Below are 144,179 nucleotides of genomic sequence, written 5' to 3' on the forward strand. Positions count from 1 at the left end.
GTGAAAGTATAATTCTAGGCTTTTACATGTGCCATCTAAATATATTTTCTGAGGGAATTGAACAAGGGGTAGTGGAAGGAGAAGCAGGCAGAGGGTTTGGGTGACTGGGTGACAGACACTGAGGAGGGCACTTGATGGGATGAGCACTGGGTGTCATACTATATGTTGGCAAATCGATCTTCAATTACAAAAATATATTTAAAAAAAGAAAAAAATATGTATATTTTCTCAGAAAACCTGGGTATCTCAGTTGGTTAAGTGTCTGCCTTTGGCTCAAGTCATGATCTCTGGGTCCTGGGATGGAGCCCCACGTTGGGCTCCCTGCACAGCAGGGAGTCTGCTTCTCCCTCTTCCTTTGCTCCTCCCCCTGCTCATGCTCTCTCTCACTTTCTCAAATAAATAAGTAAAATTGTTAAATTATTCTCTCAACAAAACAAAGAGTATGTATGATTATTTCTTTCTACTATTATTTATAAGTTGAACTTAGTAGTGTGGAAGAAATCCACTTCATCCAGAATAATTTTGTTAATCAAGTTCCAAATGACTTCATTCTGCACTCAGTCACATGGCATGGAATCACAGGAGAATGTTTTGGCAAAAAACTAAGGTGTTTTATAAGGTGAATATAAGACACAATCTTTGCTTTCCAGATGATACAACAAAATTTTCAGAGCTTATATGAGCAGCAAGCAAAACATACTTACGAGTAGTTCATATTAACATTACCCATATTAAAAGATTTCTCAGTTTTTTAAAAAAATGAATAACCAATAGATATCAACAACTTCCATATGAAGACATAAAAAAAAAAAAAACCAGATGTCTGGATCTTCATTGTTCCAAAAACAGACACTGGGAAGAGAGTGTGTATATCTTCCAAAATAATGCCAGTCATTCTTTTCTTACAACACTTAAAGTATTGAGATCAGATAAATTAAAATGTGCTTAGTCTACATACAAAGTCTAAGTCCTAGTTTGAGACATGGAAAGATGTTATCAGAAACCACTCCAAAATAGAGGCATCTTGCTTTCAAAAAGTTTCCAATATAGTAGAGTTTGATAGTGCAACTAACCCAGGTTTTCCTTTTTTGTTTAGTCATTCTCTGGAATGCAATCCAAGGGCTAAGACTATTGCTCCTAGGGCATTACAAGGAAGTGAGCTCCTGCATCAGTAAGTCAGTTTATTATAAATGGCCAAACCTTCTTGAAATACTTTGCAACTGTGATTTGTGTTAGGTCAAGTCAAAGTCTCTCTCAGAGGAAAATACAACAGCAAAGACTTCAGCCATTTCATATTAATGACCTTCTTTCTAATGAGTTCCTAAAAAGAAAAAGAGGAACCATCTCTATAACTGTGGAATCTAGCAAGCAAACACCATGAACTTGCATTGCCAGTGAGAAGACATGATGAACTCCAGCTCAGAATCATATTGAATCAGGTTCAATTCAGGACATAAAATGAAATGAAAAGCCCAAACTAATTAGATTGTAATGAGCAGTTCATATGCCTTATGTTGTTTTATCACGTGCAGTAGGTGCTGTATCCCTACAGTGAATGACTTCAAGCAAGTCATCAGCTTGTACTGTGTTCAAGAATGCTAATCAGAAGGAAAGGCTCTTTTTATGACATGCTTGAAGAAAGCAAGATTGATTGTAGCTTCTTGATCATAGCAGCGCCAGAGGAATGGCTTTATCTCTATTAAACTTCACTTGCGTTTCTGGAAAGCATGGAGTGTCCTAATGAGACAGGCAGAAATAAAGGAGTTCATTAGTACAAAATTGCTAAAGTTGAAATGTCATGTTGCAAGTTGGAAGCTGATATTCTGAAGAATATTCAGAGTCTGGGTCTGAAACTCAAATGTCAGTAACAGGTACCATTTGGGTTTTCCTCAGCCTGTGCTTCCTTCATCTCGCATTACTGTTCAGTGAATTTTTAATTCTGTGGCCCCAGGGGCCTTTACTTATATCATGAAATAACTGAAAGAAAGAAAGAAAGAAAGAAAGAAAGAAAGAAAGAAAGAAAGAAAGAAAGAAAGAAAGAGAGAGAAAAGAGTGGTCTACAATTTGTCATAAGGTCTCAAAGTGATTTTCATTGTACCATGGCTGAGTGAACCAGATTAAATGAATTAAAGAGAAACACAAACTAACAAAAGTAATTTCCTTTTTGTATGCAGGTCATCTGCTAGTGTGTTCTTGATCCATTACCTACTCTTTCCCTGCTCTGCTTTGTATCTCTGGGAACTATATGGCCCAGGTTCCTGCAACTAGATTTTGGTAGGTTTGGCCAAGGGGAGGCACTGGCAAAATCCTACGGGAAGTAAAAGATGGCAAAGTCACAGTTTTTTTGTTTGTTTGTTTGTTTGTTTTTCTGCTCTTATTTTCACCCATGACAATGATTCTATCTTCTCTGTGATTGTGGCTCTAAGAGAGAAGTTCCTCTCTCTGGGGTCTCAGGTCCAGTAAGACAGTCCTCACCTGGGTATCTAGATTCTAGTTTCCCAAGGATGGTCCTCATCTTTGAACTGTGAAAAAGAAATACCACCCCCTTGTCCTTCTAATCCTTGGGGTGGTAGTGGCTTCCTATGGTTTTTAATTTCAGGATCACTTCACCACCACCTTGCCAACATTTCCATCATTTATGTAACCAATTCCCTGTATTAAATCACCTCCATCTGAAATACCTAGAGTGGTTTCTGTTTTCCTGCCTGAACCATTATTAAGAGAATGGTTTTACTCGAAACTTTCTTCTCAGGAGTAACATTCCCTTTGAAACTATCCTCATGAGAAAATATACAAGGACGAGAATAAAGAGGGAACAAAGAACAAATTACTAAAAGAAAAGGCTTTACATGAGTCTCTTTCTATGACAATTGTCCCACAATACCATCATTTATTTGTGCATCTGCTGCAAGTGACAATTGCAGCCATGTGACAATTAGGAGTCCTTAAACATTTAAATGTCTGCACACTTTTAACCTCCTGCAGATTTTCTCTAAATAATTTGCTTACATTCTACTTAACTACGACTTAATTTGCTGCTAAAATTACGTGTTTCATATTCATATTCAACATCATACCTCTGGTATTTTTGATGCAACAGATATTAAATTGCATTAGCAGTATCTTGGAAGAATAAAATAATTGTGGAATAAATTTCAAAACCAAAAATGAAAGATTTCCTGACTATATGAGATGCAAGATACATTTTGAGTGGGAATAGAAAGAGAATAGTCTCTTTCTTTTAGTCTCCTCCAGGTTATTCGCAGCCTTTCTCTTACTAGAAAAACTCAAACCAATAAGAGAAGTCTTATTTGTGATTTAAAAAGAAGAAAACTGGGTAAATATTTAGCCTATCTTGGAAGATCCTTCATAATAGTGAACATTTACACTTCCACATAATTGGAAGTTTCTCACAGTGATTTGGCAAAGTATCAATCAATTATCCTTGCCCTCAAGACTCCTGGGTTCCACTAGTAAAATATCAATAGTTGCATTTTTCAAAGCCTATAGTCTTATTATTAAAATTTATCCCAGTTTTATACATGAAGAATCTGACTTTCTGTTACTACAGTTACTTTACATTTACATTAAATAATATTAATGCAGGAGATCCTTCATAGCTTGGTGACACCAAAGTTATCATAGCCCCAAAGCCTGTTTTGAAATCCTCTCACCAAAATTCATTTATACATCAGAAGTGCCCAAAAGAGGACTATCATGGCAAATTGCCCATGGTTTTTAGTAGTGAAAGGACAGGATTGGCCAACAAACCATGGCTGTGGACAAACCAGGAGCCATCCTACTGCAGGTTGATCATAAGCCTGGTAAGCTGCATGCTTAGCCTCCTTTAGCTTGACTTTTGCTCATCACCTCTCTTCATTCCAGCAGCTCATGAATACCCAGATAACCCATAACCTTTTGAATTTAAACTATGCCTTACAAGATCAACCTGAGGTGATGGGCTTGATCCACAGGAACTTTCCCTGAGGCTAGAAAGATCCAAGAAACATTAGAACCACTTTCAATGAAAGCCTCAACCTCAAAGAAGCTGAGAGATTTAACTAGCAGTCCTGATTCCTTTCCTCTGAAAAATGGTGTTTTAGTTTGCTGAGGCTCCCATAGCAAAATACTAGACTGGTTGACTTAAACAGCAGAAACTTATTTCCTCACAGTTTGGGGAGCTAGAAGTCCAAGGTCAGGGTGATGGCAGGGTTAATTTCTTCTGAGGCCTCACTCCGTGGAGTGCAGACGGCCACCTTCTCCCTGTGTCCTCACATGGTCTTTTCTCTGTGCACATACATCCTTGCTGTTTCTCTGTTTCCAAATTTATTCTTCTTATAAGAAGGCCTGCCAGATTGGATCAGGGCCCACCCTAAAAATCCCATTTTGACATAATTAACTCTTTAAAGGCCCTATCTCTAAAACAGTTACATTTTGTAGTAATAGGAATTAGAGCTTCGACATATGAATTTGGGGTGGGGGGCCAGGGGGGACACAATTTAGCCCATAACAATGAGACTAGAGAAATGTGTCTTTGTTGGGCCTATACTTTTCTTTCTGCAAACTATTCTTTCCTTGGTGGTTGCCTCACCCAATGTCCTCATTCTTAAAGATCCTTTACTCTTCAGTTCTGTGAAAATTCCTTAGAATAGAGCATGAAAATCTCATGTTACTCTATGATTTCAATGGCAACTAAGTGTTATGTATTAACTTTTTCAGGTATGTTTGTTTTGCAATAGGGGTTGAGCATTAACCAAAAAGAACAAAATTGCATTTGTGAGATTACAGTCACTAGCAATGGAACACAGGTGATGTTTTTTGTGTTTCCATAGCTTTGAAATCACGGAAGATCTGGAGCCCTCTCTGTCACCTACTTGTAAAGTCAGCTTTGCTCCTTGGCCTCCTAAATTATCATCATTATCATTCAGGCCTACCTAACATTTTCTTTATTATTGTGCATTTACAGAGTGTCAGTGGGATGCTACATCTAAGGAAGCTGCTAAAAGTTGGTAAGTAGTGTTTGAATACAAATCTCCAACCCAGAGCTGCTAGAAATTATGTTTATGATTCAATAAATGGGTTTTTTTGACTATTGCCCAAACTGTGCCCCAGCATGACCTGGGTGGACTAATCCTGCTAGGGGTACTATTTTTGGATGTCATAAATCTAAGCTTCTGGCTATTTCTAGTCATTAAACATCCCATGGAACTTTTCATAACACTAAGGGTTTTTAATCCCCAGCTTCTGGCCAAATTCCAACTGGAATAATTACATTCTGCTTACTGTACCTAAATTCTCATATGAAAGTTTGAGAGACTCTTTTATTGTATCATCTCCACAATTAAACTGTAATCTGTAGAGTGTGTTGCATGGTTCCTAACACGGGAGAATGCATGCATCACATAATCCTGTAAGTTGTATTTCTGATCAAACTCCATTCAGCCATTACATTTCTTCAGGCTCTTTGTAATAATTTTAAAGCCAAAATACAGCTGATAACTACTAAATTTTATGTTGTCTTAAATCACAGGGAATAGAACTCAAGAGTTCACCATAAGAGTCCCCTTCCTAACAACAGGAAAATAGAGCTTCTTTGCCTGAATTTCATTATTGTTCACATGGTTGTTTGGGAATTCGGTTTCAACTCAGAAACACACAAAATGTTACAGGCAACTTGAATTCATTAGATTCTTTTGATTATATGGGAAGTTAAGAAGAATAAAGCTTGGTCTTCCACTATGCCATACCCACATAAGTAAAGTTTCCAATTTCTAGTTATAGAGAAAAAGAATACCAATTTTTCAAAGGTCTGGTCACCTAACATTCAAAAGATAAACAAAATGATCTCACTGAAGGAGTTCATCAAACATACAAGGTCTTGAAATGGGCCTAAAGTGACAGCTGCTCTTGCCAGAAGAGGGTCTGGCAGGCATCTAGATTCAAGGTCGAGGGGTGGGATAAAGACCAGAAACACTGGCACCGGACAAGGGTAGTAGTATAGGGCAGTGCATTAGACACATTAGCTTTTGCTGGTATCAGCTTCACAGATGAAAAGAACTCAACTTGTCCCCATAAAACAGTAACAGGAAGTGCAGTAGAGCCAGGCAGGAGCGCTCTTGTTGTCATTACTATTCAAGTGACCTGAGATCTCTTGGGTGGGATGGACAGGTAACCAGTCCTTTTCAATTAAGACCTAGCCAATGTGTTTTGCAAAACCTCAGGCAATTCCTATTCCAGTGACTTAGGAGGCTCACATGTCTGACCAGCTGGCCCAGGTGAGGCCTGCGTCTGCACTTGTCCCACCAGGACTGAGCAACCAGACCAGTGGAAGAATGCCTCTGGGACAGAATGTAATGGGGTTCCTTTGTAACCTTTTCCGACTCTTACATCAAGAAGAGGGGATTTCCGTGGCCCCTGGTGGCTCAGTCAGCGAAGCATCCGACTCTTAATTTCGGTTCAGGTCATTATCTCAGAGTTGAGCGTGGAGCCTGCTTAAAATTCTCTCTGCCCTCCCCTCCTCCTCCCCCTACTACTCCCTCTGAAGAAGAAGAAGAAGAAGAAGAAGAAGAAGAAGAAGAAGAAGAAGAAGAAAATAACTTATATATCAACTTGCATCACTTTACTACATGTGTAGCTCTGATTCCCTTGTTTCATGTAAGGGACAGTGGGAAACAGAAATTCTGGAACCTTGAAATTCAGTTCATTTACGAATTGATTTTTCTCCCTGAATTTTTGTTTTATTACTATCAAAATAACATTTCTACATGGCTAGACCGAACTCCAAATGAAATAGATCTGCAAATACTGATAGAACAGATTTCCTTCTGGTCAACAGGATAGCAAACAGCATGTGTCACCAAATTCAGATGTAAGAGAGACACGACATAAACAGAGACAGCATTAAAAATAAAGCTACAAAGCTTTGAAGAACCAGTATATATTTGGTGTTTCATTGTACATTTAATTCCAAGAATCACCCCCCCCCCCCTTCTCAAGAAAATAGAACTAGCTAGAAAACCATGGAAATGTATCTGGTGAAAGCCTCAGAGTTACATTCCCATTTAAGCTGTTTCCACATTTTCCCCTCTTCAAATTTTGAAGCACTGTCTTTAAAATTGTTACATACCCAGAAGGGTTGGCAGAATTAGGACTGGAATAAAATAGGATACGATTTGTAAAATCGTAAAATCATCTTCATATATTTGAATAAGGTACGCTTCCCCCTCTCAAACTTACTCTGTAAAATGGCTCTTATAGCAGTTGTTAACACCATAGTGTGAATGTGAGGCAATGTGCTATCTCTCTCAGTAATATTTGCATTTTGGATCTCATTTCTAATTGTGGAATGAAATAATCTGTTCCAGATAAAAGAATTTTAAGTTTAAGCCCAGAAATTATTTTTGAGCTCTACTTGATCACCTTTTTTTGGTAGCTTGAAGGGAAAGACTCACAGAAAGTAGTTTTTCTTAAGAGAATATTCTCTTCCTGCCAATTTTTGCTTTACAAAACTACATTGTTTTACATTATGTATGTTAATCAATGCACTCGGAGACTTGTAGGGAGCTGGAAGGGCTTAGAGCTGGAAGGACTTTAAAGTTTATCTAATCCAATCCCCATATCCAGAGATTTTAAAATAATAAATCTACAGCTGTCTTTAAACTAATCTTTGATACACACAACTCACTGTTTCATAATGATCTTTCATCTAGATGAATGTCCCTTAGTGACATGATTAGAAAGTGTCACTAGTGTTTGTGTCTTTATATCTGTACGGGCCCATCTGCACGAGCCCAGAGAGACAGCCCTTGAGGTGAGGCTACGGAATCACCCACGCGGGTTACGTGCTGTGAGTAGTTTTCTCCAGTATGGTGACAGATTTGCTTTAAGCAACGCATGAACTCCAATCTCACGTCCTTATCGGCCAGTAGTAAACACGTGTGCCACGGCAGGCTGGGATCAAAGATGAAAGAGACCCTTGAAAGAGAGAAGTTGACAGAGCCACATGAGGAAAGGTCCCTGATCCGAGCTTCCTTAGAACAGTGCTCTAACCAAGAAGCTAACCAGCCACAGACACATACAAATAGGCACACCCCCATTTTACGATGAAATCGCTTAACCATCATTGGCCCACTTTTCAGCAAATGAATGTTAACGCATTATCAGGTTTCCAAGCAATTATTCAAATCATTAGAATGTACTAGATTTCTCTTTTTCTGTTTCTGAAGAGTGTGTTGAGTTGTTGACTAGTGATGTGAATGAGCAACCTAAGGAGTGGGGCGGAATTTATTCTTATTATTAATAACAGACTTCACGTAGGCCCTGGCATGATCTACAAGGCTTAACGCTCCAAAGCTAGAGATCACAAGTTACCCATGACATGATGGAATTTGTTTTTTAATGAGTGTATTTCATCTTAACTCATGTTGTCATGTGGAGCCATGATGTCACCTAAATGTAGTTAAAAGCCGTAAAAGGTGCCATATTCTCCTACTAAAATATTATTAGCATTTTACTAGGCTCCTGTATCCTATAATAAGAGGCAAAGAGAGAATCCAGATTTCTACATTTCTCTTTTTCTACAATAGAAATGAACTTCACCTGCTTTCAAGAAAAGACTACAATTGCATGATTATATAACAAAGGCAGCATTATTCGGGATTTTGAATGGAAGAACTCTGAAAACAAAATACAAAGAACATATAAATGTCTGAATCTTTAAAAACTTAAAGTTTATCTACTTTAGGGGCACCTGGCTAGCTCAGTCAAAATAGAGTGTATGACTCTCAATCTCGAGGTTGGGAGTTCGAGCCCCGGTTGGGAGTTGGAGCCCCGTGTTGGGTATAGAGATTACTTTTAAAAAATCTCTTTAAATAAAGAAATGTATTGGAGTGCCTGCGTGGCTCAGTTGGTTCAGCATCTGCCTTCGGCTCAGTTCATGATCTTGGGGTTACGGGATCGAGCCCCACATCAGGCCCCCTACTCGGCAGGGAGTCTACTTCTCCCTCTCCCTCTGTCCCTGCTCCTGCTGTCTCTTTCTCACTCTCCTTCTCTCAACTAAATAAATGAAATCTTTTAAAACACACACACACACACACACACACATTTTTTTTTTAATTATCTACTTTATCTGTAAATCACATGTGTTGAGTAAGAATATGTCTTGAGGAGGCACATATAAGATCATCCCCGACTCTTGGTTAGGACACTGATGTCCCAACCTTGTCATTGTTGTTTTCAATTATTGTGCATTTGCCTAAAAAGGACATATTTAAGCAATATCGCACATAATGTAGAAGAAACATGTCAGTAGTTTGCCAGAAGTCTGAAAGCCAACAGGCATCTCCTGAGGTCTGATTCAAAGCCAGCACTGTGTCGTTGGAGGATAGAACTGCGCAAGACCTTAAGTAAGCTTCAAGCCCACAGAAAAATGACCCAGATTTTCACTGTCATACGTCTTCCCAAGATATCCACAATGGAGGGTAATTCTTTTGCTGTAGAAGATCCACTATGCTCTAAGTCACAGATGATGACAGGCATCATAAGGTAGTGCTCCATGTAACCAGAGGGCCTAAGCACAATTGTACACGTATAAAGTGGTTGGAAAAATTTGTTTACTTAAGAATGTTTCATGTTTAACAACTTAGTTGCCATTTTCACCATTTTCATTCACTTTTGTGCCAAATGTACCAAGAGCCCAACAGGAGCTGATTTTATGGTACTTGATAAGTTTCCTGAATCTAGAAAGAGAGTGAGTCATACAGCAAGATTAGGAACAAACCATGTCTATTTGGGTTAGTGTGCTAAACTTAGCTAATGGTTAATTCAATCCATCTTAAGTATGAATTTGGGGAAAGAGATACATTCAACAGGTGTAAAAAAGATGGACCAGTTCAACTCAATAGCTTTTGAGGTCTCTTTAACTCATTTCTACCAAAGCCACATCGTTATTTATAACTATTGGATATGAGGTTATTCTCTAGACCCAAAGGGAGTGGAGGAAGCAGAACAATACTAACTCCCATTAATTCAGGTAACTAAAATCTAACCACTATGCAAAATATGTTGGTTGATTTGTTTGCCATACCCAATTTTATCTGAAATTGTCCTGTTTGTAGTCCTCTACACTGGAAATAGTCTTAGGCTATTTTGTGTATAAGAATGTCCATTGATCCAAATATTAATGAAGACCACTGGCCAGAAAGGAACCAATACAGTTCTTTCTTCTATTTTTTTTTTTTTCAGGAGATGCATTCAGATAGTGGTGGTTGCTACACCTGATGGATCATACTCAGGAGCTGTCACCATGTTGGGTCATGCTCAGAATTGCTAAGCTGAGATATTCTCTCAACTAAGAGCCTGCCCTACTTGGAATGGAGGTTTTCATGAAATCAAAATGCCTTGATAAAAAAGGCACACTTCATAGCTACCAATGTTCAATCCCAGAAATACCCAAACTTTTTAAAAAGAATATTTTTAGGCTAATAAAATGGTAAATGCCGTATATGCAGAACAAGAAGGATGACTTTTGAAATTCAAGGGCAAATTAAATCGAAAAATGTAATTTATTTAGTGTTTCCCTTAAATAAACACATAAATGGATATAATTTGATGAATGCAATGTATGCCAGCAATAGTGATAACACCAAAGAGAATTAACAACTAATTTTGCAGAACTTATTTGGCTGTTTAATTTGTGTAAACACTGTTAGTACACTTCATCCTGTGTTGTAGTTTATTGGACAACTAAAACTTCAATGCCCCGATACTAGCCAAGAGGATCTGGAATAGAAGTGCTAGCAGACCCCTCTGGCTAAATTGGAGATAGTTGCAATGCCATTGAATGATGTGCACATGATTTTGCAGAAGTAACACCAGCACCAGGCATTTGCAAATGTGCCAAATTCTCCAAAACTTCTACACAGGGAAAACGTTTAAGGATAGAAATAGAAAACTATGCTTTAAACTAAAAGCAGCCTTGCAAGTAATTACATGCCTACTTGCTCAGGGTGATAAATTACACTTGCTCATGCTTTTTATACTTTTTCTATGACTTATGAGAAGATTATAGGTAATCTTTTTCTTTCCATTGATACTAGTAAAGTTGCATCCAGGCCATACATGTTAGTCTGGAATTAAACAACTTTGAGTGTGATCTGGAGCCAAGACAGGTGGTGAGAGAATGCAGGAACTAAGACGTTAGATTGAGAAATGGGGGCAGGGGGAGGGCAGTGGAGTAGAGAATCACTGAAGACCAATTCATGCAACTCATAGTGCAGCTGTGCGGAATAAAATTCAACTGTGATCAAAATTGCAGTTGACAACCTGAAGACAAATGGAGAGCCAAGAGACAGACAGCTCGTTGAGAAAGCTTGGCACCCACAAGTTTAGCCAGTGCACCGTGCAAGGAAAATAGAATGCAGATGGAAACAAAAGTAACTGAGATGTGGTGAGAGAAGGGACTGTAAACATCAAGTCCATCAGGTGAATCTGAAGGCATTGCGATAGGCATGAGACTGTGCCTGTTGGGTTCAGAAGTGGTCTTCTGGGAATCAGGCAAGTCCCCTACTGCCGTCAGCCTGAACATGACTTTCTCTCATAGTCACATGCCAGTGACCACCCTTCTACCACCTTCCTAGGTAAATTGCAGTTTGCTCCAACACTATCCCCTAATCTACTCATCCCCATCCAGAGGTCTTTTTGGGCCAACTGTTCTTTCAGACTCACCATGGCACTGTCAACCTCTAAGCAAAGCATCATTTTTGACAAATAGCCCAAATATGAATTCTGTTGATATTTCTCTTGTAATTCACAACATTTTGCGGGGCTTGGGGTGGGATGGAGTCTTCCATTGCTAGGACCTCTACCTTAGTTCATACCTTGTTTTGTCTAGCTTTGGCCTAGCAAAGTCATGTCCCTTGTATCTGTCGTTTTCAGGTGAAATTATCCCAATGACTCCCTAAGGGTTTGGTCTTAGTTTTCTCTAATTTTTAAAATCTTAAAGTTTAAAGAGGTATTTCTGGACAGCTAGTATGACATCCCTCCCCTGCAGAAAATCCTAAAGTGCTCTTGATCCATCAGACTCAATCTTACTGTCCACCATGGGAGAGGTCTTGTCAAAAATTTCTTTTTATGATAATGACTCACAAATTACTCTACTTATTCCACCCCTATTTTTGGAGAAATATGCATAGCACCTCTTCTTTCTGATAGATGATAGCCATTTTTTTTATCTTTTCTTCTGCATGTTAAATTACCCTGGGTCTTCCTCTCATTTAACTTACAAGATAATTTCTATAATTTTCACTACCCTAGCCATCCTTTCTGCACATGCTCCAATCTGTCAATGCTCCTCCTCAAATGGGCAAACCAGACATAATATCTTAGAATAGACCAAGCAATACTGAGAATCAAGGGATTGTAATTTCCCACAAAATAGATGTTTTTAAAATCTATGCAACCTAATCTTGCTAGCTTTCTAATAGATGCATTATACTCTCAGCTCATATTGAGTTTATCATCAACTAATTTCCTCAACTCTTTTTTTCCCTACATGGTCAATACCTATTATTTTCTATCTGCTGAAGATAACCATGTGGATAAAGGAGGATTATGACTTAATGTTCAAATATGACCCAAAAGAAAAATGCAAAATCAATAGATAGACCTGTGCCGAACCCAAAAACTTAATTAATGACAGTCATCTTTTACCAAAGAATGACAGATATCATTTGTTCAGCTAACTTCCATCTCACTGGGGAAGAGACAATTCAGTGGTGGAGGAGAGGTAGAAAGGCACAAACATAGTGCAGGTGCTGGGGATGTATCCAACAAATGGCAAGATTTTCAGCTGGATAGAAAAAAAAATCCATAAGGATTAGTAGAAAATGTCTGGAAAGATAAATTTGGACAATGTTATAAGGCATCCTAAAAAACAGATGGTGGCATTTCATCTTTATTAAGTAGGCATTGGGGAAAATTTAATGATGTTTGAGCAACTCGGTGACATAATAAGATAAACTAATATTCATATAGCAAACAGATATTATAAAGTAATTCTTGCAGATAGCATCTCATTTAATCAGAACCCTGCCCTACAAAAGGGCAGTGACAGGAAAGGTAGAGTCAGAGCCAGGAAAAGCCATGTGAGCTAATGTGGCATTCAAGAAAGAAATAACCAGGATAGTGATGTCTAGAATTAGAAGAAGAAGAAGAAGAAGAAGAAGAAGAAGAAGAAGAAGAAGAAAGCCAAGATGCACTTGACAATGAAAAAAAAGTAGCTAGATTTGATAACTGATTGGATGTGGAAGCAACAAAGTAAAAGAAATCAATCATTACCACACAAGTTTTATCTTAATAACTAGAAGAATGGTAGTTCTCCTAATAGTAGTGGGGTGGAGCAGCAAAGACGCTAGGATTTTTTTTTTTTTATGGAGTCAGAAAATATCAGATTGTTTCTGGATGTATTAACATAAATGTTTCCTGGGATATCTAAATAATAAGGTTCCAGAGCAGAGAGTTGTACGTATAGAGTATCAAAATGAAGTTATAGAAATAAATGGGAGTCCCAAGGGAGAAATGGCTGAAAGCAAAGGGAAGGGTATTATGAGAGGAACTGGTGAAAAGAAAAAGTGAACTCCTATTGAGTTGTTATAACAGGCAATAAAAGTGGGAAGATGGGGGCAGCCTGTGTGAACAAGCAGGAGGATTTAATGATGCAGAGAACCTGAAAATGATATAGTTCCTATGACAACCCCAAGTTGATCCAGTTACCCACACTGGCATGAGCGCTCCAGAAGAATATGGAATCTACATTTTGACTTCTCCATGCCACTAAGAGGACAGGCCTACCTGCTGTGCTGGGAGGAAGTTCATTGGATTTAGTGAACTTAAAGTGTGGTTTCAAGAACAGTTGGCACTGTTCAGAATTAAGTGTCCTGCTGGAGAATCCAAAGTGATAATGAGAGATCCCAAAGGTAGAGAGAGTGGAGGCCCATGTCAAAGGTGTCCATCTATCAAGAGTTAGGAGAACGTTCATGATTAGGCTGCAATGTAGGGGTGGGTTCTCCTCCCTGATGGACAATGACAGTGACAAGATAAGCTCCAAATACTACAGGACACGAGATTCTAGGCAGCTTCTAAAACATTGATTCTAGGGACCTCTGGGTGGCTCAGCAGTTGAGCATCTGTCTTTGGCTCAGAGCCTGATCCCTGGATCCAGGATTGAGTCCCGCATCAGGCTCCCTTTGAAGGAGCCTGCTTATCCCTCTGTCTGTGTTCTGTGTGTGTGTGTGTGTGTGTCATGAATAAATACATCTTTTAAAAAAATTGATTCTAGTACACGAAGGAAAATAGTCAGAAATCAGGTAATAGCAGAATTTTTAGTAAAGTCAAGGTTAAAAGAGGGGCAAGGATTACTAATGGGTTATTCCCAGCATAATGGGATAGAGATCTCACAATTTCTGCCTTAGGTAAGGATGGTCTGTGGAATCCGGAGCAAGTACAAACCCGCAGAGGCTTCCAGTGGCCACAGTCATGAAGACCTTTCAGATTGCAGAGACTGAATCCAGCAGTGAAATGCAGAGGAATGCCTTTAGGAATAACAGCTTCCACCAGGATACAGGGCAGCTGGTGGGGAAGCCAAATTGCAAGGTAGAAAGGCATGAACGAGTGAAAAAGAATGTAGTGCATGGAAACAACTAACTCTGATAGAAGTTTGAACTATAAGAGAGAAGGGGTGGGGGTGGAGGAGAGAAGACAGACATCGGGAAAGAGCAGTAAGGCCCAGAGAAAGTTCTCTACATCTCCAGGTGATAAAAAACAAAAACATCTGTCAACAAAAAGAAGGACTCAATGGAAAGAGGGATCATCCACAAAACTGTGGGATCTAGAGGCCAAAGAGAAGGCAGTGAGGGCACACTAAGTGTGTCCAGGCAGGGAGCCCGGGCTTGGCTGCAGCCTGAGAAGAGGCCTGGGGTGGTGAGGGTGCTGCACAGGAGCCCAAAGGCCCACCATTCGTCCTAATGGCACCCTCAGCTCACTGTGCCCGTCTTCTCTCTGAGTCTGCATTCACTCAGGAATAGGGGAGATGGCCTCGATCCTTCTGGCTTACAAGTGATCATGGACAGATTGAACGTCAAGATGTGAAAGGGAGGAAGCAGGACCAAGAGGAAGATCGGAGTAGGCCCAGTGTTGTCAGGAAATGAGGAAGGAAGCCAACCCGATGATGGTGAGGATGGGATCACAGAGGTTCCAGGGTGGAACGAGAACCAGCTGAAGGAACGCCGGAGTGCAGACGTGCCAGGGGACACTGCTCGGCACCATGACCAAAGTCCTGGCTGGCAGGCCACTTCCGGATTCTGGCTCAGCCACTTGTAAGTTATGGGACCTTGGACAAACGACTTAATCTCTCTAAACCTGCTTCCTCATCTGTAAAATGAGGATAATGTTGCCCTTGTGGTTGGCATAAGAAAGTAAGGGATTAGTGAAGGAATCCCATCAGATAACATATATACAGCACTCACGATCTTGCCAGGCCTGCAAGTGTGCTCCAACAAGCTCCGTGAAGTTGAAATAAAGAAGAGAAGGGCACAGCGGAGGGGAAATCATAGAAATTCGTAGTGACTTCCAACCACTAGAGTTTAACTTTCTCCTGTACTGTCATCTTGAAGTATGAAAGGATAAGGCAATGAGTGAAAAGGATTCATACTATAGTGGAAGCTGCGGGGGAGAGGGGGGTTAAGGTTCCAGAAGCTGTCCTCCGAAGGAGCAGAGTAACTAAGGGGCTGATCGGCAGGCCAAGAACAGAAAGAGCAAGGCCATTTGATGGGAAAACCAAAGGAAGTTCGCGATCCGAGAGGCCAAAGGCCTGGGGAGTATGAAGCTCCAGTTCATAAGAGACTGGGTGAGGGATACGATTTGGAAGACGCGGTCAGGAAAAAGGCCTAATAGAGAAAAATTGTAAAAAAAAAAAAAAAAAAAAAAAAAAGAAAAGAAATAGAAACAGATCAAAAGGGACAAAGCAAGATGCAGAGACAATTTCTAGAATGATGGCTTCAAAAACCTGGATTTTCTAGCAAACTCATTTTATTGTGGGTTTTATACTTCTTGACTCTTTTGCCACCTGCATATATTATTAGTTAAGTCAAAATACTGAATAAAGATGAAACAAAACATAAATACAGACATTAGAAAGGAAGTGGCTCATACCATGGTTTGGCCTCTCAAGTCCTTATCATGAAGAGGAGGGAAAGTCAAGTTCTCTGACACAGGGAAATCAAGGGTCCTCACCCTGTACTGGGCATGTTTGCCTTTCTGATGAATTTAAAGAGGCATTCCCAAGTATTTTCAGTGCTGCTGACGGGATAACCATAGAATTAAGCCTAGTGAAAACCTCCATCTACATTCATGAGCCATTGCCTCAATTATCATAACTCACTGAACACTCCCTCAAGTTCCAGGCAGTGTTCAACACAATCTTATTTAATCCCCACCATAAGACCCTAAGAGAAAGGGACTGTGGTCTTGCACATTTTTACCCGATGAACCAAAGCACAGAGATATAACGTCGCCTGCCCGAAGTCACCGAGCCTCGCAACAGCAGAGCCGCCGAGAGTGACTCTTCAGCACACACACTTAAGTGTCCTGGGGAAATTTCAAAACACAGGCAAATGCTCAGTAAATAGCTTGATATTTTTCATTGAGAAGAAAATGCGTGCATCACAGCTGTTTTTTCTCCTAATATTTCACTTTATGCAACGCTAACGGCTGAGTAACTTCTGATAATCGCTTGTCGTTCTAGAATCTTCTCTGGAAGCGTGTGTTTGGAGGTCCAAGACAGAAAAATTCAGATAAGATGGTAACCCCAAAATGTTGTGCGGAAGTGGCACAAAACCTCAGTTTTTCGAGATAGCAAATATTGGAAAACTTAGCTATGAAGGCCTAAAAATGTAATTGTAGCTTGGTAACACTATTAAATATGTATACTGTGGTCTTTTTGACAATTGTATTAATCCTTTTACAAAGCCTTCAGAAGTTCCATCACAGAAGCATGGATGCTGTTTTGATCTATTTATTACTCTTAAGTGTTCAGAGAACTGTCCCTATTTTCTAATTAACACTTTTAAAGATAAAAAGCCATGTATTAAATCAATCTGAATGATGGTTGTTTGTGAATCCCACAAGATAAGGCAATTTGCATGTTCACTTTGTACTTACAAACTAAATCTGCACATCTCCAAAGCAGCCCCTTATAATGTAAACCTTTTGTGAGTATTTGTAACTTGAAAGAAAGTTTGGCCTACTACAGAAGCAGTGCCAATTATCTAAAGGGCTTCGTTACCGAACATGATTAAGATACAAAGATACTGGGTTGTTATTTCATATTGTTTGCCATGGAATTGGAAGAAACGACTTTTAAAACCTCCAGGATCAGAGAGGACTACCTTTCCATGGGGAGCTGACACACAACTCGTTTCCCCCAACAGTTTACGGCTTTCAAAAGTAGCCAGTTGCCACTCAATTGGGGTAAAATTCCTTTGATATGAATTAAATTGCTTGCTGATGAAATGCACCTTTCAGCGACCTGTTTGAGTTTCAGCGGATGCCGTGGCACACTTTGTGATGTGAATCCCAGCATTAGTGCTAACTCGCCGTGGTGATTTATTATTGGATTTTCAGTACTGATGAGTCAGCGCCATAAGATGTTTACCAAATTAGAATTTCGAGAACAATGACACTGTTCTCATTAAACACAAGCTTTCGATGCCGATATAGGCTATTATTTCCACATGGTTATGGTGTGGTGTGTTCACACTTGGGGCACTCATCAGATAGGGTTTCTTTGCCTTTGCAGGATCTGTCTTCATTGGGCTTTACGTGCTCAATCAACTTTGAAACCATGTGTAAAAGCCCCAAGTTTTCAAAATTCAGAAAAGGATCCTTTATCTTTTTCTAAACAGTTCAACCTGTGCTTTTCCCTTTGCCAAATGCCTCAAGAAACCAGAAGTATCATGTGGGCTAGTGAAAATGCTATCAGATTTTTCTGTTTTTTTTTTTTTTTTTTCCAAGGAAAAGAAAAACCAACGCCTTGTATCCATTGACCTCTCTTGAATGGTTCTGTAAACGCCAAGACGTCCAAAAAGCTTTAGAGACACTGAGTACTGGGACCGTCAGCATGCGATGCTGACCTTTCCTGGCAAAGAGCACATGATCTTTTTTTTTTTTCAGGTCTTTATTCAGCAAATATTTGATATTATTATTATTTTTTTTTCTCTCACTGAGAATTTATTGACTCTCCCCTGCAGGCTGGGGCTGGTGCTGGTGGAACTGTTGGAGACCAAGCAGACAGAAATGTAAGCATGAAATCCTTGTCTTCACGTAGCTTGCTTTCTAGAAAAGAGGACAAGCATAAGACGAATCTCTCAGTAAATATGTAAAATAATATCAGCTCACAATTTCTATAGGGGCTAGATCTGTCCTCTACGATTGAAGTACTTTAAACTTCAGCAAAAGCGAGTGAAATAAGTTTTGCCTATCCCCAGACCAATTTTGAGCTTATGGGAACAAGAAGAAGCTTCATATATCCTCCATACAAGAACTGCGCCTTAGTAGCCCATGCACAGTCTTTGCATTTAGGTTCAGTCATAATTCCACCTACTAATAGCACTCTGCAGCACTTTGTATTTTGAATCTAAATTAAAATGGTCAGAGGGTGCATTACGGTTGACCATTCGGGTATGTTTAGTTGTGATGGAGCCTGAGGAAAAAACAACTAGACAATCTTTTTCAGGCTCTATCACTATTAGTAGATGATTGACAACATCACACTTCTTTTCTTTATTATGTCATGATTATAATGAGACTACGTACAGACAAATAAAACATATCAGCGACTCAGGGCACCTGGGTGGCTCAGTCAGTTATGCATCTGTATTCGGGGCCGGTCACGATCCTGGGGCCTGGGATCGAGTCCCACATTGGATTCCCTGCTCAGTGGGGAGTCTGCTTCTCCCTCTCCCTCTTCCTTCCCCCTCACTAGTGCTTTCTTGCTCTCTTTCTCTCTCTCTCTCTCTCAAAATAAATAAATAGACTCTTTAAAAATATATATATTAGCAACTCAAACCCTAAAGCAACGCATCTCAGCATTTGGCTTTTGTTCCACCACAAAGCACGTGACCAACGATGTTCACACGTGGGGCCGGGTTTTGGGTTTGGTGGATGGCTAAGGATTTATGCGGTCCCCAGGACCCTAGCTAAACCTCCACCACTCCTCATTCCCTCAAGACTGCAAATGGGAATGTGAGTGTGTGAGGACCAAATTATTGTAGGAATAACTTGGAATCTTCTGCTCTAATTTATTTTTCAGCAAATCAGTTGAAAACGATTATTAATCCCAAATTACATGTGAACCATCTCCCAAAGAATCCCAACAAGCGTTCATGCCGCAACAGTGCATTTAGAACCACTGACCCAGATAAACGAAATTCTTCTAAAGTTAGATAATCATCTGTGCTCTGAATTTTTAGAAACTCAGTATATAGCTAAATACCAATAACCAAAGGCGGCCAGTGCCATACTTTAAGCATTGATTTTGCTTTATTACTCTACAGTTTTCTCCTACACGGCTTCCTCTCCGTCTCCCATAGGAAAGATTTGATGGCAGAGGGGGGCGGGGTAGCTGGTTAGCTCTGTCGCCAAAGCAGGTACTTCCCCCTCCTGCAGTCTCTGCGGCTCTCAGACCACCACTGACAAGTGTTGATATGTGGAAGTAGTTACCTCAGGTCGACTGTTCCTGCAGCCAAGCTGGGAGCAGTCACATCAATGGAAAGCTCTGTGGTCCCTGCCAGCAACTCTGGTCCACAGATGTCTCAGGACGCAGCCCCGCCCTTTCATGGTTGCAGCAGTGGGGTTTGCAAAGGATCAGCACACCAGAGTCGTAACCGACCTTAGGGTGGACTTCCACAAAAAGTAGGAAACTTGTTGGATTCAGAGGAATATATTTTTTTTATATTTAATACCCTCAAAACATGTTTTAGAAAGAATCCCTTTTCGATTCAGGTAGGAACATTTTGTTCTTTCTGTGAATGAATCCTTTGCTTATTTGGGGGATAAGTGTGGTTTTACATACCCTGAGTTTACCCATAAATCCTTCTGAAAATGCAAACTGAAAGCACACTTTCCTTCTCATTAAATTCTATTATACCAAAAGAAAGATCTAAGTATAACTGTAACAGGATCTAAGCGGGGCTGTAAACCAGAACTACAGGACCGCCTTGTAAACAGTACAACATGAGAACACTTGAGAGGCTCCGTCTCTCCATCCTGACTCGATAAGCAATTGCTGGGTGAAGCCAAATCTATACATTACGTTAGTTGCTTAAACCCAAAGAGCATGGCTGTGTAGCCTTTTTTAATTATTGCGAGACAGGGAACATGTTTGACAGAAAATGAAATCATTAAATATGATTTCTCTAGAATAATGTGACCGCTCGTTGACAAGGCAGCAGGGTTGGAACTTCATTTTTTCACCTTTTAGCGAGTAAACAGAAATTCTGTAGAATTCAGGACACCCATGGGCATTAAGAAAAAGCTTGGCTTAAAGGCCAGGGTTGGTTTGGTTTGGTTTGGTTGGTTTGGGTTGGTTTGGTTGAACTCAACAAGGGAAAGAAATTAAAGAGAAAGAAAAGAAGGGAGAAAAGAGAAATAGGACAGAAGAAAGCAGAAATGGAGCCAAGAAAGAAGGAAGGGAGGAAGAGAGAGGTGGGGAGGGAAAGAGACAAAAGACAAGGGTGGAATAAAATATAGAAGTTAAATACACTGACAGCGCAGCTACTTAAACACGCAGAACTTTCAGAGCCGATCAGCAAAAAGTTTGAAAGCTCAGGTGTTTCTATAATTGTGATACGTTGGGAAAATTCACACTGTTAAATGAGCCTCAGATTCTCACTTCCACCTGCATGAGACAGAAAACACTGCTAGGGTGCTGGGTTATAATCGAAACGATGCCAAAATGAGTGCAGGAGGATGCAAGACTTGTGAGATCCTTCTGTCTTGTGCTCCTCCGCTATGAAATTCTGGAGTTTGTACATTTATATTTTAATATGCTATTAATAGGTTGCATTCGTTAAATATTTGGAGGGAATAATTTTAAAAACATGCCACTCTTCTTATGAGGAAATTATTTTTAACACAGGATAAAGATCCGGTGTTAATTTATTTTTTTCCATTGAGAAATAGTTTCAAGGCTAAATACTCAAATCCAGCCCATGATCCCAGGGATTAGAAGTGAGCAAGATGCTGACGTAGTGATGCGGAACTAGAAACAGGGGGGCCATTCTCAGTGAAGGCCAGCGTACAGGTCTTGGAAGAACAGGGTAGGATGCCAGGAAGGAGACATAAAACTAAAGAAGGTTTCCTCTTCCCATGTAGGAATATAACAAATCTAAATCCATGTTTCAGATTAGCTCTATTATATGAGCACTTTTTCATGAAAGAGCTATGTACAAAGAGGGCAGGCCGTATCTGAATGTCTGTGCGAGAAAACCATCCTATAATTACAAACTTACTTTGTACTAAAGATCTTTGGTTCCACCGTAAATGTTTTTGTTAATGGAGATGACATTGGAGAAAACTTTTCCAGCTTTACAATATCAGTGTATCCTGACCACATGGTTAGGAATGAAGATTTCTAACATTTTTGCCCGACACATGTTCGTGTGTCTGTTTCCACAAGTATAAATTATTTATTCTTCTGGATCTCCATTCATCAATCTCAAAATGGAGAAAATATAGAAAATGTATGTATTATGGATTTGCTTGTCTGCACTCTATTATAGAGCAACCCTTGCCCACATTTAAAGACTTATTTAAAGAGAATTTAAATATAAACAGATTCACATGCACGTGCATCCATAATGGAAGAATGGAAAAAGGAGGAAATGTTACGAGATTTCCTTTCTAGTTTTTTCTACCAAGCACCACATCTTACATGTACGGTGTGTCTGGGGTGTTCTTTCTTAAAAGGATATTCATTCTTTTCTCTTATCAGTGCCGTGCACTAAGAGCAAATGATGCTGAATTTGTAATATTTGTGATTTTTTTTTTCTTGGCGTTTGTTCCTGATTAACCACAAAGTTCCTGTAGTAGCGATATGGTGACTGCTTGCACGGGTCGAAAGTATTGAAGCCCAAGTGCTCAAAGGAAGCATAGCTTCAGGACAAAGGTCATGAGGAGAACACCTGATTTGGGTTACAGGGGTGGCAAGGAGGGCGGAAGGGAAGTGATGCTTTACTCCACTTAACCTGGTTTGTCAACGCATCTTTGCACAATTTATTTACTTCTGACACTTAAATGCATGTGCAAATCCTCTGAGGGCTAAGTCACGCCATTAATCTTTTGTGGTGCGTCATTGTTATGCATATATACCAATTTTGCCAAAAATTCCCCATTACTTCTTCTTCGTTAAATAACAACAAGCTGTGAGGGTTAGTTCTGCATCAGCTCCTCAATTTCCTCATGAAAAATTGGCCTGCTTTCTTTTGGGTTTGTGAGCACCCAGGCCAATATCACTCATGTCTTGTTACATAACAAAAGAAAACAAAGGCGACTTGAACGGTAATCTGGCTTCGCCTGTTTGTTCTGGATCCCATTTTGATCTGCACAACTCAGACTACAGGCATTGTTTCCTCGTGCCCTATACGTGAAAAAAAATAAGGCAAACGGAATACGCCAATCCCTTAGTTCTAGCTCTTTGCCAAATCTGCGCTGAGATTTAGCCAAATCTCCTCACCCATTTATGGAATGACATGTGCCCTTGCTAGGAAAATTCTCACCATCTCATTCAGCCTCATTCTCTTCTAAATCTGTGCACGCATCAGGCTGGCTAACCAGCAGAGCCAGCGCTTTCCTTTGCATGTCAAAGCCTGCTGAATGTGCCATTCCTTCTCTGAAGGGCATCCGCACACTGGCATCCCAGGTACCTCCCCGTGGAGGGTCACAAAAGTCTGGCTACAGTCAACACCCTGTCCTAATCCTGAATGAATGTCATATTTCTTGAACAGGTGCTGGGACCGAAGACCGGGACCAGCTGTAACTCTCGCAGCCTTTTTCATGAGATAATAAGAATTTTAGGCAGGCTTGATGGAAATTTTGAGATTCATTGAATTGATAAATGTCAAATAAGTGGGGAAAGTAAGTGAGTGGCTTACGCATTGATTTGTCATCAATGGAGCTGTAGATCAGATGGCAACGTGATCATTTTTAGAGCAGCTCTCGTCTTCCTCTGCTCAAATGTACCAAATGAAGCGCCCATTTGCTGACTAGAAATTCACAGTTGAGGTCGACTGATGATGCAGTGCAAAGAAGCCTGTTCTGTTCCTCTGCTCATGGATGAACTGTGCCAAGCTTCACCTTTAAATAGCTCCATATTTAATTATGCGATATTTAGAAATAAAGTTCAGTCACAGCTCACTAATAATGTGCTCCCACCTAAGACAGAGGGGGGGGAAGAAAGAAGGAAGGAAGGAAGGAGAAAGAAAGAAAGAAAGAAGAAGAAAGAAAGAAAGAAAGAAAGAAGAAGAAAGAAGAAAGAAAGAAGAGAGAGAGAAGAAAGAAGAAAGAAAGAAAGAAAGAAAGAAAGAAAGAAAGAAAGAAAGAAAGAAAAAGAAGAAGGAAGGAAGAAAAGAAAGAAAAGAAAGAAAGAAGAAAGAAAGAAAGAGAAAGAAAGAAAGAAAGAAAGAAAGAAAGAAAGAAAGAAAGAAAGAAAGAAAACGCAATTTAGCAACCAGGAACTCTTAAAAAGAAAAAAAAAAAGAAAAAGAAAAGGACAACCCAGTGCCAGGCTGCAACATAAAATAAAGCATTTATTTAAGGGAAAGTTATAATAGATTAAACTGATTATAATAAAAATAAGCTAAACAATTTTAAAGGGTGATATTATTTTCCTATTTCACCATAAAACCTTAGGAAGTTATGGATTAACTTAAGCAAACAGAACCCAAAGAAGGTACAGTAGCTACTTTCTTGAAAACAAAACAATCTTTTCGTTCCTGCCATTTGTCTGAATTCTTCCTTCGGGCAAGCTGGACAGCTGCACTGGTAGGTTTTTTAGTCATGGGTTATAAGCCCCACCTGGCTAGATTTGTTTAGCAGACAGCTGGCAGAGTTAAATAAAAAGAATGAGACACAAAATGCTTCCCAAAAAAAGCTGAGAGAATACTTTTTGGATGTTTTAGCCTTTTGGAGGTTGATGGTTTTCTCTCGACTTTTTTTCCTGCCTATATTCACATACTACTGCACACTCACATCTAATAGCATGTGAATCTACGTCGTAGATATTTTCTCCCAATTATAACACCCTGGCTGAGGTAAAAATGCAGCACAAATGAAAACATCAAGTAAGCATGTCTTGAACGACTTTTTTTTTTTTTTTAGTTAGAAATACCAATTTGCAGTTTATAAGTCCCCAAGAATGACATCAGTTTTAAATTAGCATTTTTTTTTATTTCTACATTTTCTTTGCTATTTTTTTAAAGCCAATAAAATAGATTTTCTTCATCTGGAATGTTCTTTCTAGCTTAAAGATAAGAAGGAGGCTAAATTGTGGGAATGGCATCCTTCTGCATCTGTTTCGCTCACAAACCTATCAAATATCTAATTTTTGGCATGACTGCTGGCTCCGACAGGGGGATGACATAAACCAGCTTTGTGGTTACATGTTTCACTTTTAATCTCATGGAAATAAAAATCAGCACTGAAATGTCCCTTTCCATGTGACAATTGGGGACTCTTTTCCAAAAGCCCAGGCAGAGGGGCGTTAACCTGGTTAAGCTTAACGCACAGCATATGCAGAAGTGTCATGCATTTCTGCAGGAAAAGGCACAAGACAGACCTGCCCTTCAGTAGAGCTTTGTTCCCATCAGAGGCGCAGGGACTACAGACAATGGGACCGACCAGGAGGACTCGGTGGCAGCAGGTTACCCAAGAATGACTGAAAGGCAAACCAGGATGGGGAGATGGAGTCCCTCACTTAATAACCCTCCTTTCTCCATCTTCTGTGTGTTTTGTCTCCTTCTCTAAATGCAGCAGAACTAGTGGAATATTTCAACCATCATGGGTTTGCTACTTAGCACGAGGAGAATCCAGCTTTTCACTAAACACAGTAAATATAGTATGGAAGGCTCAAAAAAAAAAAAAAAAAAAAAAAAAAAACCTAAATGGTTTGGACATGATCCTGATTGGAGGAACTCCATGCAAATGGATTCCAACTGCTTATAAATGAGCAAGGGGGTGGGGGGTGGTGCTGGTGTTCAAGACAGCATGGCAGAGAAACACTAATGCCGATACCCAGCTAGCACCTAAAAGACGACAATGATTTCCTGCCACGCCGAACGTACAACTCCTCAGAAGTTGGAATCTATTTACACAGCCCGTGGAAATGTTCTGAATATGAAGGACCAGGCCAGGAAACAAACTGTTTTAATTCATGACCTAATACTCGCTTCCCAGAGCAGAAGCCTGACTTGGCCCCTCTCCACCCAGCCCTATACATCTTTCCATGCAACGTAGACTTTATGGAGCCGGGCATGATCTGTTCGTTGCAGAGGCCTGATTCTCCCTAAGCACCGATATCAATATCATACATTTCAAATACAAGGGAGGCCCGGGCAGGCTTAATCCCCGGGGCCCAAGTAAAGCGAGTGTGGTCTCTGGGGAGGCTGTTGGCATAGAGCAAAAAGACAGTGTTACTGTATATGTTTTCACATGGTTAGCAAAATGGGTCCCCATCAAAGACTGAGAAAACAGGCATGGTGAGAAGGGAGGAGTGAGGTCACTCTAGGTTTCTGTTTGACCCTTAAAGACCATCCAATCTTGGCTGTCATCTGACAGTCTTCTATTTAGTTTGATAGATACAATTACATCCATCCAGCCAGATAATTACAGTACTGTGCATCCTCCATGTAGTGGTGGCTTAGCAGAATTAAAAGCTATAAAATCCTTTTGTGTGTGCTAAGGAGCCTCTCCTTTTCTTCTAATACAGATTTCCTTCCCCCTCACCCCCGCCCCCACCCTCGCTCCTCCTGCCCAAGGAAAAGAACCGAGGAAAGAATTCCCTGTAAATCGTAGGTTGTGATTCCCAGGTACCTGTAAACTTTCATAGGAATCCATCAAGTTGGTCCTAGCTCAACTTGCCTCTCAGGCAACTTCTTTACTAAAGAAAATTGATTCTTGTTTACTTCTTTCAGTAAGGAGAATCATGATGAATTTTAATAGGATAACCCCCTAGTGTTAGAAAATCTCCCTCCTTTGGTTATGGGAGCTTTGAAATTTGTAAACCAGAAATAAGCTTGGATTTTTTTAAAAAACGGTTTTAGACAAAAAATATTAATAAATAAAAGATCTCTATAAGTTTCAGGCTCAACCTTAATAATTGCTCAACAGCTGTATTTTCATTTTATTTTGTTTCCATCACCCCAATGAGTAGTACGTTATTCTGATACTCTGTTAAAAGACCCTTTAATTGCAAATTGACCTTCAATTGTTAAAGGAATCACCCACACCGGTTAATACTTTATTTCTGGATGAAAATTAATATTGTCCCTGACTATTTTTAACACCCATAAGCATTTCACTGGAGGTTGTGTGCACTGCTTCGTAAGGTGAATATTCCTGGGAGAGAAAAAAAAAAAGAAGTGTGATTCGCTAAATGTTAATTCTGTTCATTGAAAAGCCAGGAGAGGAAAAGTTTATTATTTTGGATAGAGGTACACATATTGCTGTGGGAATATTCTAGTGTAGGTTCCATAGCTATTATTCATGATATCATAACATCTCGTATTTCACAACAGAAAATGTCTTGCGTTATTTGTTGGGTCAAACGATACGACACGTTCTTGAGAAGATAATTTATTTTTTTTTAATTTTTAGAGTTAAATTTATGACATAACAAAAGATTAGTAATTTCTTCCACCACCTAGAGCTTCAAGTTACTAATTAACTAATCCATTAAATATATGTTTTCCACACTTAAGGAACCAAAGAAACCTGCAGGCTCTGTCAATCCACCCAGGGATTGCTTTCCTGGTGGTGAAATGAAACCAGCCTCTTTGTGGAATGGAGTGATCATTGGATGCCAGGAACACTACCCTACGATGTGTAGAGGGGGAAATGAAGGCTAGCTCATCCGAAGGAAACTACAGGGGAATTTTAGATCAGCAGAATGCAATTATCCAAGTTGGAATTGTTCCAGGACACCAAAAGCGAACTTTAAAGGTGGGTAAATTGAATAGCATTTCTCCTCAATTGCAGGGCAAGCAACCACGTCCCTGACAAGATGGGTGATTGTTCTCTTTATTTGTCTTTACTTTGTGGATACTAGCGGCCAAGGTCCTGGCCACTGTCATAGGAAATGGAGTGTGTAGTCCATTGGAGCAGAATGGAGGGCATCAGATTTAATAACAGGCACCCTACACTCTTCAGCTACCTAAAAAGTGAAAGAAGACATTTTTTAGAATCTGCTTCAAGACAAGATATATTTGTTGACCAGGTATTTAGGAAGATTCCATGTTTCCAGCCCCTCTTGCACTTGCACCTAAGTGGGACCACATGACTGGGTCCTGTTTGGCCACTGGAATGTGGGCAGAAATGTGTACTTGACTTCTAGTTGAGCCATAAAATGCACGACTTGGTCTGCCAAATTCTCTGTTTCTGCCAATCTCTCTCTCTCTCTCTCTCTCTCTCTCACACACACACACACACACACACACACACACACACACTCAAGAAAGTGAACTCCTTCTTGGAGTTAAGTTCTCCTGCTCGGAGAACAGCTGCCCAGAAGAGTCACTCAAGCTACATCAGACTGTACCAAGAACAAGGAGAAAAAAAAACTTTTATTGTGTTAAGACTGGGGAATTTTTGTCATACTAACTAGAGATATCTTGACTAATATAATGTCCACAACAAAAATGGAATTCCCCTGAAGGCCAAAATTGAGAAAGTTGAAAAGTCACCCCAAAAAGCAAGGATGTGATAAGATGTACATTTTCATTCATTCCTTGTGATGTAAAATGAATGCTAGTGTTCTAAGGGGGAAACTAAGCATAATATATTAAGCTGTGAGAACATTACATCACTATTATGTTTTGACCTAGTAATTCTACTTCTAGAATCTACCCATGAAGAAAAAAGTTTTTGTTCCTCAGATCATTGGTTATGATACTAAAAATATTATACAGCTTTTATCATCAACAATAGAGGGATAGTTATCAAAACTTTGGTTATGCCTTTATTAGGGAATGCTACACAGTCAATAAAAATCATAAATGCAGTGAATATTTCCGTCACTGATTTATTCAATAAACTAACAGTTTTTAAAGATTTTATTTATTTATTTGAGAGAGAGAGAGAGAGTGTGTGTGAGCCAAAGAGAGAGAGAGCACACAAATGGGGGGTGAGGGCAGAAGGAGAGGGAGAAACAGACTCCCCATGGAGCAGGGGAGCCTGACACAGGGCTCGATCCCAGGACCCAGGGATCACAACCTGAGCTGGAGGCAGAGGAGCCACTCAGACCCCACCTAAGCTAATGTTTATTGGCACCTTTTTTGTGCTAAAACTTATTCTAGATGCTGGGGATATGGCAATGAGAAACACAGAAAAAAATCCCTCCTCTTATGATGTGTATATTTTTGGTGGGTAAGACCAACATGGTACAATAGACAAATCAATAAATAAAATAATTGGGAAACAAACTGGGAAAATGCTTCACTGAGAGTTAAGCAAAAAAGTTCTGACTATATATACAACCCCCCACACACACACAGGCACATCAACACACACATACACACACTCCACAGACGGAGTCAGAAAAAGTCTGCAGAGAAAGATCATAAAATTCTAACATATGCGTGTGCAATATTTCTAATCATGAGCAACTCAAAGGCCATGAAACATATAAATGAGTTGCATTGCTGTTGTATGAATTTGAAATATTAAGTGTACAGCACCAGTGTGGAGGGATCAATTTACATAGGGTACAAACGTAATTAGGCAGCTAACCAGGAGCCTCCTCTCAAAATGATTTTATTGTTACAAATCAAGTAACAGTCTACAAAATGATTTCAATTATTCAGAAGAAAACATTATTTTTTAAAATTTTTTGAAAGGCAAAGAAAGGGTGAGGGGTTGAGATAGCAACTAGCTGCTGGCGCTGATAACAGAAATGGAAGAACTTAGTACGCTGACAACAATCATGCTGGGAGCGCTCTTGGAGAAGCGAGGGCCCAGCGAGTGGGTTCGTGTTCTCCCTCCCCGTCCCTGCCCTGGAAGTAACACAAAGCCATTCATGGGAACTTTTTCAGCTTATACTCCAGAGAATGCAAAAACTACTCCTCAAGTGAAGAAAAAAATTTTTTTTCAAGTGAAAAATTAAAGAATCACTAGTGCTCTGCAGTGGACACTTAAATTTTCTCCTATGATATACTGTTTTCAGGGGCAATTTATATGCTATGGTGGGATGGGTTCATCCGTTAATTTTTGGAGTGCTCAGTACACTCACTCACAAACATCCAATGTCTATGCCATCCCATCGACAGTGATTTTTTTTCTGTGTTGGAGAATTAAGAATTATTTTTGTCTTAGGCGTCATAATTCCACCTTCTTAAATATTTTCTTAAAAAAGTATGGCTGAGTTTTAAACATTAAATAAAAAGTAACGTGTACAGACATACACATAAACACAAAAGTGTACTGCCTCTCTTATTAGGATTGGGAAAAACATGGGGTTCCTGGGTGGCTCAGTCGGGTCCTTCAGCTCAGGTCATGGTCCCAGGGTCCTGGGATTGAACCCCACATCTGGCTCTCTGCTCAGTGGGGAGTCTGCTTCTCCCTCTGCCTCTGCCCCTGCTCATGTGCACGCGCTCTCTCTCTCTCTCTCTCTCTCTGTCTCTTTCTCAAATAAATACATAAACTCTTTTTTAAAAAAAAGGATTAGGAAAACTTCTTAGCTGTGACTGTGACTTCCGCTACCACTATAACACCACCTGGCACCTGCATGGGTGCAAGTAGCATCAACAGTGTCACATTGTTGGCCATAATGATCCCAATCACCATCAGCTGGCAGATGAGCTTAAGGAATGCCTTTGCGCTTCATGCCCTGCCCCTTCAAGACATAAATCACAAAGATGCTGGGTCCCCTGAAAGCCTGACCCCCTCCCCAAAGTCCATTCACATTCATCCACTCGTCATTTATTAGAGCCCCATCCTGTCAGGCAAAGTCTGCAGAGCAGATAACATTTCAGAAGCAGCGTATTTCCCTAGAATTGGAAAAGAAAACTTGTTCTTAATGGATCCCAAGGAAAAATCTCCAGGCATTATGCACATAGGCAGAAGGGTCTGCAGTCCTGAACGTATCCCACCAGAACTAACTCTGTTGGCAGCAGTGGAGAGCTCTGAATCAGAGGGTTGGAAGGAATCTAAGTAAGACATCTAGTCCATCACCCTGCCTCCAGGCAATTTTCCAGGCAGATGGGTATTTATCCTGTTCTTAAAGCTCTCCACTGATCTGAGGAAAAAAGGCAAGGGTATTTATATCCATGATGTTTTCTTACCAAATGTGTAATATTTGCCACCTACACCATCTGCAGCAGTTCAAAATGTAGTAAGATCGAAAGTTAAACTCATTGATCTCAGGAAAGACAATGAAATAAAATATTTTGCATTATATAATGTAATCTCCCTCAAAGCTTTTGATGAAGACTTCATAGAACGGCCTCTGTAGTTTAGGGCAAAGAATGAAGCATTTGCTTGACAAATGACAATCACGGCAATTTTCAGAACTCAGATAGAAAAATCTCAGTCGTTACCGTTGTTCTTTAACGTGGTTCCGCAGAAGTTACATCCAAGGTCATAGGCTTACTCTCTGGGCAGGTCATTTAGTTGTACTTTGTTCCAAGCCTTTTAACCACAGCTCACCCGTCTCTCAAACATACATCCTACATCACAAATACTTTAAGAGAATACGGATAAATTATCAAAAGTTCATGGTTTCGAGCGGAGTGGGCGCTCCTCTCACCATCCCTCCAGTTATGTGCTTTGCCATTTTTCTGCATGAAATAAACCTAATTCATTGTTTAGTGTTTGGTTATAGAAATGAAATTTGAAGATCTCCCAGCCAGATTTTATAAAGAACTACCCAAACCCCAATCCCTTAATCCTCTTATCCGCATACCCGGTTTCTTCATATTTTGGAACTTGAGCTGTTTAAGATTCAGCAGGTCACTTTCCCTGATGTTCCATATACTGACTGCCTAGCAACGTCTCATGATTTTATTGCCATGTGGCCACCCCCAGTTTTGTTCCTTGGGTGTCTTTGTTCTTGAACTGACCTCAGCCTAACAAGTCGATACTCAGGTATGTGTCCTTGACTTTTACTGGTGAGGAAAGATGACACCTCAACCCAGACAGAGAGGACGGTTGGCTCTAGCATCTGTGCAAGAGCATGGTCAGGGCAATGACCGTGAGTTAGATCTATAAGAAACACCACTCTGTGGGTAACCCAATCTCCAGCATCTAGTCCTTAGTTCCAGGTGTCATATACATGGCTCCATCCTTAAACGTTCCCTGGGATCATTGCTAGAGGCATTGGAGGCAGTCAGGACTATTTCTGTAGGAAATCTTTTCCTCAAAAGCTATTCTGGCTGGGAGTAAGTCTGGCATTCAGAACTTACCCTAGAAAGACTGCAGCCCAGGTCTTAATGAAGGAACCATGATTTCAAACATGAGTCACTCAAAAGGGTATGTTTTGTAGGATTTAGTCTCCCTAATACAGAGAGTTGGTGAAGATGGCCCAACTTAGTTATGCACTTAGTATGTATAAAATGATCAAAGTTTTGGCAAAATTCTTCTGCACATGAGATAAATTCCCAATGAACAGGGAATAAAGTAACAGACAATCAACCACACTAGTATAGTAGAAAGAGAATCATCCTGGTAGTCTAGAGATCAGAGTTAAAGCCATATCCTGCCATTTGACGCTGGTATAAAGCAGGTATAAATTTACTCACGTATAACACATAGTTCTAGAACATTTCTAAGATAATCAAAGTCCACCAAGCTCTGGCCTGGTGGCAAACTGGGAGCTCTCAGTAGACAAGGTAGAGTGAGCTAAAACAGGTGAGGTAGGACATGGGGCATTCTATGCTCAGGCTGCTGAGACAGTAAACTCAAGGCTGGTCCAAGCCAGCATGAATATCTAAAATTTCTGATCAAACGGTAAAGTGGGACAGCACATTTTCTGAGGAAAATTATTCTCAGCATCCGGCAGTGCCTGAGTTGTTATTCGAAGAAGTGGATGGACAAAAGAGTAAAAATTGTCTAGTCCCAGTCCATTGGCAGGCGGGACCTAGAGAAAGGAGAAGAGGGAAGGGCCCAGGAGACTGGGTACGAGAACAAGTTAGCCTCTAATCCCAGAGGGGAATAACTAAGAGACCCAAGACCCAGGAATCAACCCAGATCACAGCTAGATTAGAAAATGAGTTGTGCCTACAGGGGAATAGGTAGAAAGGGTAAGGCCTGCCTGATTCCCACAGCTGTTAGAGGACTTCATCTCCTGTGAACGTCCACTGTGTGTATATAGGTTCTAGGCGGTATCACCAACATACCTCCTTCATTTCTTATGGAAACCATCAGAGGTAATCACTGATTACCAAAAAATACCCATGAACAAAGAGCTCTCTGGCTAATTGTAGCCTGGAAGGTGGAACGTGCTATCACTGCCCCGTCTGCCCTTATCATACTCTTAGAGAATCACAGTGCACATCCAAAGCTCTGAGATGTCCTGTATTAAAGAGACCATGTCCAACTCTTTATTAACCCAGAATTTTGAATGAAACCACTCCCCCAGCACCCTAACAAATGTACTTACATACTTGTCCTTTCAGAAACATTTACAACCTTCTTTCTTACTTAGCATTCTAAGGAACAGACTCTGAAAATTTTGAGAAATATATGTGCTTTGTAACACAAAGAATTAAACAAATGCAAAATAATGCTATTGTGGCCAGTTTGTGCTAGTGAATAAGATGGTGGTGTTGGAAGCCATTTATGGAATAGTGGTGCTTAAGTTTGGATCAGTATACATCTACCAAGACAATAGTCTTGTGTGGCTAAAGGTCTAAATGTCTGGCACAACATAGACTACAGATGGGGCATATATTTGGGTTTAAAAAAGAATACAAAGTGAATGAATGGATGCGTGAGTGAAAGTAGAAATAATAGCATATATTCCATCCCTGGAGAATAAATTTTCCTTTGAGGGAGACAATGAATTCCTTTCACACTGTGGCCAAATGTTGGCATAGTTCTACCAGAAGGAGCCAACCATCATAATTACAAACTCACAGGGTCCTTGCTCTAGAAAGTGTCTTTTTCCTACTGACCCCTTCCCAGCAAAGACTCCCTCCAAGGACTTGTGGATTTTCTACTGCCTCTCCATTCCCAAATCAATAACCAGCCTTGTACTATTGCCTTTATGGAAGACTTAGGTCCTGAGAAGTTGGGTGTATATATTTGTTGGGGTGGGAGAGAAGAAAAGACGGTTTCATGGGAGATTACAGTTAAAAAAAAAAAACAAAAGAACAAAAAAAAATGTTTTAATGGGAAGCGTCTCAGAGCCTTTAGTATGCTGATGGATACTGTGGTTTTCTAAAGACAGGTTGAGAAGGAGTGGACACACTATAAAGCGTTTTCTAGGCTGTAAATTTTTCCACAAAACTTTATGTCCATGGAGCATTTGCGGATAAATGCCGTGCTGGCCTCTTCAATTTTCCTCAGTGTGCTTAGCTAGAACTACTTTTAAGGGTTATTTTAAAAGGATGAATAGACAACGTGAGTGATATTTCTTAGCACGGTCATACATAGCAGAGCTTAAAAAAAATAATGTTCCTAATAATCTGCAGGTATTAAGCAAACATTATTATCCCCATTTTGTGAATGAGGAAAGTGAGGTTCACAGGAGCTGAGTGACTTGTCTTCAGTCAAACAGCCAAACTATGGCTTCTGCCTCCAAGTCCAAAAAGCTTTCTCCTGGGCCACTGCTTCTGGCCCCTGGGCAGCTCTCACCCCACAACTACATCATTACCTACCATGATGTCACATCCACCCAGAAATCAATTTTGCATGAAGCACTCTGAGTAAACCAAGTGGGAGCCTCACTTGGTTTGAATTCAATTCTTTTGAGGGCTTGTGATCAGAAAACATGTGCTATCCAATTTTTCCCACACATGCCACTTCTTAGCTGGCCTATCACTGGGGGCCTGTGCAGTGTGGTCTGTTTGAGGCCAATAATCATATCACCATTGTAATGAGTGGCAAATCCTATGTAATTTACACATTAAAAGGAGGCTGAGATGCATGGAAAAACCCAGCCCCCATTTGTCTAATGAAATTAAAGCTCTTAGCCAAATACTGGTGCTGAAAAGAGATGTTTGGGAAGGGCTCTCCCGGGCTCTCTCTCGCCCCTGCCTCTGAAGAAGAGGGTGAGTGTTCTTTATTCATGATCCCGCCTCTACCTAAATCACTCCCACAATGGGACCTCTAAACCAAGGGGCCCTGTCTGGGAGCATGATTTACGCATAGCTGAGGCCAGGCGGGGCTTACAAAGGCATTATGACTAGTTATTTTCAATGACAATTGAAAGGAAAAAGAAAGCAGCAAAGATGTTCTGTGGCTTGGCAGGCAAAGCACTAAACTGCCCCCGCCTCCTTCCCCAGACGGCATAAAAGAAAGTTTTGAGACATACCTGATAAAGCAATTATTTTAAGATATTTTTCTTATTCAGTGGTAACTGGACAGTATCATAAAACAAGTGTGAATAATACAGCATTTGGAGCAACCACCCTGAGCTGAAGCTCTGGGACAAAGCATGCAACCCATGACAAGGCAAGAAGAGGTGGCGTGCTCTAGCATTCAATGGCTGTCCCCATTCTTATGAGATCCCCAAGACTGAAATTCTCCCTTAAGTCTGGGAACCAGCCATGTTGAAATGAGATGAAACCAAACAACCCACATGTAATTGGGCGTCAGTCTGAAAGTCAAGAACCTACCGTCATGAAGCTAGCTAGTCTCTAGGATGCTCTTGTTTGGTCCATGATTGGTAAATACATGGAAATACTGCAGAGTATTTGGATTTAAGAATATCAGTGGAAGCACCAGGGCAATAATGTATGCAAAGGAGTATCCGAAGTATACAGGAAAACAACTAATATCCTTTATCCCTGGCTTATCCAACGTCTCATAGGCAAATGCATGTGATGAAAAGAAAGAAGGGCTCACACACACATGTTCACACGTACACACAAGAATCAGAAAAAAGGGAGTGTGTAAAGAAGTATAGTTCTCCAATTTCCTCACCCTCCATAGAATATTTCAAAACCTAGACGCTGTCACATTCCAACCTCATGTCCTACCACTCTCTGCCGCTCCCTGTTCTCTAGCCTTCTCTGCCTTTCTCTCCCTCAATCACATCAAATACATTTCTGTTTCAAGACACTCTGCCTGTGATAGTCTGCCCTATAGGATCCTCACACAGCTAGCTCTTTCTCGTTCACGCAGATTTTTGTGGGTTCTAAGCACATCAGATCAAGTATATTAAAATACACTCATATTAAATAGGATTTATATAAAATAGGGACAGTTGAGTTTCAGTTGATTAGTAACAATAGACATTTTGTACGCATTCACATGAACATTGTTCATTTAAATTCTGTAGTATTCTTTTCTTTTTTCTTTTAGTAAACTCTACACCCAACATGGGACTTGAACTCATGACTCTGAGATCAAGAGTCACATGCTCTATGGGCCGAATGAGTCAGGTGCCCCTCTGCAGTAATTTTTTTCATTCATTATTGGCAATGTTTTCCCAGGTTTGAAATACTTTTGTAAGCTTTTAAAAAAAAAAACTCCTAGCCTACATTAACATTAATCGTGCTCTCACCCTTTGGGTTTAACCCTTACTCAAAAGACGTATTTCCTAACTACCCCTTCTAAATACCCACCCACTTCACGTTCAGTGACTTTTGACCATTTATTGTACTTTTTGTGGTCACAATACAACTGAATGAATTCACATATCCTAAGTTAATCTCACAATAATAATGATTTAATATAACAATACTGATTTAAATTTCCATTTGTATAGGGCTAATAACTAAATTGTGGTAGTTTCAACAGTAACAATTCAAGATGGCTATTTTCAAAGGCATCTGGTGTTACAGGGTAGGAGTGGGGGCAGTGGCTCAGTTTAAAATTTTAAATACAAAAAATAAATTAAATAAAACAAATGCTTTCATCAAGGGAGCTTCAAAATCCTTTTTCGTATCTGGTTGGAATTTTAGTTCTCATAGAGAAAAGAAAGCCAACAGAGAGGACACGACCCAGCCCTTAGAATAGGTGAGCAGAAAATATAACCAGAACCCAAATTTATAGAGACTATTGGAAGGAAGCAAAACTTCCCATTAAAATCGGGGCAGTCCAGGTGGCTCAGCTGTTTAGTGCCGCCTTCAGCCCAGGGTGTGATCCCAAAGACCTGGGATCAGTCCCACATCGGGCTCCCTTCATGGAACCTGCTTCTCCCTCTGCCTGTGTCTCTGTCTCTCTCTTGTGTGTCTCTCAAGAATAAATAAATAAATAATCTTTTTTAAAAAATCAATATATAAAATCTCGGGATGTAAAGTCTGCAGTTGCAGAAGTGCATCAACGAAATCCAAGCTTAGCAACAAAACTTTTTAGGTATAAATCAGACTTGATGCAGACTATGGGGCAGAGAATGTAGCACTCACTCATGAAGCTCCAGACCAGAGAAGTATGCAGGCCTTCAGAAAGAGTAATGGGAAGCAGGTATCAGACCCCATAGAGGTGATTCACATAGGACTCCCTTTACAGAGACTGAATTTTAATTATCTTCCACAAATCACTTAAAAAAAAATCTTTTGTTAAACAACATCTCCTGATATCATAAGAGACAGATACCAGGGCCAAATGAATCTTACGAAATTGTCAGAGTTTTAATTCTGGGATCCAGAGTAGACTCAGCCAACCGTTGCATAATTCTGACTTAAATAGTTTGTGTGTTGTGTGTTGGCTAGCTTATCTGATTTTCTCAGTAACTTGATATGTAGGTAAAAAATATATATTGTTCCTGTGTTGTGGTAAAGAAACTGATGCTCAGAGAAGTCAGATACCTGTTTTAGTTAGAATAGATCAGGCTTATGCTGCAGTAACAAGTACTTCCAAAAGAAACAAAGTCACACAGTCTGGGCTACCTCTTCATGGCAGCCATTCTCTTTGCAATGGCTCGGCAATATGGATTGTTTTCATTTTGTAGCTCTGGCACCTCAAACTTCGGCTACCTTATAAGTTGGTAAAGAAAGAAGTAGAGAGTTACATAGGAGTGTTTCATTCACTTCACAGAAGTGACACACATAATCTCTCTATATAATTCATTGGTCAGAACTAGTCACCCAATCCTATTCAAAGGCATGGTTGCTGGGAACTGCAGCTTTCCATGTTCCCAAGAAAGAGGAATTTGATATGGAATTTTTCTCTAAAGTAGTGCCTAAGATCAAAAAGCAAATAAAGTGAAAGAGCTAAGATCTGGCCCTAATCTGACAGCAACCCAGTACTCTTTCCATGACTCTGTCAAAGCTGGAAAATAAAGATTATGGTTGGTTTGAGGTTTTTTCTCTTTTTTTTTTCTGTTTCTGTTTCTGTTCCTAGGACCTAGCATATACCTTACGTATGGAAAATACTCAAAATAGTGCCTACAATAGAAGGAGAGAAGGCAGAGAGGGAGGAAGGGAGGAAATACAGAAAATCCTGATTGTTTCTTAATTTCAGGATTGATTGATTCTTTGATGTATGCTAAAGGACAGATGTCATAGAGCGACTACTTTCCAACTGTACAATGTCTTTTCACAGAGCTGAAATGAAAAAGTGAATATGTAGAGACCAGTTTAGCCACCTTCAAGATTTTATCCCATACACACTGTAAATATCCCCATCAGTGAAAGAAAGAGAGACAGAGAGAGAGAGGAGATTAAGAAAAGAAAGAAAAGATTAAGAAAAAAAGATGAGATGACTCTCCTAGGGAGGAAACAGAGGCAAAAGAAATTCATTTGGTGGGCAGCCCTGGTGGCTCAGCAGTTTAGCACCGCCTTCAGCCTGGGCTGTGATCCTGGAGATCTGGGATCAAGTCCCACGTCGGGCTTCCTGCATGGAGCCTGCTTCTCCCTCTGCCTGTGTCTCTGTCTCTGTCTCTCATAAATAAATAAATAATATCTTTTTAAAAATTAAAAAATAAAACCATAAAAAAAATTCACTCGGAATGTAAATAGGTGTATATAATATACCTTGAGTTCTTTGCCAGAGAGGTGACATGTAAAGTAAATACTACAGCAAAATTATGTAATAAGAAGCATACTGCATTTCTTTGGTGCTATACAATTTACAGTAGACTCAAAGGATGGTGCTTTTACACAGCCCTTACAGGAAAAGCAAGACAGGGGCAAGCAGAAATAAATTAAGTATCTGCCATTGATTGTCACAGATAGCACCAGCTTATTGAGCTAATACTTTATTAGTGTGCTAAAGCTTGGATGATGATGGTCTTTTTATTGTTTTTGTGGTAACTCTTTATTTTAAGTATCTTATCATTATGAATTCATTTAGTATTGATTACAATAGCACTGATCATAAAGAATTAATTTGGCCTTACCATGAATATCATATGCACTTATATAAGAGTTTGGCTGTAATTCAAAATTAATTAATATGGTACAATGTTATTGCTTTTGCAATTTTGCAGTCCTTTTAAAGGCATCTAAGGTATTTTTTTCTGCAGGTAGAACCTAGCAGAAGATCTACCTAAGGCATTTTTCGTCGAAGGACAACCTCACTTAACGACAAATGGAAGACCTACCTTAAAAAAAAAAAAAAAAAAAAAAAAAAAGTTCTTTATGTCTTAAAATATTTGCGATTTCAGCCCCAGAATTCAGGGCTACCAAAAGACTAATGCTTTGAGCTGTAGAAAAACGATCATGTCTGCTGGGTGTTCCCACTTGGTTGGCATGGCTAGGATGAGCAACATAGCTGAGGGTTTATCTCTCCTCAGTATCTTGTCTCTCACCAAAGATGACGTATCCTTGTCAGAGTGAAGGGCCCCCAGCAAAGGAACTCCATTTACTCAAACTGATATTGAGTTACCAGAAGGTACAATTTAGGACATACTTCTAGCTAGTTGAGGTTATTGAATGGAGGTATTAGTGGGAATCTGGTGAGATTCAGAATCTAAATCAAATGGCACGCGTCTGGAATGCCTGTCTGTGGCCTTCAGTTATAATCCACTCCACTGTTGCTGCTGCTGTTCTGAATGCAATTACGGGAGCACGTGTAGACCTACTGGGACATCATGCTACAGATGGCCGGCCTTACACATATCTGGACTAGGGTGTCATTCAAGGACTGCTACTAAAAGACACCAATGTCTTAAAATAATCTCTTCCCTCCACCCCCTCAGTGTTGAGAAAGTCTTTGAGGCTTCTCATCATCCCTATGTAAAATGTAAATGTCACCTAGATCCAATAGAATAATCCACTTACCCACCAGGAATTTATCATTAGGCAATCCAACGTACACAATCACTTTGACTGAATAAAATACTGAAATTGTAATAGGGAGGTGGGAACTTAGAAACGATCTGGAAGACTGGACACTGCCCAAAAGACAGCCCTTGTGGGATGCCTCTGTAGCACACCCTAGAATCCCAGGGACCAGAGAAGATCCTGAAAAGAGGCAAAGAAGCACAGAGAACTAAAACAAGATCTTGAAGACATAATTTTGGTCAAGGACGGTGCAAGAGCAGCCAATTAGCAGGCCAGAGAAGAACTAAGGTGGCTTAGCCCAGGTGGAGTCAGCAGAGAGCAGCTGGGTGCTAGGAAACTCAAAGAGCCCTGGCAACAGCTCAGGACTCCCCGTTCTCAGTGGATATGCTAATGAAAAATGAAATTAGAATACAAAGTAGAAAGTGAGCTGCAAAATTGATTCGGAGGGGGGTATAGGCCTGTGCCCCTAATGACTTAGTGCCTTGTCAGAGCCCAGCGCCAGAGCAGCAGATACGGGCAAGGCAGGACAACCCCAAATGCAGAGTAGAGGTGCTTGAGGCACCCCCCAAAAAGAGGGAACCTGTTACCAAGCAAGCTAAAGATGCCAAATATCAAGGCACCAGTCCCAGCGTGATCAGGGACTTCTGGGATATTACCATGAAAGGTTTGTTAGGATTCCTAAGCCTGCTTTCCTGAAAGCATCTCTAGCAATACTAAAACTTGGCTTTTCAAATATATAGCACTTGCAACTTTCAAAGGGACCCTTCGAGGAAATCCAGCCCCATCGTCAAAGCCAGTTTCCCCGACAGCTCCTCCAGGCTGCCAGCCCTCGCTGTAGGCGCTCTCCCATCTTCAAACTTCCACTGTGCTTTCTCTTGGGGAAACCATATAAATAGAAAGAAGCCACACCTTTCGTTGGCCCAACGCTTTCTTCCAGTGGTGCAGAAATGTAATTATTCCCCTTGTCTTAGGTAGTAAATACCAGAAGTTTTTTAGTTGGTATAAACAAAGATTGCCCTACTCCTTCTGTCTGATACCAAAAAAGGTATATAAGGGTCTATTCTTATCTTCCTAATTACTGATATTTTCTTCGTGTCAGTTAATAACACACTGCAAATCAGCTAACACAGCTGCTGAACAGAAGCTTCTGAAGTCCAGAATTCGCCTGTCCCATCAGATTAGTTAAAGGTTTCAGGAAAAGTGAAGACTAAAGAGAAACCGAAGTAATTTGGTTCTTAATACCTCAAATTAGCATGTCTTTTGATTATAGGTGCGTCAGGGTGTCTTCAGCTGCCCCCCTTCCTGCTAAACACAAAGTTCAGCATCTCAGAGTGACTATGGGAGCGTCTGCAGTCACCCTTAAAAATTAGCAGAGGATGTCAAGGGAGGTAAGAGGGGATTCTTTATTTGTGCTATGGGAAGCAATAATGGAGATTTACAGTTCTTCAATATAGCATAGGATTTCCCAGAATGCTGACTAACGGAACCACTCGGAGGTTTATTGATGCAGCGCTGTATTGAAAACACCAGTTTATTAATAAATAGCTTCATGAGCGTCTAAGAGGCAAAAGGAGATAGCAAATGATACCATGGCACGAAAAGCAGGAGGACCGTGTGAAAAAAGCGTGTGGCTCGAGAAATGTGACCAGGAGATTAACTGCAGGGATCAACTTAGAAACTTAAGCATTCAGGGAAAACATTCAAGTGGAGTCTATGCTAACAGAGCCCTTTCCTTCTGTTTGCAGGTTTTACTAGCCACAAATGTCTCTTAGCATTTCCCTCCCCGAGGAAGACAATATCAGACTGCCGGCATTCATTTCTTAAAATTATACTGGCAAAAAGATAAACAAAGCTCAAGATATAGAAATATATTTTACACTGGAAAAAAAAAGAAAAAAGAAAAAACACACGCTGAAACCAAATCCTCATATTTCTTGGCTCACAGTAGCAGGCTGACTAGTTACCCAAAATGAGCTTACTACAAAATCACTCTGTTCTCACCACAGGCACAATTTACCAACTGGGTGCAACAGACACCGGGCTGGCTCCTGAACTTCTCTCCTCCAATTAAGCTGCACAACCTGTTACCATTTTGCCAATGGACTGTATTTACTTAGGTTCTGCTCAACTTGCCAAGTGCTCGCTCGGTGGAATTCCCAGCAAAGAGAAAGGAACAATTGGGGGAAATTTCTGTTAACATCCTTTCTTTTAACTTTCCGTAGCAGAGGGGGATGCAGCAACGTGGAGCAGATGTGCAGAGACCAAATGCTCTCTTCCTCATGATTACGGTTGGTTATACCTGTGGCTAGGCGAGCTAATTCTGCTGCAAGTGGGCAAGAGAGGGTAGTACTAACGTACAATGTGTGGTCCTGGAGGCTTTGTTCCCACGTAATAGGGTGCTTCGTTTCACAAGACCTGGCATGGGGAGAAGAAAGCTGAGGTGAAACAAGCCCATGCTGTTGGAATAATGGGCTATCTCCGTGCGGCTCACAGAGTGCCCGAGTTCTCAGCCATGTTGACATAAATATCATGGAATTTATTATTTGGACTTGGCAAATAATGATTCTTTCTACTTAATGTGCTCAGCGACTCTGCACCCGATTGTTTTCTGCCATTTGAGAAACGCCCGAGGATGTCATTAAAACTACGTGTATCAATAGTAAACCCTTACAAGTAGTTGACTAAATGAGCTGTTATTATCTTTGTCTCTGACAATAGTGTACCTTTTTTACTTCATTTATCAGTAACTAGGTGTAGTCGATTGCACTCTGGTATTGATCCCAATATCTATACCCGTCACAGACTACCTTTCTTCAAGGTCATCGGAAGGTCGGGTTATGATCAATATGAATTGACTGTCTGCAAATAAATTTATGTAGCTGACATTATGGCAAGTAATACCTTTTTTCAAATTAAGGTGGACTACTCTGTGAGGCCTATGTGTCTGAAACATTAGCGGCAGCATCATCATCCAACTCTGCATAATGAACTAGCCTGGCCATAATTTACAAGTCCTCTTTGAAGAACTTAAAGCTGCATGGGCTCCCCAGTAACCATTTCTAAATAACACCTGCAGAGTTTCAAGCTTCGAGTCTAGCGGGGATGCTGATTATGTTTTCCAAGGGATGGTATTTTCCTAGGGAGCCCCTACGTGCATTTGGATTTTCCAATTTTCAAGTCTCATTTCTGTCATTGCTATTTCAAAGTTCGGTGGAATATTTAGTCATCCTGAGCAGAGGACCACATCTGATAAAACCAACTTTCTTGAGTAGAAACAGCACCATCAAAATGTAGGGTGGATTCCGATGCCGTCTTCCTACCGTGGGCCCCTCAGACTGCGGGGAGACGCGCTTGTGATCAGCCTGTTAGCCACTGGATGTCACTGACGCTTACATAAATGGAGCTTAAGGGGCATTTATCTGACTGTAAAAATCATGACTTCAGTAGAAAGCAGTTTAGCTAGAAACATTTCACTCAGGCAATTTCTAATTTCAGAAAAATAGGCTCATAAAGCTCACAAAGGCGATACCCAACTTCAAGCGTGATTAGTTTCAGTTGTTTGTTTCAGCTTTAACTGGGATATGAATAAACAGCAAGTTTTGGGGGTGCATTCCATTTTGACAGCAGTTGCCATTCTGCTTTTAAAGGGACACTACCCAATCAGGTTTGTGACATCCTGAAAGGCTTATCAGCAAGTCCAAATCATAAGACAGTAACTTAGGAAATCCTTTTAATTCTGTGATTATTGCTTTTTTGTTTAACACAGTGCTCTACATTTAACCGTTTTCACGAGAATATATTCTTATAAAAATCAAACGTTGTTTGAAGCCCTTAAAATGTACTTCTTTTGGTATAAATGATTTGGATTCAGATTTTAAACAAGAAATTGGGCTTTGTAAAGCGTAATTAATGATGACAAGTGTCAGAAAAACATCATCGAATGCATTATAAAATGGCTTCCACCATAAAATCCATCCTCAAATCAGATTATGGCAAAGGAATAGAATTTTCCTTGACTATTTCATGAATTCTCTTTCCAGGACATATCAGGGAAACCAATCAGATCTATCAGTAGATGGTCTACAGTGTAAATATGAAAAGATGCAGTAGATTGGAAAGTTCTAACGAAATAAGGATTTATCTTTTGTCTTGAATATAGACACAAAGCAAATGTAGTATGTGAGTGGCTTGGAGAAAAGGCACTATATAAGAGCAAAGAATTATGACAAATGACATCGCAACAGACATGCTGCCATCCCAGAGCTTGAGCCATTTGAGAAGCTATTTTGAATTAATAACGCATGCCATCGTGATTACATTTGCTTAGCAGAAACATTTTAAGAAATAACAGCCTGCAAGAGGAAACTGAAACAATAGTTCTCTATCTTTATATAACATATAATTGCCATCTCTCTTCAGAGAAAAAAGGTTCAAAGTCCATAGGAACTAGAGTCTAGGTTTTTATTTTTAAGTGACTATATATCTGTGCTGACATCAAAATAAATGTAATATCCACCGCCCCCCTCAAAAAATTATATTACTAGAAATATAAATCCATGGGGACCAGATCACCCACTGGTAGCTCACATTGTTAGGGCTGAAGTGAGGTGAGAGGGGGTGGCAAAGCAACTGAAATTGAACAAACTTTTTGCATAAGGAACCAGAGAAGGCTAAAGTGACAATGCATGCACACTTTCACCCCATTGTCATCTCTCTCCACCAAAAACCCTCTTGAAAACACACGAAAATACACACATGTGTGTTATCTGTTGCCAAGTTGGTTGAAAAGCAAAACTCTTAATCCAAATAACGGAGGCCAAGCAAATATGCCCTCAACTGCTCATAGTTCAGGTAGGAGGGAACACCTGGAATCACATCTTTAGGCAATTTGGTGCTTGGCAAAAGGCAGAAAGACAACACTGTAAGGAGTTCCCTCAGTCTCACTTAAACTATGTTTCCACCTTAAATTAAAGCAGCAGCAGCAGTAGGTAAGGTGGTCAATGCAATTAAATTCAAAAACCTGAATGTATTGAACTTTCTGCAATTATACATGGGTCATCTCTGGACAATATGTTGGCCATCTGGTAGCATCTGTGCTGTTCCCTCTAATAGAGTTCCTGCTGTGGCTCGAGGCCATGGCAGGCAGTGCTAAGCAGGTCACATGTTGTGTCTTTCAGCCATATTTAGGTCACAATTTGGGATGGGAGGAGGCAGGAATTATCTTTTTGCACAAAGGCAATAAAAATGAATACTCCCTTTTAGGTATCTTGTGTTTTGTAAAACAGGGAGACACACAGTTTTGTTCCATGCTTCGTCCTAAGGTGTGCAAAAGATAAGACAAAATTTCAGATGCTGAAGGCTAAACATTTGTCTGTATGCTTCCTTCCCCCCCCACACACACACACAAAAAATAAATTAAAACTGGGTCTTTGTAAATGATGGCATATCTGGTTTTGTTCGTTTTGGTTTGGTTTGGTTGTTTTACTAAGGGAAGGGATAGAAGAGGGAATTCAAAATCTATTAATTAGTATTTAGATAATGGATGGAATGCAGAATATTCTAGAACGCTAGTACATCCTAGAAAACTTTTTTTTTTTTTTTTGTGGGAGGGGTGATAAAGAACAGATACGTACCTGTCTTTCAAATAGGAGGAGTTGCAAATTGTACACACTCATATTTTACCTTCCTCCAGACAGTTATTGAGAGCTCACGTCCTGTTAGTGGACTCACAAAGTGTTAAAACTGACATAGACAGTGGATCAAAATCTCAGCAACACCGAGAAACACAGTGTTTTTTTCCAAAGTAAGATCATTCCAGACATGTGAATATGAAATAACAAGTCCTATTAAATCTCACTTTTGACATCGGTATTAAGTTTGCACCTGGCATATTTAGCATTTGCCGCCCCCCCCCCAAAACATGCACATTTTGAAAGTATGAACCTTATGCGTATTATCCAAGTTCACTTGATATAGATTTTAAAATGCAATATGGACAAGAGTCAAGTCCGACATAAGCAATTCCAGTTTGACATCAATTAGTGAGTAGCTTTTACTCTTATAGACATATTTATAATGGAAAGGAGTGCATTTAGACTTTAAGGTCCTGCCAACTAATCAATTTGATGAACTAATTGATAATAAATGTTAATTGACAACTAACAGCAGTCAATTAATTGCATTTCAAATGCAGCTCCAGGAAGCTGAGTTGAACATTATTCTACCTCAAGCTACTCAAATAATAGCTCAGCAATGACTTTGCAACAGGCCATAAAGGTCAAAATGGGTGAGCCTTTTCCTTATTAGGGGGTTGGGGATCCCAGAGCACAGGTTTCCAAAAACAGGAGCCACTCATACCCAAAGCTCCTCTCACTGCCCCTGCACTGATTCTCTTTTTATGAAGCAGATCACCGGCCTCGTGAGTCTCCTCTGGCATTCCCTTTGGGGTGCGATCTGGAAAGCCAGGACTCCAATCCAAAGAAGCCATTGGTCCTGCCAATTAGATAATCTGTCCCTTTGACAGAGCCACTTAACTAAAAGCTAAACGTACATCTGAGGACGGTTCTGTTTAGCGATGTGTCTTCGTAGTGGGAAAGATATGCCCCATTTCCTAACTTCCTACAATTAAAGTGAGTTAAAGAACAAGCGAGATGGACAACTGGTGAATATGGTACAATTCAGTCCCTAAGAAGGCCGACTGTTAGGTTTCAAGGCTTCTTCATTTTAGTCCACTGATGCATACAAAAAGCCCTACAACCTCATCTGAAAGCTACGCCCGGTATCCTCAAAAGGGAACTCATTTGTATGTGTAATAAAGGTCTCACCGGCCTTTTGGACTCCAGAGCTTGGCACTTCCTCTTCATTTCGCCTACAAAGTTCTTTCCTCTCTGATCTCATGAATCCTGTCTTTACTTCATTCAGACTTCTGCGCACATATCACCACCTCAGAGAAGTCCACCCTGGCCCTTCTACCTCAAACCTACACTCATTCCTTTGTTCACATTCTAGTCTCCAATATTGCTCTACTTCTCTTCACAGCTCATTTCTCTAACTGGCATTACATAGTCTTTGTGTTTATCTATCCCTGATCTCCCTCACTTAAATGTGAACTCCGTTGGGGAGGGACTTGGAACTATTCATTGTACATTCCCGGTGCCTAAATATTGCTTACAGTGGGTCCTCAGTAATATTTATTGAGTAGATGCCACCATTCAGGAAATCAAGCCTCCAAGTGAACTGTTATGGTTGAATCACTTCTGGTTCAAAGCAAACATCTGAATATGGTGGAATGGAAAGAAAACTGGAATGGGAGAAGGGATAGCCCAACTCCATCCTTGTCTACATGAGCCATATCACTTTGGAAAAATGACTCCACCTTACTTGGACTCAGTTTCCTCATTATAAAATGAGGGGCCTTGACAAGATGATTTTTTTTTTTTAATTCCTTCTCACTCTAAGTTTTCTCTGACTTTGTTATTTAATTTGTCCTATTTGGAAGAAAACAATTCTCCATTGTTCTTTCCTGGCTACATTCTCTTTTGGGAAAAAAAAATACAATAGAATCATGTGTGTTTTATAAAAGTTGTTACCTCAGAAGGCTTTATGGAGTTAGAAAATGTCACTATAAAGTTAAATAAATGGCAGCTGAGGGAGAAATGAGTAAGGAATACAGGGAGGGGCTAGAAATTTTAAATGAAATTTCAAGTGAGACGTGAGATTTGAAGAGACAGTTGGAGCAGAGAGAGCCCTCTGACAGAGAAGAGGAGAACTTGGGGTCAAAGTACTGTAAGGGGAAAATACAAAGGTAAAATGGGCAAAAAAACGATTGGGAACTGTTTAAAATTTTGGACTTCAAGCAATCCAATGTAATGGAGTGGTTTAATTTTAAGGAAAGAAAAACAACCATAATTCAGAAAGAGATGGCGAAACAGTCCCCGAAGGGGGTGTGGGGGTAAGGTCCGGTGGTGATGTGAGTGGTGTGAATGATAACCCCACACATTCAGACACTTCAGATGCATCTGAGAATAAATAAATGTAGCTGGAATCAAAGCTTCTGGCTATAATGACATGGATTTTTACATTCTTGTTCCTCTTTCTTGAATCAGATCCAAGCCAAACTCCCTAAACCCCTGATATGCTGACCAGAAAAACTCACATTTTCCCTCAGAAATGTTAATCAAAGGGTTTAAACTTACCTCCTTTCAAAGCCAGTTGGTTGGGATCTTCCCAGTTTTATCAGTTATCCCCCTACCTGCCTGGATCTGTGTTTTTGTTTTTGAGGGGGAACAAAAAATATGAGAGAAGCTGGTATAGTGACCTAAAGTCACTCTTTCATCTTCCTTTTGTTGAAATGATACGCAGATACCCTGGGGTAAGGTGGGAAATCCTATTCCAACGGGATGGAGTCATAAACTCTTATGGAATGTCATTGTCACGGGCGAATTCAGATATTATTTCAATAAACTCCTTTGAGCAACATAATCTATGAGTTTATTAAAAGACCCTCAGGTTTATTTGGTGGACTATAAATAATCTATATGCTCTTTCAAACAAAAAAATTCAAATGGCAGCGCAAAGGCATTAAGCTTTCCCCTCAAGTTACATTAGGAGTGGATCTGTTTGCTGCCAACGCAGCCTCCTGATACGCTAGCAGGGGCTGGATCGGTTCCTAATGTAGCTCTATGAGAACAACAACTGCATCTGGATTTCCCACAGCCTCTGAATGAGTGGTGGGTGAACCAGGGTTCAGAAGCACACAAATAAGCTGAGGCTATTTCTTTCCGCCTCGTCAAAGGGGGCAAGTGAATTTCATTTGCTTCTCCTTTGTGTCCGTCCACAGAACTCTTGGTCACCTTCTGAAATTCCCTTTGCTTCCCAACAACTTGGATTCTCTTCCAGCCAATGCTACGGCCCCCCTGCCCCCTGCACTCTCTCTCTCCCTTGCTGCCCTGTCCCCTCCCTCACTGTCTGGGCTTCCTCACTCACACCTACCTTTCTGTTCTACCAAGTTGAATAATGACAAATAAAACTTGATAATTTCCTTCTCCCCTAGAATGCAATCTTTGAAATCCTCTTGGGGTGCATTTTACGGATTCTAAAACACATAACGTGCTTCTCAATAACCTGAGGTCTCGTTCAAAAGCTGGTCCAGATTCAGAAAAGACACTATCTTGAAAATGTTCTCTGACAGGATGAGTTTTGTGAAAGCAGGAATCTGACTGCTTTGTCTTTGCATTTCCTACCTAACCTAGCCCCTCTGTTTTGTCTTACACAGAATGAAGCAAATGCATGAATAAACTGGCCATTTGGGGATCAGCTGAGGGACATGACAACATATAAATACATTAATAAATAACCCGGAGGTAGCATCTGAATATAAATAAATTAGTAAAAACTATCAAAAAAAATACATTCAAAAGGTAAAGTTAATTATAAGCAGTCAAGAAAACACTTGGGGCTGACAGACTAGAAGCCTTGGGGGAAGAGGGATGACACAGGGCAAAAACGGACCCAAGTCAACTCTGTTGTAAATGGAGATAATGCAGCAGAGAAAGTGATAGTTGGAGCAAATATCCAGAGTATTAAATAAAAGGAGATGGCGAATTCAAATGGAAGGCTGGTATAAAAATATTAACTTTGAAAATAATGTCATTGCATCACAAAAGAAAGACTTAGACCTACTTTTTCCCAAAGCAGTTTGTCCTTTCCTAATTAGGATCCCATGCAGTTACTGCTAATGCATCCTAATTCATCAGTGGTAAGTGGGCCTGATTCTAAAGTAACTCTTCCCAGTGGCATCAGAATAGAATTCTTGGGAGCAGAATAGCATATTCTAAAAAATAAAAAAAAAAAAAGCCGACTAAAAATCTACTTCTGAGAACCAAAAGAGTTAAATGTTGATGAATATGAACTCCCTGGAATTGACAGGTACCTGGACCAGTGTGTGGTGGGTACACACTCAACTAACTGCAGGATCGCTCTGTTGTACTCTGGCTTTTCTACTGCTTATTTCAAGTACAGTTTATGGAACCTCTTGTTCCCATTGTCAACTTATGTTTTCCCCCAGAGTTTAATTTAATTTATTAAATTTATGAATTTTATAAATGCATTAAGTAACAACAGACTAATGCCTGTTGGAAAAAAATCTCAAGTATCAGCCTGTTTCTAAGGAATTAATTAATTACAGGACTGATTTTTGACATTGATCTGTACCCTTCAAAAGATGAGATAGAGGGACATGCAAAAAGAATAATGAGAAAAGGTATTTGCATAGTCTCAAAGTATTATTGCTTACAATGGAAAAACATAGTAAGTTTATGAGGGAGAACTCCAGAAAAACACTACCTTAACCAAGTGATCAAGGTTAATATTACCAGTTATGAGTCATATCCACATCGATACACCTCAGTATGATGACTGAGAATACAATCTCATTTTTGTAGCATATTCTTACCAAAAATGCGTAACTTCAACTTCATCATTGTGAAACATCAGTCAATTCGGAATTGAGAGACATGCTACGAAAAAAAAAAAAACAGCCCATCAAAATGTTCTTTAAAAAAAGTCAACATCATAGAACTCAAGAATAGACTGAGGAATTGTCACAGAGTGGGAAAAAAAATCAATAACCCGACACAATTAAATACAATGTGGGATCCTGGATTGGATCATGGAGAAACAAGTGATACTTAAATATGGACTGTAAGGTTAGCAAAAGGTGTCATACCAATGTGAATTTTCTGGTTTTGATCATTGTACTATGGTCATGGTCATTTTTGCAACTTCTCTTTAATTCAAAATTATTTTAAAATAAAAAGTTTTGATAAAGAGTATAAAGTCGAATGCAGGCAGTCTTTCATAAATGTTTTTAAAGCAGAAATCTTATATAATTAATGATTGGGAAGGTATATGAGAAAAGAGTATGTGTAACCAAGAATTTTAAAGTCTATTGGATTTGTTATTAGGGAAAACTGAGCTTGTGTTATAGAATGGCATTATTAAATATTTATAAATCTCCATCTATACTTGGGAGAAAAAAAATACAGATTTAAATGGAAGCCTTCATGGCAATTTGAAAAGTGAACTTTCTGTCACTAGTTCAGAATTTTATTCCCTGTGCTCAGAGTGGCTTATGTCTACTGAGTAAAAGAAGGTATGAATATTTTCAGAATGACTTCTAAAGTCATTGTCTTAAAAAAAATAAAATAAAAATAAAATAAAGTCTTTGTCTTTTCTATACCTGTGGACTCACTGAGACTTACCCATACACCACTCCAATCTTCAACACTCCCTAGCCCTAAATACATATTTCCTCCACCGATTACAGGTTATGAGCTATCCCCCCAAAACTAACATGCCAGAAAACTGGAAGCCATTTCAGTAATATTACAAATTATCCCCATAACCTCAGTCTATTCATGAGAAAATCATCCAACAAATCCCCATTGAGGGACATTCTACACAATGCCTGACCGATACTCCTTTAAAACTGTCAAGGTCAACAAAAATGAGGAAAATCTGAAAAAGTGTGAGAGCCAAGAGGAAAAATCTGAAAAACTGTAGCAGTCAGGAGGAGTCTGGGAAGACATGACAACTAATACAACGTGGAATCCTGGTTAAGATTCAGAGAAAAATGACAGTAGGAAAAAGCAGAGGAAATCTGAATAAACTATGGACTTTAATTAACAGTAATGTACAGCTGACTCTCAAACGACACAGATTTGAACCAACGTGGGTCCACTTATACACAGATTTTCTTTTCAATAAACACACACAGTATTGCAAGCATATGTTCCTTATGATTTTCTTAATAACATTTTCATTTCTCTAGCTTACTTTATTGTAAGAATATAATATTCTGTTTCATATAACGTACAAAATAAATGTGAGTGACTGTTTAGATTATCAGTAAGGCTCTGGTTAACTGCAGGCTATTAGTAGTTAAGTTTTGGGGGAATCAAAAATTATTATACAGGGCGTTGGCACCCTTGACCCCTGCATCATTCAGGAGTCAACTGTACAAATATCGTTTCACCACCTATAACAAATATACCATCCTGGTGTAAAATGTAGGTAAAACAGGTATGGGATATATGGGAATTTTCTGTATTATCTTTGCAATTTCTTTGTAAATCTCAAACTATCTTTAAAAAAAGTTTAAAGAGGTCAATGTAAATAAAGTACTTTTAATAACTCACTTTTAGGAGTGCCTGGATGGCTCAGTTGATTAAGCATCTGCCTTCACCTCAGGTCATGATCTCAGGGTCCTGGGTTCGAGCCCAAGTTGGGCACCCTGCTCAGTGGGGAGTCTGTTTGTCCCTCTCCCTCTGTCCTTCACCCTGCTTGTGCACTCTCTCTCTAATAAATAAATAAAATCATTAAAATAGTAATAATAATGTCATTTATATAGAAATATTTTAGCATATATAACAAATTTCTCTACTTCTCTAAACAGCTGTTTAAATCATAATTTAATATTTTCTTTAAAACTAGAGTACAGGGACACCTGGGTGGCTCAGTGGTTGAGCGTCTGCCTTCGGCTCAGGGCGTGATCCAGAGGGTCTCAGGATCAAGTCCCACATCGGGCTCCCTGTGGGGAGCCGGCTTCTCCCTCTGCCTGTGTCTCTGTCTCTCTCTGTGTCTCTCATAAATAATAAATAAATAAATAAATAAATAAATAAATAAATAAATAAATAAATATAAAAATAAAAACAAATCAATAACATTGGAGTACATTATGAATATCAGTTTTTATCCCTTACTATACTACAATTCTTATTTTTTCCTGACAGTCTGAAGCCAGTGTGCACTTCTACTGCCTGTTTTAGCAAAGTGCCCCTGTTAATATACATCAAGCATTTAGAAAGGTGCCTGGAACATATAAAGTTTACAGTAACATTAATATTATATGAAGATAATTGTCATTCACCCAATGTAAGCAGATTATAAGCTTTGGATTTTTCTCGTGACAGTGAACTAGTTGTAATCCATCCATATTCGCTCTCCTGGTTGCTGTTGTGACCAAATATCGACATTAGTGAATGGTCAGTCAAGGTAAGAAATTAGGTCTTTGAGCATGGAAGAGTGAAGTCAGATGATCTAAGAGGAAATTACACCCCTGTTTTAGGTCCCACTGGCTCCATCAAATAAGCATGGGGGTCCACCCATATCCCTCTGCCTCACCACCGCATACTCACACCATCCTCTGTATCTCTAGACTCTAGCCTCCATTCCCAGGATCAAAAATAGACCAAAGATACTACGGAAAACGGACACCACGTCGCAAAGTACCAAAGTGAGCTGACAGGTTGCTTGGAAAGGTGACTGTATACTTACTGCCTTTCTAAACTTTCTATCCAACTTCCAAATGTTCATGACCAAAAACCCTTGAGTCAACTGCATGGAGGAGGTCATGGGGGACCAGTGTGGGTCACTCTCAGGCAACGCTGGATTGGAAAAATCCTTGCAGGGCATTTATAACTACTCCCTGCCTGACTCCTATCCTGCCAATCAAAAATGAGGCAGGCATCCCCTTTTGGCAAGTGGCCAGAGGAGGGTGCTCTGTCGTTAGGGGAAGACCCTCCAGGAAGAGAGGGAAACAGACAAATAAGGATCCTCTTTACTTTCCATCTCCCTTCAAACCTGCAAGTGGAGCCGTTGTGGTGTTTCTCCTTTTTTGTCTCATCCTGTCACTCTCTAGTCTTTGAACAATAGAGGCAACAATGGTCTTGTCTAAATGATTTCACAGGCTATTATTCAGACACTCAACTTTTAACATTTCAATTTTGTCATTCTGTTTCCACACAAAAGGTGCACTTCTACAGTATAATGTTCTCAGAATTATGTCAATGAGCAGTAATGGCTTTTAACATTAAGTTGATCATTAACAACTACATTATCTGAGGCATAATCAGTACTTGAGCCTTTTGTGAGATTATGACACTACGGAATTTGAAACTAATAGGAGGATGCACTCATAACAACATATACAAATATTTACATGGTAATAAAAGGTTAGGAAAAGCAAACATCTAAAACAGTATACTGAGTAAAACTATGAACTCACATTTTATTTACCAAAGGTGAGTCTCCAAAGGAGAAAATAGATGAGCAATATCTCTTCAACAACATGTCTTTGTTCATAAAGGTTTCCATATTGTATGCAAACACTCTATAAAGGTGTAATTTCAGTGGAGCTTTATCAGAAGGGCATATTCCAAAATGTTTGTATTTTTAAGGCAGTGAAAAAATAGGGGATTCTATGTTCTAAGTATTATTGTATCTTCTCAAATTTTCAAAATTTTTGGCAAAGAATGCTTATTGACAATCTTGGGGTATTGTTTTTAAAATTGTTTCATTCTCCTTCCCCTACCCCACCCCTTCTCTTACATAAGAAATCACCCAGGGGTGGGACGCCTGGGTGGCTCAGCAGTTGGGCATCTGCCTTCAACTCAGGTCGTGATCCCAGGGTCCAGGATCGAGTTCCGCATCCGGCTTCCTGCGTGGAGCCTGCTTCTCCCTCTGCCTATGTCTCTGCCTCTGTGTGTGTGTGTCTCTCTCATGAATAAATAAATAAATCTTAAAAACAAAAGAAATGTTTAAGAAATCACTCAGGGAAGAATTGTGTGTATTTGCCTACAATCCAATGGTTGCAACCACACGGCATCACAATGGCATTTGAGACACAGGAGAACAACCACAGTGGTGACACCACGTTCTGAAGCCTGGAGACAAGCCCAAGTCTAAATGGACCATGTCTTATGTATGATTTTGGATCTTGATTCGAATTCATTAATTGTAAAGAGGAAATATACTTCATCAAAAAATCAAGCCAGTGCTCATATAATCACAAAAAGTAATGCATACGCTATTTTTATCCTTTGAAAAAGTAATCAAATTTCCAGAAATATTTCCTTTAAGAAATTTCTAAATCCAGAAATAACTTAGTACACAAAGAAGTTTATCATAACATTACTTACAACAGTGATTATCAAACCAACCTAAATATCCAGAAAGAGAGGAATGGTTAAGAAACCATTTTCACACACGATGAAAAATGGCATAGCCGTTTACCCAAATAATAATGATAAGGAAATTATTTATAAAATTAAATGAAAAAAGACAATTACAAAGTTGGGAAGAGGGAAGTGTCAACCACTATGCATAGGAAAAAAAAAAGAGGAAATGGGCTGAAAGAAGAAAATATACCAAACAAATAGTGTGTTTTTCTTGGTAGTAGTTTTTTCCTATTCTTCTTTCTCTTCTGTACTTCTCTGTATTTCCAGATTTTCTCCTAAGAGGATATATTATTTTTTACAACTAAAAAAGGATGCATATTTTACTCTGCTGTTTAGTTGTCCTTATTGGACGATACTGAAGCAAATATACATCCAACAAGAACAATGTGCAACAACCATGGTGTTCATCCTCCCAAACGTTGAAAAGCAGTCGTTTGATCCAAAAATACAGAAACTTTGTGCAGAAGGCATGTGTCATTTGTGTGACTTCATCTTGGCCCCAACTCTTCCCTTCACTGCTTGGCCTCATCCACACTGATAAATCAGTATGCAGAAGGCTTTGCTTCAGCTCACTCTGGGTGGAGGGAGCTCATTTCAGTACACACTTACCTTTTCTGAGCCTGTCTCCCAACGTCAACACAAGAGGTTTTATTTAAGGAATGGAAGTAGCATATTTTGAGGAAGAGTGGACAGCTTTTATTGCCTCCTTCCAGGAACCAGGGAAGCATCTAAAAGAATGCATGTGCTCAGACTGCAGGGAGGGAACCTGATATGACAAGTTGTGGTGCAAGAAGGCAGATGGACAGGAGGGGTTGTTCAGCACACACTCATTGCTCCAGTCAAAGACTTCAACTTGCTGACCTTTGTATATGTCTCATTCCATCTGTCTCCCTTTGCCTGATGTATTTTTTTTAAGATTTTTTTTATTTGTCCATGAGAGACACAAAGAGAGAGAGAGAGAGAGAGAGAGGCAGAGACATAGGCAGAGGGAGAAGCAGGCTCCCCACAGGGAGTCTGATGCGGAACTCGATCCCAGGACCCTGGGATCACGTCCTGAGCTGAAGGGAGATGCTCAACCGCTGAGCCACCCAGGCGTCCCCAGACACTTTACGTATTATTTCTCCCTCCTGGAATACTCTCTTATCCTAGCATTCTTACTCAAGCCCTGCCTCTATTTTTCTTTTAAACATAGCCCATTTAAAAATAATACATATGAGAAAGATAGATGGATATCTCACTTATAGTCCTGCTTTTGCTCCCAGAGGACTCTTCCAAAATGTTCCAACTGAAAACCCCACTTCAACTCTGTAATTTTTCTTACTATTTTTCATTTCTCAATTATATATTGGAAAAATACTGATATACAGAAGTACTATGCCAAAATTATATTAATAAAATATGGGTGAGGTTCATTCTCTTGGATATATTCTTTAAAGCTTCAAAGATATAGGAAAATGTTGTGAACTATAAAACACAGGGATAATGATTTTAGTTATGACTACTTCTGAAGTTCTGAGAGTTTCTTATATGGATGCATATTTAGCTCTGTTGCTCTTTTCTGATTTTCAATCAGTATTTCTTCAAAATACTTAGAAAAATAAAGCTTACATTTATCTTTGATATAAGGAAAGAATAAATGTACTGAGAAGATGTAAGAACAAATCAACCCAGAATCCATGGGTAGCCAGCCTAGCAGAACACAAGTCACTAAGCAGCAACCAGCAGCTTCTTTGAAGAACAAATCAGTTTTTCTGCTGATCAGTTTAATCACTTTCTGTGATAGAAGGAAAAGACACATGCACAAACAGGACATCTTTGATATCATTTTATCATCTTCAGGAAGCTTTTAGTCTCTGACTTCTACAGTACTGGTCAGAGTTGTCAGCAGTCCTGAAACACTTACCAGAAAGTGACCATCTACATCCCCCCTGAGTGGCCCATATTTGCATGAAGCCCACATTTCTCCTGCACACAGAATCCCACTTCCTGTCACTCAGTATGTTTGTCCTCTCTCCATTCCAAGAAGCTCAGCCATGGGAAGGCTGTTCAGTGAATGCACTACCATGACCTTCTTTCTTTCATGATACCATTAAACTATGAGTCAGGTACTATGAGATTCACTAGCGGAAAAATCATAGACAGTGCCCTCAGGTTATTTCCAAAAATTATCTCTGTGTTATTTATCTGTCGCTGCATAACAAATTGCTGCAAAACTTAATAGCTTCAAACAATGAAAACTATTTATCACAAAACAAAGATTTTGTGGGTCAGGACTCAGTAACCTCTCAGATGGACCATTCAAGCCTGAGACTTCTCCCGAAGTCATAGTCAAAATAATGACTTGAGCTGCAGTCACCTGAAGGTTTGACTGAGGCTGAGTGCTCCATTTTCCAGCTGGCTCATTCCCATGGCCAATGAGTTGATAAGAGGTTTCAATTTCTCTCCATTGTGGCCTTTCCAGAAGGCTGCTCAATAAGAGGATTGAGCTCTCCTCAAAGCGATACAAAAGAACAAGATAGGAACCAAGACCTTTATGACCAAAACTGGGAAGACCATTATTTCCACTGTATCCTACTGGTTACAGAGGAGTGACTCTATCCAATATGGACAAGGACTCTGCAAGGGCATGACAACAAAAGGCAAAGATCACTGAGAGTCATCTCGCCATTGCTTGTGAAACCCTCCATCAAGATGTGGAGTTGTTCTTTGACCAATTTGAATCTTTGACGTGACCTATGAATGTTTTGAACAAATGAATGCAGTGGAAATGATGCAATGCCAGTTCCAAGTCAAAAGTCCTTTAAAAAGACTGGCAGTTTTGTTTTCTTGCCTTTTGGAGCCCTGAGCCATTAAATAAAAAGTTCAGGTTACACTGCTAAAAGGATGGCAACATGAAGATATATTGACATATCAGGCATATGTGTAAAAAAGGCCATTTTGGTTGATTTTTCAGATGACTAAAATCACATGAGAAACTCTAATTAAGAATCACCAGCTATGGGCAGCCCAAGTGGCTCAGCAGTTTAGCACCGCCTTCAGCCCAGGGCCTGATCCTGGAGTCCCAGGATCAAGTCCCACATCAGGCTCCCTGCATGGAGCCTGCTTCTCCCTCTGCCTATGTCTCTGCCTCTCTCTCTGTCTCTCTCTGTGTCTCCCATGAATAAATAAATAAAATCTTAAAAAAAAAAAAAACAAAAAGAATCACCAGCTAAGCACCACTAACTCATAGAACTATGACACCTTATATAGTAAATTGGTGTCTTTAACCCCTAAATTTTGATATGCTTTGTTATATAATGACAGGAAATCAGACAACAGTTATACAAGTTTTTGTTATTCATTTTTTGTATTTTCTGCACAACCTTTACATCACAACACAAATTCCGCAATAGCAGGAAACATACCTAGATTACTACAATGGTCACCTAACTGTTTTTTTACCTTATTCTTGCCCCTAACTTTCCACTCCCCAAATAGCAGAGTGACCATCATTATAACATGTATTAAAGTCTTTTCTGATCCCCAGACTAGGCTATGTTTGTATTATATATTATCATTGCTGTCTATATATCTATTTCATAATATTCATTGGACTGTGTTTTTAATTACAATTTGCATAATCACTTTTTAATGTTGGCATCCCTCACTACATCCTAATCTCTGATAGACAAGGCACATAAATCTCTTATTCATTGGTCTAGCCCCACTTTTAAGCACAGTGCCAAAACATAGTAGGTGTTCAACAAATATGTGTTAAATGAATCATTTTCAAAGTATCTGTGCACTTTACTTGCTTTTGTAATAGAAATTTATTTTTTAATGCTTTTAGTTTGCTTCTTTGGGTTATGTCCAGTGGCAAAGAAAAAAACAAAGCTGATTAATGTTATAGATAATTTTTCACAGGTTTCTAGAAATAGGCCATGAAAATAACCACCTGAAATGTGATATCTACTGATCTCTATTTTTTTTTAAGATTTTATTTATTTATTCATGAAAGACAGAGAGAGAGAGAGGCAGAGACATAGGCAGAAGGAGAAGCAGGCTCCATGCAGGAAGCCCGATGTGGGACTCAATCCTAGAACTCCTGGATCACGCCCTGAGCCAAAGGCAGATGCTCAACTGCTGAGCCATCAGGTGTCCCTACTCATCTCTTTAAATCATTGGGTTGACTTTGTATTCCCTTTAAGCAGAGATATAGCCAGTCTTTATTGTGACCAAGTCTTCGGATTCTACGCAGTTCATCAATGTAAAATAAAAAATAGTTTGCCCACTCTCTTCTTCCAGTTCTTATTTGACTTTCTAGATTTACTATAATATTGCATTTTTCTTTAAATACTGATTTTCTACTTTCTGTGTTGCATATTTATATTTACTAACTCATTTAGACTAGGAAGAAAAGATTCTCCAACTCTTTCCTTCAGTGACCTTGGAAAGAATAAAGCCTTGGCTAATAAAATTATACCAATCCTAGAAAATCAAAATCACTACCCAAAACTCTTCAACACTAATAAAAAATGGAGCCAGACAGACTGCTTGGTAAAGCATATGCTAATAAAGCACAGAAGTGGTTAAACACAAGGACGTTTCCCTCTATAGGAGACCAAAGGCCCAAATAGTCAATAACAAAAATTTTAGCCATATGTGCACTTATGTAGAACAGATTATTAATGGTTATCCTCCATAAATATAAGAAATGAATTACAATAAATCTGAATAATTTTAAATTATTTTTCTGAAATCACAGCCATTAGACAGTGATGATCATTCAGTGGAAATATTCATCAAGATACATGTATGACAGAAATACCAAGTTCATTCTGCAGTGTCAAGGGGAGGCAAATTCTACAAATGCTTATATTCAAAAAGATTTTCAGAGTCATTACATTTTTTTGGACAACACTTTTAGCCTTCTTTTTTTTTTTTTTTTTCTTACATATGCTTCTAAATCTGTGTTTGGAATCCAAATTTTAAATTTAATTACAAGCAGAAGAAAATGCCTACTTAACATCCAATTTAGGCCTAAATTACCCTTAAATTTATAGAGATTCATGGAAGTTTAAGGTTGGAAGTTTTTTAAAGTTTATCTAACCCAAAGTTTAATGTGCATCAAACAGCTTCTCCAAAGGCAGACCACTGGGTACTACCCTCAAAGTTTCTGAATTTCCGGGTCTGAGGTAAAGCCTGAGAATTTGCTTCCTCAAGGAGTTCTCAGGTCATGCTAATATGACTGGCTCAGGGACCATGCTTTGAGGATCACTGAGCTCACCCACCTTTAAAACCTATAAATAAAGAAATAAAGGCCTAGAACACTTGAAGGAGTGGTTGCAGGATTCTGCTATAATCAGTGGCAGAAATGGCATGAAAGGGCAGAAGGAGGATGCAGCGTTTCTACTTCCAGGTAGAGTTGCCTTGGATTCGACTTTCCCAGCGTGAGGTGTACTCAACACCATTTGAGGTGTTGATGAATAAGCCAAAGAAAAAATAAGTCACAGCAGAGGAAGAGTGAGGGCAACCTAAACATCCTCTCTCCCAGATGACCAAATTAAAGACATGCAGGACCGCCCCCAGAACGGGATGATTCAGGTATTTCTTTGCGGCCACTACTCTGCTTTTGAAGTTCATTTCCCTCTAAACATCTAAGGACTTACTTTGCATTCTTACATCGCAACGTCTTTGTTGATAACTTTTCAGTAATTCCATTACGGCAAATCACAGGGCTGTCAAATCTTCAAGGATCAGAAGATCACGAGTTGACAAGTAGCAGATGCACAGAAGAAGTTTTAAATAACGTGCATTCATTCCCCATGTGGAGCCAAGTAGAATACCTATTACTCCATGATAGTAAAAACCAGCCGGGAAGTAACAAAGAATGGAGTTGTGCCACGATATTTACTCTTTCTCCCACTTTTATTCAGTGAAGAATCAAAGAATTCAGAAGAAAGAAAACTCGTAGATTTTCAAACAAGCTGTTTCTGTTTAAGGACAGAAGTTTCTGTTAAAATTTAGTATAATTGTGATGTCACTGAGCACAGAGAAAGCTGCAGGCAAACAGAACATTCTCATTGTAATACCACTACTGTAGGCATATTTGAAACACTATAGCTTCTTTAGACTATAATTATAACTGTTTGTTGCTTCTGTGGTTTCAAAGATAATAGAAGTTGTTCACAAAATTTACACAACACTGATGTGTTGCATATAAAATGTAGACAGTCACGTGTAAAATATCCCATTATATATTTTCTCATAGAGAGAAACAGCTGAGAAACCTACAGACCATCAAATTATGACTCCAGTGTTTCATTACAAGCAATTAGACTCCGGAACCCAAAGGTACAACCAAAATGCGTGGTGTAATTTGGTTAATACCATTAAAGAGCTGGGCCACAGGTGTTTGAATCTGTAGAAAAGAAAAATCCTAGTCGGTATAGGATCTTATTACTCTATTGGTTAACTACTTCTATAGGCAGAGCATCAAAGGTGGAACTAGGGTGAAAATATATGTTAAGTATTTCATGTTAAGAAGTTCAAAATTATACCCATTCTTTCCACTGAATGTCTACTCTGTCTTAGACACACTCCTCGCCCTCAATGGAATCAAACTCCAGCCGAGATGTGGGTGTAAATTCAATCCTTTGTCAAACATTGACCAGTGCTGTAAAGATCTCAATACAACCTGTTAGTAATATTATAGAACAGAGTTGCTTCAGTGTTCCAAGGATAGGGAAATTAGGAAATGAGCACCAATACATGACACGGATCTGAGTCTAGAATAATTAAAAAGTAGTTTCTAATGAGAAAAGAAAGTCACCTGGTGGAAGTTAAAGCTATGAAAGACAGGTTACCCCTCGGAAGACTGTGCTAAGGAATTTGGACAGTTTCCAGATAGTAGGGGCCATGGAGGGTGTTTGAGATCTATGAAGCAGAGCAATTTCTTAGAAAACTCTTTTGGGAAACATAGCTTAAAAAGTGGCAAAACATGAAAGACACCTTTTTGTAATGCCTGAATGAGCTTTTGTAGCAATAAAGGACAACCCAGGAACCAATCGCAAAACAATCCAAGAGGTCAAAGAGAATTGTGGGGTTTGGGTTGGGTTTTTTTTTTTTTTACATGTTTTAAAATTTAAATTCAATTTGCCAACATATAGTATAACACCCAGTGCTCAGCCCATCAAGGGCCCTCCTCATTGTCCATACCTCAGTTACCCCATACCCCCACCACCTCCCCTTCTGCAACCCTTTGCTTGTTTCCCAGAGTTAGGAGTCTCTCGTGGTTTGTCTCCCTCTCTAATTTTTCCCACTCAGATTTGGATGAACTTTTAGCCTGAGGTATCTGCTGGTGACCTAGAACCTAAATTTCAATGAGTCATGCTTTAAAAACATCACGCAAACCTGACGCCAAGGCATGAACACAACAAAACGAATAGGAGGAAACAAACAAACAAAAAATAACAGCAGAAACAACTAAATGAAAGTTAAAGATATAATATGGAGGAGCATCAATAGAATGGGAGGTTAGTTCTATATTTGGGACTAATAAGGAACAAATCTCTCACAAAAGCAATCAAGAAAGTGAAAGAGAGAAGAACGCAATATATACAACATGAGGAATGAAAGGGAGACTTCATTAGTGATGCAGCACATACTAAAAAGATTGGAAACTATCATATCAACTTTACCGCAGTAAATTTGAATGATTTCATGAAACAGAAAATATTCTAGAAAACCATGTAACCAAATATGCTCACAAAGACCCAGAAAAATCGAAATCACCTTAGAACCCTCTCAATAAACTAAAGAAGTAGTTAAAAATTTCCCACAAAGGAAAACATTTCCTTGAAATACTCCTTCTAATGCATTCTACCAAGCTGTCAAGAAGCAGATTATCCCACTTTTTTAGAGATGAAAAAGAGAAGAAATACTATCTAACATATTTGGTGAGACTAGCATATCTCTTACACCAAAACCATGAGGAGTCAGCTTGAAACAGAAAATCATGAGCCAACCTCACATGAAAAAGAGTAGCAACAAACTAAATCCGGGAATATACAAAAAAAGATAATACGCTATTACCAAGTTGTGATTATTTCACAAATTCGAAGTTGATTCAACACTAGAAAACTATGCGATTACTTCATTATACTAAAAGACTAGAGGACAAAGTCAAAATCACCCCAATAGGTACAGCAAAAGCATTCACTGTGATGCAGCCACCATTTAGAATAAAATTCTTTGCAAACCAGGAATAGAAGGGATCTTCTTTAACGCAATAAAAGATATCTACAGAAGCACCTAGGACAACAGTCACACAGATTATCTTTAAAACCAGGAATGTGACAATATTGCTTTCTACCACTACTTCTATTCAGCGTTGTACAGGAGATTCTTAGAATAAGACAAGGAATGGAAATACAGTATATAATTTCATTTATGCACCACTTTTAAAATGACAAAATCAGAGACATGGAGATCAGACTAGTGGTTAGCAGGGGTTAAGAAGGGGGTAAAGACGAGAGGGAAGTTGAATGTGATTCTAAAGAAACAACACGAGCGGCCCTTGTGATGAGATGATTATGTATCTTGACTGTACTAATGTCAATTATTCCAGTTGCGATATTGTACTATATTTTTGCAAGGTGTTACCAATGGGGAAAACAGCATAAAGAATACATGGGATCTCTGTATTATTTCTGCATTTAAATCTACAAATATCTCAAAATAAAAAGTTTAATTGAAAAAAAAAACAGATTTTTCATGGAACTTAACAAACTGCTGCTAAAATGGATACAGAAAAGCAAAGACGCTAAGAATAGGCTAATGGGGCAGGGACATCATCAAAAATGGCAAATTAGGAACTACCGGGCTCCATCCCTTTTCAAAAGCAACTAATGAGCTGGCAAAAACTGTCAGAATGAACTCTTGAAGAACACGGAAATCCAATCAAGAACTTAACAACCAGAGGATAATTTTGGTGAAGAAAGAGACTGCTGCTTTGGAGGGAGAGCGTGCCGTGGCATTTTCAAGTGCCTCTACTCCCCTCCCCGTGCCCCTCAGATCTGCAGCTTGAGGACTAGCCCATACTATACACACTCCTCATGCCCTTTGCTAGTGACAGAGGGACCAATACTGACCTTAATCTCAAAGAGCTGTTCTTTGGGGTCTCCACATGTCTGGCAGGTTCCTCCATGACCAGTGTGAAGACTTCCCTTTGTTTCACCCAATTTGGAGCATTCCCAGGGCTGGGGTGGCTTTCCCAGGCAGCTTTTGCAAAGCATTTAAAGGCATAGGTACTGGGCAGGGCTTGGGCAAGGGAAATACTGGAAACAGGCGATGGGTAGATTGAGAAGTCTGGCAAGGCAGAGGATGGGAAAGGAGATAAATATAGGATAGGGATTTGAACAGCTTCCATGTAAACCAGGGAATGACACACACATGGCCAGGTTGGGATGTATGTCAGAAGCTTCAGAAGACCCAAGCTTCCACTACTGGTGAGCCTTCAATCTCCACATGAGTGGAAACTCTGGACTAAGGCGGAGTTTTAAATAGCATGGCTAAGCATTGAAGGACTGCCCTGACACGGAGCCCATCTACAAAGTAAGTTGTAATGCATATTTGGTCTGTAACTCCTACTTTTTTCTCTTCTCCCCTTGCCCTATATTAGTTAGAAGACAAATGCAAAAAATAATTATAAATATGTTACAGGGTGGAGATGGAGCTCTAGATGAATAAGGTTTTTCTCTATGACTAAAGAATAGTCTGAAGAAATTTTTACCTAAGGAATAATAACCAGTGGAGGAACTTGACCTATCAGATTGCAAGACTTATTACAAATATAATTGACAGTGCCAGCTTAGGGATCCATGGAGATAAACCTATAGACCAGTGGAACAGGACAGAGATTCCAGAACCAATCTACACACCTAGGTGGAAATTTGATATAGAGAGAACTAGTATTGCAAATCAGTGGCAAAAGGATGAATTTATCATTAACCTATGCAAGGACAACTGATGATCCATATGGGGAAAGAAGAAACATGGTGGTACCTTTGAACAATTCAGGATGAATCACAAACTTACATGGAGGAAAGCAAGACTTTAAGCCTCTAACAGAGTATATAGGAAAATGTGCTTAACACTTCAGGTAATAAATAATTTTTAAAGTAAACAAAAACATAAACCAAAAGGGAAAAGAGTGATAAAGGATTGCTACTGTCCAGAATAAATTTTGAAACCCTATGAATTAAAATGAAAATGTCAAATGGCCCATAGAAATGGGAAAAAGATATAATGAATAGTTTTTCACAGAAGATGAATGGAGACTAGGTGTGGGAAAAATTCCTCAATGTCAGTAGCAATCAAGGCAATGTCTATTAAAACTACCATGAAATGTCATATCCAAGCAGACCAGTAAAAAGTTAAAAATCTGGAAATGCCAGGTATTGGTAATATGTGGACTGTAGTCCAAGTATCTGTAGATACTTGTCATACACTATGGATGTAGAATAAAGTGGTTAAAACTACTTTAGAAAATTACTTTAGAAAGATTGGGACTAGATTTTAAGTTAAAAATTGAAATAAAAAAAGAAAAGAAAAAGAGAACAATTTGGAATTGCCTGGTACAGGTGCCTCTGTGTATATCCAGCAACATCACTTCTAGATATATATATTCTAGAGCAATTCTTAAAAACATGAACATGAGGAAACTGCCACAAAAACAGTTCTAATGAAACTTTTTTACAACAAATCAATCCAAATGCCCAACGACAGTAGAATAGAATACAATAATAAATTGGAATGTATCTTTGAAATGGAGTATTACACAACAATGAAGCACGAATTGCAGATAAATGCATCAACATAAATGGATCTCAAAAATCTACTGTGAGTGAAAATATCAGGTTATCGGATAATATATTATGATTCCTTTTACATAAAGCTCAAAAACAGGTAAAATGAAACAGAAAAGAGATACATTTTATATAAATATGCACATACATAGTCTCTATATAGATTAATATATATATGGCCAGATGGTAAAATGAAGAAAACAAAGGAAAAACTAACATAATTTCAAGATAGTGGGTATGTTTAGAGCAGAGGAACAGGGATGCAATTGGACAGGAACTCACAAAACATAGGCTTTCAAAAGCAAAAGTAATATCTTATTTCTTAGGCTGAGTTGTGAGCAGTGACCATTTTATTATTTATCAAATACTACTTATATATTACATACGTTCTCCTGGGGTGCTGTATTTCAAAATATAAAGCATTGTATTCACAATAAAATAAAAAACATTTTATTTACAATAAAAAGAATAAACAAAAAGAAAGTCTGCATAGGAAAAAAAAAATGGATCGAATCCATGTTTTAGAAAGCTTATTCTGGAGGACGTGAAGAAGAGAAACACCAAAGACTACTAGTATCTAGGAGGAAGAAAATGAAGTTCTAAACTCAGCAATGCCAATCAAGTAGAGATTTAAAAGAGAAACCTTGTGAACATTTAGTTGACAGAAGACATGAGAGGATATTGATGTGCTTTGTGCCTGGCTTGTTATGAGGGCGATGGTGACAAAAGAGGACTGCAGGGAAGATCTATTTAAAGCGTGGATGGTAGAACAGGAGTACATGATGGAAAGATAGACCCACAAGACAACGGTGTTTCCAAAGCCAAGTGAGGAATAAGAAGTTAGAGTTGATAATAGCTAGCTTCAACCACTGCAAAGCATATCCTGAGGTCACCTGCCAGTGTGTGATGTACAGGAATGGTTTTCTAGACTTGAGCATGGAAGGCTTTGGAACAGCAGCTTTGGGAAATTTAATAGAGAAAAAATGGGGGTAAATGCTGAATAGTGGTGAAGGCCCAGTTGAGGTTGGATGGCATGAACCTGTAGGAGGGCCATCTGGCATGATTCAGTACCCAGTCCAGCAACCTTGACTATCATTGAGTGGTTACCAAGCTTGCAATCATTCTCATGTCTAAAACATACAGACTCACACATGCAAGCTCTGGTACGTGCACTCGCATGCTCCAAAGCTTGGACTAATTTGTCAAAGGTCTATCAAAAACCATAGACCGCGGCATGGAGGAGACTTTGTAAAATCCCTGATACTAGGCAATATAATTTCAGTGAGTAGACAAGTATTTCCACCTAGGCACAGCTTCTTCAGGATTCTGGTAGGATAGCATCTCTGGGAACACTCCCATTTCTGGGAAAACTTACAAGTTACAAGAGGAAAGTTAGTGGGATGAACTACAACCCCCACTGTATCAGTGGACTCCAAGGCAGTAGCTGGGATTTTCACCTTCATTCTCCATTACTTATTACCCTCTCCCACCTTTAGTTACTACGCTGGCTGGTCCAGGTGGCTTGCCTGGTGATATGAGCTAAGTCATCATCTCTGAAATCTGTTTCTGTGGCCTTCTCAAGTCCCAGTTACCATATTTGCTTTTCACAATGAGCAGGAGAAGCACACATATTCCCCTTGATGTAGCAGCGGGCCTACCTTCTCATAATCATGGTCCATTACTCCTGCCAGGATGCTAACTTTCCTTGCTTCCTGACCCGCTATCCTAAGTGAAGTGGTGACTTTGAGTTCTATGATCCATGATGGAAGCATCCTTTTCTGAGAACAAGGACCTCGGGTTACTAGGAGAGATGAGGAGGACTATTACTACTTCCACCTCTAAATTTCCAGACCCATGTATTTTACTTATTGAGCCCACAGTACTAGTTAAAATTGTATAGCATATTTTCAAGAATTGGACTCCATTTTTTTAGTGGGGGTCATCTCTAAGCCAGGCCCTCCGCTGATAATATGCCTTTAAGAAGCCATACAGTATATGTCAGAGTCAAATGCCAACTGGGCTATAAAGGGCTATAAAGTCCCTTGTTCCAAGGTCTTGTTATGTAAGATTGTCCATCAGTAAGTCAGACAGTGAACCCTCAGATAGCGATGCCCACCAATGACCAACAAGCAAAAAATGCAAATCCGGACCTGGAGTATGAGTGGATCTCATGTAAGATGAAACACTGCACTTTCTATAGTACAAAGAAGCTGATGGGGTCAATGGCAGTCAATGGCAATCAACAGCAAGAAGCTTGTTGGTCTCCTCAAGGGATATTACTGTATCAGTGTCTGACGGTACTCACTTATGATGGAAAATTCTGGCTACATGGTCACTGGATGTCCTATGTTTAAAAGCTCAATTTCCTCCAGGGCCCAGTATAGTTCCAGGAGTTGCTTCTCAAATGACATATAGTTCCCTGCTGCAGATGATCTGGTCCTGCTCTAAATCCCTAGGGGCTTCTCTGTGACTTGCCTATTGGTCCTTACCAGAGGCTCCACGTGATGTCTTTCTCTTCCATAGATTTCTGCAGTACCATGGAATCCACCTTGTCACTGGCCCAGGGAGCAGGCCTAGTTGCATCAGAGCCTAAGACCTAGTCAAACTAGAGTCCTTCTCAGTCATCCCAGAAAGGAGTTACAGTATTCCCAAGTGCAGACTATGTTGCATCCAAATGCAAAGAGGCCTACCAAATTGCTTCTCTTTTAGTAGTAACAAATGCAAGATGCTGTTGGATACCCATCTATCTTGCTTCTAAAAACGCCATGTTCTGTGAACCACTCACATAGGTTCCCAAAGGTCAGTCTCCCCTTCCTACCATTATGACCTGTGACTCACTATGGTAATTGTGCCACCTTGTTTCTGACCATTAAGGGTTGCTACCTGGCTTCTACTCATTGGGGATCAGTACCATCCCCACTGTTACCAAGACCATTCTCTGACGACATCCTCTACAATTAGCCGGAGCCTACAGAGGATGGTTTGCCACTGGGCTTCTTAAAGATCCTGATGTCCCCGTTACCACCAGTACATCCCTTACTTCCTTGGTAAACTGAATGCCCTCCAGCCCTTGTGAAGAACTTGGCCAGTCAATATATTTTTCATCTTTATGTGGTAGATTCACTGTAGCATGCCTTCTTCCCTGAGCCTTGGGATGCCTTCCTCCACAATTTCTTCCATAGGACTCCATAGAGGTTCTAGGACTTTTGCCTCATTTATTGTAAAACCACTGGTTTTACCTAGTTCCGAAACAATCCCAGCAGTATATTAGAAATGTCCTTCATATCCCTGTAACATGAGAGAATGTCCCATATCAACAAATTCCCCCCCTCCCTACTTGATCCAACACTCTAATGGGCCATTCCAATGCATACTCTCCTGGCTCTTTCTGGAACATGCTAACCGGGTCTTACAAATCTCTATCCTTTTCCCAGTCAGCCTGTACTGAGATTTAGCCACTATTATAGATCTGGGCCCAAAAGGAAAGATGAGGGAAGACCAGAGAAGTAAAACCATTGTCTTGTAGGGGGTCTATCTCATTTAAGTCTTCTTCATAGTTTTCAAGAAAGGGGAGAATTTCTGTCTTCCAGCAAGGAATAAGTCTTCTATAGAACCAGCGGGTTCTGACAGATTCAAAGTCTCAGCATCTCATTCCCTCCTTTTCAGGGCCTAATTCTAACACAGAATTGCCTAGTCTGAGAATTTAGCCATCTCTAAAAGTCAGCCCTCTTTTACAAATTAGCATAGAATGACTAGGAGTTATCGGTTAGGTGTGTCTACCCTTCAACTACAGCAGATGAGAGCCTCAAATACTTACAGGAGGCCTTCTAACGATTTGCTTAAATTTGGAAGTTAATAGATTTAAGTGGGTCATTTTCTCCCTTTATGGAATCAACAGCACCTAAATACCTCAAATACTGGAAACATTGTACCAATTATTACATCTCCTCCACTTGTTCTCCGTCCCTATTCATCACAGGAAAAAGTCGTAGCAATGGCACCGCCACAGTATACCTGGGATGATCAATATTCCTCCACCATGAGTGGTCGGTATACATTGGCTGTTGTCTAGCCAACAAGGAATACAGCGTCAGAATGCCACCCTTAAAATTGCTTCCTAAGACCAGTTCTGCTTTCAACTATCTTAGATTTTGTGCCCTAGAAGCAGGCTAAGCAATGGATTCTTGTTTAGCTTATTTATTGAGAGAGACAGGACAGGGCAGAGGAAAGAACCAAGAGTGGATGTGGTCTTGGCTTCAGTCTGTTCCCATAAGAAGCTCTGGAGCAGAAACTCTACTACAGAGTTGATCACAGCTTGAGGCAAAAGGTTAAATTTTCTACCCTTGTGTCAAAGAGTCAATGTCTGCAGCACATCACAGGGGGCAGAGTTGAAAGTGGGTGTGTAGCCTTCCTGGGTGAGACACCTCCTGGTCCTCACTAGTCCAGGGCAATTCTGCAGAGAAGGGGACAGCTGTGAATGGTTATCAGCCTATACTACAGCGGCTAGGAAATGGATACACATCACAGCATGCAAGAGATCCAACAGCATCCACTAAACTACAATTTCTGAAGATATTCTTAGTGTTGCAAATTACAGTAGCACAGAAGAGCCATCCCATCACATCAAACCATAAACCTAAAGCCATGAAGTGGTGTGTTGGGAGCTGGCTTCTATCAGACCACAAGAGTGGATTATACATGGCTCTTCCCAATTCAGTAAGGTCATTTTGGAAGCTTGAAATTGCCCATTGTGGGAATATTTACACCATGGCAACCAGAAGAAGCTCACACCACGTCTATCTATCTATCTATCTATCTATCTATCTATCTATCTATCTACCTATCTATTCAGTGGAGAGAGGATGGTCAAGATGTTAGATATTTACCAGCACACGCAGAAGCAGTGCAAGATAAGAATCATTATTCTTCATTTTACATATGAGGAAAGTAAGCTAAGAAAGAGCAATTAAGTGAGAGTTTTAGAATTAAAACCTACTTCCACCTACTTCATTGTAATGGGAACATTAGGTTTAGTTCAACACACATTTATTGAATGACAACGATGTGTTGGCACCATTGTCACTAAGATGCGTTCTTAGTCCACAAAGGAAATGAGATGGGAGTTCAATCTTTGGAAAACCAAGAACAAGATATCTTGAAAGTTTGATTGAATCACTCCTGGTTATTTTCATATTTTTGAGATCTTAATAATATCCTAAAGATTTTTCCCTTTCAAGTTTATAAAATGAGGATTGAGAAAATTGAACCCCAATGCCTCTGTTTATGAGATACATACTTTGGAAATGCACAAAGCTTAATACGAATGAATGAACTGTTAATAAGAAAATTAATAATAAAGGCAACAGTCCCATTTCACATGGCTGAAGTCGTAGGTCCTTTAGAGCAAAGACAAGGGTGTCTCCAATATATTCTTCAACGGAGTCAAGACCACTTTTTGTTGTGGTATTTCAAGTGAGTTGGAACAACTTTGGGCTTTTATTTTAATAGGTGATTTTTAAATGTGATCAGGATTCTTCCTGGAGAAATAAGCAGCATCTTTCTCCTCCAACATTGGACCCCATAATCTTTTCAGAGCCAGAACTAGAGTTGTTCTAAAGGAAATGTTTCAAAATTAAGGCAGCTTCAGCTGCTCTTGGTATAAAGACCCCTGCACATACATTCAGGAAAGGTTGATGAGTCTAGTGCCTTCCCCTCTTCGGATGTTTGCTGGTTTGCCAGTTCCAAGACTCTGATATTTCAAACCTTCCCTTCTGTTCACCCATTTTTTCTTATATCTTTGCCCATAACCCGTTCTCTAGCTGTCCTGGGAACTCCACTTCATTTCTCATCCCAGCTACACTTGCTTGCCCTCTCATGACTATTTTTGGCTGAATACTACATCATGGTCACACTGTCATTGGTCTTCAAGTGCCACAAACATTACTGGCTTTCGAAAGAAAGGATATGCTGATGGAAGGGGAGAAATTAAAAGATGGCTTTCTAGTGCCACAGTCAAAGCTACAACCAGAACAACAGGGAAAGTCATAAGGCTGGCAAAGGTACCAACATGAGCGCCTTACTGGTTCATCCAGAAACCAGTTAATGTGTGCATACAAGCATTCACACACACACACCCATGCGCGTGCGCGCACACACACACACACACACACACACACTCCATATGATTCTATATCGTTTTCCTCACTGAACAAAGCAAAGGCAACAGTACTCTCCAAAGGACTTGTTCTTTCTGGGCAAAATTTTCTAAGATTGCTATCAGGGAAGGTTGTATCTGACAGACAAAGACCAAAAAAAAAAAAAATTGCCTGTTCCAAGAATTTACTGAACGATTTCATATTGTTGAATTCCACCCATTAACACATGGATTTAGATTCTAACAATGACTGACAGACATTTGGAAAGCAAAAGTAAAAGTTGACCTGCAGACAGTTCAAATTTGCCATATGCTTGCTGTCACCATTAACAGTTTGTAGACCATCCTAATTTATGCTTCAGCTGACTAACCTGATATATTTTAAAGCAAGTGAATACCTGTTTCTTTCTCAAATAAGGCATTTTATTTTTCCTTATTACTCAAAAGCATGACAACCTAATAAGTGATTAAGGGTAAATGTAAGATTTGAAAGGGAGGAATGTTTTTTCGGTTTTTTTTTTTTTTTTTTTTGCATCCCAGAACCGATCCCAAATATTTCCACCCGAACGGCTGCCTCACTGAGGAAAGTCTCTACCAATACCCATCAGGGACAATTTCAGAAATAAAAGTTCCTTCCTTCCACATGGCCTAATAGAAGTTTTAAAGAGAACTTCTTGGCACTTAAAAATCACTACAATTTAAATTGTATGTACTATAAACAAATGGCTCAGAATACTCCATCTTTAACCCAATTTTTGCCTTTTTGAGAAAGAATTGTATTACTCTCTCCTGGGTTTAAGTAACCAGATAGCCCATTAACTAGCTGCCCTTTCTTTTGTCTCTTGAAACTTCATTTCTTAGGCACTATTACAGATGGAAGAGAAAAGAGGAAGAAGTTAGTGTCAGTTGTTTTAAAACTTGACACCCCGGCGCAAACCTACTCATCCTTTCCTCTCCGTGCACTTAAGGATAGGTCTTCAACTTTTCCAGTTTTAATCAGATAGCCCAGATGGTCATGTTCATAGTAAAAATGTTATTAAAGCCCGAGTAAATAAAATAATTAAGAGATTTACTAATTAATTTTTAAAATATTCTAGATTCTGAGCAAGGGCTATAGATTGTGTTATACAATCTTTGTCCCTTCTGTTTTTAACATAGTTGGTATGTGGTAATACTCAATAAATGAATTTTAATTAGTTAGTTAAAAGTTATTTATAAGTCATAATATGTGTTCTGCTTCTAAAAGTGCTGTACTTATGTCAAAATATTCTAAAACAGTTAAACCAACCACCTAGTCCACTTATAGCCATTAATTATTTTATAATAAAATATTTTGTTGCTTGCATTTTAACAAACGTCACTTCTCACATATCTCTTCTGAGGACACCGAAGGCATGAATCATGAAAATAATAAATAACTTCCAGTGAGTCATAGAAATTAAACACGAAAATAAAATAAAAATGGTTTGATGGCAGGCCTGTGCTTGTTGTCATGCTGAAGGACGAACCCCTTGGAACTATGACAAAAATGACCTACGACCCGCCCAACATCATCTAACCGGTTTCTTGCTGCGGGCCCTCCTCGTCCTTCCAATTCTCACAGAGAGGAGGGTGGGAAGGATGCACACTCCGTCTGAAGCTCCAAGACTCTCTGATCCTCCGTGGAAGCGAAGCCCTGGGCAGCTGGCACCCTTCCATTGGGAGGTACACACCCCCCTTTGCCACATTGCAAGTTTCCCCAGGCAGCAGATGTCTTGGAGCTGCTGTGCAGGTCTCCAGCTCCACCAAGCCACCTGTACAACAGATTTAATGCACCAGCGATGCTTTTGTTGCCACTTGGGAAAGATTTTTTTTTTAATTCAATTTTTCTCTCAACCCCTGTGTGATCAGTGGGATTAAAATAGGAAATGCAGCCTCCTACTACAAAACCTGTTATTCAAAAGTATAAGGGAGCAACCACAAGCCCTTCCACTTCTCCCCTGCCCTCCGACGTCCCCCAAACGATTTAGGAAAATGCATCCCCCTTCCATAGCCTGACAATTACATTTTGTTCCTTACAAATCTAATGTTTCCGAAAGGCAGTTTTGCTGAACCACTACGCAGAAAAGTTAAGCGCCTAACTGTTAAACTGCTCACCCTTCTGCATTACTCTGACACTCCCAAACTTTAAGCTGTGGGTGCAATCCTCTTTGAACGTTATCTGGAAAACATTCTGACTTTTTCGGCTGCGAAAGTGATACTTACAGTACCATTGTGTCTGTTGAGTTTAAAAATGAGGTTGATAACGATAATGCTTTTCCATAAGATGATCTTCTACTTTTTAATGATGCCCGTAGTTTCCCCTACATAAATGACTAAATCCTTACAGAATCTCCGTCTTGATTAGCACTCCTGCTAGTAAAATTTCACATACTAAATCAGCACCAGCTGTAGCAAGAAAGAAAGAAAAAGGCAAGTGTAAATGTTCCATATGCCCCACCAAATTGGCATCTGTGTCAGTAACCCTTTTTTTTTAAACTATTGTATACATACATTCTCTTAAGTGTTTTGTTCACAGAACACTGCTAACAAAATTTCTCTGTTGGCATATCAAGGAAAGAGCCTGTCCTTGATACCATCCAACTGCGCAAAACACAACTTCTTCCTCTCGCGTGGTCACAGACACACCTGAAGGTTCTATTTTTAGAAGTTGCTTCAAGTCGGTGAACCTTTATTTTGACATCTGTTCTCTGTAATGTGACACTACGGTGCCCTTATAAAGCTGCTTTACAGTTGGAGTTTCATTGCTAGCAACACCAAACAGTGTCAGAGACACGATAGAATTATTGTGGTCAACCTGAAGGGTGTCTCAGAGACCAAACAGATAACGTGGGGGGTGCTGGGGGTAGAGAGCACTTGGGATCACTCTCATCTCGTCACCCCTATTCTCTTCAAATGATGCGGGGCCTCAACGTAGATAGATGATATAGTTACAGCAGAGATAGTCCTGATGATATATCTAAAATACTCTATTTTATTACTTTAGGTGGTTTCCAATAGTTCACCCATCAAGAGGACCTTACTAGTTGTCTGAAACCTGTTAGATATAGTTCTTTGGGAACATTTTCAAACCATCCATACGAATCCTACAAAAGCCATCAGAAAGCTACAAACCCAGAAGAGCATACTAACTAAATGGTTTACATACAAGCAGTATTGGTTGGGTATGTCCCAGAAGTTATCTCACAGGAAGGGGAAAAAATGTATTTTCTTTTCTCTTTGGAACATGGTTTTGTTGGTGAAAGCCAGCTGCCATGGAAAAGAGAACCGACCTCTCTTCTTTGTGACATCCATTGACTCCTCATATCTTCTCTCACAACCATGGATCACTTTGGGTTGCTCTCCTTTACTTATATGCCTGCCCCTCTTGACCTGACTCTCTAGTGAGTGCAAGTTGCACCCTTTTATATCTAAGGGTGAAAATCAGAAGAGATTTTGGCCACCAGTTCCAAAATCCCTTCGATCGTAAGATCCAGTTTACCTAAAATCTTAATGAGCAATTTAGAGAAGGTCATGTGGGAAAATCCACAATTGGAGTATATTTTGCAAAGTGCTTTTTAAAATTCATTCTCTTCAAAACACGTAATGTCTCTTATAAGACAACAGCTTCTCTCCCCAGTACTGTCAGTGGTCCGACAAAGCTGCTAGCCACCTCTCAGGGCAGCTGTGACAGGAATGCCCATATTGAAAAGTCTGGATGATATGATCCAATGTTCGTACACATGAAATTCAACTGCACTTGACAACCCTAGAGTGATCTTGGGCTGTTAAAATGACTATACTGAACTGGTTCTTAAAGCCTTGTGTCATATCATAGTTGGTGATAGCAGTGGTAAAATTTGTATTTCTACTAACTCTTATGTTCCTAGAAAGCAAGCACAGTTGTTTTTATCTCTATATTCCCAAATATCAACACAGTGATGCAGAGTATGCATTTTAAAATGGCTGTTGAGTACATGAAATTTTTTTTTTTTTTGGACAATTGATTTCTTACTTGGTTGTCCTCTTATTTTTTGACCTCGGTCTGTAGTTGACATGCTTATTTTAAAACAGTCATATGGCTGATAAAGGACATAGTGATAAGGGATCTCCCCAGATGACAGACCAGTATAAACATGACCTTGGGGAGTCAACCGATCACGAGGTCCTTTCCAAGAACACTGTGTGTACACTGTCCTACTATGCTTCTTCGTGGGGGAGCCATCAACCCAAAATAATGAGGGCAAAAACAGGCGTAAGCCGAAACTGTCATGCTGGTTACTCTATGTCCGTGTCTGGTGGTTAAGTGTGCTGAACATCAATTTTGGTTTCTGATCTAAAGCAATTTGTGACTGTATTGAGAAGACACCATACCATTACAATCTTAAAATAATTCGGCAATGAACAAGTATAGTATATGAAAAACAGAGTAGTTTATGCAGTGCCTCTAAGGAGTTTATTGAAAATGATGGTGTTTAGGAGGCAAAGTTGTGGAGGTGATGACACGGAATGTTCCTTTGCAGCACTGATCTTCATATCCCAAGGTGACTTTTGGACTAACATGGTCCATGCGTACTGGGAAATGATGGCTGCCAGTTGTCATTGCCTTTTATAATTCCATAGTCTTTGCTCACCAAAAGTTACCTCACTCACTAGAGATGCAAGCCAGAGTGGTTTGGACGTGGTGCTTGCATCCTAAGAGGCCACAGCCAGGTCACACACTATTTAAAGCACTCCTTTATTTAAGACAACTTTCAAGTGTTTCTTCTCCCTTTGCTATCTATGATTGCCCCATTTCAGTTTGCCATAGAACAGCTGTTTCGATATCCAGCATTTATCCGTTCTCCACATGCATCCAGCCCAGAGGGATTGTTAAGCAGATCATTGTTTTAATTCTGGCTACATTCCAGGTCCCCATTATTAGTGATCCTGTCTTAACATTTACTGTTCAGTTTGGCTCACAGGTGATGTTGATTAAATTGGATATGCCATCTGGGGTAGGTTTTCGTCTGGTAGGCACATTCAAGGCTGAGCACACCACTGTTTCATTTGGGTGTGAAGCTTTATGCCACATTTGATGGCATTCTGGACATGGTTTTGCACAACCTGGGCCTGACTCGTAGCCTATTCATTTGGTAGTTGTGTGAAATTGGACAGTCTACTTAGCTATCCAGGGTTTTGGTTTTCTGATGAATAAAACAGAGAGAATAATCATTAATTCATTTGTTCACTTAGTTCTTTGTTAATTTTTTTAACCATTTGCTTGGCAGCCACTTTGTGCCCAATACTATGCTAGGTGTAGAGAAATCAGAGATAAATAAGGAATCAAAGTAGGGGAGAGAAGACACATAAGCAGAATGATTGCAGTACGACGTGTACTGTTCACAAAACACGTCTTTACAAACAGATATGAGCAAAGAGCTATGGAGCCTGGAGAGCAGAGCAACAAAATGTGGCCCCAGGAATCATAAGATTTCTCAAGAAGGACATGATCATTGAACTGCATCCTAAAGATTAAGAGTTCCAAATGTTGCTTTCGTACATCTTGTCAATTAAAATGTCTGTGTCAGGATAGCACATAATAGTTTTATCTCTGTCTATTGGGGAAAGATATCAAATATGTACAAATTACTTATTTTTTTATTTCATTAGTTAATTTAAATAAGCAAAGCAGACTTGAAAACACGTGCTACACATCAAGTTGGATTATTTTGAGAGTCAAATGGCATGGTGTGTGAACAAACACCTTTTAAAGTGCTGGAGAAAGTTCTTTCAAACACGTGAGTGATATTGCTTGTCCCTCCTATCCCAAGATAACACAGAAAATGAACACAAGAGAATGTTGCAAACGTAAACCACACATAATAAATAATAAGAGCAGTAATAGCCAGCACTTAGTTTGTTCTTACAATGTACTAGGCACCATCCTAAGTGTTTTACATGTGTTAGCTCATTTAATCCTCACAACAACCAATAAGGTGCATTCTAGAGTTAAGTCATAATAACATGTCAATATTGGACCATTTTGACCTACAAAAAATGACAGTTTCATACAGTTCAACCTGTTATCACTTCGCTATATTACAGATGAAGAAATGTGGTGCAAGTAGGTTAATTCACTCAAGATCACAGTGTTAGTAAGAGAGATCATTATTTTTCTTATTATTTATGGACATTCTGAATCTGCTGGGGTTCTTGGATTGCAAGAATAAGAGTCTAAATGTCTAACTTTACAGAGAAAAATAATTTATTGAAAGGATATGGAGTTGCTCATAGATCAAAGGAAAAGCTGAACAACAGAATATTTCTAGAATTCCACAGTTTCTCATCACCTCAAGGTCTGTACCCTTTCTCAAGATCATCACTCCTCACCTGGATGAATGCTGGGATCTCTCAACTAGTCTCTGAGCTTCAGCACTGGCCCTTCCTTAGGCAATTTCCAACCTAATAAACGAATAGGTGATGTTTAAATGTAGGTCAAGTAATGTCACTCTTCCACTTAAATTTTTCAATGGCTCCATTCCACTCAGGGTCAAAGCCGAGATCTTTACTCTGACCATGGAGTCCCTTTGTGACCTGTCCCTGACCTCACCTCCTACCAATGCTTCTCTTTTTCCCTCTGTTCCACTCACATTTCTTAAAGACCCAGGGCACAATCCTACCTCAGACCTTTGCATCTTTGGATCTTTCCCCAGATCACCCTGTAGCTCTCCCCCAAACCTCCTTCTGTTATGTTTGTTTCAGTCCTCACCTTCTCAATGAGATCTTCCTCCACCCCTCATTGAAAATTTCAAGCCCACTCCAATAAGGAAGAATCTTATCTTCCTGCCTTAATTTTTTTCTCTGTAGCACTTATCATTGTTTCATGTACTTTATGTTTGCTGACTTACATTTATGATGGGTCTTAAGTAACATATTAGGGGCAGGGATATTTTACTAATTTGCACAGTAGATGGCACCTAAATAAATACTTATTGAATAAATGAATGACTAAAGGACTGTAAAGTAAAACAACAACAAAAATCAAGTAGAACAAAACCATACAAAGTAGAGTATTGTGGATTCAGAAAGCTCCAACTATTCCCTGTGTAATTATGTTCAAAAGTATAAATCTTGGAAGAAATTATGATGGGCATAGCTTAGATACCCAGACCCATCCACTGACCAGAATAGGGCAAGACCTACTGAGTCTCAAAAAAATGGCAGGCAAAAGCATTGTACTTCTCTTACCATAAGAAGGGGGAGTGGATTCTAGGCCAGTAAAAATCAACAGCTACACCACCCACTACACATGCTGACCTTCTTAACTGGATTCTCTGCTTTTGACTATAACTTCTAAGCATTCAGTATATCATCTAGGGGATGCCTGGGTGGCTCAGTGGTTGAGCATCTGCCTTTGGTTCAAGGCATGATCCCGGGGGTTCCAGGATCGAGTCCCACATCGGGCTCCCTGCATGGAGCCTGCTTCTCCCTCTGCCTGTGTCTCTGCCTCTCTCTCTCTCTGTGTGTGTGTGTGTGTGTCTCTCACGAATAAATAAATAAAATCTTAAAATATATATATCATCTAGTATTCTCTAGAAATATTAGATGTCCATGAAAATTTGATTTAAAATCAGACTTCCCTGTGCAGACCTTTATTGATTCCATTTTCTTTGTATTGATTATCTTCCTATAGTTTTGGGTAAATAGATAAATTTTATATATTTTTTTTATTTTTTATAATTTTAAAACAGATTTTACTTATATTAAAATACCTATGCATCTTCTAGAAGAGTTTGAATTCTCGCATTTAGGATTTTTATTTTATCTTAAAGAAATGTCAGCTTCTAGTGTTTCTTTTATTCCACTCAAAAAAAAATACTACTTTTGCTGATAAAAAGATATAATATGTACAGGGTGCCTGGATGGTGCAGTCAGTGAGTGAGTGACTCTTGGTTTCTGCTCAGGTCATTATCTCAGGGTCATGAGATCGAGCCCCACACCCAGCTCCCTGCTCAGTGCAGAGTCTGCTTGAGTTTCTCTCTCTGTCTTCCTCTGCCCCTCCCACTCATGCTCTTTCTCTCAAAATAAATAAATAAATCTTTTTTAAAAAGGTAATATGTACTAATTGAAAAAAATTGAACAACAGATAGATAAGTATGTAATGTAAAGTTACCTAGATCATGCCTTACCCCTTGCTTACAGCCTATCCCACAGATACACTGTTTTTTTAACATGTGGGATGCGCACTTTCAGTAAATTCTTATATCCAGCATATAAAAACACTAGACAGGATAGTATATGCGTTACTCTATAAACTGAATATTAGATAAATTAACATAATGCATGTTATTCTACAACTTGCATTCTTCACTTTACATTTTACCATGGACAGCTTTTCATGTCACATTGGTCTACTTTATCTTAGTCAAAGGCTGTCCAGTGTCCTATCATGTGAATGTATCATAACTCATTTAATCAATCCTTTAATGACAGATATTGCTGTTAAAACCAAGGCTGTAACTGTTACCATTGTATGTAAGTGTTCGTTTGTATTTTTAGGGTAAAGCCCAAAAGGTACAATTATTGAATGAAAGTGTTGATCTGCTTTATATTTTGAAACATATTACTAGAACGTACTACAGAATATTTATCAAAACATACATTCCCATCAAAGATATAAGAAACGTTTTCACTTCTTAACACTTACCATCATCTAGTAGAAGACATGGAATCTCTTAGTTCATCTGTGAACTCTAAACTCCAGATATCAGAACTTATACAGTTGCATCTTCACTGGTAAGGGGAGATGACTCAGACAAATTAGTGTTATTGGGATTTCAACATTTTCATCAATACTGGATCCTAACTGTGGGAGACAGATGGATGCAGAAATATAATACTTAGAAACACGGTGTAAGCTAGCAATGGCAAGTACAGGACACATGCACCTCCAGCCCACATTTTCTGGCCTTTGGCAGACGAAGATGATTCCAAAGATCTGAGGCTCCACCTCTGAGTCTTCCACAACTCAGACACAAATGCATTGAGTAGACACATCAGATACAACATACTTGCTGTCCCTGAACTAAACTGTTGGTTTTGCCAGATGGATGAAATTCAAAAGATACAGAATTCTTACCAGATTATTTTAGAGGACAAGGGACGTGCAGGTGGCATCTGATCAGTGCCTTTAAATTCATTTTTTAAAAGTGAACATTTTCCCAATGTTCAATAATATCAAAGATGTAAACAGGAGGAAGCCTAAAGCCCTACTGTGATTTGTGGATCCGCCTAGTGGGAAATGATAATTAATAGTTGATTCAGAAAGATTCTGATCAGAATCTTGCTAATGATAGAGACAAAAGCTACCAGGATAGCAACCACATTCATTTGATTTCTTAAAACAATTAGAAATGTTGTACTTTTTGTCTAGTACATCTTCAGTGGTACATATGTTTCAATAGATAAAACATACTCTGGTGTCTCAAATTTTTTTTAAATGTCCTTTGTATTACAGGGGCAACTGGGTGGCTCAGTGTGTTAAGCATCTACCTTTGGCTCAGGTCATGATCTTGGGGTCCTGGGATCGAGCTCCATGGGGCTCAGCAGACAGTCTGCTTCTCCCTCTCTCTGTGCCCCTCCTCCCAGCTTGTGCTTCTCTCGTTCTCTCAAATAAATTAATAAAATCCTTAAAAATAATAAGATTTTTAAAAATGCCCTTGGTATTATATTAGTAAGGACAATTATCACTAGCTGCTATAACAAATAACCCCTAAATCTCAGTGGGTTAACAATATAAAATTTATTTCTTGTTCCCAAAAAGTCAGAGACTTTTCCTGGGTACTGCTGTCCAGTGGTGATTAGGGGACCCAAGTTCTGTGTATCGTGTGACTTCAACACATGACCTCCATTGTTACTTCCAAAGGAGAAGAGAAATCGTGAATGATCACAGAGCTGGTTTTGTTAGGCAGTTCTGAAAGTGTTGGATCTCACTTCCAACCACATCTAATTAGCCAGGACCTAATCACACTGCCAAACCTAAAGGAAACCTGGGAAACAGTCTCCCCGGGTGCCTGGAAAGAGGAAATGGGATCGATGAGCATCTAGCAGGCAGGCGGTCCCTGACACAGGTACACAACCAGGCTCAGGAGTTTTATTATTCTTTATAAATCTAGCAGCAATATTCATTTCTTAAAAACTTGGAGGGAAGACTGTTTTGCTGCATGTTACTGTGTTCTTTATGCCATACAATTCTTCATTCTTGGGTATGAAATTGTGAGTACGACTGAATCTCAAGAGACCTTAGTTCAGTTCACTTCTTCAGGCAGGTAATAGTATCTCCAAATGCACTCTAGCTTCTTTAATTGCCAATATTACCTTTCACTGTTTTTCTCCAAGGACCTTATATTTAGAAATAATTTGTCTACCAAACCACATTTATAGAGCAACAGCATTCATTTTTACCATGTGTTACTAATCAAAAACAGATAAAACTGCAAATCAGAAGTTCTGAGCAGAATGTGGAGACCAGTCTTACGCTGAGTTGACATAAAAAGTCATCCAGATACGAAGATACCTGGAGTTCCAGTGAGCCTTGGTATTATCTCAGTGTTATGGACACTGAGGACTGTGTCCTCCCCCAAATTCATATGTTGAGGCTCTAACACCCAATGTGACTATATTTAGAGATAGAGCCTTTAGGAAGTCATTAAGGTTAAGGGAGGTGCTGAGGGTATGTCCTAATCCAGTAGGACTGGTGCTCTTATAGGAGGAAAAGCGCCAGAGAGTCTCTCTGCTTTCACACACAAGAGAGTCCACACAGGGAGGTGCTCTGTCTGCAAGGCAGGAAGAAAGGTTTCACCAGAAACCAACCCTACTGGCACCTTGGTCTTGGCCTTCTAGCATCCAGAACTGTAAGAAAATAAATGTTTATTGTTTAAGCCACTCAGTGTGTGGCATTTTGTTATGGCAGCCTGGACAGAGTAATCCACTCAATTAAGAGTAAAAGTTTAAAAAAAAAAAAAAGGGTAAAAGTTTTGTGCATCTTTAAAATATGAAGATAGGCCTCAAATCTTTACTCCATCATAGTCAATAGTGATTAGGAACAACTGTATTATCGTCCTGTTGTAAAGAGCTTTACTCCTGAGGGCGTAATGTCATCTTAAATCTCCTTTTTTGCTAGACTTGACTCTGTATATCAAGAGCCACGTATCAGAAAGTCCTAGTTGGCAGAAGAATGAGCTCCATAGACGTGTAATTATATAAAATTTGGTGTTTGTTTGCTTGTCCTTTACTTTTTTAAGATTTTATTTATTTAAGATTTACTTATTTTTTTACTCATGAGAGACACACACAGAGAGAGGCAGGGACACAGGCAGAGGGAGAAGCAGGCTCCCTGCAGGGAGCCCGATGTGGGACTCGATCCCAGGACCCCAGGATCACGCCGTGGGCCGAAGGCAGGCGCTCAACCACTGAGCCACCCAGGTGCCCTGCTTGTCCTTTAATATAATGTCCCGCCTTCTGGAGATGCAGGTTCTATCTACAATATCCTCTCGGGCCATCTTCGCATATTCTCATACCTGCATGGTAAAGGGTGTTGAAAGTGTCAACCAGCTTATTGTTTTTTGAGTAGTACAGAGGGTAGGATAAAGGGATCATGACAATTAAATAAAACGTTTCAGTCTGCCCCTGACAAATCATTTCCCCATCCCTCTTCAAGGCAAGAACAAGTACGGACAGGTGAAGGAAAAGTTATGAATGCCAGGGTGGCTTTTTCAAAAAGCTCAAAAACACGTTCTGCAAAGAGGTGCTAGTGGAAGGCATTTGCGGACGGTCCTCTCTCCCTCCCGCTCTGCACATGACTCTGATCCTTGGACCTCGTGAGTCTGCTTCTCTGTGACCAACACAGCCTTAAAGAACGTGAAGACGGTTAGAAAGCAGGATTTAGCATCCCCATTTTAATAATAAATACAAACACACACTCACCCGGTACGGTTTACGCCTGCCTGCAACAAAAACAGCTGAACAGATTGTGATGAAATTCAGAGACTGACAGTCTGACAAAAAAAATCCCTTTTTGTCTAAAATCTGGCTTCCATAGGTTTTTGCAAATCTAAATATTTGATTTTGCACTGGAAGAGGAGCCAGTCTTATGTACAATTTATAAAATAAATGTGTAGATACATGTTCAAAAATCTCCAAATTTTGTCAACACATACTGTCCAACTTTAAAGACTTTTCCCCCCCATTTTTTTCCCCCGGACTTGGGTGTCTTTTCCTCGTGCCTTTTGAGGCTTTCACTATATTCATATAATAAGAACTATTTTTGCAAACCAGTGTTTCGATAGATTGAACAGTAGTTTCAGTGTCAAATGGCCCTTTCCCCAGTGGGGAGGTTTAAGCCTTGCTGTATTGTACTTCCGAGCCACTCAGGAGCTGGAGTTGGGAGCTAGAGTATCTTGTTTGACGTTCGCCTTTCATTGCAGCCTGGGATGCAAACAAGCCTCAGTTACTCAGCAGCCAAACAATTCTATCAAACGGCGGCCGGGGCTAAATATTGTACCGAATTTTCTAATTATGTCCTTGTGATACTTGCTACATGAGGTTAGCTAGAAGCGGACTAGAATCGACATAAAACTCCTTGTCTAAACAGGACGTGTGGGCTTTGAGACATTTTGTTCATCGCTTCAAAATTCCTGTGGCAAGTCATAATGGCCATAAAAATAACTTAATGAAAAACTTAAAAGATAGTTCTGATCGATCAACATATGTTAAAGGTGCTTATTACACCAGGGATTTATATGACTGGATTATAGATGCATGTGGAGTTTCAGGTTGAGGCAGATACATTTTATCCCCATGCAAGTCAGGATATTGCTTTTATGGCTTATGGATTGTAGAAATTCAGCTGCCTTAACGCTGCTATTTCTATAAGGGATTTCTTCAATCATTTTATATCCTAAAAATGAGAGCTTCTCCTTTTATAAGATTTCTAAAGTTTATGCCTGATTCTTTTCTTTCTTATTAATAGTACAGAGAGAAAGAAACAACAACAACAATAAACTGCCAAGGAGGCATCTCACCCACTAGAGAGAAGTTAAGTGTTGAAAAGCATTCAATGACTCAATAAAAAGTATCACTAACTATTCCCCACAGGAAGTGCAGGCAAATCGGAAAGGCCTGTGGAGTCAGGCGTGCCCACGGAGACATCCTGCAGTCCTGAAGAGCTGGGGAACTGAGGGAAAGATTTTTTTGTTTGTTTGTTTCATTACACATATGTAGCCATTTCAATATTTTCCTAAAATTTAAATAAGAATCCTGATGTACTTTCACAGTCTTTAATTTACAGCAATATCTACAGCGATCTGTATTGTAGAAGAGGGAAGATTGAGGGATTTCAGGAAGTTGTTTGGGGTCTTCTGGATCACTAGTGCTGCGGTAGAGAAGGGAGAGAGATTTTGACTCCTAAGGAGCAGGATATCCTTGACAGCAGCCTGAGCTAATAAGGAGGGCTAGCTCTGTTACAGGCACCAGACTGCATCCTTGCCTTCCTTGGACTGAAAATTTCTAAGTAATAGAGCATGGAAAAGAGGGTGAGGAAATCTACTAAAATAGTAACTAGCATTCATCTTTGATATGGAACTCTGAATATTTTTTGTTTCTTTCTGTATTCTTATATGATCCTCACACTATAAAAATGAGCAGGTTATGAATGATGCCATAAAAAAAAAAAGTATACAAGAAGCAACCAAGACATCCTCCAGTCAGTGAACGGTTAAACTGTGGTATATCCAGGCAGTGGAATATTATTCAGCACTAAAAAGAAGCAAGCAAGCAAGCCATTAAAAGACATGAAGGAAGTTTCAGTTATATTACTAAGTGAAAGAAGCCAATATGAAAAGGCTACATAATGTAGGATTCCAACTATATGACATATAGCTGGGAAAGGTGAAAATACAGACAATGGTGAAAAATCAGTGGTTGCCAGGGATTAAGAGAAGGGCGGATGAATAAGAGCACAGAGCACGTGTAAAGCAATGAAACTACATGATACTACATATGTATGACACCACAATCATGGATAGATGTCATTACATACTTGTCCAAACCCATTGAATGTACAGCACCAAGAGTGAACCCTTAGGTAGACTATGGACGTTGGGTGATTATGACGTGTCAATGTAGGTTCATTCGTCGTAACTAACGTACTCCCCTGGTGTACACCTGGGATGGTGATCACGGGGGATGCTGTCCATGTGTGGATGGAAGGGGTATTTGGGAACTCCCTGGACTTTCCTTTCAATTTTACTGAGAACCTAAACCTACTCTAAAAATAAAAGTCTTTAAATATGGGGAAAAAGGCAACTAAAAGTCAGAATAAGAATGACGAAATAGTATGGGCTTAAAGAAATTAGTAAGGGTTGTCATGTTCTGTCTCTTGTATCCAGTAACTAAACAGACACCAAGTTGTCATCCTCTGCAATACTGTAAAAAAGAAAAGGTCAACTAAATGTGGTTAAATAACTCAAGAGGGTGAAAAAGGTAAATGCTCAAAGTAGTCAACCACAGGGCCCTCGATGTATTTTCAGGAAAGTTTAGGATTATAAAAGTAAGTATCATTTAAGCCATATTCGGAAGAATTACACAAATGCACCCAAAACACCCTCCAGATTAAGTTTCACAAATGAAGTCATTGACCTGCACTGAGCTGAACACCACACGAGGTGACCCTTCTTCTAAAGTAATGAATATTCTTCAAACGGCAAGGGAACACAGGCTGCTGTTTGATGCCGATGACATTGAAAATTTAGGAGAACAGAGAGCCCATCATTTTTCATTTGTATGCAAATTTGTCTGTTCCAGAAATTAACCCCTGGACCCCACGTCAGTTTTCATCTCTAGGAATTTTCTTTGCCAGCACCACACGGTGTAGTCTTGTCGCTATCCTGAGGTCACCCGGCTTCCCTGGTTTAAAAACAACCACCATCCCCAAAGTCACAATGGTGCTTTGTTTACCCTCATTACTGGTGGATAAAGAGCAATAGAAGGAAAGGCCTGTTGTAAAATGCACATCTCTAATGGCCCGCCCCGGTGCCAGCAGCATTGAAATGCAAACTGCGTACTACTTTGGCCCAACAGCTCTGGGTTGACCACTGCTCCCGATCTTAAGGTGAACCCAGGACAATGGACCAATCCTATTACCCTCCTTTTCAGTCAGATCTTCAACTGTTAAAAAGTTCCTTTGTTATTTCCCACCTTAGACAAATGTCACCATCTACATGTGAAGGGGAGAGAGGTGATTGAGGTTTTTAATTGATGTGGATTTAATTATGCTAATTTAGACAGCTGTAAAGCATTTCAGGATAGCTGAAGAATAGGAGGGACAAATACAGGTGCCCTTCGCTGTAGGGGCTTAATTTTTAACCTAGGTAGTTTGAAAAGAGAAGGGCAGTTCAAAAGCGTGGGCAATTTAAGATTTGTGGAGGGAGGGAGGTCCTCCTCCGAAATACTTAGCAGGCTCAAGGAGCATCTCAGAGCCGAAAGAAACACTCATTCTCCATTGAAAACTCCAGGCTTGTCTCTAATTAGAATAGACCATTTTAAATGATGGGTTCATCAAGAGATGATTTCAGATAACACTAAACTAGAATTTAGGGATTAAAAATGACCTTGAGTCCCATCTCTGGAAATAACCACCCAATGAAAATGGGGATAAAAATTAGCAAGAATTTTTTAGATTTTTCTTTTTTTTCTTTTCTTTTCTTTTCTTTTCTTTTCTTTTTTCTTTCTTTCTTTCTTTCTTTCTTTCTTTCTTTCTTTCTTTCTTTCTTCTTTCTTTCTTTTATTTCTTCTTTCTTTCTTTTTAAAGGAAGGGACTTTTGAGTTTTTGAGCTTTAAGGACAAGATGAATTGACCTCACCATGTCTCTGACATGTGTTCCATTCCACTACTGGCAACATGGAGATGTGATATATAGCATCATCAGTGGGACTAGAGCATTCACTTCATCTTGAAATTGTTTTATAATACCGTTTTGGTATTTTGGGGGGCGGGGAGTAGGGGTTGGTGAGTAATGCAGGAAATCCTATTTAAGTTGTTTTGCATTTTAAACAAGAATGACATGGAATCCTACGCACTGTGTAGATGCTGAAGAAACCCTAACTGCTCTCGAAGGATGCTTGATTTTAAAGTGCAACATTGGACAGTCCAGTATATATTTAGCCGGAATGGAGAAGAAGGAGTTGAAGATCTTTATGACTTTTTTTGCAGCTTACTGGAGTGGGGAGGTCTCAAAACACTTCAGCTCTTCTGTTCCCATTCACCTCTGGGCTTTCTTCTGGCTCAAACTGTCATCCCTGCAGACACTGAGGGGCTCCTCCTAGGAGGCCTATTACATTTCTAGGGGACAAAGAGCTTATAAAGGAATCATCTTCCTTTCTCCCAGGCATTTCCTTCTCAACTCTGTGAAGCTTCTCTTCTGTGCATTTTCCTTTGTCCTATACTAATCAGAGATGTAATTAACTAGCAAAGAAAAGAAGCAGGGGCATCTGTCCTGTGTTCCACACAGAGGGTGGAGAGTGACCTTTCCAACCCTTCCCCAGTTTTTGGTGAAAACACACAGATTTGGGCTTGAATTTTGACTCTGGGTTTTACTCATCATTCAGATCTTGAATGGGTTATTTAATGTAACTGATTTAATAGAGTTACCAAATGAAATAACATAACCATAGTTCACACTGGTGGTGCTACGTGAGATATAAAAAGTGCCTAACACCAAGAGCCATCAATGATGTGTGTTCTTTTCCTCTTCTTATCACCCCAATACTTTACACTGTCTCTTTCCCAACACCCTTACTTTCTTGCTCTTTTCATTTATCCAGTCAGAACTTATCATTTCCATCTTATTTTACCCACTCCTGCAAATTTACTTTTATCTTTTTTATTTCCTTTCCTTCTTCTGCCAATTTATTACATATTTATTTTTCTTTTTGTGATTTCTCACAAATCCTTTCAGTATCTTCTTCTCATCTTTCCCCACTTTGGGAAGTATAACAAGAGTGGAGAAGGGAGAAGGAAGTTGTTACAATGGGGATCTCAAAGGAATGGAGGGGAAAAAAAGATGCATAAGAATTCTATGGATGGAATTTTGATATTACTGTGCCTAAAGGAATTCAAAATAGTGTGTGACTGATGTAAATCCAAACAAATTATTTTGTTCTATCTCTATGCTATAAGCATAATTGAAAATATGGAAACCAGTTATGTAAAAACAGTATGAAAAAGTTCCAACTCAAATTAGTTGAGGATTTGATTATAGCAGTCATATGATTCTGTTCTTAAAATGGCATAGAAATGGCAAGAATAGTTAGAATGGTAGCAGTCTTTTGACAGTGTTTTGATAAAATGCATTAATAAAAATAATAATGGAAATCTTGTTTCTAGCAATACAGCAAGCTGAAGTAACACAAACAGGTTTTTCTCTGCTAACTTGTGGGAATCCTGGATACAACATAACAAAAAATATAACACACAGTTAAGTTGAAAGAAAAAAATAAAATTGCCTCAGACATAAAGAAGAAATTTGTGGTTAAAGAGGTAAGCACAGATCTGACACCACAGTAACTGTGGAAGATACTGGTTTAGGTAAACAACAAGGATCTGTATGCTTCTACTTGTTACAAAGGAAGAAATAAATTTTCAGCAAATATTAGACCCCCAAAGATGAGCCTATGCAAGTGTGCATTCATACTGAGTTATTTGAAAATCTCAAAGAAACAATATAATGTGAAAGAAAGAAAGAAAGAAAGAAAGAAAGGAAAGAAAGAAAGAAAGAAAGAAAGAAAGAAAGAAAGAACAAGTGAACCTGACAAAAGCAAATCCCAGACCTAGGTGTAGGGACACTGACATAGCTTGGGACACTCAAGAGTCTTAAATCAAAGAAAAGCCCACCATACCAAAATGACAAGCTAAACAAGGAAACAAATCTGTGTAGGGAGAATCAGGAGGCACAACAGAAAGATTAGTATCCTTGATACTTTAATGTAATAAAATAATCTACAAGAATCTATAAAACAGTATGTTTAGAATGATAAAATTGATTAAAGAAGGAATAGCTAGGGGCACCTGGGTGGCTTGGGGGTTGAGCATCTGCGTTTGGCTCAGGTGGTGATACCCGGGTCCCAGGATCGAGTCCCCACATCAGGCTCCCCGCAGTGAGCCTGCTTCTTCCTCTGCCTCTGTCTCTGCCTCTCTCTCTCTCTCTCTCTCTGTGTCTTTCATGAGTAAATAAAATCCTTAAAAAAAAAAAAAAGGAAGAAGAAGGAATAGTTATAAAAATGCAAGAACAAAATATAATTTTTTAAAAAAGGAAAAGCAAATTTGAAAAATAACCCCAAAAATCAAGAAATTGAGAAATATGTTCATTAAAATGAAAATCCTCAGTGACTGAGCTATCCAGTAGCTAAAGGGCTATTGCCTTAACTGGAAACAGTATCTTCAATTACTATAAAAGAAAGGAGACCAAATACAATTTTTTTTTAATGCTAAGAGACATGAAGGAAAGAATGACATGGTCAAATATATATCTAATCAGAATTATAGAAGGATGAAATAATTAGAAATAAATCCATATCTAGGTGCAACACAGTAGAATAAATAATACTAAACTTAAAAACACATAAAATATTAAAAGCAACTAGAAAGAAAACTCAGATTATCTAAAGACTAATAATTAGGTTGAAGCACACTTTTCATCAATAAAAATAGAACCAGCAGGAAATGTAATACCATACCCCAAAGTGTGATAGGGAGAAACAACTGACAATTTATTTATTTATTTACTTACTTATTTATTTATTTATTTTAAGATTTATTTATTCATGAGAGACACACAGAGAGAGGCAGAGACAGGCAGAAGGAGAAGCAGACTTCTCACAGGGAGCCCAAGTGGGACTTGATCCCTGGATCCCAGGATCACGCCGAGCCCAAGGCAGACACTCAACCACTGAGCCACCCAGGCGTCCCAATAACTGACAATTTAAAATTTTATACCCAAATCAACTATAATTAAAGATGAAGCATATGATAAAGAGATTTTTGAATGAAAATTGATAGAGTTGACCATGCTCAGATTCCTCACTGAAAGAACTACTAAAGGATGTAATTCACCAACAAGAACATTGAACCAGAATAAAGGAGGGATATGGACCATAGTAATCAAATAATTTAGTAAATATGTGGGTAAATCTAAATAAAAACTGCAGTAAAAATATAATGACAGTTTAGGAGATGAAACAAAGGGGAAGTGAAATAATATATTGATAGCAGAAGAGCGTAGTGGTTGGAAATTAAAACAAATATGTCAAGCTTGCTTGCTTAAAAAAAATCAAAGAATAAAAATAGAAAGTGTGACTCCCATTTAATAACCAAAAAAAGGGGAAATGTAATTAATGTAAATAGGAATAGAAAAACTACAAAGTGAAACATGATAAATAGAAATCATAAATGCAATTTAAAATCTTAGGAAGTCCAAATATTTCATCAATCATACTAAAGGTGTATGGAATCAAGACTAACACTGAAACTTCATTAGCCTATATCATGTTTCTATAAGCAGTTGTAAGAAAGTCTGGAAAATAATAATTTGGGGAATTCCACTTGGAGAAGAAAAGATTTACAATGTGGAGAACTAACATGCAGTCACAATTACTGATTTCACTTAGGACAACCTACGTAACAAAAAAGGCAGACAAATGAGAAACAGTGGTATGGCCCACAGGAAATTCATTGGACCAAACCAAAAAATTTGTGTTTTTGTTCTAGATCTATCACTACTTTTGTGATAGTTGATTTCTCCTTTCTAGTTCTCAATTTCATCATGGATAAAATGAAGGATTTAGAGTGTTAATTTTTCCTTCATCATATAAAAAGTGCATGATACTTTGAGGTAATAAGAGAAGTGAGGGCAAGAGGCAGTTTAGGGTGTCCTTTCTCATACCCTCGGAAATCCACTCCCACAAACCTACACAACTGGATGTCACACATTTTAGTATGCCTACTAATCAGAAAAAGGTTTTCAAAGGAGTGCCACAGAGGCAGGCACCATCAATTGACTCTCCAATAGCCATCCTTTCCCTTTTTCTTTCAAAAAAGAATACCAATTTTGATCAGATTAGCATATGCCCATGTCAATACTTTTCTGATACCCTTTGCTAAAAACCAAATTTAACTGAGTAAAATTCAAAAGTCTTATTGGCTTTATTCAATGATTCATGAACCAGACAACATCCCAATTAGAAAGAAGCTCTCATGAGCTATACAAAATGGCAAACACTTATGGGCAGGAGGAGGCAGGATTAAAGCAAAGAGTCGATTATTTCAGATAAGGCTGCCTTTCCATGGTGAATGGAAGGGGTCTTTCGGCAGATTACCTCACTGGTGCTGATCATATCATTCCAGAAAGACCGGTTAAAAGTCATATTCCGGGGAGAGGCTACAACTACAATCAGGTTTCATAGTTAAGTCTTGGTTTCCTATGCCAGGCTTAGCACAAGAGACTCTCTTAGGTCCATTGTCTCTCTTTTTTTAAACATCTTCGTGCTAGGAAAGCCTCTTTGATACACATCTACCCAAAGAGACAAAGTTGGAAGGCCAATATGGATTTCTGGGAAAGCTTTGGCTTTCTTGGTGTGTAGACACGTGGTGGCCATCTTGCAGCCATAAAGCAACATCTCTGAGGAAAGAAGCAAGAGAACTGTATTAAAATCTGTCCTGACTCCTAACTCTGGGAAACGAACTAGGGGTGGTGGAAGGGGAGGTGGGCGGGGGGTGGGGGTGACTGGGTGACAGGCACTGAGGGGGGCACTTGATGGGATGAGCACTGGGTGTTATTCTATATGTTGGCAAATTGAACACTAATAAAAAATAAATTTATAAAAAAATAAATAAATAAAAAATAAAATAAAATTAAATTAAAATAAAAATAATAAAATAAAATAAAATAAAATAAAATAAAATAAAATAAAATAAAATAAAATCTGTCCTGATATTATTGAAAGATTGATCCAAGGCCAGCAGCTAGCTACCTTCCTCCAGACATTTTGTTAAGGAAGATAATGAAACCTCTCTTGTTTAAACCAAGTTTTCAGCTTTCTGTAACTTCCAGCTGAACACATTAACTGACGACGAACGATCTACTAAGGTTTGATTGTGTGTGTGCAGAGCCATTAGTGATGAGTCATAGAACTACACAAACTCAAATTCAAATTCAGAAAAGTAGAGTCAAATGTTGAATCCCATCTGTACTTTGCACAATGGAAGATATTTTAAATTTGTCACTGAAAACTAAAACAAATAGATAAATATATTGACTCATATTTATAGATACTGATTGTACAAACCTGTAACTAAATCTTCACTACACGAATACTCTTCAAGGTTACCTGACTCATCTGAAGCAGATGTTGTAAGGTCGGCAAAACATCTGATGTTTGAATCTTCAAAAATCTGAGAAACACTTTAGTAAGTGGGCAGGGCAAATAAAAAGTGTCGAATATGCAATTTCCTCTGGTTTGGCGCACTTTGACTTTTAGCGTCCTTGCTTTCTAGTGAGTCAAGAGCAGCTCCAGAATTCAGGCATTAAAAACCCATGTCACTGAGATTCAGTCTGCTGTTGAGTCGTCTGAATATTGTGCTCCCTATGGACTATAATAGATTTGCACAGCATTCATGGTCAATACACGTACGTTACTAGAGTTTTGATACATTTAGTTGGAATGCTTTAAAAATAGAGGTTCAACTAGTATTCTCACCGAGGCTCATTGAGGACATGTCCCTGTGTTTCTGATTTTTCTTGGATTAATCAATATTTATTCAAAGATACACTTAAGGTGACTGCTTTCACAATTTCTTCTGTCTTTAAAGGATTTCATTTCTGTGTTTGACAGAGAGAGAGAGAGAGGAGCACAAGCAGGGGGAGCAGCAGGCAGAGGGAGAAGCAGGCTCCCCACTGAGCAGGGAGCCTGATGCAGGGCTCCACCCCAGGACCCCGGGATCATGACCTGAGCCTAGGGCAGGTGCTTAGCCGACTGAGCCACCCAGGCACTTCTCACAATTTCTTCAAGGTCTTCAGCATAGATCGAAAAATTACTGTCCCACAGTTTGTGGATGTTTTAAAATGTGGTTTGTTGGACTAAAACAGAGGTGGAGAAGAGGCAAGTCTCATTCTAAAGCTTTGAGCCTGGAGAGGGAAAATTTTACTAATAGCAAAATAACACTGAGGGGCTATTTATAAATGGGTTTCCTTTTATGCAGAGTTTCAATCGGCGCAGGGGTTGGGGACAGGAGCCTAGGTGCTTTCCTCTTTATTTTTTTTAAAGTCAGAAACCTGTTATTTGTTAGGGGACAGAATCAGAAAGCCATGTGATGTAAAGGAAGAGAGCACGAACTAAGATTTGGTTTCAAATTCATTCAAATAGCTTTATTCAGTACATGGTCATTGAGTTATTACTACCAGGTGGTAAATACTTCCCTCGGGCCCAGAGATAAGATGGGGGAACAGAATAGCTGCAGTTCTTGTTCTCATGTGACTTACAGTCTAGTAGAGAAAACTCAAAGAAAAGCTTGCGCACAGAGGCATAATTACATGTACTGTAAAAAAAAAAAGGGCTGGGAACTTGAAGAGCTATCAGTGGCCCAGATTCAGCCTGGGGGGAGACAAAAGTGAGTCCCTAAAGAGAACATTCAAGCTGCAATTTTAAAGATAAAAAACCTAAGGCAGGGGCAGATGTCCACACCGAGGGTAGAGCGTGCACAGCAGTCCTGCGGTGAAGACACGTTCAGTCCATCCTCGCAAGTAATAAGCGACTGTGTCTGGATATCCTCGGTCGAGAAGAGAGAGAATCATCTGTTGCTTTCTGAGTAACCATTGGCAAGCTACTTGGCCTCCTTACATCCCAGGGTCCGACTCTGCAGGATATTGTGGTCATTAAATGCTATAAATTAAATTATATCGAGATAATTAAATATTGTGAAAATAAAGGATAACTAAGCGACCGTTTCCTGTACCTACGAGGGCCTGGCATCTAATAGATGCTGAATAAAACGAAGTTCCCCTTCCCTTCCTCAAGCTGAAATTATACTAAGCCATTCTACTGCAGTAGCTTCAGATATAATGAAACTTTTCGTATGATTGACTGTCTGATATTCCATGTGCCAACTCAAAGCCATCTCATGTTTATTTATTTAAGGTATTCTTAGTCTTGTCACTCATTCCTCAGATCAACTAGTTCGTTTCCATTCTTATGGGCTCCGATTAGATTGAACACAACGCCTTTTCTTCTCAGAGCTCACTGGCATCGTGAACCTACTCCCCTGGTGTATTAGGGTTCTCCAGAGAAATAGACCAAGGGGATGTGAATGTGCGTAGAGCACGAGAGAAGGATTTATTTTAAGGAATTGGCTCTGTAGACTGTGGGGGCTAGCAAGTTTGCAAGCGACAGAGCAGGCAGCAGGCTGGGGACCCAGGAGAAAGTTGATGCTGCATCTTGAGCATGAAACCAGTCTGGAGGCTGAGTTCCTTCTTTGTAGGGGGGCCTCAATCTTTCTTCTCAAAGCTTTCAGCTGATTGGATGAGGGCTACCCACCCTGTGGACAGTAATCTGCTTTTCACAAAGTCCACTGATTTCAGTGTTGATCACGTACGTCTAAGAAATGTCTTCACAGCAACATATAGACTGGTGTTTGACAAAGACGCTGGGTACCATAACCTAGCCAAGATGACTCATGAAACCAACCATGGCCCCTGGCCAGGCCGATCCAATGTGAGATGAGTGCTTTACCCAAAGGCTGCTGCCCCCTGTCAGGGGCTGCTGGGTCTCTGGAGTGGCCTGAGGACACAGAGTGTGGATATGAATGCATGCCAGCTGACCTCTGAGTTGGTGTCAGGGGCCTGTGGATTCAAGACATCAGGGAAGGCCAGGGCGAGAGAGAAGTTCAGACACAGAAGGGCATCCACACAGGAAGCAGGAAGTGAGCAGAGACCATGTGGCCAAGGAAAGCTTGATTGCTTAGAAGTCAGCAGGGGACGAAGGAGGCCAGAGAGTACCAGGGCAAAGCAGGAGATGCGCCATCAGGCACAGAGAGGGGCATGAGGCTGGCAGCGCTCAGCAGCAGTTGTTGAGGAGTCAAAAAGATAACTGGAGCTCCAGAGGTACGTTCTTGCCAAGTGATATTTTGGTTTCCACCCAAGTCCCAAAGGTACAGCTATGGTTATGCCTGAACAATGCTCCGGAACCCCCGGTCCACCAACTTCTTCCGCATTGTCATACGTTGTCTTAGTCTGTTTGGAGGGCTGTAGCAAAATACCACAGATGGGGTAACTTCTGAACAGCAGATACTGATTTCTCTCAGTTCAGGAGGCTGATCTCTGGTTTATAGAAAGCCGTCATCTCCTTGTGTTCTCACACGGCAGCAGGGCTGAGGGAGCTCCGTGGGGTCTATTGTAGGAGGACACTAATCCCATTCATCATGGCTCCACTCTTATGACCAAGTCATCACATAGGGCATTGGGATTTCAACACATGCTTTCAACATATGCACAAAATAAACATTCAGATCACAGCGTTTTCTGGCTGCAGACCTTGGCTTGCCTCCCAATCCACCTTGGGTAATGATTTTGAAATCTGAGCCCCAGCTTTCATATCTGTAAAATGGAAATAATAATGTTACAGTCCTCGTGAAAATTAAATGAGATCATCAGTATATCAAAAGCTGTTAACATTGTACTTGGTCAGTAGTAGGTGTTTAATAAATGTTACCCATTATCATAAACTGTATCCATCTCCTCCATTGGAACCACGTTGGAAAGTTAATCTCGGCCACTAAGAAAATGCCTCTTCTTTATGCATGTGTCTAATGAGATAATTTTTAAAATTCTGTAGATGTTAGCATATTTCTATTATATTTAATTTGTGTTTGTTCTGTTCCTTCTGTATCTGCCACCAAAAGTTAAGAACTTATAATGTCCTTCATACTCCCCAGAATGTCTCACAATTCCCAGGGACTATTATAAAAGTTAGCAAACATTTATTGAGAACATGCTATGCTCAGGGTCCCATACCAGATGCTCTTCACTACAGTGGATTAATGTGTCTACCAATACAGAAAATTTTCATGAACTGCATACAAAGTCTCACCACCAAAGTGAGAACATAATAATATAAACCTGGAGAACATGCAACTGGGTGACTGGGGGTAATTTCAAAGACAATCTCAAGATCCAGTGAGTCGTGATCAGTTGTTGGTTAACATATATGCAATATCTGCTCTATGCAAGCAGGACACTCCTTAGCTTTAAAAGTGCTATAAGATGACCCGACATAAAGATATATTCTCTGTTTAGTCATTTTTCTTTGAAGAGGTGATCTATGATTATAAATTTTCATTAGATACTAGCAGCATTCTTGACACTAAGCAGACACGGCGAGTTGCTAATCACAGCAAGGGTCACTTATTTTCTGTTTTGGGTCACTTATTTTCTCTATTGAAGGAAAGAAACATGACAGCTCTCTGTTCGTAATGCCAAATTCAAAAATCCATTTTCTTTTTTTAAAATCCGAGTATCATGTTCCTTCTAACCATATTTCCCCTTTAAACCTGGTTACTCACTCTTGTCTCCATAGTTTGCAAGACCCTCTTTGGTAAACAAGACACACTACCTGCAGGAATCGAAGGTTGAAGGAAAACTGAACCCCATGCCAGGTTGTAGGGGCAGAGGCGTAGATTGTGTTGTCAGAGTCGCTGCATGCATTGTCCGTGGGCCCTCCTTCCGTAGAGCCCGAACAGCCAAACAGTGTATCTTCCCATGAATATATTATCAGTACTAACTTGACAATCTTGCTGTTGACAGTATTGATCGTACTTCACGTCACTCCCCCTCCTGTGGTCCAAAACCAGATCCAACACCCCTGAGCCCACACTGGGGATACAGCAGCTGAAGGGCCAACTGCCAAAGGATCTGGAACAGAGTCTTTCCAGCCTCGGCACCTGACTTCCTGGCTGCCTCTCGTTCAGGTCTCATTGGTTGATGTGACAGCTGTGGTTTTGACAATGAGCTTGGTGTTGGGTCAAGTTTTTGTTTGGCTGACTTACTGCCTCGTGTGCCATTTTCCTTGACTCACCCTTGATTACAGGGAATGTTCTTTATTACCTTTTAAAATCATATGATATCCATAAGCAAAGCTTTGGATTAGAGTTTTTGAAAGCATTACCCATGACTGATTTTTTTTTTTTCAATGCTGAAATGTAAGAAGTAGGGCTAGAGCCAGCCGAAACCCTGTGTTTAACCCGGCAGTGTATCAAATATCATTTGTAACTTCAGAATAAAGTGCACAGAATTTTTTCCCTTCCTAGGAACCTGGATGCAATGCCTGCTGGTGTAAACAATTTATAAATGCAAAAGCAGTAAGCAGTTTTATATATTAGGCAGGGTGTGAGAATCTCCCTTTCCCCAAAATTGTAAAAGAGTAAATATTTGTGTTATAGGGAATGAGAAGTAACAATAAGTATAACTCTATTGATATGACAGCTTTAATCCTATAGTTATAAGACAGGTCACTTGCAAAACTTGCTTACACAAGGAAAACATTCTCAGTGTTATTGTTTTTTTACTTATTTTAAAAATATTTATTTATTTATTTATTTATTTATTTATTTATTTATTTATTTATTTTAAAGTAGACTCCATGCCCAGTGTGGGCTCAAACTCATGACCCTGAGATCAAGAGTTGCACACTGGACTGACTGAACCAGCCAGGCATCCCTGCTGCTTTTTCAAACCATAGGATACCATCCCCCTCAAAACAGACTGTGATAATTAATGTCAATAGTACGAAAATTCTATGTCATGTAATTTATTTCTGCTTTGTTATAAGAAGGCCAAATTGACTGCCAGCATTAGAGATGTTGAAAATAATGCTGTATGTTGATGAAATAATTCATTGCTTCTATTGATTCTCCTAATTATACATTGGTATTTTTTTTAAGATTTTATGTATTTATTCATGAGAGATACAGAGAGAGAGAGGCAGAGACACAGGCAGAGGGAGAAGCAGGCTCCATGCAGGGAGCCCGACGTGGGACTCGATTCCGGGACTCCAGGATCATGCCCTGGGCCAAAAGCAGGTGCTAAAACACTGAGCCACCCAGCGATTCCCTAAATTGGTATTTTAAAGAACTATCTTTGTTGTATTTTTAATCATATATATAAAATATCTAAATATTACAGAAATATATAAAGCAAAATATAAGAGTCTTGCAGAAACTCTTATGTAAACAGTCTGGTGAATATTCCTTCAAATGTTTCTCACCAGAGGTGCCTGGATGGCTCAGCGGTTGAGCACTTGAGTGGTTGAGCGTCTGCTTTCAGCCCAGGTCTTGATCCTATGATCCAGGATCTGGGATCGAGTCTCATGTCGGGCTCCCTGCATGGAGCCTGCTTCTCCCTCTGCCTGTGTCTCTGCCTCTCTTCTGTGTGGGTCTCTCATGAATAAATAAAGTCTTTAAAAATTTTTTTCTCTCTATATTCTAAATGTATATGGATATACTTTTTACCAAAATGATAGCATCCTATAATTCTTCTCAGTGACTTCATTTTTTAAATTTATTTTAATTTCTATATTTAATATTTCTTAGACCTCTCTTCCATTTCATGTCTAAAATTGTCTCATTCTTTGAATATGTACAAGCAGTTAGGGATTCGTGGGCTCTGCAACCAATTGGCTTGGTTGGGTCCGAATTCTAGTTCGACCATTAGTAATTCCGTGATTTTGACACGTTATTCAACTTCACTGGATTTCACTTCCTGAACCCGTAAAATGTGATATTAACAACATCTACCTGAAAATGGTTGGTGTGTGGAATGGAGAGGTGCTGTTTAGCAGTTGGTAAGAGAGCAGCTATGACCGTGCTGCTGGATGTCTTGTTAGCAGTGCCGTGTCGATAAGCCTTTTGATTCACTGCAGTTTTTATTCTCATAATGCAATAGTGAACATCCTTCTCACTGCAGCTGTACCAATGTTGTAAGTATTTCTGAAGGTCAAATTTTGGGAAGTATAATTTTTTAATCATAGGTGATACACATTTTTTTCAACTGATAGATATTGCAGAGTAACCAACCATCTCCAAAACTGTTTACATTGTAAAGAAGAGTGAAATGGAGTAAATTTGGGATTATGAGAAATACTTTATTATATCTTTTCCCTATACATAAAAATGCACAGAATTTTTGTTTTTAACAAATGAGCAGGGGATTGCTGTTATACAGCATATAATAAATTAACACTTATCCATAAAAGTCAGAAAACATTTTCTTCTTGTTTTTTTAAGATTTTATTTATTTATTCACGAGAGACAGAGAGAGGGAGGCAGAGACATAGGCAGAGGGAGAAGCAGGCTCCATGCAGGGAGCCTGATGCAGGACTTGATCCCAGCACCCAGGATTACGACCTGAGCCAAAGGCAGATACTCAACCGCTGAGCCCCCCAGGAGTCCCTGGAAAGCATTTTCTATGTGATCCTCACCATCCTCACATTTCTGCGGCATCTTTGAGCCCTCTTTCCTCAGAGAAATAACTCATAATAACTTATCTATGTTAACTATGGACTGTTACTATGATAATAGGATACTATGTACTGCAGAAGATGATATTCCATCAGACAACTACTCAAATACCTACCAATCAGATATGTAACAAATGTTTGTGGAAATTAATAAGGTGAGATATGGAATAATTATGCCATCTTCTCTAAGTATGGCAACATTCCTGAAACCCAAATTGAACACATCACCTGCCAACTCTACCACATATCCAGAATTGAGATTATTCCAGGCTACTTTTCTAAAGTCACATTAGATCTCAAGGAGGGGGAAATCATCTTGATTCCAATTGCCTTTATGGTTTAGTAGTAGATGTTATATGGTGGCATGAGGGAGCATTCCCTCAAACAGTGAGCACTGAAAAGCAAATATGTTACACATCTGGAAATATGTATTTATTTCTAATTCTTTGGCATTAAGCTAATTTGAGATTTTTTCAGGGATAATAACATCTGATACAATGACACCCTAAGAGTCACTAGACCTCTCTCAATATAAAGTCTTTAAGGGAGGAAAGTTTTTTTCTTCTACTTTTCTAGGTTCTTTGTTTGGTCTAATAATTAAATTGACATAAAACAGATTAACAAGAGAAAACCAAATTTAGTTACCTATGTACAGGAGCCCATTAAAATATGAGGCCCAAGGGTAAATCAAGCAGTTGAGGCTTATATGCCATCCTGAGCTAAGAAATGGGGTTGGGGCTCAGGGCTTTAAAGGGAAGGACAGTAATTCAAAAGACAACAAGGAGAACAGATGTTTGGTAAGTAGATGTTCATTCTGCTATAGGTCTTTCAGATAAAAGTTATCTCTGATAATTTTCTTTCTGGACCAGGCTCCCTACCTAAATTATTTTAAGTAGTCAAAGGAGAGGAGAAAGTTTTTCTTTAGTCTGCTGGGTTTTAATTGCCTTCAGCTCAAAATAATCACATGCCAAAGTGGCATATTTTGGTGGCACATATTTTCCTCCCCTTAAGCCAAAAAAAATTTTTTTAATAATGAAGAGTTTTTGCATCTCATTAACAGAAAGGTAAAGATAGTTATATAGAAGTTTCCAAAGGTAAACCTGTTCTTATATACAACAGCAAATATTGTGCTTTTTACAAAGTTTTATTCGTTTCCATACTCATTGTTTACGAGCCTAGAAATCTGCACAATGGAATTTTTAAATGAAATAAATAAAAAAGCTTGAATATTATAATGGAGAATTTTATTTTACCCTTTAGTAGGTGGCACTGGTATCTATCAACTTCAGAGGCAGTTGAAGTTGCCTTTCGAAAAATGGGAATTGGGGGCCAAATAAAAAATTAATACCCATCTATATTTAAAGAAAAGTTATTCAGAAACAGTGTTTACTTGATATAGTTTTATATTTAACATATTTTGGACATAATCAATTATCTTATCCTTTAAACTATAATTTGTCTATAATAGTAAAGCCTAATTCTTTGGAAATAATGCTCAGTGTAATTGGCAATTGTAGAGTTTTAAAGTATATTATAGAATAGTCTATCACTCGACACTAAATTGAAATTTTAAAGAAAATGATGGAAATAGCTGTAAGGGGAAAAAAGTAGCCTTTTAAATCTAATTTGTTATGCACTGCAGTAGGGTAATGGATGCAATGAAAGTTCTTTTATGGAGTTCCCATGTCCAAAAGGTATTTAGGTAGCAAAAGATGTTAACCAGACCCCCTGCAATCCCCCTTTAACTGAAGATAGCAGGAAATAAGGAATATAGGTCTGTGTCCTCCTGATTTTTATTTCCTTAGGAGTACGACTTATGCAAAGGACACCTTAGGCTGCTTAGCAGATCACAAAGGGTGCACTAGACCCCCTTGCTGTCTGCTTAAATAGAGTGATCTGAAGGATGGCTGAAACCATACCGGGAGTTCAATCCTTCAGGTGGGTCTTTTCAAATTCCAATAGTGAGGAGTTACTGGAGAATTGGTGAGGATTTCACTAGGTCCCAGCAGGTTTGAGATCAAAAGCTCTGGTTAAATAAAAGCCTGTTGGGAAATCTTAAAACCTCTTTGTAATGTAACTTTAAAAAGTTAATACAAAGAACCCTTAGACTGAAGCCCGTAACAGCACGAACAAAGAGTATATCAAAACTGATTCCATTAAGAGAGAGCGGACATACAAATTCACTTAATTTAAAGAGCAATCCAGTTATATTACTATGTGAGAGCGTAGAACTTATACCCATACCATCGAGCCCATTTAGAAGATGTGCTCATTTCTCGCCAGACTTGATTCTTTGTCATTCAGATATGCTTTTTAAACAACATATATATTCATTTTCTGAAAAGAGAAAGAGCGATGTGCATTTAAATTCACTCCTAAAGAAGATACTTTTAAAACAAATTAAAATTAAACTTGATGGGGACCCATCAGTCCGTTGGCTATCTCCTTTTCATGGTGTCAAACTGCTAATTGCCCATTCTCCTTAAAATAATAAACCTTGAATTGATATTGATTGGTGGATCATTAATGAGTGCATTAATTATGATATAATTTTTGTAATTAATACCAATCCATTTCTTCACAAGTCACACACTTTTATTAACTGAACTCATCCATTAATGGTTTAATGATAATATTCTGCTCAGTCAACAACCACCCCCAAAAAAATCTTCATTTGGTTTTAATGACTGAATTTTGCAATTAGTTTTGAATCTTTTAAAACACTTTCGTGTATTTGACGTGTCTCATATTTTCACATTAGGTATGTGATGGATGGGTTAAGTATTGCTTACCTTTTTTTTGTAATAAATGGGGATACTGATGCACACTTGGTAGGACAAATAATGTGCTCTCGATTACACAGCCACTTTGAGAAGGCTTGGACCAGAACCTGTAGCTCCCAATGTCAAGCCTAGAAATTTTTCAACTGAGCCATGTCTCACAGATCTCAAGGTAATTGCAGCCTATGTTAAAAGATAAACTGAGGCGTATTAAGAGTTTATATGAGCAACAATTGATTCAAATAGGACGGCATCCAACCTAGCAGATAGAAAGGAGCTCTGTGGAGCTGTGTACCAAATGAGACACCTTTCTAGGTTGCAGGGAGCAGGAACAGGAAGTTACACTAGACAAAAAAGGAGCTGGAGATTGCAGGGTCACTCCCCTCTAGGGGATGGCAGGGGCCTATCTGGTGCTGATCAAGGGATCCCCAACTGACTGGTTTAAGATTCCATTTCTAGAAGAGCCAAAATGGTAATTAAGTCTCAGTTTTGGCACACGGGCTTAGTATAAAGGACTCTATCTTGGGCCTGCTGTCTGGTTTTTAAGTCACACACAACTGTATTTATTCCAAAGAACACCTTTCCAAGTGTGGTCATTATCGATAGCCAGCCAATAGCCTGAAATTCTCATATTGATAGATGGAGAAACTGTGGTTTGTGTATGCATATTCAATTTGTTATCTGCATTTTGTCTTGTCTTCTTTGCTCATATCTTCTTTTTCCTCTCTCCTTCCACCTCTGTTCTGCTCTCAACGTGTGATCTGATTAATGACGGAGAAATGAAAAAAAGGAGGGTGGCATATTAAGTCTCTGGGAGTTTCTGTGGGAAAGACATAAAAAGCTCCGGAAAAAGGGCAAGTATTCCTTGAATGAACCATTCCAATGAGTTGTTTGTTGTTGTGTTTTGTTGTTGGTGGTTGTTTTTTGTTTTTGTTTTTGTTTTTACCAAGTACCAGCAGTCCCTTAAAAAAATATGAACAAAGATCTCAATTTTACTGAAAATAATTTTACATTTTTGACAATTCTGCATCCTCAGAGAGTCTCCACTGAAACAGTTGAGCCGGAACCCTACCCTCCGACAAGTGTACCATCAGACATTGGTCTGCTTAAAGCTCATCAGCGAGCAACTATTGATGTCTGTCCTGATGGAATGTTGACTCACCTAGGTCCTCTACTATGCAAATTTTCAAATCATTAGCAAAGGGTGCACACGGTTGCTAAATCTTTGATTCCCAAATATGTATATATGAGAATGCATTGTGAGTGTATTCACATACCTATTCCATATCGATTACATATATGCTCATACCAGTACAGTTAACCGGTCAGATGTTATTGGAGGATAGATAATTCTGCTCCAACACTGACTCCATGGTCAGTGGGAACTCTGAGACTAGCTTATCCCAATTGGATATTTTGGATACTTTTATAGACATACTAAGACTTTACTATTCCTGGAGTTATTGCTTAATTGTTTAGTGGGCTTTGAATTTTTAAATCCATTCCAATACATATTCTAGTATTTGAACTCAAGTCTTGAATTTCATAAGTTCAAAAATCACTCCTCTAGCAATAAATACCTTGAACTTAAAAGGTATTCTTTGAACCCTTGGCACACCATCAGCAAGGTTCTGGACACTAGAATAACTAAATAAAAGAGGTTATTTTAACAGTATGTATTACAGAACCAGTTTTGGGACATTTATAATTTTGTGGTGGGTGGAATACCTGCAAAGATGACACACAAATTCAAGAATCATTCCATATTGTTTCTTCAGCGACTACCACAGGATGCATGATAGATGCTTAATAAATGCCAACTGAGCTAATGAATAAAAAATAGATGAACAATTAAAGGACAAAACGAAACAGATGATTATGTGTTGAATTTTTTTCAGTGACCAAAGGAGAAAAAGCAAAAATTAATATCTAGAATTTTTCAAAGTGAAAATAGCTGTCTTTTCTCACTAATAAATAATGCATGTTCACTGGAAAGTATTCAAATATCTCACAATAATTCCTCTATTAAAGAAAACCAGTTTTAATGATTTAGTATATGTTGTTCGTCCATGCACATTAAACGTCGACATTTTTTAAAACAAAATTGGAACCAAAATACATGTATGTTTCTTTCAATGGCTGACTTTAAAAATTTAACAATACATGCTTATACCTTTCCATAATACAAATGTCTCTCTTTAATTGGCTAGCTCATATTTTATATATCTAGTAATGTATTTAGCTCTATTTTGATTGTATATTGATATTTTGATTATATTAATTTTTTATTCTCATAAAGGACATTTCAATAAATATCTTTTAATATTTTTCAAGTTCAGATTTATTTTCTTGGCATAAATTCTAAGACACAAGATGGGTTTAAAATGTTGAAGTATTTTGGTAGAATTATTCTCTAAAAAGGTTGTGTCAGTTTATGCTCCCACCAACTACACATAAGCCATTTTCCCTATATGTTAGCCTGGATAGAATTCATTTAAAAAATCGTTGATAATCTAATAAGGAAAATAATCACATTGTTTTCTTTTTTTCCTTACTGTTGCCTTAAATCTTAGACTACATAGGGACCTTTTAAATAAATCAATCATTTGATAAATCACACATGGCCCAGCCATGGAAAATGTCAAGTGCCAAATTGACTTCCTTCTCCTCCTATCTAACACCTTACTGGAGTGTGTCTTTGCAGTAGATGTGAATCAAAGAAATAAGATCTCTTTACTGGGTTAAAAACACTTAGGAAAGATCAAATCTATGTATTAAACTTTAAAATGAGAAGCTTTTGATTATTGAGGACTATAATTACTTTTCATTACTATTCCCCTCTATTCAGGTGGGTAATTAAGTAAGTAAAACAGTCCACAAAGTATATGACACTGTTTTATTTTTATTTTTTTTTTTTTTTTTAAATTTTTTTTTAATTTTTATTTATTTATGATAGTCACAGAGAGAGAGAGAGAGAGGCAGAGACACAGGCAGAGGGAGAAGCAGGCTCCATGCACCGGGAGCCTGACGTGGGATTCGATCCCGGGTCTCCAGGATCGCGCCCTGGGCCAAAGGCAGGCGCTAAACCACTGCGCCACCCAGGGATCCCTATGACACTGTTTTAGAATGCATTCTTCAAGTCATCTTACTACCAGTAATAAGACAACCTACCTGTAACACTTTTGAAGGCTCCAGTGGGGTTGTCCACCACACACTCACCAAGCTGCTGACATGATGTGAGGATGGGAGAAAGAATCTGTGAAACAAACAGATGTGTCTAAGAATGTACCATTAGCAACATGAATAAAAACCATTCTGTATCTCCATAGTCCTAGTCTGTTTATGTGCCAAACCTTGTCATAGAAAAAGAAATTGCACTTTTATCATTCTATCCCAAAGAGTGAACACTGGTCAGTATCTCCTGCCCATGAAAAATGGCAGGATCTTTGTGGGAAAGTCCTAAAGGTGTCATATGTTTCTTTACAGAAAAGAACTTGGTCAGCACTTCCTTGTAGCCTGCCCTTGGGTATTGAATTGTCCGTATTCTGAAGGCAAAAGGGTAAAGATCTCCAGCCCTACTATTTTAGTACTCACTACAAAAGGAGTGTAGTGAGCTACCTGGTATGCTCACTGAGAGATAGTAGTTGTGTTAGGTGTCTACTGCTATGTAACAAATAAACCTAAAGTGTAGTGCTTTAAAACCCCACACATTTACTATCCTACAGTTTCTGTGGGTTTGGAATATGGCACTATGACAGAAGTTGTATTTTTCAACCTAATCAGGGAAGTGACATCCAATCATTTTGTCTGTATTCTATCACTAAAAGCAAGTCATTAGGTTCAGCCCATACTCAAGGGGAGAGGATTAGACAATGTTGTGAACACTGAGAGGTAGGGATCATCAGAAGCCGTCTTGGAAGGTTATCCATGACAAGTGGTTTCTCATTTGATGGCAGTAGAGGACCCGGTGGGAAAGTGGGAAGGAGAATGCCAGGAAACATGGTGGAAGAGGGATTCCTTGGGAATAAGGCACATAATACCCTAGTGATATACACACTGTCCATAAACACAGTAGAATATGGGGGTATTAGCTGCCTTGAGAAAGTGTGTTAAGTCCCAGGTCAAATTACTATATACCCTGTCAAAGCAATAATGCCTCTAATTACGAATACAGTGGGAAAAATCGAAACAACAGGTATTCCGGAGTCAAGACGGCAAAACCTAAGACAAAGACAGTAATTGATAACAAAGAAACACAGACTCAAGCAAAAGGGAAAATATTCCATAGCGAATGTAAAAAAAGATTAGAATTCTTATTCCCTTAAAATGCTGTATCTAACAATTAACATTGACAGAATGAAATTAATGGCATTCAAAAGAGTCTGAATCTGTATTTATCCTATCAAACATATCCACATGCCATTTATTTATCATTTGGCAAGTGGAAATTTTGAGTTTGTTTTGCCAAAAACATAGACCTAGTGGTAATTTACTGTTATTACCCTTATTTTGCATCCACCTCTCACGTTGATGGGATAGTTGGTCAAGGTAGGGGTGTGAACAGAACAGAATAAAGTATAGCTCACCGATCTACACAGGGGTAGGGGACTCATTCTTATGGTATCTCTGTTATTAGCACGGCTGTTCTAATCAGTTGAGCTAATCAGCTGAGCGTATGCGTGTGTGGGTTATATACGTATTTTTATGATAACAAAAATGAACAGAGATACAGCAGATAAATTGTCTTAACAGGTTATGCTTGGTTTTCGTGTAAAAACTTACTAATTAATGCAAGTGTTGCAATCATTTTTATGACATTCCTCAAAGATGGCACTTTAAGGGTTATGCCATATGCTGATTGACAGCAGCCATAATTCCATACAATGAGACTGTATCATATTGTTTGAAGTGAGGTGATACTCATCTCTTGAAACTGATCAAACATCCTACTGCATCAAACAGTATTACAACATAATCATGCTGTATGTGGGGACTGCCAAGGTTGATCACCATGTTGCACTCCTTTCCCTTGGACTTCTCTAATAGCGGTTGTGACACGCCACTGCTTCCACATTTTCCTTTAAGAACTGCCAAATCTGAGACAGAAGAAAAAAAATCCTGCATAAAATTGTGATGTGGTTATGCTGTGTGAGTGTACATCTGTAGACTGCTTTAGAATAACAAATTTGCTCCTGCTAAGATCTCCCTAAATGTACAAATAAAAATGTAGCAGGGCCAAGAGAAAAAGCAAAGATTCCAAACAAGGTGAAAATAATCCAAACGCCCTTTATTTATTTATTTTTATTCACTAAACAGGACACTTGGAAAAAATGCCTTTTTTTTTTTTTTAAATACTTTTCAGTGTCTGTAACTCCCGATGATAATTTTTTCTATTGTGCTGTTTTGCAAAGCCACTTGATTTTTCTACTGACCTTGGGCTATTTTGGCTTCAGATGAAAATGATTAAGAGTCTGTTCTTCTCCCACTCTCAGTTACTGCTGATCTTAGAGAGAAGAGTGAGGATGGGCATGAGTGAATGAGGGTGATTTAGCTATTCTTTTAGTGGCATTCTTCATGGCGTGCAGTCTGGTAACACAGTGGCTTGGAGGTGATGAATTTAGGGACTGCCCTTTTATTTATTTATTTATTTATTTATTTATTTATTTATTCATTTATTATTTATTTATTTAGCCCTTTTATTATCTATCCATCTACCCACCTGCCCATGCATCCATGTATCCATCCGTCCACCTACCTGATATCCTGTAAAAGAGTCTTGAGATATTTTGGGGACTATGTTCAGAATAGTTTAGAAAGAGGGCACCTGGATGGTTCAGTGGTTGAGCGTCTGCTTTGGCTTGGGTTGTGGTCCCACATCGGGCTCCCCATGGGGAGCGTGTTTCTCCCTCTGCCTAATTCTCTGCCTCTCTCTGTGTGTCTCTCATGAATAAATAAATAAAATCTTTAGAAAAAAGAATAGTTTACAAAGAAACAGAGTGTTCAGATGAGAGTCATCTGTTCATGATGACATTCACTGAGAGATATGTTAACAATCCTGGTTCTCTAGTGTGAATCCGTGCAAGTCTCCAAGATGTCACCACCCTATTCACTTGTGCAACTCTACCCTAAACCAGACCTCTTAGGCTAAACACTCTGCATTTTAGGCCTGAGGAAATCATGTGACTCTTTCAGAGACACACTGGGATGTCTGGAACATAGAGGCTGTCTCTGACTGGTTACCTGAACTTCCACACAGCCATTGTCTTCTACTGCTCCTGTGTTATGGTGGGCACCAGGGAATTTGTAAGGCTGGAGGCCTTTTTGGGCTCCCCCAAGATACAAGATCAGATAGCTGTCTGCTCCCAGATTCCTTGAACCATGGACATTTCTCCCAGCTTAGGTGTGAGAGGGTGGCCAAAGCCCCATTCACAGAAGCATCACCAATATTTAAACTCTGTGTTTCCTTTCTGACAATTTTCTCCTTTCTTTTTTTTTTTTTTTAAGATTTTATCCATTTATTTGTGAGAGACACAGAGAAAGAGGCAGAGGCACAGGCAGAGGGAGAAGCAGGCTCCATACAGGGAGCCCGATGTGGGACTCGATCCTGGGACTCCAGGATCACGCCCTGGGCCAAAGGCAGACGCTCAACCTCTGAGCCACCCAGGCATCCCAGTTTTCTCCTTTCTTTCCTCCTTCAGCCTATCTGTGGGGTCTTCATTTAATATGAGGTGAAAACACTGGCTTTTCATTTATTTTTCCCAAATCATTGGCTTGTGAATCCAGTCTGTCCCGGATTTTTATGACTTTCATGCTTTTGAAGATGAGGTTAGTTATTTTGTAGAATTTCCCTCGGTTTACGTTTGTCTGACGTTTCATGATTAGATTCGGGTCACAGGGTCATAGAAGTGATACTGAGTTCCTCTCAATGCATCACACCAGTTCATGCATAATTTCAATAACTGAGTTTCTTTGACCTCTTTTGACCACCATAAAGGTGATGTCTTCTAGGCTTTTCCATTATAACTTACTCCCCACCCTCTTTTGTGGTGAGGTACTTTGAAATTATATACATGTCCCATTCTTCATAAAACTAAAATTTATTTATTAATGCTGATATGGTCTCATGGTTTACTGTTTTGCTTAATATTGTAAATTCTATAAGCTGTTATCATATTACTCTTAATATTAATTTTAATACTCGAATTACAGCTGATGTAAGGCCCTTTAAGCTGGCTTCTAGGGCCTTCTCATATGTCCCCATCGTTTTTTTTTTAATACTTCATTGGTGTCTGGCACAAGTTCCAGGCTCTTCTTATACTTTTCCTCTCTCCAGCCCCAGCATCAGCCATTTCTCTAGGAAGTCCGATTTCCTTTAACTGGCCAATGGTATTTAGAAGCCAAGATCCATGTGCTATATGTGCTCATTGTTATCAGCATGTTGCTGTTTCCAGGCCCTATCAGAAGACAGAACCAGAAAGTTTATGTACACCTAGACCACATATTTACAACCAAATTTATTTCTATCTATCTATACATATCAGCCACGGGTTCATGCTGACACTTCCAATATCACATGTTTACTCCAGTTTTTTCACTTTCCATATATATAACTACCTATATAAGCCTAGCTTCCACACTTCCTCAGATATTCACTTATGTGATCAGCCTCACTTCATGCAACTAATCCCCATTCCCACTGCTCCCCACTTCCCCACACAGATGCCCTCCTATTCCTGCCCGGGCTCTGACTCTCCTCTGTGGACACTTTCTCATCTGGTTCAGGCGGATTCCTCATGCTAGAGTGCCTGTCATCCCCGAGTGGATGTTCTCCTCATCTGTCTTGGGCTCTGATCTCCTCCTCTGAGCCACTGCAGCCCCAACTCCCTACTCTGTCTCCCCTAATAGAATTAAGACTGAATTATTCAAGAAGGAGACGAAGTATCACTCAATATTTGCCATGTAATATTTGTATTATCCTTTGGTTCTTCAAGGCATAAATTAATTTATGTGTAGTTTGCATTTTCAAATGTATGTGGATTTTTGTTGTTGAGTTCTAATTTAATGGCATTGTACTCAACTCCATTTTCTAATTTCGAAATTAATCTTGTTTAGGTCAGTTCTTGTATTTGTTGAGATTTATTTCAGACTCAGTGATCAATTCAGCAAATATTCCAATTTGCCTCAAAAAATTTCATATTCTCAAACTTTTGGTTTCAAGATTCAATAGTTATCAATTATAGCATAATTTGTCCAGATTTTCTATATCCTTACTAAGATTTTTGTCTGCTTGATTTACCAATTACTGAGGTAAGAGCATTAAAACTCTTTCCACGGTAATTGCACATTTGTCTTTTTTCCCCTAAAATTTAATCAGTTTTTACTTCATGTATTTTGAATGTATGCTATTGGTTGATTATAAGCTCAGAAGTGCTATATCATTCAAGTCACTTATTTTATCATCATGAGCTGGCCACAATTACTTGTAACAATGTTTCAGTAATGGTTTTTGCCTTAAAGTGTTTTTCTGATATTAATATAGCAGCACCAATTTTTGTGTTTGTTGTTGTTTTTAAAGATTTTATTTATTTGACAGAGAGAGAGAGAGAGAGAAGTGCACAGGCAGGAGAAGCAGCAGGCAGAGGGAGAGGGAGAAGCAAGCTGCCCCTGGAACAGGGACCCCCATGCAGGGCTTGATCTTAGGACCCTGGAATTATGACCTGAGCTGAAGGCAGGTACTTAATGGACTGAGCCACCCAGGTGCCCCTGTTTTTTGTTTGTTTGTTTGTTTGTTTTCTTTAATTGGTATTTCTCTTGTGTTTCTTTTCATAAAAGTTCACTTCAAACTTCTTATGGTTTGGATGCATTTTCAGTAGAAATTATTTATCTAAATGTTTACAATTCAAACTCAATCATTTAATATCTGTTGTAGCTAAGCAACTTTAGGTTGTTTGTATATATTGTGATGTCTTCTATATTTGTAATTATTTCCATTATGTTTCGTGATTTATTTATTAATTATTTTTACTATCATTCTGTTCTCCTTCTTTCTTGCTTTTTTTGGGTCAATTGAGTTTGTATCTTTTAAAATTTCTTGGGTATCCCGGGTGGCTCAGTGGTTTAGCTCTGCCTTCAGCCCAGGGCGTGATCCTGGAGTCCCGGGATCGAGTCCCATATCGGGCTCCCTGCATGGAGCCTGCTTCTCCCTCTGCCTGTGTCTCTGCCTCTCTCTCTCTCTCTCTCTCTGTGTCTCTCATGAATAAATAAATAAAATATTTAAAAAAATAAAATAAAATTTCTTCTTATTTGGAAATCATATATTTTACTTCCATTCTTTTACTTTAACTTTGTAGGGCCCAAGGTTAATGAATATGTTTACCCTCTTTTTAACTAATACAAAAATGTAATGACACTTAAAATCTGCTTATTCTCCACTTGTCTTATTGCTGTTTTTCAGACTTTCAGATCCACTCTGCTTTAAAAGAAAGATAATTTATTGATTTTTAAATTTCTTATGACACATTCATATACATAAAAAGAAATGAGGAGTTATAGAATCATAACCTTTGTCCACTATCTAACTTAAGAAATAAAACTTTACTCACATAGTTGAATTAGCCAGTGTAGCCCTTCTTCCCACAGAAGTAACTACCATAAAGTGATGTTTTCATCTTCTTTTATGCCCCAAATGGGTACTTTCATTTTATCCAGAAAATGCTTATTTAGACTTATTATGTATTTACCACTTTATTTTGTCACTATTGCTTCTTACAACTAATTCTTGTCTGGGTTCAATTTTTTTCTTTCTTTTTTGTATTTCACCTTTTAAAAATTATATTTAAATTTAATAATTAACATATAATGTATTATTGGTTTCAAAGGTAGAGGTCAGTGATTCATCAATCTTATAATACTCAGTGCTCTGGGTGGCTCAGCGGTTGGGTGTCTGCCTTCAGCTCAGGGTGTGATCCTGAAGTCCCGGGATCAAGTCCCACAGGAGGCTCCCTGTGAGGAGCCTGCTGCTCCATCTGCCTATGTCTCTGCCTCTCTGTGTGTGTGTGTGTGTGTGTGTGTGTGTTTCTCATGTATAAATAAATAGGCATTTAAAAAAAATACTCAGTGCTCATTACATCACATGCCCTCCTTAATGTCCAGTTAGTTACCTCCTCCCTCCAACTCCAAGCCCTCCAGGGACCCTCAGTTTGTTCCTGTGATTAAAAGTCTATTATGGTTTGTCTCCCTCTCTGATTTTGTCTTGTAATATTGTTTTCCTCTCTTCCCCTATGATCCTCTGTTTTGTTTGTTAAATTCCACATATAAGTGAGATCATATGATAACTGTCTTTCTCTGATTGACTTACTTTGCTTAGCATAATATCCTCTAGCTCATCAATTTGTTTCTATGAAGAACATTCTGAGTTGGTTCTTTTAGCAAAGTTCTGTGAGTCATAAGCTTTCTCATTATTCATCTGGAAAGAAGTATTTAATTTTGACCTCATTCTTGAATGATATAGGTATAGAGTATGAAATATATATGAATATAGAATTGTTGATTGACAGCTATTTCCTCTCAACATTTTGCAGATATTATTTTACTTTGCCTATTATGTTACAATTGAGAAGTCTGTTGTCAATCTCATTAGCATTCCTTTGTAGATGATCTGCTTTAATGGGTTGATGTTTGTCCTATTTCCTCTACTAAATACTTATGAAATTTCTATTATAAGGGACTTTTTCATGTGAACCTCCCTTTGTGTATACATTTGTGGGCGTGTGTGCGTAAATTATATATACATAAATACATGTATAACGTCAGATCTATTGTTTTTATAACCTAGATTTATATCCAAGTTCATGAATTCCACGTAAACTGTATCTAATATGCCTTTAAAACCAGTGATGATATTTAACTTCAAGGGCAATATTTCACATTTCTAGAATTTCTAATTGGTTCGTTTTCAAATCTATCTGTATCTTGTTTTTAATGCGTTTATTTTTCTTTCTCTAATTCTTTAGACATTTTAAAGCTATATGTGTGACAGTCTCTCTGATTATTATTATCTCTTATTATCTGATAGTTCTGCAATTCCTGTGAGTATAATTCTGCTGTTTTTTTCTCTTTCCTAAATCTCTCAAGGTGGATTGTTACCTTGTATGTTTTGGAATTTTGCTTTTTGTTTTGTTTATTTTAAAGTTTTTTTTTAAATTTTTATTTATTTATGATAGTCACACACACACACACAGAGAGAGGCAGAGACATAGGCAGAGGGAGAAGCAGGCTCCATGCACCGGGAGCCCGACGTGGGATTCGATCCCTGGTCTCCAGGATCACGCCCTGGGCCAAAGGCAGGCGCTAAACCACTGCGCCACCCAGGGATCCCTGTTTTGGAATTTTGAATGGTGAGCTCATCTTTGATTGGCTTCAGCTGAAGCCATTTCTCTAATGCTTTGGACATTTTAAAGCTGTATGTGTTACAGTCTCTCTGATTATTGTTATCTCTTATTATCTGATAGTTCTGCAATTCCTGGGAGTATAATTCTGCTGTTTTTTTCTCTTTCCTAAATCTCTTAAGGTGGATTGTTACCTTGTATGTTTTGGAATTTTGAATGGTGAGCTCATCTTTGATTGGCTTCAGCTGAAGACATCACATATGGCCTGGGATAAGGTTGTATAGCATTAGATTTGCTCTCAGTTCTTTTCTGCTGGGACTACACTGATATCTCAACATGGAGTCTTGGAAGCCATGCAGCTTTTTTTTTGTTTGTTTTAGATTTTATTCATTTATTCATGAGAGACATAGAGAGAGAGAGAGACAGAGAGAGAGAGAGAGAGAGGCAGAGACACAGGCAGAGGGAGCAGCAGGCTCCAAGCAGGGAGCCCGACATGGGACTCAATTCCGGGTCTCCAGGATCATGTCCTGGACTGAAGGCAGTGCTAAACCCCTGAGCCACCTGGGCTGCCCCGAAGCCATGCAATTTGAATACCAAGCTCAGATGATTGGTGTTCAATCATATAAATTACATGACATGTCTATGCTTACAAATTCTCTAGGGAGGCTTATTTTCTACCTTGCGCCAAGGCTAAACTAGCTCTTTTTGCTAGTTTGCAGATTATTTCCTGTCTCCCATTTTACTGAATGAGTAGCCCTTAAAAGATACGGGATTTACGTAAGTTTCAGTTTCAACATCCTCCCTCATCTCCCTTCAGAATTTCCATGGCCTTGTTTACTGTATATCTCTGAGTATGAAAATGAAAGTGCCTAAGTTTCTGAGATATAACCATCACCTTATCTACCCTAGCTTATTTACCACCTGCCTTGTTAGTTTATATCATTACCACGTGGGCTCTCGGTTCTCTCTTCCTTTTGGTCCCTGGTGATGTTTCTTACTGTCTTGTGAAGGCAAGTACAGACCGAAGAGGGTTTATTTTATTGCATCTAGAATTTTAGTATTTGTGGTGGGAGAATTTTCAGACTATCTACACTGTAATAATCCTGTAACTGGAAGTCTCTTCTTGACATCCCATAGGCATTTCAATTTGCCACAAAGAGTTCCAGTGGGCTTCCTCACAAATCTGGATCTCCGCCAGGGTTTCCCATCTCAATTTCACAAGCCAGAAAGTCATCCTGACCTCTCCTTCTCCTTCATTGTCCAACCAACCAACCAGCTCCCTTGATGTTTCTACTGAATTTGTCTTTAATCCACTTGTTTCCATCTCCACAGTCCCTGCTTTAGTGTAAGCCACCACTGTCCTTCCCTTGCCTGTTGTGACAACTTCCTAATTCTCCTCCCTTCCAATTCATTATTTATACTGCAGCCACAGAAAATTTGCTAAAACCAATCTGATAAATTTACTTTCCTGCTTAAAATCATCAATAACCTTCTATTGCTCTTTAGATTAAAAAAAAATTAAACCTTTAATATGCCATATTTCACATGGCTTACTCATTTCCATCATTAATTCATCCAACAAATATATACTAAGCAGCTACTACTTCTGGGCATGGTACTTAGGAGTAGGCTTGTAGTGTATATAATTTGTTACAAAAAACTGAATGTCTGTATCCCCCCAAAATTCATAGTTGAAATCCTAACCTCCAATGTGATGGCATCAGGAAGTGAGGTCTTCCGGAAGTGATTAGGTCATGAGGATGGAGCCCTCATGAGTTGGTTTAGTGTCCTTATAAAAGAGTTTCCAAAGATGTCCCCTGCCCCTTCCATAACGTAGGAACACAGCGAGAAGATGACAGTCTATGAAAAGAAAGTGGGCTTTTCCCAGACACTGAATCTCACCAGACACTTAATCTGGGACTTCTCAGCCTCCAGAACAATGAGGAATAAATTTCTGTTTTCTGTTAGTCCCCCAATATATGGTATTGTTGTTCTAGCAGTCTGAATGTACTAAGACAGACTGCCATAACCAAGTGCCAGACTAGCTGGCTTAGTTAGCAGAAACGTATTTTCTCATAATTCTGGAGTTTTTGAAGGCTAGAAGTCCAAGATCTGGGTGCTGATATGGTTGATTTCTTTTGGGGCCTCTCTTGTCTTATAAAAGGTTGCCTTCTCCCAAGTCTTCACATGATTTTCCCTTCGTGTGTGTGTGTTTTATTTTATTTTTTATTTGTGTGTGTGTATCTGTGTTTTAGTCTTCTCTTCTTATACAGACACCAGCCAGATTGATATAGGGCCCCACCTCATAACTTCTTTTTAATTTAAACACCCTATCTCCAAATACAGTCCCATCCCGAGGTACAGGGTGGTAAGACTTCAATATATGAAGTTTAGGAGACACATAGTTCAGCCCATAATACTGTAGTAAATCTCACCAACCTCCATTCTCTTGGCATTTTCCTGTTTCTTCTGCTTTCCAGATACTTCTCCTTAAGAAGTGAGCTTCTCTTTCTTACCTTAAGGACTTTGCAAAGATTGTTCCCTTCGTTTGGAATGCTTCTCTCCCTGCCCCCAACTCTGCTTAGCCAAACGCTAGAGCTCAGCCTCAATGTCACTTCCTCAGAGAAACATTTCCTGACTCTCAGATTAGATTAGGTCTCTGTGTTTTGTGCTCTTCGCATCCTTTTTGTACCACTTCCTATAATTCTAATTAAATGATTAACTGTATAATTAGTGAATTTCCTTGATCCTACAATGCTATGAGTTGTTAGATGCACCATCAATTTCAAAACACTCCTAGAGAGGAAAGAAATATTACTCTATTAGTCAGCTATTGGTATAATAATGCTACATAAAAAAAAAACTACTCCAAAATTCAGTGACTTAAAGAAAGCAAGCCTTTATTTTTCTTTCATGAGCTTGTGAGTTGCTGTAATTCACTTGTATAAGACTCAGATTCCCAGCTCGGGGTTCCAGGCTGAGGGCTGGGTTCAGGTCTAATTCATGTATCTCCATGTTCTGCTTAGAATACAAGTTACCCAGCCCATGGTATCTCCTGGTGAGGGACAGAAGTTCATGTGTAGGGCATATGCAATTCCTGTAAGAGTCTCAGCTTAAAATAGGTATACTGTCATTTGCACCCATTTTCATTGTTCAAAGCAAGTGACAGCCAAACCTGAATTCAACATGTTGGGGAGAGCACCCTGCCTCCTCTAGTAGGCTACCCTGTGAAGTCACTTGGAAAAGGGCATATAATGTATAATCCTATGATAAGGAAGAATTGGAAGCAAATAATTCAATCTATCATAATTAAAGAGTATGTACATAAATTTTTATTTTGTTTACTTAAAATAGATGATCCAAATAGTTTGTCTATACAAAGATATACCACTTTCTTCTGTATTATGAGCAAATCTTCACAGTCAGAGCCTAAAGTATCTTCTGAGTCACTTGTGTCACCAGCAGTTACATACAACATTCTAGTGACCAGTCGTGTACATAACCCAGGTGTGGGTCTTGACTTCTTTAACAGTTGTGTACGTCTTAGGCATAAGAAGGAGTACTGGGGTCCCATTTGCACTTTCAATTTAGTTAAACTCAGACATTCCCCTCCCATAACTAACTCTCTTATCCCTGGAAATTAAAAACTTTTTTTCAATAAAAATCAACAAATATGTTTTAACAGATACTTGATACCTAAATGAGAATCCTTCAAATGCATGAACCTCTCTAGCTTGGAGATTCTACAATCTGTTTCCAATGTCAAGTGTACTGCCTAGTATGTGACAGGCAATTCTTTTGAGTATGTTTTAATAACTAAAGGAAACACAGGCTTATCTCATGGTAGAGACCTGTCCTTCTTAGGGGGTCTGCAAAGGACTTGAGAGTTTCTAGATGGCATTTAAATGCAAGTGTATCCTTCTCCAGTGATGAGGGTTAGCTTCACTTATCCTGTCTTATAGCTCTATCTCTAGGTTTTCCTGCATGTGTAATTACTTTCATTTCAAAGTTAACCTGGAGTATAATCCTTTGAAAGAAATTTGAAAAGACAATTAGAAATCCAAATTTAAGTTGGAAATCTACCCTGTATTGTGATAGTCGTATAAATAACTCAAGCAAGAAAGTATCTGTTTCACAAAAGATGCGATGTTAACTCTATCACACAACTCATTCCTCTTCTCAATAGCTGGTAAGTTGTTGTTGTTGTTTTAACATAAACTGAAGGATCCATCCCAATGTAACACTGGTGTGGTCATCTGAAATTACGTCTTGTGTTTCCTGAAGTTCTCTACCACAAGTGCGGGGAAAGTAACCCAGGCAGGGTGATTAAGTGTCCTTTCTACCAGGGTCTGAGTTGGATGCTAGGTATGATAGGTTCTCTCTTCTGAGGCTGTAAGGAGCATGTGAAATATACAAGTCATCTTTCCCACCACACTGAGGTAGCCTTCTAGAAGGGGAAAAAAAAACAACAAAAACAATCCAGATGACAATCTAGAGAGAGAAAGAGAGAGAGAGAAAGAGAGAGAGAGAAATGAATCAGATCCCAGAGGACTGTGCTTAAGCATAGAATTCTCTCCTAAGGCCCAAGATCATCTTCTAGGACTTTTTGACACATAAGCCAAATTTTATGCCTGATTAGCATGAGTTGATTTTCATCACTTGCAATCAGTTAGAGAAATAGAGTCCTGGGAACTGCAAAATAATAACTGTGTGAACAGCATCATGGCTAAAAACACACACAATAGTGCAGCACCCAAAAATAATTTCTGGATAACTCAAGTTCTTCATTTGTTTTGTTGAAGAAGATGAGGAGAAGAGAGATCCTTAAAAATCCCCTTTTGCCTCCCCCATCCAGTGGTTCATGCATGGCAGCTGCTTCTGCTCCTTTACATCTGTCTTGGAATTCCAGTCTCCTGTCAAGATAACCTCCTCTCCCAGATTTAACCTTTGGAACTTTTGTTCTCTCTCCCTTTCCGCCCTCTTCTCATGCCTACAGCCCCAAGGAACTTGTCTGTCAAAGCAGGACTCTCAGGGCAGGATGCACCTCAACACAAGAAACCGTTAGCAAGATAAGAAAAGACTGGGAATGTCCACGTACTCCTCATTTTCATCCCATTGCTTCCTTCTTAAAAAGCGTTATAAAATGAAAAACATATATATACACCTTAGGTTTGAGGTTATACAAATACTGTTTGACACTTTTTTTCTCACTAGCCCCACGCCTTCCATATACACGTGGAGTACCTAATAACAATGTTTTGAATCATCAAAGAAGAAATCACTGCCCAAATGAATTACTGAGTGAACAAAAAAGGAATGTATGAATAAACATAAAAACAAGACATTAAACACTTTGGGGAAATTATCACTGAGAAATTCATGGTCAATAAATGCTCGATTAGAAACTACATTTCTAAAATCCAAGTCTTTCTTTTGCATACATTAACAAAAAATGAAAGAAAAAAAAAAGGACTTTGAAAGTAAAAGCAAATCATCTAAAGCCAGAACAGAGTAGCACATTTCATTTTCAGTTCTTGGTTGAAAGTTATTAGAAATATGTAAAGATACTTAAGTTGCCCATAAGGTTAGGTCCTAACTGATAGAAGTCATTCCCATTCCCAATGCCAGTGTATGCATACAGGATGCAATGAGGTATATGGGGAATGCTAAGGGGCTTCTGGGAAAAGCTTGCCTTGATTGCAGAAAAAGACTCAAGGAAGAAAATGTCCCTTCTGTGTTTGGAAAGAAGGATGTGGTAAAAAAAAAAAGTGATGGCTGGATTGCTGTAGCCCTTTTGTGAACATAAGGGGAGCAGTTGCAGTCAAAGAGAAGGGACCATATCAGGATGGAAGAGTGAAAGATGCAATCACTCTATATCTACGCTTCTAGCTGTCTGAAGTGATCATTTTTCCTTCTGAGCCATTCAGTTGACCCAGATCTTTGGGGTTTTTTGCACCGGACACAATCCAAAAGGATAGAGAACCATATAAAAGGGAGGCTGGACATTTGAGCTTGGGATTGAGAGGAGACTCACCGGCTGGAGGTTAAGAAGCAGAACCCAGCTGCTCTCTTTTGGTGGAAATAGTCTGGTGGAGCTGCTCCAGGTAGGATGGACCGGAATTCCAATGTTGTCTTTTTGTTCCTCTGTTCAAGGCAAAATTCAATCCCCAGGCCTGACTACGTTTATCCAGAAATAATTATGATTTGTTAATAAATAAATAAATACTTGTTTATATTCCTTAAATAGAACTTTAGATTCTAACAGAAGCTTAGGTAGAGGCCGAATTGCTTAAAAATGTCAAGTGTCTATGACAGAAAAATTAGCCATTTCCCCCCCAAGTTCTCCTGTATTATGGGTTTCCTTGTTTCTTAGTATTCATTCTAAGATGACTTTCATTTCTCCTAATCATCTCTTGTCCTTATTCTACGCTTTCATTTGAGATCATGTCTTCTGCGGGGTCACCGCTGTCTGCCTTCCCTATGCCTTCTTTCCCCAAATGTGGAACGAAATCAAGGCAATCTTGAGTCTCAGAGTCTCAGTGGAGACTTGGGGTTACAGATGGAGAACACATTGGAGTATAAGCTTAGACTGGACTGGAGTGTCATACACTCCTTTAGTAAAAAAAAAAAAAAAATCATAATCAACTGTATCCCACTGTGGGGGATTTGTTGCTGGCTATGTTATCTTTAAGGCAATAGCTTATGTCCCTCCATCCTTTGACCATTTTCTTTTCCTCTCTGTCAAGTGTTTTGGGTTTTCCTTTGTTTTTTGGGTTTTTTTTTCGTATTTTTCTTCTTTTTTTCCGTATTTTTCAATTTCTCCAAATTTCTATTAATTTCTTATACAAATACTTCTCCATCTTGTGCTCAAAATCAAGCTTGTGGCCTACTCATGCATATCCAAGAACTCATTAAGGAGCTCTGTCAGTGGATCATCTACTTCAGATTTCCATCCTTTAAAGCACAAAGCACTGTGATAGCTTTGGAATTAGCTTTTCCTTTATATGGTACAAATTTTAGGAAGTGCTTTTCCCGGTAATCTTTGCAAGCAGAAGGGGAACAATTTAAAGATGTATCCTTCCCCACTTCACAGACACCCTGTGGGGATTGTTTTGGTTTGTTTCCCTTCCTGTCTTGTCTTCTTTCCCATCTTCCTTCTGCCCCTGCTCCTCCTCCTTTTCCCTCTTCTTTCTACCAAGCACAAAGACTGCCGTTGTAATTTATTGCCATAACCGCAATTCAAATGAAGAACAGAATATGAAAGCCAGTCTAAGGGAGAGGAAGAAACTGGTCACCATGTGGTACGCCTGCCGAGTCCCAACGCCGCTGTGTACTTAGCGGTGTGACTTTGAGTTGCTTCTTCTGAAGTTTGGGACTAAAGCTATGGTTTCCCTATATCACGAGGACGTTACAAAGATGACATTAGATGACAGGTGAAAAAAAAATGCATCTTCAACTCCCAAGGACTAACCGAGTGTGGTAGGACGGATACCAGAGAGCTGATTCCGTCAAGGGAGGGCCCAGAGAACAAGGAAGAACCCAGTTGTTGACTCTCCGTGGGGATATCTGTTGGGCAGGAATTTCATCAAAGAACAAATCACTCAGGGGGCTACCATGTTGGGGCACCAACATCAGAGCAGGGCCAAAAGCAAGGTGGGAGCTGGAGCTGCAGAGCTACTCGGATTCCTTTCATTTTATTTTGTAAAGGCTGGTGTGATCTCCGAGGTCCAGACTTAAAAGAAATCTCACCCTGCTCTCTCTGCTTTAAGGCTGAAGGAGCAAAGAGTTAATTACCTTGTTCTATTCGTCTCTCCTCCGAATTTTTCACATGGGCTTTTTTCCCTTAATTAGCCATCATGTGAAACTGAAGAATATTTATTATTTATTGTGTGTATTAAATTTTATGTCTTTTCTTCTTAATTCTTAAAATGGGTGAATTTATTACTTTTTCGTGTTTTTCCTCCTAAACAAGCAAGGTTTGTTGTTGTTGCTGCTTTTATTGTTTGTTTAGTGGTAGTCCTCATCTGACTTCTCCCTGGGTCAGTAATTCTGCATAAAGAGCAACATGAGGAAAAGCTTCTGGCATGTTTTATGTTAACTGGAAGAAGCAAATAGTTTCCCATACGTTTCTCTTACTCTTAATTCTTTTCTTTTTATCTCTTACTCAATTTAAATATGATACCTAGAAATGCCCACTCGGTATTGATTAAGTTATATGGCTTAACTTCGGGGCTCTATGGTAACTTATTAAAGTGTACTTTATTAAGTGATTTGGGTTGTCAAGATAACGTGACTATACGATGACTTACGTGCTCATGTGGATCATCGCCATGGTTCTAAGTCAGCTCTAAAGGGAACATGAAATGAGCACCTACATGCCAGTTACAGTTTTGATTATATTACCTACCACAATTCATTAGACTCATCGAGCTCCAAAGGATTTGTGCATTTAAGGAGTTGCTTAACTCGTTTAGAAATTCACTGCTAGCCAAGGTACTCAGAAGCAAAGCATGTCTAAATAAAATGGTCTTTATTTTCACTCGTCCAGTATGTAGCATATAATGATGCTTATACATAGTCTCATTTATTTTATGTATCCATGGCTTGCTTCTCGACTGTTAATGTCTTAAAAGCAAAGAATGCCTCCATTGCCCTTTCTCTGTCTCCCGCAGTGAAAATGTGGGTATCTAGCACACGCTTCGCTTAAGAAGGTTGGACTTGAATGGAAAAACTGATCCACGAGTATCAATCGAACTTCACTTAAGAGTTTCCCTTAGCTGCTTAATATCTGAATGCAACAGTCTAGGTTTTACTCGGAAATGATGATGCTTTTTAAGGATTACGGCTTATGGCGCTCAAGCAATGTTGAGTTTTGTGATGAGCCTCTTCTATTGCACTTCTAGGGTCTGCTCTCTTACCTCCTTTCCCTATACTTTCTCCAATTTTTCTTCCCTTTATCCCCCGTGTTTCTCGCTTTTTCGTACTGTCTCTTTTACTCTGTCCACTTGAGCTACTACTTAAGAAAAAAGAGTCTGGCATTTTCTTCTTTTAACTCCAAGGAAAACAGGCCTGAGTATATCTCTTTAACATAAAGACCCAGTGGATTCATTATTTGGGAGAGAAAAAAAAAAAAGTCTGACCAGAGACACAATAAATAGACTTTTAAAATGCAACAATTAGACAAATGTAAAAAAAAAATGTTATGTATAGATCAGTTTGCTTACCGGGCTAAAGTATTCTTAACGTTCTTGATTATATGTAAGTAAGATTCTTGGTTGATAGAATTTTAGATTAAAGCTGCTAAAACTAAAATGTTTGAGAAAACAGTTATCATTAAATGCACAGAGAAACCACTTTATAGAGTACCCGTGGAACACTCAACTGAGAAGTAAAACATCCAGAACATGCCCAGCTCTTTGGGAGTGTGTTTTCATATTTTTGCACGTGTTTGTCTATAAAAGCATTTCGAGGGGTAGCTTTTTACTGATGCTACCTTGCCAAAAAGAATCAATCCAGCAACCATCGTCTGCTAATACGTGTTTTTAATCACATTTTCAAACTTTATCAGGACATCTGAGTTTTTGGTTCCTCCTCCTTGAGAAAGAGAACTCATGGCCTAAGACGCTGAAGCCACCTCTGGCCTTCAACACAACGTCAGGCCCTGCACTGGAGGCTCAGTTGCTGAGTTTCTCTAGCTCGTAAGGGAAGGGAGCATTTCTCACTAGATAACTTGAGTTTGTAACTAAAAAAACCTCCAAACCTGCTCATCTATGGCAAGTAAGTGTACTCCCTTTGTTACAGGGTATGCAATTAGATGCATTCGAAATAAAAGGTAAGTTAAATCCGAAGTCCCCATGACAAGAACGTACTATTTTAGAACAGGGAGTGTCAAGTGTTGTTTTTCAAACCAGAACCAAAGGGTATTTCACAGGTAATTTCTCAGGGCTGATGTTAGCTAATTATTAGCTACCATCCCCGGCCTCCCATTCTAAGTGACTATCTCCTGGCAGAAAGACACAGCTAGGAGTGTTTTGTTTCATTTGTCCTTGGAGTTTTTATCAGCATCAAGAAAGTGGACGGAGCCAAAGTTAGAAGAATTCTGGAGCTAAGCAAAAAGCGACCCGCTTAACAGCCCCCATTAATTGGGGCTGTTACATGATTAATTTGAGAAAAACAGAAGAGACGGATTCCTTTACAACTCACAGTTGGATGCAACGCACTAAAAGTAATCCTGTAAATTACATTTTAAATCTTCAACATATTCCGAGCAGATAAAATAGTGGCATGATTGACCAAACTCCTTTTAAAAGTACACATATTACGATGCATCATAGTTATAAACAGATGGTATTTGGCCTCCTTCCTATTCTCAACATTTGGAATTTCTAAACTATGTGAATTAAACAATAATATTTTATAAACATACAAGGGATTTTGCTCACTGCTTTGTTAACATAGAAATTATACAATGCTGACATTTATTTAAATTTTAAAAAGTAAACAACAGTGTGCATTGAAATAAAGCAAACTAAAATCAACATAGAGAAGTATGTTCTGTGTGCATATTACCTACAGTGGCACTGGCCTTCCTAAGGAAAGACATAATAGGTTGGAGAACAAGTGGTAGCTGAGATGGGCCTAATCCTTTGTACTCCACAGGCTCATTTAACACCTCTCTGTAAACAACGGATATTTATACCATAATTGGTTATTTGACCATCAGCGTTCATTTACTATGTAACCTGCTATTATGGAGTTAAAAGAAGTTCTCCTTCATTGGCTGTCAGCTTTCATGGTAGTGAAAGTGTCCTCGCAGCTTTAAAAACACTTGCACAAACAGGAATCGTTCTGACACTTGTACTCATAATGAGAAACATGATCATCATATCAATAAGCGTGTATCTTTTCTTGGGGGGGGGCAGATTATTGCCAGAAAGAAAGGGAAATATATCAGATCTTAATGTCATTTCCTGAGATACTTTTCTAAAAAATTACAGCTTTAACCCTTTCGCTACATGTTGAAAGGGAGACCCATCTGCTGAGTCGATGTGCAAAATAGAAGGCACTTGGGTTTTCAAACACTGTTCCTGGATTTGCAAAGTTAGGCTGTGATGAATAAATAATGAATCAGATATTTCAATCAGTTTTATGATTTTTTTTCCAAGGCCCTGATTATCATTGTTTACAGACAGTGTGTTCTCCATGCACTTCCCAAGTGCTCGTGTTCAGCCTTCCAAGGGGAGGCTCCTGTAGGCCCACCTCGGGGACCTCGGTGCACCCCTGGGCTGCTTTTCTCACATTTTAACCAACCAACCCGCCCACCCGCCTCATATTTGCAAGCCTGCACCTCGAATAATATCTCCAGCAGCGGGGGGGGGGGGGGGGGGGGGAATCCTGGGAGGCAGATGCCACGTCAGGTCACCAGCACCCCAGGTGAGGGGCTCCTGTCCTGGGGGCCGTTAGCGCGCGTGGTGTGTGGGGGGCACCAGGCAGGAAACACGCCGTCCCGCCTGGAATAGGCGAAGCCCGGGACGAGGGGCACTTCCCTCCCTTATGCACGTGAGTCTAATGTCTGCACCTGATCAACCCGAGTGATGCACCGTCCCAGGGCGGGGAGGCTCCCGAGAGGAGGGGAGGGCGGCCCTCGGAGCTCCACCGCCAGGTTTCTCAGAAACTTCATGCGAGTGAGCAGGTGAGCGCAGGCCAGCCGGGCTTGCGCCCCTTCTCCTGCCCACTCCGCTCCTGCCGTGTCCCCTCCCGGCTCCGCCTCCACCCCCAGGGGGGTCCCGGGAGGGGTGCGAGAGGCGGGGGCGCAGGGGGCGCAGGGGGAGCGGGCGGGGGCGCAGGGGGCGCAGGGGGCGGGGCGCAGGGGGAGCGGGCGGGGGATGCAGGGGGCGCAGGGGGTGCAAGCCGGGGCGCAGGGGTAGAGGGCGGGGGGCGCAGAGGGCGCAGGGGGCGCAGGGGGCGGGGGCGCAGGGAGAGAGGGCGGGGGGCGCAGGGGGGTAGGGGCGGGGGCGCGGGGGCGCGGGGGCGCAGGGGGCGGGGGCGCACTCCGCGGCCGGCCCGGCTCCCCCCTCGGGCTCTGGCTTCGGGTGACCTTCCCGTTCGCAAGGGGAGGGGGCGCGGCGATCAGTCCCCCTGTCCTGGCTCCGGGCGTCCTCGCGGAGGACAGACGGGCCCCCCCTCCCCCGGGACGGCCCGGCCACCCGGGGAGGCCACTTGGGTGCCCGTCGGGGCGGGCAGGCGGGAGCAGGGGCGCCAGCGGGGCAGCGCGGGAGTGCGAGCGCGCGGGGCGGGGCGGGGCGGGCGGGGCCGCGGGGGTGGGGGTGGGGGCAGGGGGCGAGGGTGCGCGCGGGGGCTGGAGTGGGGGCGGGGGCGGGGGCGGGCGCTGGGCGGCGACCCGGTGACCTCCGCGTGGCCCTCGGGCCGGGTCGCTGGCGGGGCGCGGTGCGGGGCTCGGAGCCCGGGGCCGGGCGGGCCGGGGCGGCCGGGGCGGGCGGGCTGGCGGGGGCGAGCGCAGGCCGGGCCGCGGCCCGACGGAGCGCGGGGAGCGAGCGGCGGGGCCCCGCAGCCCGGGACCGGCGTGCACCTGCCGTGTGGCAGCTGGCGGCTGCGGCCGAGGGGCGCTCGGAGCGCCGAGGGTGGGAACGGCCCCCCCATCTGTGCCAAGGGAAGGTGCAGGCGGCCGCGCCCCCGGGGCCTGGGGCCTGGGGCCTGGGGCCGGCTCGCAGCTGCACGCTCCAGGACAGGCGCTGCCGCCCAGCTCCTGGGGACCCCCCCGCCCCAGGACCATGATTACTCTGCTCCAGCACATCTTGCTTCCTCAAAACTCCATTGCTCATACTTTTTAAGTCTCAAAATTTGGTGCTTAGAGTGTTGCAATTCACGATCTCCACCGAAATCCTACGCTCGCGCGCACACAGACGCGCGCACACACACATTTTGTTTTTCAGTTTTGTGGATTCTTTTTTTTTTTTTTCTCCTGGCCTGTTATCACAGCCTGGGAAATGCAGGGGAAGAGCCAAGCCGCCTGAAAGGCAGGGAACAAGGCAGCCAGCACCAGAGAGCACAGGTCCCCACCTTGGCCCTGCAGCTCCAGGGGAAAAAGGGGAGAGGTGTGTGGTTCCAGGACTTGGCTGTCAAGGAGCATCCCAGAACCGGCGGTGACCCCGCAACAGCCGGCCTTCTCCATCCATGGAGAAGTGTTGAGTCCAGCATCTACTCACATCACAAAGCTCTAGTTCTGCGCCCCCCCCCTTTCTGACCCTGCAGTTAGGTGACCTCTGGGGGCCACCCTGTCCCACCGCCAGGTCCTCTTCTGTGTTTCTTCCCTCCGGTTGTTGCGTTACCTTTAGACATGGACCTTCGCCTCCTTGTTGGGAATCTGTTTACTGATAGAATTGATGCAGCAGGTGGAAGGCAACAAGGCCACCTTGTTGGGTCATCTTACGCATCTTCCTCTCTGTAGAGGATCTTTTTCCATTTTTTTTTTCATTCGTATTTTTCGCCAGGGTCATTCCCACCCCCCCACCCCCCAGCATTCTACAATTCTTTTCAAAGTGTCTTTTCATGTGGTTCCAGAGAGGTGATTTGCCCACACCCCAAATAACGCTCTCTGCGCTCAAGCTCCAGAGCTGCATGTCAGTGATTCTCAAATAAATACCTGCTGATCCATACCTTCAGTTTAAATGATTCCTAATGTTATCAGCCCCTCAAATGCTTGAACCCAGAATTTTGGGGGACTGGTTGCCAGCCACAGGACAGTTACCCTCAGGGTGGGGACACGGTTAAGTTTCTGCCCTGGTCTCTTCAGTTGCAGAAAGCACAGAACCTTCCTTATTTCCCACCTTCCCCAGAAGTGGTAGTTAGTAGTTTAGCAGAGTCAAAAAAGGATAGAAATCACACTAGGTCCCAAGCCCATCTCCTCTTCTGGTACACGATTAGGAAAACTTTAAAAATCTCCTGCAAGCTTCTTCTAGGCCTCATGTGCTTTGGCTCTGCCCTCCCCACCTTTTGACTTTATCCTTCCAGTAAAATAAAGAAGGTGAAAGAGCATACACAGCCGGAGTTTCTCTTTCCTTATAGCTTCCCAGCATTTGAGAGAATCATCGTGTTTTAGGCCAGTTGTTTAGTTCATGTTTTTACCACCCACCAAAGAACAGCACAGGATTAAGTTTATATTAATAAATGATGTTCATGACTAGGTTTCTAAATGCCGAAGTTATGATTTATTTTTTTAAACGGGTGGAGAAAGGAGAGCCCCTAAGCCACTGAAAATCCTTGGCTTGACACATTTCAGGGGGCGTTTTGTCCTCTTGGTTTTTTTTTTTTTTTTGTAGGTACCTCTAATTCTCCTTTGAGTGCTATCACAGTCAACTAAATAAATATTTTGTTGACTATTTACCTTTGTCCATAGCTTCAAACCCTGTGTTTATTTTAGTTGAATTTATTAAAAAAAGAAAAAAAACACCATTTCATGTTCCCCTTTCCTACTCTCTGTTTATAATTGTCCCTGTTTATCCCTCCACCCCATTAAGAGTTTCACAATAAAACCCTGCACCAAATAAATTAAAATCTGCAACTTCAGACACCCAAAGAAGAGGACGTTAATCCACTTAGTAAAATACCCAGACCTCCCCCTCTCAATTTCAGCTCTTGCTAATGTAACATTTAGTAATTGCAGCTGGCTCCTTCGGCTTTCCTCCCTCCCTTTCCTTCTGAATCACATTGGCCTTGTGTAACCTTCATTTCCTCTCCTGCCCCCCGCGTTTGTCCACGTACTTTTCTTTGACCATGTTTGTCTGTCTTTTGCTGCCTGGATTGGAAGCAGCCCATGGAGCTTTCTAAGAGCCTCATACTTTCTGATAAAATCCTGTTCTACCTCCCCATGCACTATTAATGCTTTGTACAGTTTTTATGTATCCTTCACTTAAGGAGTTACTGCTCTAGATTTTTCTGATTGATCATTAAGTTATGCTGGCTTTTGAGAGCTGCCTCCATGATCCTGAAGCAGAGGCTTTTTCCCTTGGCATGCGCTTTGCCTTTTCCTGGCAAGGACAGGCACCTCGGTGCGACTGTGATTCTTAACGTTACGATTCGAGGCTAATTGGTTCAGTTAGGCTTGTGCTATGAGCAGCCCCGGACTCACTGTTTCGGGCTCCGTGAGGTTGTCTGGTTGAAGGGTGTGTTGTAAGCACAAGATGTGATATACTGATATTGTACTTGATTATCAGTTTTCAAAAACAGCTGCATGCTTTGAGATCTGTGTAAGGAAATATCAGAAGATAATATACCATTGGTATTTATTACTCTATAATTAAGGATGTGTCAGTGTTTCCTTTGAAAAAAAACCCCTATTTTCAGAAATTCATATCTCAGGCATAAATTTCCCTATGAATTACAGTCTAATACCATATTAGAAGGATCTTCTTTTGCAGTTATCCCTCCCCTTCCTTTTCTTTCCGGGGAAATAAGTTTCAGGATGTAATTTCTGGGTTATCTATTTGGGATGAGAGGAAGCACTCCTTTGCTTCACAAGTAAAGGTGCTCCTGCGGCCCATGCACCTGCTCCCTCTGTCCTCGGCCCTTTGCAACCGGTGAGATCGTGGGGGCCGCACGAAGGGCCAGCCTTCGATGCGTGGAGGACCGTCACCGCCGTATGTCATCAAAGGCCACAGGGAAGGTTCGGCTGTCCGAAGGCTTGCACGTGCCACAGTCTGAGATTTTCAGTACCGGGAATGGATTCTTGTACATTCTTCCCCTTGTGGCCACTTGGAATACAAATGCGACCACGAGTGACACAAAACCAGTCTATGGACAGGTCCTGGCAACTGATTAATCCACATTCCCTCTGCTGGTAAGGGCAGCAGGAGGAGGAAAGAGGGGAAGAGGGTGGAGAGAGAGCTTTGCCTCTTCTCCTCCTTTAAGGGATGGTGGTCTCGACCAATTGGACTGACTTCTGCCCGAGGTTGTTCTAGACCTGCCTCTACTGGCACGGGAGCCACGGCAACTCGGCTTCTTGTTAGGGCCTCAGTCTCCCCACAGGCTTCAAAAACAAATGCTGACCAGGAAGGCCAGGAAAGTTACGGGTATAAGGGCAGCTGAGTGGAAAGACCACAGGGAGTGGCAGGCCCATGGTGGCTGTTGAGGCCTGTGCAATAATAGTAATAATCCAGACACTTAAAACATTGGCCTCACGGCATGGTCTCTCATGCCTCTTTTTAAGACCAGCCATGTGGGTCATGAAGCATCCCCCTGCTACCCTCCGCACTCCCTTGCCTAGGGGTCCAGCAGTCATGCTCACTGACCTTGGTGCTTCCTGAAAGACACACGGGTGACGGGGACATTATCTCCCATGGGAGGGAGGCTTATACAACAAGTCTCTGTTTCTACAACATAGTCTGGCTCCTAAGTGTGCCATTATAGGATCCCTTGGTTTTCTCATTGGGGAAATAATGGAAATATTAAATTTTTAAATATAAAGGATTTCAACTTCTTGGAGAAAGGTATCACACAAGCATTCCCAGAAGTGGCTTCCAGCACATCACCTTAGGTCCACTGTTTAAATGCAGTAATTGAGGAGAGTAAAACAAAGCCTCTTAGATCATCTCCCACGAATCATCAGTTCCTTCTATCCGTTTATGAGAAGAATTATGATCCTGTCTTAGGGTTGAAACTCATAACCATAGAGCTGCAAGAGAGAAGAGGGAATCACTTAGGTAATGATAATAGGAGGATCCCTGAAGACACTGACCCCAAATTCCACTGTAGCAAAACGGGCTGTAGGGTGAGCAAGGGTCCCACTCCCTGAAGTCATACGTACCTCCTATGCAGCTAGGGAATTCCAAAAACATGAGGGAAGAAGCTCCTTCTCATGGATTCCAAGGAAGGACAGAGTTGGGCAACTGACCCTGTCACTGAGGAAGAAAGGGAACGGGCACCAGTACGGGAGGCGGGGAGTGTGGTTAGGAGCTCAGACAGCTCTGTGCTGCACCACACAGCTTGAATTTTCCAGGATGTCAAGACTGGCTCATGTAACATCTCCCTTTATCTTCTTCTCATTATCTTTCAAAAGGGAGTTTACAGAACTATGGTTTTCCATGTTGAGTTTGTAACGTTATAGGAATTAATGAGAAGTGGTGGTCAGTAGCCCCAGGAAAAAGGGACCCAGGGATCATCAAGTCAGCCGTTTTCAAAGTATGATTTGTTTCAGGATTCAGGGTAAGTCCTGGGCTCCTGGTTGAGGGGAAAGTCTTCTCATGCAAAACTGGCAGTTAGGGCAGTTTCTCCAACCATCTGAAGGGAAATGGTTTTCTGACCAGATCAACAGTCTAGAGTCAAGGAATGTTAAGGAAGGCAAAGTAGGAAAACTAACCAAAGTATTTATAGCTCTTATCAGAAGACATATCCAATAATAACATGTAAGACATGTGAAAACTCAAAAAGTACAAATGGCCTTTGGGTAGGATGACCCCGCTCTAGAAATAAGCCAGCAGCCACTGCGAGAATGTGCCTCTCCCCGTTACGTGTCTATAATTTCTACTATCACTTCTCTGACTTAACATTTATTGTAAATTTGGTGTAAACCCCCATGGTTTTTGTTGTTGTTGTTATATCTTAATCACCAATTTACATAGCTTTGAGCAGCATGTAGAATTATTTGCGTGTTTTTAGACTTTCCCAGTCATATTTTAATGAACAGCACTGAAGGGAGGGTCTGGTATATAGAAGCCATTAGTTGTCCCATATCTCAATTCAGATTTTAAAACGAAACCTGTCAGTGGTTTATAATATACCCTCTTCATTGTTAAGCATCAAGTCTGATACCAAAGACCACCCAATTCACCACTGAAACAGAAAGGCACTCAGGGCGATACCTGTCAATAGTCAATAGAAGAATGACACTCATAGGATATGTCAACATTAAGAGACAGCAAGGACTATCATTTGAAAACTGATTCTATCACCCGCAGAAAGTATCTTGAGACTTAACTGAAAATTTTATTGTGGCTCATAATATTTCTGGGTAGCAGATGCTTTCTCAAAAACAGATTTTACTTTTAAAAATATCAAATATAATTAACACCTTCAACATAAAATGAAATCTTTGCTTCCAGATGCATTTCAAGGTGTTGAAATGAATCTGTACAGCCCTCCACGGCTGCGAGTTTCCATCGGCTTACTGATTCTGCTGCCATCTTCATGTGGCGTGTCTACAGACTTGAGAGCCACAGCAGGGCATTGAAACCTAGCCGTATCTGAAGGCTGCTTATTAAATCACGAGCTTTTTTTTTGAGAAAGGTCTCCTGACCCATGCCCGATCAACACGGTTTACGTGAATAGATTAAGAGCTAGGTGCCCTGCTATTTATTACAGAAACACCTAGCCAGAAACACAGATTAGGTGAGTTCATGGCAAGCATTCCGGACACCGTACCAAGGTCTTGATAACGAGCAGACTTTTAAAACAATTAAAATTGAAATTGGCTTAGTGATTTATTTTAAAAGAATAAAATCAACAGAACTGACTGTTTAAAAAAAAAAAGAAAGAAAGATCAAAATCTTCAACCGCCATACTCAAAATAAGAAATAATGGGAGGGTTCGATCTCTTTATTCAAAGTAAGGGAAATAGGAATTAAAAAGTCAGCTTGTATTTGCAATTATCCTGTGACTTCAATGAAACATGGGTTAACTTAATAACATCCCATCCCACCGTATCATGGATTTGAGGAGCGCACGACGCACAGACACGCACACACTTCAGGTTTTCAAATGCTAAGAATTACACATTTACGGAGCTCTTTATTGTTTATGTGCACTAATACCCAGTCTGACAGCGCAGTTTTTAAGAAGGGACACCTTGAATGTAAATTTTTATTCTAGAAGGAATACAGCTAAAGGCAAAAGCTGACTTGAGTTCATGGGCATACGGGGAAAAAAACCTCCATACACAGGTAACTTTCAACCACATCTTCTACAAAATGGGAGACCATTATTTTCAGGACAGTACAACCCAGTAAACTAAACACCGTTTCCTGGCTGTGAGATTATATTATTATTTTGAGAAGACATCACTGTGACATGGCATTCTTCTGACTGAGGCCAATTTACTGGTCTAGTTCATCTCATTCGATGATAAACCCTGGCCAAAGAGTCTAGGAACCTGTCAGGCATATTTACATCTTCACGTGTGCACTTCAAAAGGAGCTCACCTGAGAGATTCCGGGTTCCCCAGTCTCAGACTGGAAGGCACTTCTGAAATGATCCCTGAGCCCTTTGTTTTTTGGGTGAGGAGGTAATCTGTTCAGTGACTTCCCCACAACTGATAGGACTCGAAGCCAGTGCTGCGATGTCCCACCACGCGTTACGGATCTCACGCTGCTTGCGGAGAGGACTATCTGCAAAGATAGGGCTTGTTATTTCTGCTTCTTACTCTTCCTGCTTTTAAATTCCCAGGCCCGATGGATTCTGAATTCCTCCTTTCTTTGACCTGCAGGACTGCCTCTATCCTGAGGCCTCCATCTGGCTCCCTGACCTCGATCTGTTTCCTGCTGACGATTTTGCCGCCTGTCAAATGGGCCCCCACTGGACTTCTGAGTCATCGCCTGCTCTATCTCGGATGCCTGCTAGACCACTCAGTCCTTCTGGAAGCCAGAAGGCCGCGCTTGGCCCCTGTCTTCCCTCCTCTCCCTGGCTGTTCCCCACTCTCCGCAGTGTATAAAAGTTATTCCTTTCAAAAGCTAGGAAAGTTACAATTTACCTGTCAGTAAACAGAAGATGGTTTATCAACAGACTTTACCTTAATGACTACAAATGTTTACCTCCTGCTTTCCAGAATGCAAAGAAAATCTTGGAAATGTCATAATATCTTACAAACATTTGCAAAACAGATCCTCGTACATCCGGAAAAGAGACAATTGTATTCGCTGTCTCTGACACAAGGAGAGAGCGTTCGGTGAGAAACATACAGAGACATGTACACTCTTACACATAAATGAGATATGCTAATTAAAAATTGCAGTAGGCACTTTATTAAAAATTTATTTTACAATCTAGCTGTTCCAAAAACATCTTTATATCAACAAATACAGCAGCTTGACTATTGGAATCACAAGTGATTTATCTTGAAAAGATTATATTTGTAGCTGGATGCAAATATTTTTGAGGGAACCTTTATATCAAAATCATTGCTTTGGTAGAGGTATTTTGATTTCTCTGGGTTTTTTTATCCCCGGGGGCGGCGGGGGGGGGGGAGGAAAAAAATTAAAATAAAAAATTAAAGCAAGTATCTCAGTGTTCATTTTCTGGGCGAGGTGGCCCCACCGAGTGTGTTTCCCATGTTTGTCCGAATGACAGCTGTTTATCTCGCAACTTTAAATCCGTGAGATGCCAGTGAGACTCAGTGAGTCATGGGACTACCTGCCGGGTCCCTTATCAAGACCCTCACTTACAGCCCCCTGGTGCCGGAGCATCGTCCCTTCGCTGGGATGACCGTGCTCGAGCCCCCCGGCCCCCGCTCACGCCCCGGCCCAGCGAGGACACCAGGAGGCTCCACGACAACCTGGCAACCTGGGCAGAAACCCAGCCAAGCGCGAGCTTTTGAAGCTGCAGTTTGGCTGCCATCGCGTCGGCAGAAAGAAAGAATTCAGGCACCATGTCATCCAGTACAAAGGATAAAAACGGATTCAACCGGAAATTCAATGTGGCACCACATATGGGATACATGAGTGCGGTTATACAACAGGCCACATATTTTTTTTTTTTTGAACAGTCTCCTCCATGTGATGCCGAGGACATGTGTAACCATTATAACGTCTCTGGGAATCTGTATTTAATTTGAGTTGGGGTGGTGGCAGGGATGGGAGATCTGAAGCCGCCACAGGTTTGTGGCAGATGGCTCTGTGTCAGCTATGACAAGCAGCCAGGCTCAGCTTCCTCTGCAGATTTTCTTTTCTCTCTGATCAGGTAAATATGGGCACACTCTGGAAAGTTCTACAGATTCCGCCTTAGGCTGCAAGTTTGTGACTTAGCCCCATCTGTCACAAATCTTCCCTAGGTTCTGTTGTAAGCAGAGACCTGAATTTCCCATGTAGGGCTGCCCAGGAGAAAGGAGTCGTTTCGCCCTGCGAGGGGGAGGGAGAGAAGAGAAAGCAAGGAAGGAGCATTAACAACCCAAAGACTAAAGCATGCTCAAAATTCATATTGCAAATTTGCATAACTTACGTCAATTAGGTTTCAAAAAGCCACCAAGTAAATGGTTCTCGAGTTTCATCAACCCGGGAAATCCCAGTTTCTGATTGGTGTAAAGTGGAACTGTATTCTCCACCGTAGGGGAAGGCTCCCGATTTTTCGCAAATGGGTGCCTTCCACTGCACACATATTCCCTGGTTTATGTCATTGGGCGGCGGCTATTCCGAGTTTATCATCCAACTTTTCACTTTCATAAACACAAGATACACAACACTCTTAACCCATGTTTTGGCCGATGCGAATCTTACTTTTAAGTGGTTAAGGCACCAGAGAAATGCCTTTACTGTTACGTGTAGAAAGCACTTCGAGATTACCAACAGGTTTATATTTATTATTTCATTATAGCAGTACCTCGGGGGGGGGGATGCTATTAAGAATTTGGGGGGGGGGGGGAATTCCTCCGGGTTGACAGATGAATCATATAGAGAGGTTTAGAAGTTCACCTAGAGCCAGGCTGCAAATGAGTAGCAGAGGAGGACAAGACGCCAAAGCCTCTAACTTGGATGATCTTGATCATCCAAAGTATATCCATTGTGCTAAAGGTTGTTTTGCTTTTGTTTTGCTTAGACAAATCAAAGGAAAACCAAACCAAATAAAATCACAGAAGGAAGTGAAGAAAGAGAGGGGGAGAAGACCAAGGAGGAGGGAGAGAGCGAGGGAGAGAGAGGTTGAGAAGCTGCCTTAAATTGTGCTGGTGCAGTTGAGAGATTTCTAGAAGTTCTAAAAAATGTCACAAGTTTTCAAGTTTTCGTTTTTAAGGAAAAAAGTCATGACGTTGGAGGGGTGTTAATACAAGTGAGCAACACCTTCTTGACATCTAGAGTATAAGCTCAAATTAAAAGGGGACTAAAAAGTGACCAGCCTCACGTAGGAAACAAAGTAGCTTGGCTGTGGTTCGGGGAGATAGAGCCTGATATAATTAAGACAACCACAAATGGCTTTTCTGGGCACTGGATCTGAACTGTAGGCTTAATCATTGTTTGGAATCATTTTGAGGCAGAACTCTGAAGATTCTTCTGTCCTCCAATTAAGAGCAGGTTATGAAGGTTTCTAGAATGTTGAGGAACTTGAAGAGGAGAGCAGAAAAAAAATCAGCACTTATCATCTGAAAAATCTTAAGAAACTACAGGTCTCTCAGAAGCACAAGAGCGAATGCATCTTTCTCTCTCTCTCTCTCTCTAACACAAAATATTGCTCGATTTGTAAATAAAAGTAAATGGAATAGGACGGGAATGAAGGTCTATCTCATTAGTCTGGGCGGTATTCACTTTATTCAAGTGCCCCATTTGTGCCCTGTGCTCTCTTCAGTGCTGGTAACAAGATCATGTCCATCATTTTTTTTTCTCTAAAACATTTTAACCAATAACAATGAGAAGTTTATAGAAACCTCAGGTACTCTCAAAAAGTTGTTGGGAATTCTGAGTAAGTAAATTCCCATAGTAAAAATGAAGCAAAAAGACAACTTCGTGGTGTTAGACTTACGTGGGCTGGAAAAGGGAAAAAGTACTGTTAGTGTAAGAAGTCATTCCGTGGCTAATTATTTTATGGTTACTTCTAGAATCGTGTGTTCAAGTTAGGTTTGGGAGTCGCAGAAAGCTCCCTGTCGTGGATGAAATGAAACCTTGTTTTGGATCTGTTGTGACAAGTATGTGGCCAGTGTGTCTGACCTACTCAGAAAGGGAAGTGTCTTGAAAGTACGAGAAAGCTGTAGTCAGTGACTAAACTTCGATGAAAACTTTTGAAAGAAATGGTTAGATTTTTTTAAATTAAGGAAAGGGTTTCTGATTTTTTTAAAATGATTAAGAAACATTTAATTTCTGCATGCACTGGATTTCTCTTACGAAAGATCTTAAAAAATGTGTGTGTGTGTGTGTGTGTGTGTGTGTGTGTGTGTGGGAGAGAGAGAGAGAGATGGAGAGAGAGAGAGAGAGAGAGAGAGGGGGAAAACATACTTGCATGCATGTGAGGAATTTAAACATTTCAAATGTGAAACCTTTTCAGGTGAGAAGTCACGGGCAACAGTGTTCTGTAGTAGAAGAGTCACTTTAAGAAAAAAAAAAAAGTATCCAATTCTGTTTCTGCTTTTCAGTTACTAGCATTCTGTTTCCAATCCTGCTTCAAGTTATAGCCCCAAACTCTCACTCATATTGAAAGTATAATGTCTCATGTGAGAAGAAAGCCAAGTGTTAGTAGCCTTATTCTAGTCATTAAATTTCTAAGTGTGAATCCATATGAAAAATCCTATCCTAAAGTGAACCCTATGTGAAAAGCAGTTGAGATGATTTTAAAATGTAAACTTTTGACAAAAAAAGAGAGTAAGGTGTAAAAATGTAAAAGGAGCAAATTAAAGAATTCAGTGACATTCTATCCTTTTAGATCTTAGAAGCATATGTTTTATAAAAGCAAAACAGCACTGTCCAATGGAATAAGTCTAAAAAAAACCCCCAACATTCTCGTTAACAGTACACACAAAGGACTCTTCCATTGCATAAGAAAAGTGAGGAAAATACTGCTTTAGGGTGGGGGTGGGGGTTAGTTCTCTTGTATTTAGTGAAGGCAAATGTTACCTGAAAATGTGTATATTTATAAAACATAAGGTGGAAAAATATCATAGCTTATTATGCCTTATTTACAAAGTTTTAGAAAGCATTCTCTTTCTGTTTTGGCTCTAAATCCTATTACAATAACCATATTTACAATAACCCTGTGGCCTTTCCTATGGTTGTCATCAGTTTCTCTGGACGAATGCTTCCTAAAGCTAGATTACTTATAATTTTTGGACTAATTCATTAATTTTAAGACTAATATTTAGATACAGTATCATCATGATCTATATATGAGGACACATCTGAGAGTCTGTAACAGATTTATAGAAAAAAAAATCCACGGTAGAAAAATACATAAAACAGAATCATGCATATGAATTCTTATAAATGCTTATGCATAAAATTCTGATTTATAAAACTTTGAGATGGAGCACTTTAAGATGTACAGACCAAACATGTGTGAAAAGTAGTAGTATGAAATAACATTTAAGGCATAGGTTAGCTTTTAAGGGGTATGAGGCATAATTTGATACAGTGACAGCATCACCACTAAGCTGACATTGTTTCAGAGTTTCTCCAAAATAGTTTTTCTATTTATTTCTGTCAAATAAATAATTACAGCCATGTTATGAAGTAGCTGCATTAAAATATTTCAACCAGAGGTCTGTTTTCTTTTGTGACTCAAGGCAACTTGTTGCAGTAACTTCTGAAATGGTTAAAAACTTGTCCACGAACGCTAACAGAGATGAGGAGGCCTAACCTGAAGCAAAGTTAAAAACTGATAAATTTGGATAGTGGAAATATCATTATGAATACCTCACCAGTCCCACTGCAAGAAAAAAAAAAACATTTTCTTTCTTTCTTTCTTAGTTTCTTTCTTTCTTTCTTTCTTTCTTTCTTTCTTTCTTTCTTTCTTTCTTTCTTTCTCTCTTTCTTTCTTTCTTTCTTCTTTCTTCTTTCTTTCTTCTTTCCTTTCTCTTTTCTTTCTTTCCTTTCTTTCTTTTCTTTCCTTCCTTCCTTTCTTTCTTTCTCTTTCTTTCTTTCTTTCTTTCTCTTTCTTTCTTTCTTTCTTTCTTTCTTTCTTTCTTTCTTTCTCTTTCCTTTCTTTCTTTTCTTTCTTTTTTTTGTATCTATACAAGATGATGGATGGTAATTAAGCTGATGTTGGTAACCAGTCCACAGTATGTGGACAAGTCATTATTCTGTACGTTGTAAGCTGACACAGTGCTGCCAGTTGTGTCTCAATAAAACTAAAAAACAAACCAAACTACCCCAAAAATTCACCAGGAGGGAAGAACAGAATCAGTGACTTGATGGTGAGCTCACTGACAAGATCCTTGTGTCATATACAGAAAATGAAGCCATTTGCATAGATACTTATTATTCTGTTTCTCTGATTTCCATCGTCTGCACCTTTCCATAGCCTGTCACGTGGAAAACGACTCGATTCACATTTTATACAAACCAGAGCACTAGTGAACTTCCCAAACGAGGAAATCTGGATGTAAAGCTTGGAAGACTGTTTTGTCTGTGAAGCTTCCCCTGTATACGGTACAATCGTATTGACTCAAGGACTAATACTGGAGCCCGGAACTGTTCAGTCAGCATTTTAAACTATTATGAGCTACCTTCTGAACCATTGCCAAGTTAATAGACAATGAAAGATAATGAGCTTGAAATTGGGTGTTAAATTGCATTTTTGGTTCTCTCCCGTTTTCTTGAAGTTTAACTGTTTCCTGCAGAAACAAAGTCCTGTTTTGATGTATCGCTATGTAAATATGTATTTTAGGCCATGAAAAGGGAAAGGGGAGAAAAAAAGGCCAGCAAACTGTATTTCATGGAGGAAGGTTATACATTAACACAGGAAAATTAAAATATACTGGATTATAAAACTGCTAGATTGTAAACTGTACTGAATTTATGTAAAATGAAGACGCTACATTCAAAGAATATAACAAGGTATATTACTCATGGCCTAGAGCCACCTTCCAAAGTCGTAAAGCAGATTTATCCCAGTTCAATTACTTAGACTTTAAGCAGGGCCTCTTTGTGTTGTGATTTCAACAATGTAAAATTCTTGATTCAAACAAGGGAAAAAAAAGATAATGAATGAGGGGACTGCCTGATGATGCTATTTAAACTATTCTCCTCTTGCCTTTGCCATTCAGAGAGGAGACTGGCTGTCTCATTCCAAACAAACTGAGGATTTTTCGGTCATTTTATTAAACTGGACAAGGGAAGCATTTGATTCCTGAAGATCATCTTCAAAGTAGTTAAAAAATGAACACCAAACTTCACGGATGTCATTCACCTGAATTTTTGAGGCCTGAAGATTTCATTATGATGGGAAGAAAGGCTTATCCTCATTAGTATAATTGTGGAATCTTTCCTTTACTTCCTTTTAAACTAATGAGTTACATTAATCTAGGTTCATTTTTATAAGCCTCTTGGGGCTAAATGTAAAGGACAGTCATCTTAGAAAACAATAAATTAAAAAAAAAAGCATGTACCATGCATTAAGTGCACGTATTTCATAAGACCTAGGTTAATACAACTGGCATCCAGTTTAATTAATCCTTGTTAGTGTAACAACTAATATCCCTCCCTAGCATGTTTCCTTTAAACATTAGTATGTTAATTAAATGTTTTTTTTTAAAGATTTTTCTTTGTACTTCAATATGGCATTTATACCACGTAAATCTCGCCTCAATATCTACCTTATAAAGATGTTTTCTTATAATATCTGGTCTCTTGCAGAAATTCTGGAGCCTTTTTGAAAGCTGTTCAGGTGTAGAATACAGATATTCAGCTGCAGGAAAAACAGATACATTTTTAATGAAACAAAAACCTCAAAGCACACACTCGATATTAGTCACTTTACTAATTAAAAATGCATATTGCTCTGTGCTGCCTCGTGTTTTACATTATTTAAGCATGATTTTATAAGGTTACCTCAGCTCACAAGGATGTTTAATGCTAAATAAGACTGTGTAGTTGTGCTGTTTAGACATCTCCTTTGGGTGATTAAAATACATTATTCTAATGTAACACAATGCATATGTGATATATTTAGTGATGAGAATTTTTTTCAAAGAACTGGTACTATAGCCGTATGTACCCTGTAACAACAGTTGCATATTATTAACTAGTCAATTGTTTAAATAATTTGGTGTGACTTCCAGTCCTTGATTTTTCTCTGTGTATATCATTAAAAAAAATCTGCAAGCAATTGCAGCAACACTGACCTGCTTATAAAAATCCATCATTATGGGATGTGTATGCTAACAATGAAGAATGCTATTTGAAAACTTGCTTTTTTGTTATCTTAAAAGAACAGATGGTAAATATAAGCTTACTCTAATGTATTAAAACACATAAAATTTTCCTTAACACTAACATGTTGACTTGCCAAATAAACAATTGCTCCTGCCTAAGTTTATTTTCAAACTTTCTAATTTAGCATGAATCATGTATTAAATCTCAACAAAGATGAAAAGTACATTAAAGCAGCTACCTGGAAATATTTCGGGATAAACCAAATCTTTGGGACAAAGTGGGTAACAACCACAATAGACAGCTTCCAGCCTAAAGGAATTTTAGAAAGAAGATAAAAAAAATATTAAAAAGACATTATTGCTATCATAGCCAGAAAGTGGTTTTGTTTGCTTAAGTTAACAGTATTGAGCCCTGAGTTAACTGGGACGAAAAACATGGTCGGCAGTACAAGCCTTACAGCCAGAGTTGCTCTTTTAAAAGATTTTATTGATCATATATGAATTTCATAGAACAGAACCAGCAGCATATGTTTTGTTCACTGAATTAATCAAAGCGCAGCTCTGCATTTTTTTTGTTGTTTTTAAAATACTGTTTAACACATTTTATAATCAGCAGATAAACACATGTAACAACATGGTAAAGTATGGACAGCTTTTCTTAATAATGCTGCAAAGCCCCAGAATGTTCATTTTTCAAAAATGTTTAAATAAAATAGCAAATACTTAACTTTAACATTCTAGTCGCAGAAATGATCGAGGCACTTTTAAAAGCATCAGAAAAAAATTTACAATCTGTTGTGATGGGGCATTCTCATTTTAAGCTCATGCTTCAAAATAATTTGTGTTTTTGCAGAATGCAAAACTATTCCAACCCTTTTACTGAAAATTCTCATGAAGGTTACCTTAATGAACATTTCGCTTTCTTCCCAAAAATTCAGCTTATTTTCCACTTTATCAGCCAAAAATACTTTTATTATTAAACAAATAATAAACAAGAAAGTTTCACTTTGCGAGAGGATTTCCCCAAGGGACACCTTTGGGAAGTTTGTTTGTTTGTTTGTTTTCATGTCATAGTAGTAAGGGTTAAGCATTGGGAAGGAATTGCATCTGGAAGGTTGTTAGCCCTGCATAATGGCTATTGATCTGACATATAATAAACCTTAAAGATACCACTGTAATTTCTGTTGGCTAGAAATTACACAGTGAAATTCAAAGCACTCCTTAAAATATGTTTATTTTATGAGAAACTTTGAATTGCATCCAAAATGTTGACCAAAGGCGGAATTTTATTTTGAACTGCAGATTTTTTTCAACCCAAGAATAATTTGAAGTTATGTCAATGTTTACCTTGTTTGTTTACAGTGACAAAGCACATGCAATTTAAGCTGTTTTTAAGTGGGTGATGTTTTCCCTATTTTATTATGTTGACTGAAATTAGTTTAAATGAAAAGTATTTACTTTGAGCTGCAAACTTTGGAAAAATACTGAGTTCAAAGTTTTGCTTGAGAACTGATAGAAGTTATACAAGATAACACAGTGAAAAGGCATGGGATCTAGTTACCAATTATTAATCTCAAAATCTAAACTAATCTCGAAATCTCAACATCTAATAAATACCTAATATTTTTTTCCTCCGCATACATAGGGTATGCATAGAAATTCTTATCCCAAGCACAGCTATAAACTGCACTGTGACCGCATTATAAAACATTCACTAAAGTTCTGAGCACATAAACCAGTGATATTCTTTATGAACTAAAAGAAAATACGCACTTTTCTGAAGACACTCAGTTTTAAAATGCTGTGCCAATCGAAAAGTAAATACATATGAACATTCTCTTATAATTACATAAAATCAAAAGAGTGAAGTCACAGACATTTCAGAAAAGTGCACATGTTATCTGCTTTTTAATAATGGATTTGAATTAGAGTGTTCTGTTCCCCGAAAGAAAACTACAGGCCAAGTTACATTTTGAGTCATCGTATGAGCATGTACCATGCCACTTCCAAAAAACCTCTGCTAATTAAAATACAGTAAGATAGGAATGGCATTATTTGATTTAGGAAGAAGAAAATGACAAATTTTGGATTTTGACTTTTATTTGCAAATTATCTTATTTGTGGTTATATTTCTAATTCATCAAGGAAAAAAAAAAAAAAAGCCAGCCACCACTTTTGGTATAATTTTGACTTGTTAAATACTAAGCCTTATTATACAGATTATTTAGATCAGAACTATGTTTTAAAATACATTAAATAGGCCATAATATTTTTAAAGAAATTTATAAAACTCACTGCCATAAGTTTCTCATGTTTTGCTATTTTGAAGAAAATGATCATCTCATGACAATAATACAATTATTCACCATTTCAATTCTTATGCACTACCAGTTAAATAATAAATAGGGTTCCAATTGATCTATTGTTAAAATGACTAGCAAATGACCTTTTTATTCCAATTAACAAATCATCTGCTAAATCTATGAATCTTAATATTCAGATCTATTCACTTCAATTCATACAATTTATCTGCAAATAGTTGTTGGGCTTTTGATTCTAAATATAATTAGCTGATAATTTTGCTTGGCTGAATTACTTTTCTGGAGGGCCTGCAAAGGCTCTCAGTCGCATTATCTAGCAATAATGAATCTGATAGGT

The 144,179-nt window shown here is 39.6% G+C and overlaps 1 protein-coding gene and 3 long non-coding RNA genes across 18 annotated transcripts in view; 1 reads left to right on the plus strand and 3 right to left on the minus strand.

Annotated features, from left to right (window-relative positions):
* Positions 1–17,938: 17,938 nt before the first annotated feature.
* LOC125753051 (uncharacterized) lies at positions 17,939–64,163 on the minus strand. 2 transcript variants are annotated; one of them, XR_007403940.1, is made up of 4 exons: positions 63,799–64,163; positions 51,848–52,007; positions 50,104–50,167; positions 17,939–18,387 (listed from the first exon to the last, which is right to left on the minus strand). It is a non-coding gene; the product is annotated as an uncharacterized LOC125753051 (long non-coding RNA). The 2 variants fall into 2 exon arrangements; XR_007403939.1 differs by lacking the exon at positions 63,799–64,163 and adding an exon at positions 60,316–60,633.
* A 29,955-nt stretch (positions 64,164–94,118) lies between these two features.
* On the minus strand, positions 94,119–125,610 carry LOC125753002 (uncharacterized). The gene is made up of 4 exons (XR_007403781.1): positions 120,486–125,610; positions 106,236–106,320; positions 102,529–104,889; positions 94,119–96,368 (listed from the first exon to the last, which is right to left on the minus strand). It is a non-coding gene; the product is annotated as an uncharacterized LOC125753002 (long non-coding RNA).
* Positions 125,610–135,514, plus strand: LOC118351453 (uncharacterized). Its single transcript, XR_004806920.2, has 2 exons — positions 125,610–126,143; positions 133,947–135,514. It is a non-coding gene; the product is annotated as an uncharacterized LOC118351453 (long non-coding RNA).
* The window catches only part of GTDC1 (glycosyltransferase like domain containing 1), a 393,447-nt gene continuing 377,920 nt past the window's right edge, over positions 128,653–144,179 (minus strand). For 7 of the 14 annotated variants that reach the window (XM_035702025.2, XM_049097087.1, XM_025431249.3 and 4 more), the window contains 4 exons: positions 141,761–141,831; positions 140,964–141,055; positions 133,663–133,848; positions 128,653–131,141 (listed from right to left, as the gene is read on the minus strand). In XM_035702025.2, the coding sequence (XP_035557918.1) occupies positions 131,115–131,141; positions 133,663–133,848; positions 140,964–141,055; positions 141,761–141,831 (376 nt within the window). In that variant the 3' untranslated portion in view covers positions 128,653–131,114. Of the gene's footprint in view, positions 131,142–133,662; positions 133,849–134,458; positions 135,574–140,963; positions 141,056–141,760; positions 141,832–144,179 lie in introns of those variants that run through there. The other 7 variants (XM_049097090.1, XM_035702032.2, XM_035702026.2 and 4 more) reach the window with 4 other exon arrangements.

The sequence above is a fragment of the Canis lupus genome, chromosome 19, assembly GCF_003254725.2.
Source record: "Canis lupus dingo isolate Sandy chromosome 19, ASM325472v2, whole genome shotgun sequence".
Taxonomy (NCBI): Eukaryota; Metazoa; Chordata; class Mammalia; order Carnivora; family Canidae; genus Canis; species Canis lupus.